General features: G+C 42.2%; 4 protein-coding genes and 1 pseudogene across 14 annotated transcripts in view; 2 read left to right on the top strand and 3 right to left on the bottom strand.

The window, feature by feature from the left end:
* The window catches only part of LOC149310738 (adenosine 3'-phospho 5'-phosphosulfate transporter 1-like), a 16,515-nt gene extending 4,366 nt beyond the window's left edge, over nt 1–12,149 (bottom strand). Inside the window, exons 1-4 of one of the 3 annotated variants that reach the window (XM_089529624.1) lie at nt 12,110–12,149; nt 9,705–9,815; nt 894–1,087; nt 203–363 (exon numbers count right to left, since the gene is read on the bottom strand). In XM_089529624.1, coding sequence (XP_089385750.1) covers nt 203–363; nt 894–1,071 — 339 coding nt within the window. In that variant the 5' untranslated portion in view covers nt 1,072–1,087; nt 9,705–9,815; nt 12,110–12,149. Of the gene's footprint in view, nt 1–202; nt 364–893; nt 1,088–2,680; nt 2,700–9,704; nt 9,816–12,109 lie in introns of those variants that run through there. The other 2 variants (XM_089529625.1, XM_089529626.1) reach the window with 2 other exon arrangements.
* A 6,764-nt stretch (nt 12,150–18,913) lies between these two features.
* LOC149310737 (peroxisomal acyl-coenzyme A oxidase 2 pseudogene) lies at nt 18,914–20,246 on the top strand (annotated as a pseudogene).
* A 2,655-nt stretch (nt 20,247–22,901) lies between these two features.
* On the bottom strand, nt 22,902–52,626 carry NFKBIE (NFKB inhibitor epsilon). Its single transcript, XM_089529623.1, has 6 exons — nt 52,266–52,626; nt 30,025–30,127; nt 28,096–28,327; nt 27,866–27,954; nt 26,060–26,308; nt 22,902–24,680 (listed from the first exon to the last, which is right to left on the bottom strand). The coding sequence occupies exons 1-6, from the start codon at nt 52,553–52,555 to the stop codon at nt 24,615–24,617; spliced, it is 1,029 nt and encodes a 342-aa protein (XP_089385749.1). The 5' UTR covers nt 52,556–52,626; the 3' UTR covers nt 22,902–24,614.
* Nucleotides 52,627–78,135: 25,509 nt separating this feature from the next.
* TMEM151B (transmembrane protein 151B) lies at nt 78,136–120,974 on the top strand. The gene is made up of 3 exons (XM_089529448.1): nt 78,136–78,333; nt 105,050–107,280; nt 116,848–120,974. The coding sequence occupies exons 1-2, from the start codon at nt 78,136–78,138 to the stop codon at nt 106,484–106,486; spliced, it is 1,635 nt and encodes a 544-aa protein (XP_089385574.1). The 3' UTR covers nt 106,487–107,280; nt 116,848–120,974.
* A 5,887-nt stretch (nt 120,975–126,861) lies between these two features.
* On the bottom strand, nt 126,862–142,565 carry DRC5 (dynein regulatory complex subunit 5). 9 transcript variants are annotated; one of them, XM_089529613.1, is made up of 6 exons: nt 142,385–142,565; nt 132,500–132,778; nt 131,362–131,930; nt 129,675–130,147; nt 127,746–127,827; nt 126,862–127,101 (listed from the first exon to the last, which is right to left on the bottom strand). In XM_089529613.1, exons 2-6 carry the CDS (start codon nt 132,678–132,680, stop codon nt 126,889–126,891), a joined length of 1,518 nt encoding a protein of 505 aa, XP_089385739.1. In that variant the 5' UTR covers nt 132,681–132,778; nt 142,385–142,565; the 3' UTR covers nt 126,862–126,888. The 9 variants fall into 9 exon arrangements, with proteins under 9 accessions (XP_089385739.1, XP_089385742.1, XP_089385740.1 ...); XM_089529616.1 differs by having other exon boundaries at nt 132,500–132,773; XM_089529614.1 differs by lacking the exon at nt 142,385–142,565 and adding an exon at nt 142,036–142,372.
* Between the last annotated feature and the right edge of the window lie 1,614 nt (nt 142,566–144,179).

Genomic DNA, 144,179 nt, shown 5'->3' with positions numbered 1-144,179 from the left:
ATTTTACAGTCTTATCACATGATTACTGTGAAAATAATTGAGAAGATTATGAAGGATACAAAGCATAAATTATCATTCTCGGTATCAGAGAAACCATACTGATGTGCACCACCAGGTCTCAATTTTTGCAAATAGAGAAGCAGATTATGACCACCCCCATCACCCTTGAAGCACAGCTTGGTGAAAAGTACATGCTGTTTACCTGTAGGCCAGCTGCACAAAACAGCAGTTTAAAAACCTGCCGGGCTGTGGAGGATTCTACTGTCTCATTCCGAGTGGTGAGCAAGACATCATCTTGGAGTGCTGATTTGGCCTCATTACCAAAGACACATGATTTGATTACAGGAAAGCAAATACCACGACCTGAAAGGTAGAGGGAAAGGAAGAAAGAGGGTTAGCCACAGAATTGTAATACATCAATGAGGAAAAGCTACATCAACCAAACGTGACTCCCACTGATAGTCCTACAATCAACATCAAGCCCAGCCTGGATTCTTGATGGCAGTTTCAAACATTTTAGCAACTTCTTCCCTAGCCCAATTCCATTCTAAGTCCACTCACAATGCTTGGCCAAGGTAAGATGAGACAACATATTTAACTCAAGGGATAACAAAAAACCACAGAGAGGGCAGTCCAGATACTATGGATTTTATTGATCGGGCAACTGTTTGGCTGTCGCTCACTGAGCTCCAAATTTCCTGAATTGAAAATAATCACTCATCTTAAAAAAAGAAGGCTATACTTTTAGGGCAATCATCAGGCAGCAGAATAAAGCACAGATTAGCATAACTGAGGGACTGAAGAAGAAATTTAGGCTGGGAATAAGGTACTACAGCAGGAATGTTAAAAAGCAATTTTTATGTCCAAAGAGGCTACATATTATTGCTACATACCTGTTTCAAGGTAGTTCTTCCTCTTAAAGTACTGTATAAGCAAGAAACCTGGTATCACAATGCTTGCATAACCAGCAGCATTGACCAAAAAACGGAACAGCCAGAAGTCTCCCCAGGAGTCCTGGTGAACAACAGTTATTTCTTCATTAGCTGACACTGTGTGGAGAGCAGCCAGCATGAGAGCCAGACAGAGCCTGTCAAGAAGAAGAGCAGGCAGTGAGCCCAAAGCAATCCATAGGCCCAGCAAAAAGTAAAAAGAGCCAAGTGTGTCATCGCACATGGAATATATACGAGATTTCCGTTCCTCTAGAAATGGTAATGAAATGCAAATCTGTCAGTATCACAATGCCTTTATACAAATCTGTAGAACAATCCTATTAGAGGTGCTTTATAAACTTCTGATCACACCTGAAAAATATACTGCAGAGCTAGAAAAGGTACCAAAACAAAAAATGAGCAAAATTCTAACATGACAGCCCTATGCTGAAAGATTTTGGGCTATTTAACATAGAAAAAAGTAAATATATAAAATAATGAATGCATGATGTGCTGGAAGCAGATAGGGAATGTTTTTTCTTCCCTAATAATGCCAGAACCTGGATTCCCCTAATCAAGATGAATAGTGGACTTAGGCTTCCCATAGCTGTCCAGTTGGCTGCAGTGAGAACAGAATGCTGGGCTGGCTGGGACCCAGGTTTGAGCCAACGGGTCTCTTCTTATGTTATGGCAAAAATAAGGAAGAAAAGTACCAGATCCCTTTGTACAGGTCTTTCAAAGCAAAAACTCCAAACTGTTGGCATTTTCAGGACTGAGTGAAACCATTCTTGTATGTGTATTTCTCATATTCATTTGAGGCATTTTTGACTCTTTCACTTGTAATGCTATATTACCAAGGGCAGAGGGAACTATGAGCTCCAGTTTGTCAAATCTTCAGTTTTTCCATATACTTTCCCTGGCAGCAAAGTGAGATATAAACATAATAAAATAAAATCCACTGGTAAACAGAGTAAACTAAACATCAACTTCCTTTGTGGGTCTCAGCCAAATTTTGCATATTACACACATGAACAGGAACAAGCAGATCCTGGTATCAATCAACTGGTATGAAACTGCTCTGTAGGAAGACTCTCAGAAATCTCAGGGAGGAAACATGCTAAAAATACTTTTTTGTGGAGTAGAAAAGGCAAAACAGGATCATTCACAAAAATCTAGGGGAAATTCACAGGGACACATTTTCACACATCAGGGTGCAACAGCACTATGGCTGCCCCAAATTGATACCAATCAAAAACGTCTGGCAGATCAATAACAGACATTTCACCTTATTTTCAGATAAGGAAATCTACATATGTAGTCTCAAATTTTCCAAGGAAGGTTATGAAACTGTCCTTGTCAGGAATATTTGAAAAGAACAGTATGTTCAGAAACAAGACACAGATCATAGAATTGGAAGAGACCGCAAGGGCCATATGTAGCTATGAATGTTCAAAGAAGACAAACAATGTATCTGGAGAGGAATACTGAAAATCAGAAGAGGAGGTGGGGAGAGTCCAGGAAGGACAAGGGGCTACACAGAATACTAAACCTGGCCATGAGAGCATCTGTGCAGCCACTCAGCCTATTCACTGTGTTTTCTGGGCCTCAGAAGCTTTTCCTATGTTTCCTGAGCATACACATCGACAAGCCGTTTTACTCAATTAGGAAGATTTTTTCCCTTTCTCTAACAAAAGGAAAAGACTGTATTTGTAGATGCTTAAGCACATGCAAACACACGTACACACACTTACGGTGATTAATATTCAATTAGGCAAATCCTATGCCTGTCTATTTGGTTCTCACTCTGCTGAATCCAGAATCTGCTTTCCATCCACAAAAGGGTTCCTTCCATCCACAAAAGGCTTCTGATTGAGAAGAGAAATTCCCTGACAGAATGGATGAGGTAACAACTTTAACTAATTCTCTTTTTCTACTTTAGTCCTGAGTCTACCCATCCATCTCATCTGGAGAAGAGGACCCTGCAGAAAAGAAGGGGAAGTAGCACTGGCGGCTGCCAAAGAATTGGTGATAATGGTCTCCTCTTTTTTTGCTGGTGGGTGACTTTGGGTTGCCACTCAGAGAATGGCAACTCAATGGAAAAGAAGCTAGATCCAACCCAGTATGTTGAATAGAAACATCCCCAAATATTCATAATTAATAATTACTGTACATCATAATGAAAACTAGAGAAAGCCTCCAAAGCAGAATCAGTACTCCTCTGATTGATAACCCAACCCAGTAACTGTTCTTTTGATCTCTCACCACTCACCAACAGCCTTGGGCAAACATGTCTGACTGCAAAATTCTTTTCAAGACATGAAACCAAAGAAAATTGGTTTTGAACACATCCCAAGATGGAATTTATACAGCCCATTTCATTCTGAGGTCAATTAAATGCTTTGTCCTATTGCATTATTAGCTCATTGGAATAAACTTGACCAAACATACAAAAATAACTGCTGGAAAATCCCCATATCTAGATGCATAAAAAGTACGGAATTTCAAATGTATTTTTGGAATTCTGTATATATAATACTCTAACAGAGCTTTTCAGATGAATACCAAAATCTGTGAAATGCTATCTTTGTAGTAATAGCAACATAACCAACAGCATAAACCTTTGGGAAGCTCTTCCAAACCCCAAACCAAGGCATTCAACAAACTTTGGATGCTGTGGCTTTCTTAACCTAAAGCTGATGCCAAATTTAAAATACAGTAGAGTCTCGATTATCCGACTCTCGGTAATCCGACATTCCAGATTATCCGATGTCGGATAGGTCAGTGGGCGTGGCTTGGAGCCCTTGCCACGCCCCCAGCCGGAAAGGGGTCCAAGCAAATAAAATTTGCAATTTGTATTTTTATAATGATTGGCAGGCTTTACATGGTGATTGGAAGGCTTTTCATAGTGATTCAAGGCTTTTCATAGTGATTGCTAGGGTTTTCCTATGACCCTCCGGATTATCCAACATTTTCGGCTATCCGACCTATGGGACCGCCAGTTTACGTCGGATAATCGAGACTCTACTGTACACACCATGATATCTGGGGCCTGACACTGCAAACAGGGTATTTTAAGACTATCCCATGTCTGGACCAATGTGCTGCACACACAGAATAAACAGGGCTTAGATACAAGGCACTCAGATATCACAAATATCTGCTCTGCATAAAACTCACTGGGCAGAACAGCAGTTACGTGTTATTACAAGGTGGTTCTTAGAAAAGAATGATATGATGTTTTGTACAGTCAGAAGCATTATTATAACCTGGGAAAGCTGATTCAATGATATTCTTCAAAGTTTGTTGAATGCTTTGGTTTGGGGTTTGGAAGAGTTTCTCAGAAGCACAAGTTTCACTGCCATTTTAATGCTTTATTTTAGTACATTAATGCTACAATTCTGATTAAAAATCAACATTATGTACATTTCGTTGTGTGCCTAGGACTGTATGAAACCCTGGATCTTTCATCAAGGAACAAGGCTTTTTTTATTTAAAGGAGACAGGCAGTTTCTTATTAAAACATCTGTTTTGATTGGCTCCACCACTCCCAAATCACTAATATAGCTAACATCTAAAGTGTGTCTTTTCAGACATAGTTTCTCTCAACTGCATGGGAACTTTTCCACATGACTGGCAACCTGAACGTTGTAGCACTTAAAAGTGTTCAAATCAGTTCCAATCAGGCTGAATGTAGATTGCTCTGGAGCTCTGGTGTTATTTGCTCCTAGCAGAGACTAAAGCAGTGAAACAACAGTTCTCTCAAGTCCTTGGCTCAGCAGCTCCCTAGCCAGTAAAGCATTTTACACTGTTCTTCCCATCCAAATTAATTCAAACAGGGCAACCAGTGTTACAGGTGTGCTCTTGCTTCTACCAGACAGGGAACATCAGCCCCACTGCTGGGCATGAAAGAAGCTTTCATAATTTCAAACCCACAAAGCAGCCAGGAAGTTGGAGCTCATATATACAGCTACTGTTTTCATTCATATTGGACAGGAATGCTTCCCTCTCTCACCCCCCTTTTCTTTCTCTCTCATACACACGCACAAATCACCCTCAAAGATATACTGCTCTTTCCTTGGTCAGGAGAAGCTTGGAGCAAAGTCTCCTTGGCAGAACTTTTTACTTCAATCCTTCAGACAACTCAAAACATGTTTCTAAAGGTGGAAAAGGAATATTTCCCTTAGGCATCAACTCTGGGTGCAAAAGGGAGAGTACAAGATAAGCCTCAGAGCAAATGCCTCAACTGCCACTATTATTCTGTGGAAGCCCTTATTAGCTTCAGTTTCCAGTCCTAGGTCTTCTCTTCTCTGGATACACAGTCAGTATCACCTAACAAATATTAACATGTATAAGCAAGACAGTGAAAGAATGTCAAAAGAAAAACAACATGGATACCATATGTATACATGTAATATACTGTTGGAAGAAATTGTTGTATAAAGATATAATTTAAAAAAAAAAAGAGTATAGGTATATACTTGATTATAAGTTGACCTCATGTATAAGTCGAGGGCAGGTTCTGGGGCCAAAATCATGGATTTTGCTATGACCCATGGGTAAGTCGAGGACAAAACCTATGGCCTAAAGGATGAAGCAAAGGAAAACAATCCCAAAGAAGTTGCAATGTTCCAGCAAGCATAAGGGAGGGGGGAGGTCAATGTTTCCAGGACAGGCTACGCCCATGCCTTTCACCAAGGGATGATTTCTTTTTTAATACGAGTAAAAGTACAGTTGGCCCTATACAGACAGGCCAAAATAAAGCTGCTTCAGGTCACTTTGGAGGTACAGTGGTACCCCGGGATACGAATGCGCCGCCTTACGAAATTTCCGGGTTACGAAAAAAATCCATTCAATTAAATAGTTCCGGGTTACGAAGGTTATTCCGGGTTACGAAGAAAATTTTTGGTGCTTTTCGGCGCGATTTCGCACGAAACCGCGGCTTTCGCTATTAGCGCCTATGGGCTTTTCGGCTAGCGAAAGTTTCCGGGTTACGAAAGCGGCGGCGGAACGAATTAATTTCGTAACCCGGGGTACCACTGTATAGTGTTTCAATGATGCATGTGTCCTAAGAGTCTGGAAGCTGCACCAAAGCTGCACTCCAGTCCTTAGGACTGGAGCGCGGCTTTGGTGCGGCTTCTGGACTCTTAGGATGCATGTATCATTTAAACAGCATACCTCCAAAGTGACCTGAAGCAGCTTTATTTTGGCCTGTCTGTATCAGGCCGTACTTACATTGACTCGTGGATAAGCTGACTCAGTTTTTTGCGCTCAAATGTTTGAGTAAAATGTCTATACTTATACATGAGTATAGGCAGTAAATTTATTCCCACCATTTTAATGCACATGAATGAATGAAGAGTGGATTCTAGGTTCCACTGGTGAGTGCACATATGGAACTAAGAAATGCAAGAACATCAATGGATTAAATCAAAGTTCTATTTAGACAAGCATTATGTTCCCATTTCAGTCTACCAGATGCTTGTGGGAAGCCCATAAGGATAATAGGAGGATAGCAGCACCCAAGAAACTCCTGGTGTATATGTTCCTCAGCATTGAACCATACTGCCTGTAATCCTGGAGGTAGCACATCAACATTATGACTAGCAACTCCTGATAACACTATCTATCCTGCATGAACCTGTCTAATCCACGTTTAAAGAGATCTAAGGCAGCAATCATCACTACATCTTATGGAAACAAACTTCATAATTTAATTCTGCACTGTGTGTTTCTTGCTGTGTGCCTTCAAATCATTTATGACAACGCTAAGGAGAACCTATCATGGGGTTTTCTTGACAAACTTTCTTCAGAGGAGGTTTGCCATTGCCTTCCCTTGAGGCTGAGAGCATGTGACCTGCCCAGTGGGTTTCTTGGTTGAGCTGACAATTGAACCTTGGTCTACAGAGTCATAGTCCAACACTCAAACCTGTGTAGAAAGATGTATTTACTCCACTGTAACATACACCACTATGCTATGCACTTCCTGCATTTAACTATCAGTTTTTCAAATACATCTTCTTAGCCAATCATCTCCCATACCATCATTCCTTCACTCTATACATTTCTTTCAGGTACTGGTTTGCAACAGCAGTTCATGTCTGATCTCAGGGCTTCTAACTGAACACATTCCGTTTGTGCAGATGGGAAAAACAGCTAAAATATACAGTGCCACAGCACCTCAACTGCTAGTTGTCACTACAAGGCTGATTTAAAGTTTTATTTGCTGCTGTATTTTAAATTTGTTGCTGTATTTTAAACTGTAGTTTCCTGCCTCAGTCCACAGGGAGAGATACGTAAGAAAGAAAAAAGAAGATAATGATGATAAAGAAGAATCCAGAGACACCAGCAGCCATGCATATAGTAACACCCCCCCCCTTAACACCTTGTTATTAGTATAATTATTTTGTGTTGTTAGAACTGGTTGCAAGGGGCAATCACTAGTTGCCACAGCTGAACAAATTATAAAGTCATGCTAATCCTTGCCAACTCTTCATGCCAACAAAAAAAGGAGATTTTAAAAGCCAAGGCAAATTTCATGATAGCTACAGAGCACATGCTAATTAAAAACTACTATAGCCCCTTCTTTTATCTGACAGATCCAGCCTAAGGATGTCCTGATGTACAGAACCAAGAACATGCAGGAGTTGCTGGTTAACTAGCTTTTGGGCTTTATCAGGAGATGAAACAATGTGAGCTTTCGTTCCAAGCAATCATTTTGCAAAGCAAGACTTTCCTGTGCACAGTCAACATAGTATGATGAAGTTCAGGTATGAACAATGAACTGGAATTTGAAATATGTAATTTTTTTTCTTTTCCATATATGTAAACAAATTCCAATGAAAAAATCAGTGGCTCAACATACAGTATTTTGTGGTAGGCAAAAAAGCAACTTGTTATTTACAAATGTGGGATCAAGATTTCGATGCCCAAATGTGTACAAGAAAGGCATGCTTGTACTACTGGTACGTAAGACATAGCCTGGTCAAAATTTTAGGAGCCAGATGAATGTCAAAATTACACTCAAGTGGAACTGAAGAATGATTTTCATACTTTTCTGATTTGTCTAAACTCAGCTGTAAAAAATACAGCTTGTCTTTTAAATTTGAATTTACCAAACACCACAAAGCAAACAAAAAACACTTCAGTGGCACTGTAAGCTGTTTGATACTATCTCGTGCAGCATCATTAGACCTGTCAAGCAGATTGATGGGAATACAGGATTTCACCCTTAGGTGCCTTTTACTTCCACTGAGACAATATCAGGGAATGGAGATGGTGATAATGATATTTGGATTTTTAGTAGCCTTTCTGTGAAGGTCACATAGAGCTTTAGTCTTGTTTCCTGTTCTATTTAATAGTTAATGAAACACTGGGGTAAACTGTTTACAGACTGGGAACAAGGTTAGTGTGTGTGTGCACACACACACACCTTCAAGTTGCCTGACTTATAGCAATTCCATGAATTTCGTAAGCTCTTCTTAGGCAAGGAGTATGATACCTGTAATTTAGTGACACCACTCTCATTCATTTTAATCTAATCCAAGAGCATGTTTTACTGAAACGTTGCTTAGAGTATTTTGCCACAGCACTGGGGCTAAAATCAGAATGAAGCCAGACTACATCTGTAGCAAGTGGGCTACTTGATATGGCTAATTGTTTTGGCTGGGATTTCATCATCTCATATGGTGCCTATGAATCCCAGATCAGTGGAGCAGTGGATCCATTCTGAATTTTAGCTGGAATTTTAAATGTGTTATCCAAGATGCTGAACCCATTTTTGGGAATGCCAGTTATGTTCCTACTAAGACCTGGAAAGGATTCACTGTTCCACTGGCATAGCAGCAATAAGCTGACATGGTTCACTTGTGGTCTCTTCCAGCTCTATGATTTTATGATTTCTGAAATGACAAATATTAAGTTTAGGAGTATACATGAGTGCTCTGATGCAGCCAGAAGCACTTTTTAGCAGTCTTTTCCAAGACATCTGCTGCTCCCCCTTCCTCAAAATAAGAGCCTGGCAACCATCACCCATCTCTGTGCAATATACTGCAATATACATAGGACTGTCCTTCGAAACAGCTTGAAAGCACCAGCTGGTCCAAAGTTCAGCAGCTCTGTTTTCTAACTGGAATAAACTTTTATTCAATAAACCACTGAGAGAAAATCACATATGTGATCTATATAACATTTATGATCATTTTTTGGGCACAATTCACAGGAAACATAATTACATGTCTAACAAGTCTTATACAGTTTGGGCCCATAAAAAGAGAAAGCATCTTTCCTCACTCAAGATCTCCAAGGGCATTCTATACAGTAGTTTTATCAAAGTGGAACATGATATTCATGATGGTTAAGAACAGGGGGCTCTTCACACAGAAAATCCAGGCCATAGCAACTTTTCTCAAAAGAGAATGTCTATGTATGGGTAGCTCTGCAATTTTTTTTACAAAGAAGGTTAAGGATATACTACACTTTCTTCGCCCCCTTGCTCTAAATAGTCAGAATTTGGACTACCTTTTTTGCCCGATTGTACCCATACATTTAAATCCTCTGTGGAGACCCTGCTTCATATTCCTCCTCCATTAGAAGTGTGGAGGCTAGTAAACTGGGCGAGCCTTTTCAGTGGTTGCACTGAGGTTATGGAAACTACTTCATGGGACATTCTTCTATTAAGTTCTCTATAATCTTGCCCCTTCTCTATTCATTTCTAAATATCATGTGAAAATATTTTTGTTTCTGAAGGTGTTTGTCACCCACCAAATTTGTGTTTACCTTCTGGTTGCTTCTAAACTGTTTCTTATCAGTGATAGCAAGTTCTTAATTTTGTAAGTTGTTCTGCAGATGTGTTTTGGTCAAACCATGGTCTGAAAATATCCTTAAATTCTGTGCAGGGGTGGGAGAATAGAGATATTAATTCAAGACATAACATAGGCCACAACTGTACATCACACTTATGCATGTTTTATGTTACTCATGATTTGTTGTTTTAGCTGAAAACTGTCCTACAGACAACCAAATAAGCCATAGTTTGTTTTCCCACTGCTGGTTTGTTTCTCTGTCAGTTACTTCAAAGTGGGCAGCTGAGGAAGTACAGCAATATGCATGAACCTGGTCACTGTGTTGTCCAAGCAGTCAAACTGTAGTCCTTGATGTAGGAGACCTACCCAATTAAATCCCTCTATAAAAGGGGTGGCTCTGGTCAAGTAATACTCAATAGACCAAACCTAGTATCCACAGTCAGAAGTTTGTCATAACAATATACAGACTACCAAGTCAGTTATGAGGGATGGCTGGCAAATGAAATATGTAGGCTGCAACTCTATGAATATTTTACCTGGGTATTAGCTGCACTGAATAAAGTGGGATTTAATTCTGATTAAACATGAAATTGCATTCTTATTTCAAAGGCATTTTAATTCCCCTTTGATCCTCAATCTCACTATTTTAATGCATGTTTCTAAGGGTGGGAATCATATGGTCATCCAGATGTTGTTGGAATGCAACTCTAAGCTTTCAAACAGCTTCATTTATATACTGCTTCATACTGAATTAACAGTGTCAAGTGGTTTACAACTGTAAGGTAATAGCCTCCCAACAAGTTGGGTACTCATTTTAGCGACCTCGGAAGGATGCAAGCCTGAGTTGAGCTTGAGCCCTTTTGCTGGTATTGAACTCACAACCTTATGGTTTTGAGTGAGTGGCTCCAGTACAAGCATTTAACCACTCCGCCACCAGGGCTCCTAACCATTGGCTATGCTGGTTATGGATGCTTGGATTTGGCAGTCCAACAACATCTATAGGGCTGCATGGTTCCTATCCTTGTTGAACAAGGCCTGTCGTTCTTATCACAGTTTTGCTTCTGCCAGATTCCATTTACTCCAGAGCATCATGATCCTGGGTAAAGTTTACTCCAAATCCTGTATTTACAATTGCTTATATGGATCAGAGTCCCCATCCTACCCATATATATTCATGGGGGGGAAGGATCTGAATAATGATATCCTTTCATCCTTTGCTTTGATTATGGCAACATCAAGGAATAATGGATCTGCATTAAACTTGTGTATGTTTCAAATTAAGAACTGGATAATCGCTTCAGGTAAATTAACCCAGAGTTTAACAACGCAGCCCCATACACATATACTTGGTAAATCCAACTGAACGTAACCAGACTCAGACTCAATTAAATGGGTATAGGACGGAAGCTTAAGGGTTACTTCGTTTATTTAGGAAGACGAAGACCTTAATGAAACCAGAAGGTGTCCTCGAACAAACAATTATATGTAAACTTTATATGTAAAGTTCACATATAATTATATGTCAACAGTTATATGTAAGCTTTAATCTGCTTGCTCTGAAGAGTGGGATGCAATTAGAAGTAACCAACCTCACAAGGCTGTTGTAAGGAGAGTCAAGAAAAGTGGGGGAATGTTGTAGCACCTTTGAGACTAGCTGAAAGGAAGAAGTTGTTAGCATGAGCTTCTGTAGACTTGAGCCTCTTTCCCCATGCATCCATCCAAGGGAGTCAGTCATCTAGGGAAGCTCCTGCTGCCAACCTCTTTCTTTCAGTTAGGCTCCAAGGTGCCACAAGGTCCCTTGGCTCACTCATTTTCCAGGCTAACACTGCTGTGTATTTGGATGATATCAGTGGGGCTTCTCCAGAAGTAAATGGACCTGGAATCAAATGTAAAAAAACACACCATTTACCACATTATGACTAATTTCACCTCACAAACAAGGCTTACAGATGCTTGCAAGCAAGTTTTCCATCCCATCCGCCTCCCAGTCACCTCAGGTTGCGATTGTAGTGCTGGATGTTCCCAACATGATTTGCATTGAACTGGTCAGCAAGTTCTAGCTGGGGCTCCAGGGCTCTCTGACAGAGGCCCCAAAGACTAAGAAGACTGCATCCAGACTGCAGAAGTAATCTGTTTGACGATGCTATGGCATCCTGGGATCTGCAGTCTGTTGTGGCCCCAGAGCTCTCTGACAGAAAGCGCAAACCCCGGAATTCCCTGGCATGGAGCCGGGGCAGTTAACGCGGCCTCAAACTGGATGACCTCTGCAGTGTGTTTCGGGGCTGTTTCTCTGGAGCCCAGAACAACCAGGGACCCAGGCAGCCTGGCCCCTCTCTCTCTCCCTCCCTCCCTCCCTCCCTCCTCCTGCCTTCCACCCACCGGGCCTCCGGGGTCCTCCGGCTGAGGCTGAGGCTGAGGCTGAGGCTCCTGCTGCGGCCCATGGCGCCTCCCTCCCTCCGCCCTCCGCTCCCCGGCTTCGGCTCTTCTTCCGACCCCAACGCCGCCGCCGCGCCTCCCTCTCTCCTCCTCCTCCTCCGGGGCCAGGAACCGGCCTCTCGCTCGCTCGCTCGCCCGGGCCACAGGAAGGAGGGCCTCTGGGAGCCCACAGCGCCCTCTGCTGCCCCGGAGGCCTAGTCCTCCTCCCTGGGCCATGGAGGGAGGCCTCTGAGGAAGCCTGGCAGGATTTGGCCAGGCTCCAGGGTCAGAGCCTGACTCCCAGATTTTGGGCTTCTAATAACAATAACAATAATATATTCTTGTTATTATTATTAATATATGATCATTATTAAATTGTTGTTATTGTTATTATTTCTTGCCCGCCACGCCTCACAGCTCAAGGCGGGTGACCATTACATAAAATATACCTATTAAGCTGCACCTCTGCACTATATTTACTATACACTTGTCCCTCCACAAACCGCATTGGCTGGGGTTACGGGCACAAGCCCCCCCCCCCAAATATGGAGAAGCCGCAAATAACAAACACTTAGGTTTTTGCCTCTCTGGGAATCTCTAGGTCCCACAGACACTGAGCACAGAACTGCACCGGAGGAGCTACAAAGCCAAGGCCTAGTAGAGGCTTCTCTCTAGGAATCTCTAGGTCTTTCAGTGCGACTTTTGGTTAAAGTTGACCATAGAGTTGCACTGGAAGACCCATTTATTCCTAGAGAGAACATATTAATCAAATCCACGAACAAACCCAGAAATGTCAAAGCTGCAAATATGGAGGGATGAGTATAGTATTACAATACATAGGACAAATGTGTTACAATACATATGTATCACGATACATAGTCTTCTAGAGGCTTTGGCCTCCAGCTCCCAGAATCCCTGACAAGCTGGCTGGGGCTTCTGGGAGTTGAAGTCCAAAACCTTTCAAGCACCCAAAGTTTGGGAATTGCTAAGGAATGTAATTCAACAATTAGTCTCAAAGGTGCTACAAGATCTCTCTACATAGGAAATGTAACGTCCACAGCAACATTAACAACTTAAGATATGCAGAGGAGGACACCATAATATTAGCAGAAGATATTCAGGAATTGGAACAGTTAATAAGGAAGGTCAAAGATGACAGCGCAAAGGCAGGTCTGATGCTGAACATAAAGAAAACGAAAATAATGACCACAGAAAAAATACACAAATTCAGTCTAGACAACGAGAAATAGTCAAAGAATTCCCATATCTAGGATCAAACATTGACCAGAATGGAGACTGCAGTCAAGAAATAAGAAGACTAGGAATGGGAGGGGCAGCTATGAAAGAACTGGAAAAGACACAGAAGAGCAAAGACATACAACTGAGCACTAAAGTCAGAATCGTTCAGGCCATTGTATTCCCAGTTGCCATGTGCAGATGTGAGAGCTGGACAGTGAAGGAAGCAGACAGAAAGAAAATCAACTCATTTGAAATGTGGTGCTGGAGATGAGTACTTAGGATACCACAGACAGCCAAGAAGACAAACAAATGGTTCTTGAACAGATCAGACCAGAGCTCTCCTTGAAAGCTAAGATGATCAATGTGAAGTCAGAGGCTTTCACTGCTGGCATCCATAGTTTTTTGTTGTTTTTTTTGGGCTATAAGGACATGTTCTAGAAGAGTTTATTCCTGACGTTCAACAAGAAAAAAGAAACCCTTAAAGTTAACAAAGTTTGGCTACCAGTCCTGAAAAACAGCAAAATCAGGACACAGCAAATGCAAATGAAACCACCCAGGGTGAGGAGGGTTTCCCAGACAATGGATCATTAATTAAATAGACACCCCAAGGCCTTGCCATTCAACAACAGTGCAATACACAGATTGACATATAAATCGCTTCCTCTCAACCAACAGTATACAGTGGACCCTTGTTATACACTGGGGGTTGGTTCCAAGATCCCCTGTGTATAACAAAATCAGTAGACGCTCAAGTCCCATTAAATATAATGACAGAGCAAAATGGTGTCCCTTATAAAAAATGGAAAATCAAGGTTTGATATTTGAAATTTATACTTTTTTTGAACATTTTCAAACCGTGGATGCTTGAATCCATTTACAAAAAATCCGTGTATAAGAAGGGGCAACTGTATATACCCCCCTCTCTTCCATGCCAGCATGCTCTGAAGATGTCAGCCACAGCTGCTGGGGAAACGTCAGGAATAAACTCTTCTAGACCATGGCCTGAAAAACCCACAAAAAACTAAGATGATCAAGCTGAGACTATCATACTTTGGCCACATAATGAGAAGGCATGGATAATTAGAAAAAACAATGCTAGGAAAGGTAGAGAGTAGAAGAAAGAGAGGAAGACCACAAACAAGATGGATAGATTTGATCGGGGGGATTATAGGCAAGTGTTTGCAGGATCTGGACAAGGCAGTGAAGGATAGGGATTCTTGGAGATGTCTCATCCACAGAGACATCATGTGTCAGGTTTGACTCGAGGGCACGTCATAACAGCAGCACTCTGTTCATTCTCAAGGGCACCCATTTTATTTTACAGGAATTTTATGTTACAGGAAAAGCAATTCAACTTCAACATTAGGATGGAAGAACTTCCTGACAGTAAGAGCTGTTGAACTAATGGTGTCACACACACCCCTCCCCAATAGACTTCCTCCCAGACCACATCATTTGTTGTTCTTATCCACCCTCAAGTCAATCTCGACCCATGGCGACCCTGTAGATGAGACATCTCCAAGACTTCCTGTGCTCCACTGCTCTGCTCAGGTACAACAGCCTCAGTATTGGCTTCCAGAGATATTTCTGGTTTGACACCATACAGAATCCTTAATCATGTTTTTTGTACTCGTGTTACTCATAAATCAAAATTCTCATATATCACTGAATGTAATGGCAATAGTTGTGACATAAACAACTAGCAAAATTAAAATTATATGTTAAAAATTACAATATCATATGATCCAGATTATATGGGGAAAGGCACACTATTGTGTGAAAAAGTAGGGCCATGCCCACAGTTTGCAACACTACAGCTTAGGGTACCCATTTAGAATAGGTTCTTTGAATGGCTTTTAATCAAGAGATGATTAAACTGAGCATCTCTGATCAGAGACATTATTTCTGCAATCGACTTATAAACTGCTTGCAAATTTCCTGGAACCACTGGTGGAGAAAATAGAATCCAGAATGGCAATTCTAATTTTCCTGTCCAGTGATGAAGGGCATATCTTGCTCTTTATTCTGGACTGCTCTCATGTCTGGCTTCTCTTCCACACTCCCCATTAACTGGCTGATCAGCACTGGTTATGTGCATCTACCATGAGGCTTGAAGCTATTCCTTGATGAACGTATTGCAGGCAAGGCAGTGGGGTAACTTTTTAAATAAAGTATAAAGGAAAAATCCTGAAAAACCTTTAGCCATGGGTTTGATAGGGTCTTCCAGTTAAAGAGCTACTCCATTTTTAAAATTTCCTTGGGAAAATGTGAATGGTTCCAACCCACAGGATCCATGGTAACTGAGGCCAGAGATAAGTTTTCACATGTTTTAGGCTTGTCTGACTTTGAGAAGGTTGATAATTTTAACTGTTAAAGTCACTGAAATATTTAGTTAAACACCCAATAATCTCAACTCAGACGTCTGAATTGATATTTTGACTCTGGATTTGAACTGAGATTGACCATAGCCTATACTGGAACAGGATACTACTTGCTGATAATTTGATATTTCCATATTTGTATTTTATTTTGATGACATAATTTTAAAAAGGCTTCTCTAAATCAGTGGCTTTGTTTAACTAAAACTCACAGTACTAATGGCACTTAGTGGCTTGTTTTGCTGGATTAAACCTCTGCAGGGCTCAACAGGCAAGGATTTCCAGATCTTTTAGGTCTACAATGCCCAGCCAGCAGCTATGGACTTGCTGAGGGATTATGGAGGTTGCAAAATATCTGGACCGTCATACTTGTCCACCTTTGTTGTACTGGATCAATAGGCTGAGAATCCTTCATTATTGGACGTCTGGTTTATAAACAAAAGCTTACTGGCCTCTCCCAGTTTTGATACCATGGAGCATCATGGTACCCTCAGTCCATAGAGAGAGACAGTTAAGAAATAAAAATCAGTAAATAAAAATACCATAATGTGCAGGGCCAAGTGGTATTGCATGGAGCCTAAAGCCTGAACTGAGGCCATGTGATTTTAGGTGCTGCAGCAGCAGCTGACTAGTACTTTCCCAGCAGAAAGCAGCTACTCTCATTTGGGTAAAAGGACACATTCCCCCTGCTAGTGGAGACTGGGAAGGAAAACAGCAGCTTTTCTGTTGTTAATTCTGAGTGTGTGTGTGTCCCCTTTCTGCAAAATACATGTAGGCATGTATGTAGGTCGTTTCTGACATTATGCCTGAATGGAACAAGTAGCCTTTAAGACTCATGATCAAGTCTAAGCCTCTGGGATGACATTATGTGAGCACAATTCATGAATCTCTGTGGGGGAGGGGGAAAAAAAGAAATCCTCAGTGTATGTGGAGATCATGCATTCCACCCCTGGTATTGGTATTTCTAATGAAACACCACCATTAACTAGAGTCTCTATTTAGTTTTGCACCAGTGCCTTTCAACTGTAATGGGGGAATTTTCACTATACTTGTGGGAGTTTCTGTTCCAACCAACTGCTCATTTTAAGATTCATAATGGACTACCTGTGTGAATGAAGACTCTTTAACCCACTAGAGGAAAAAGCTGAATTTCATAAAATTCAGGAATTAAAAGAATCACAACCACGTTCTGATCAGGCTGCTCTGCCCCTGGACACAGTGGATAACAAAGTCTACCTTTTTGTAAAAAAAGAAAAAAGAAAAGAAAATGCTGCCCTTTTACAAGAATTCCTGGTATCTTTGCCATGCTGACTTTAAAAGCTCAGTGCAAGACAGTAGTATACTTAGATTTTAAAGGCCACAAGCCTTTAAATCTCCTCCAGAGCAGCAGATGGAGAGCGTGGAGGGGGACTTCAGGGGAAAGGGGAATCTGCCCTTCTTGTCTTGCTGATAGAAGCAGTTCCTTCAGCATTAAGGTCTTAATTGCCTTCCACCCCAAATCTTGATCAATAAATCCACTACTGAAAAGATGAGCTGCATTTTCTGATTTCCCAACAGTGGAGAGAGATGGTGGCTGAATAGCAATCTATATTGGTGGCTCCTCCATGTCTTGGATAATTTTGCCTGAAAAAGAAGGTTTTATCTTGTATTATATCTAAAGTATATTGCTGTTTTGTGGGGATACCTGTGCTGCCCTTTTCCCTAAAAAGTTTCTTACCTAGAGTTTAGAGAAGTGGAAATTTTAATCTGCATAACAGCCATTACTAGCTGCAGTATTTCGACTGTTTGGTGCTTGGGAGAAATCAGAACCTAAGTGTCCGAGGAGTTTATCACACTGAGAATAAAGGTGGGAGCATAACGGGATGCTCCCATCAATATCATGTGATTTGGCAAAGGTTATCTCATGACATCACACGACTTTGGAAATATCCCATGATTACCCCGTGAATAAAAAGGAATTATAACACTGCTTTTTATTCATGGGAATAAAAAGCAGTGCTGTCATTCCTTTTTATTCATGTGATAATTTCAGGATATTTATGACGTCGTGTGATAATCTTTGAGAAATCATGCAATACTGATGGGAGCATCCCGCTATGCTTTCATCTTTTTTTCCAGTGTGATAAACTCCCTAGTGGTTTGAGTGTTGGAATACAACTCTGGAGATCAGGATTTGATTCCCCACGAGCATAAAAACCACTTGGGTGAGCTTGGGCAAGGCACAGTTTCTCAGCCTCAGAGAATAGCAATGGCAAACCCCCTCTGAAGAAACTTGCCAAGAAAATCCCATTATAGGTTTGTCTTAGGGTCTCCATAGGGCAAAAATGACTTGGAGGCACACACCAGAGACACTGGCAGATCAGAATGTTTGGAGTATCCAATGAGGGACAGGCTGGCAAAAATGTGGGGGCCTGCATGATGAGTGACTATAAAAAGGAGGAGCCATTAAGAGCAGATGAGTGTGTCAAGCCTGCAGAGGCAGGAGTGTGTCTTAGAATTGCCAAGTGCAGCTGATACTAAGCCTTGAGGGGGATTCAGATTCCCATATAGGGAGCAGGGACTCCAGAAGTCCTGTGAAATCAGTTCAAATTGATAAGTTCTTTGAGCAGTGGAAAGCCAGTGAAGAGAAGGCTCAGATCCACATTATTTGGTAGCATTGTAATTTACGAATAAAGCTAGAGATTCATAAGATTTATACTCCAACTGTATGAGCTTTAGCGGAAGGTGTGTGGAAAGAACTAAAACAGAGTTGAAGAGTAACAGAAGTTCCTGAGTGAATTGAAACACAGTCAATTTGTAACCAGTGAATAAGTATGTATAGAGATCTTGTAGCACCTTTGAAACAAACTGAAATAAAGAAGTTGGCAGCGTGAGCTTTTGTAGACTTCAGTCTTCTTCCTCATTTGCATCTCCTCCTCCTCCTCGCTTTTGCCAGAAAAAAGTCTTCCTTCCTGGGGGAGGAGGAGGAGGAAGAAGAAGGGACGGAAGACTGGAAGGAAGAATGATAGGAAGGGAGGGGGTCGAACTAAAAAAAGGAAGGAAGAGGAAGGAAGGAAGAGGAAGGAGAGAAAGGAAGAAAGAAAGAAAGAAAGAAAGAAAGAAAGAAGAAGGAAGGAAGGCTCTAAAGGGAAGTATAAAAGAAAGAAAAGGAGTAACAGTAGGGTTTATTGGCCCTAAAATGAACTGTGACAATGTTGACAATGGCTTTCTCATGCTGAAGAATGTTCGGGTTCCAAGAGAAAACATGTTGGCCAAATATTCTCAGGTTTTGCCAGATGGTCAGTATAAGAAACAAGGTGCTGAGAAGATTACCTACTTGCCTATGACTTTGACCCGTGTGCACGTAATTCAGCTTGAAAATGTCCCGACCCTGATGAAGGCGTGCACCATTGCTATCCGATATTCTGCAGTGTGCTGACAGTCTGAGTTGAAGCCTGGTGATCCAGAAGCAAAGATTCTTGACTATCAAACTCAGCAGCAGAAGCTTCTGCCTCAGCTGGCAACTGCCTACGCCTTTCACTTTGTTAGCAACTATCTGAAGGAGATTTTAGATGGAGGCTATACAGAAACTAAAGAAGGGAAGTGTGGCTTGGTTCCAGAGCTTCATGCACTTATTTCAGGCCTTAAAGCGATAGCTACAGACTATACTATATCTGGTGTGGAGATGTGCCGGAAGGCCTGTGGAGGACATGGATACTCTCTTCTCAGCGGTTTACCTTCCCTGTACACTAAAGCGGTTTCATCTTGTACTTATGAAGGTGAAAACACTGTTCTCCTTTTGCAGACAGCCAGATTTCTGATAAAATACTTTGGGATTGCAAAAAAGGCCAGCCTGTTCCTTCCACAGTTGCCTATCTTCCAAACACTTTGGGAAATGCCAAGCCCAGGAAAAGAATGATTTCCTAAATCCTGATGTTTACACTGATGCTTATCAACAGCGAGCCTTCAGAATGCTACAAAGTGCAGCAATCAAATTCCAGAGTTTGGTTCACTTAGGAATTGCAGAAGATGAAGCCTGGAACAGGTGCTCTGTCTAGCTCATCTGGGCTTCCATGGCTCACAGTCACTACATTGTGGTGGAACAGTTTGTCAAAGCACTGCAAAGGTATGAAGAAGAGGTTGCAATACACAGGATCCTCAAACATCTCTGTGACCTTTTTGCACTGCATAGGATGTTCTTGAATATGGGAGATTTTATGCAGGACGGCTATCTTTCCTCAAAGCAAACTGCCATGGTGACTGAATCCTACTTGGATCTCCTGCCTGTCATTAGGGATGCTGTGCCATTAGTGGATGCATTTGACTTCTCTGATGGAAATTTAAATTCTGCCCTCGGAAGCTATGACGGCCATGTCTATGAGCACCTTTATGAGTGGGCCAAGAAGTTCCAAACTAATCAACAGCTGTCTCGCAGTGGATGCGCCATCAGCGTTTGAAGCTCAACATGTCCAAGATGGAGCTTCTTGTCTTTCCGCCTAAGTCCACCCTTCAACACTCCTTTTCTGTCTCTGTGGACAACATTTCTATTCAACCAGTCCAGCAAGCCCGCAGTCTTGGTTTTATCTTTGATTCTTCTCTGTCGTGTATCCCTCAGATCCAGACCACAGCCAAGGCTTGTAGATTCTTTTTGTACAATATTGCCAAAATCCGACAATATCTCTCCACCTGCACTACCAAGATCCTGGTCCATGCCCTAGTGATCTCACGACTTGATTACTGTAACGTCCTCCTGGCTGGGCTTCCTCTTTCTCACCTCCGTCCTTTAATCTCTGTCCAGCATTCAGCTGCACGCATTATCACTACTGCCCAGCGCCCTGACCATATCTCTCCTGTCTTGGCATCCCTTCACTGGCTCCCCCTCCCTTTCCATATTCAGTATAAGCTCCTGCTGTCGACATTTAAAGCCCTCCATGGTCTGGCCCCTCCTTACTTATCAGACCTTCTTTCTCCTCACCTTCCCACTAGGGCCCTCTGTTCTGGTAGTCAAGGTCTGCTGTCTCAGCCCAGGATTTCCTCTACTCCATCTTGGATTCGCCCCTTTTCACTCGCTGCCCCTCACTCCTGAAACCTTCTTCCCCCACAAGCAAGAGCCATCACTTCTTTAACCAGCTTCAAAACGGAGTTGAAAACCATCCTGTTCAGAGAAGCCTTCCCAGGCATTGCATGATTGCTGCTTACTATTTGATGTTCTTTTGGTGCCTGTTTATCAAACCATTTCCTGCATTGCTATGTACTGTATATGTATTATCCTACTTGAGAGTATGTATTTTCCCTGGAAAATGATTAACCATCCATTATGAAGCCAAGCCCTCCCTCCAGTCCATCTGCCTTGGTCCAGGCCTTGGAGGTAGAGAGGAACTGCTGGACCTCATCCCCTTTCCCTCCACCACTCCCTTCTCCTTCTGTGTCATGTCTTTTTAGATTGTAAGCCCGAGGGCAGGGAACCATCTAACTAAAAAGATTGCATGTACAGCGCTGTGTAAATTTACAGCGCTTCATAAATAAAGGTTAATAATAATAATAATAATAATAATAATAATAATAAGATGCAGTGAGGAAGTAGGGGTAGACTTTAGGCCTAAAGGTCTACTTTGTTTTAATTAGAACCCTTAAGTCCAGCAACCAGAGCCCAGACACAAAGGAATAGCATGGATGAGTAGACATATGATTGGAATTAAGGAGCAGGGGACCTCTAAGTAAATATTTAGACCAGGAATCTGAGATCAGTATTCAAACCAACCTCAAGTTTTTGCATAGAAAAATTTACTCCTGATTCCACCTTCTTCTTCTCCAGTCTCATTTGATAACTACCAAGGTGTAGTGCTTTGAGTGCTGGACTAGGAGTCAGGGAGCTCAAGGTTCAAATCCCCACTCAGCTGTGGAAACTCACAGGGTGACTTTAGACAAGTCATATTTTCTCTAAGAGGCAGGCAATGGCAAACCATCTCTGAATAAATCTCACCAAGAAAATCCTATAATAAGGTCACTAAAAACTGGAGTCGACTTGAAAGAAGGAAACAAAATTTACAAAATAACATGGACTTGCTCAAATATACTGATTTTGCCTCTTTTTCACAAGGTGCCAGAAGGGGACCACAATACAATGGTCTCTCAACATTTGCTGGGATTAGTGGCACAGGACCGGGCCCTTGTGAATGCGCAAAAAAATGTAAATAAAAAAATCCTCTTTTCTTTTTACCTAAGAGAACACCTTTCTAGGAATCAAGGTCCTCTAGTGCACTCTATGGTCAACATCTACCAGAAGCTAATAATAGATTCATGCTAGAGAACCTACAAATGCCTAGAGAACTTTGGTCATCTTCTGGCACTGTTCATAGAATCATAGAATCGTAGAGTTGGAAGAGACCACAAGGGCCATCCAGTCCAACCCCCTGCCATGCAGGAACTCTCACTCAAAGCATTCCCATCCAACCTCTGTTTAAAGATCTCTAGGGAAGGAGACTCCACTACACTCCGAGGAAGTTTGTTCCACTGTTGAACAGCCCTAACTGTCAGGGAGTTCCTCCTAATGTTGAGGTGGAATCTCTTTTCCTGTAGCTTGCATCCATGCTCCGGGTCCTGTTCTCTGGAGCAGCAGAAAACAAGCTTGCTCCCTCCTCAATATGACATCCCTTCAAGTATCTAAATTATATCACCTCTTAATCTTCTTTTCTCCAGGCTAAACATCTCCAGCTCCCTAAGGCATTCCTTAGTTGTGCTGGAAGACCTAGAGATTCCTAGAGAGAACATATTAATCAAAACTGCAAATAATCAAACCTGGAAATGTCAAAGCTGCAAATCTGGAGGGCCAACTGTATTCAGTTCTTGTGTACTGTGAGAGACATCACAAGAAACTGCATTTAAGAGTAGCCACAAGGTGGCAGCACATTTTAAGCCTATGCATCACACAAAACTCAAGTTTGATTTTTAAAAAATGTATACTCTTCTTGCAGACATCCCTTTAAATTGCCTGACAGCTCACTGTTATTCTCCATGCATTGTGGTTCAAACCCAACTTGCTATTTGAGATGAAGAGTATCTCCCAGAGGCACTGAACAAGTTATTGGCTGAAGAAAATAACATTACGAAGAAGCTGTATTTAGGTAAAAAAACATCATGACAGTTGCAAGAGCAGACGATTTTTCCAGTTTAAGAAATTTATTTTGGTTTTGAGAAACAAAATATAAAATTTAAAAAAAATGACTGGGAGGGGAGAATAGGAAGCAAATGACTTGTGGATCATGATATAAAAACAACTAGATCTTTGGTGGTAAATGTTACATAAAGCTGCTGTTGCTTGTAGGTCTGTCCCCTAAAAACAGGGAAGGAAGGAAGGAAACTTCTGCCTAGGACATCCTGATGGATTGCATCACTTACAAAGAGCCGCTCCCAGGCAGTAAATAGAAGGAGGGAAGGAGCTGGGAATTTCCCGGGTTCAGAATAAAGTTTACCTGTAAGCAACTTTCATTCCTGCCATTCAATGACCCAAGTGCACCTCTTCCCAACTGTAGAGAGGTTTTACTACCTCTGGATAGTAACACAATGACCACCATATCACAATAACTACACATATGGAAACATCATAATCCTGCGTCCCCACATTACTTCCGAAACATGTTTTTATAGCTATCACTTAACAGGCTGTTTAGGATTACTAAGTGAACAATAAAACAATCAAAACCAAGTCCTTCCCCAAAATACAAAAACCTGATCATCTATTCACTGAGGCCAACAGATTCAGTCCTAAAGTAAGCACTGCTAACTGTTAAGAGTTGAGATGTAGCAAGCAGTACCAATAAAAGGTTTCTCCCATCTATGGCAATATAAGTTGGAAATTCCATACTTGCATCTTGTCATACACTTAAGTTGAAGAAGATGAAGAGCCGTGTACAAGATGAAATTCTATAAGCCCTGATGAAGAGGGACAGACCCTGCCATTTCCCTCCTCTTCTTTAAATCACAAGCTGAATTATAGGTTCAGTTAAATGTAATTTCATGTTACCTGCACAAGTCTGCCTGAGGTACATGTGGTATTTTGAAGTCAGTACTTTAATACGTAGCACTTATCTGTGCAGCAATAGCTAGCAAACCTCAGCAGAGCTCAAACAGGACTCCACTTGGCCCTGCCCTTAAGAACACTTGCTATTTTCATTTAAGAGATAATGAGATCATACATATTCCTATGAGTTCAGCCTTCAGGTTCTGTCAGTGACACTGGGATGAACCTAGGGGCAATTTCTGGGCCTGTAACTCTTATTTGTGAGGGTTTTCCTCCATAGGAGGCAACAGAACAGAGATGAAGTCATTCTGAATTTGGACATTGCCATCAAGAAACCTGGTTAGCAATACAGCCTTAGTGTGACTCTCTAAAAGGACTACCCAAGGCCTAAGCAGTAGCAGCTAGGTCAGGAAAGTGGTTGGAGAAAAAGCATCTTCAAAACAAAAATGTGGAAGACTGGACACAGAAACCCCTGGCATAGTTCCACCATTGATTTAAGATGGGACAGGGAGGGAGAAAGAAAAAAAGATGAGGATTCAGACTTCCTCTATTCACAGCACAGTCATCCTCTTCTGTCTCTCCTAATTAAGATAATGCAAGCAGAGCAAATATAGGCCCAGTCTTTAGACCCTCAAAAATGGGGCAAGTCCATGTCATCATCCAGGGATCAAATGCAGCACGCAAAGGAGCAATGTTCCCCTCACTAGTTCCCACAATCCTGTGCAGTTTCAAAATTGTCTGAAGAAGCTCACAGTGTTGCTTTATGAAGCAAAGGGGACTCTATTAGCAGGCCAGTTCTGCTCCTGTCAACCTCCCAAAATATTATCTATCAACATTCCAAGTTTAGGGATGCTCAGCTGGAGCACACCACAGGTTTTCCTGAGATCTTCAGGTCATCAAAAGGCAAAAGTGTCAGGATCTGCCGAGGCAAAAACAAAAGAAGACATACAGGATTAGAATTTGAATAAAGAAGCTTTGGAAGTTGTTCACCCCTGGTATAGGGGAATGAAGCAACTCCTTCCAACTCAAGAACATGGATGTTTATTGGTTCATCAAACAAGGGAGCAATCCTGTTCCTAACTATGGACAATCCCAACCATATTACATTTGGATTTTGCCCTTCTTCAGTGGTGTCCCCATCCCTGGTGTCACCTGGTGGGCGGTGGGCTAACAGGGAGACGGAGATGGCCAAAAGGGTGCACTTGGGCCTCTGTTTCAATGCAGCCACAGAGGCTTCCTCATGAGGAGGTCTCTCTGGCTGTGGCAAAGCCAGGAAAGGTGCACTTCACTCTCTCCTTTGCCATTGTGGTGGAGGCTTCCTCATGAGGCCTCCACTGCTATGGCAAAGCCGGGAAGATGTGCTTGGCCTTTCTCCCCCCACAGTGAAAGGAGGGCTCAACCGGATGTCACCCCTCTTCTGAGGTGTCACTTGGTGTGGTCCTCACCCCCTGCATCCCCCTAGGAATGCTACAGCCCTTCCTCAAGAGTTCTGAGGAAAGTATATTGGATTATCCTGTATTATTTTCACAGTTGTCTTGTGAGATAAGGCTAAGAATTAATAGATTGCCCAAGGTAATACAGATTCATGGATGAATGGTGATGTGAACCCCATTCTCTTGAGTACAATGCTAACTATCTGCTGCAATACACAAATAAAGAGCCATAGCGCTCTCTCAAATGCATCAGGTTTCAGACAGTGAGAGAGAAGAGACTTCACTTCCATGTTTGTTAATCTGTGGATTTTTCAATTACAGGCTAAGGAGAATCAGTGTGTCTTAATTCTTCAATATAGTCCCCTTTCAGCTAGTTGGCTATGAATTGGGAATGAAAGCACATAGATGCTAGCCATCAGAGTAAACAGATATTGCCTCAACCTGACCTACATATAGCACTGGTGTTGCTTAGGTCCAACCTTGCAAGGCAAGAAAGGAGGTCAGTGCCAGATGCGTTACTACAACAAAACTACTTAGCCTTGCTACTCCACCTTCTCCACTTGCTTGCCAGTACAGATGCTGCAAGAGTGCAACAGGGTGGTGTGCCACAAAAGCAGATTAGCTAGTTTAGCAGCTCCTCCCTTCTGTATGGCTTTAAAGATAAAGATCAAATCCATCTGTACTGAAATTTGTGGCAAAACATAGGTAGGAAGAGGAGTAGGGAAAGTAAACTCCATGCTCTATTGATAGAGAAACTTTTACCAAGAGAACTACTTCACATGGCTACACCCTGCCTTGTTTCTACACTGTTCAGCCCCCTCCTACATCCTTCATTTAAAGCCAAGGAACCGAGAGAGATTCTCACATCATCATTGCCATCAGCCAAGTCTTGGGCTGTCTCATCCTCCATATTCCGCAGCAAAGTGTCAGCTCCTGAATGGCAGAGAATAGTAGCAATTGTTGTATCCTTCCTGCCTACAGCAAGGTGCAGTGGGGTGCAACCATTGTACATCTGAGCATCCACCTGGGCTCCCATTCGCAGGAGCTGCTTCACAGCCATCTCATCATGATTCTCCACTGCCAAGTGCAGGGGCGTCTTCCCACTTGTGCCATCCTGGGACCAAGAGAACAAGGCATTAGATCAGCTATTTCAGTAAGCCTGGGTAGCAGACTCCTCAAGTGATGAAATTCCCCCACCAACACATTTGGAAACGAAAACAGGCAGCATGAAAGCACAGTGCTCTTAAAACCCTCTCTCAGATTGTTCAACGCTTAAGAACAGATTCCAAAAATAATCTGAAAGGAGTGTTCTTTCTGAGCCTTTAGATACACAAAGTCTTTGAACAACTTGCATAAACACAAAAAGCTTGTATGGAAAACACATAGGAGATCCTGCTTTTAAATCTGATGGCTGCCTCATAGAATTGTAAGGATGCACAGTTTTGGTATTCTAGTTTAGCAGGACTTATTCAAGGTTGTTTAAAATAAAGAACATTTTATCCAAAATTTTAAAGGTCAGTTTTGTAATATTTCCAGAAATGTTTCTGATGGGTATGTGGATAAAGAATTGGGTAATAAATATGGATTACTAATTCTTCAATACATGATAACAGTAGCAAGATCATTGTCTATGCAAACCTAAAAATGAACTGAGGCACTGACAGAAGAACAGATTGTTATGGTTGCTGAGATAGCCGAAATGGCCAAATTAATATGGGTTCTAAAGGACAAGTCAATTGAAGACTTTTTGAAATACTGAAACCATTTATGGACTTTTTGAGCAATAAGAAGTCTAATCATGTGATGCTATGTGATAAGAGGGCCGGTATGGTGTAGTGGTTTGAGCACTGGACTAGGACACTGGGAGACCAGGGTTCAAACCCCAGTTCGCCATGGAAACCCATTAGGTATTTTGGGCAAGTAACACTCTCTCAGCCTCAGAGGATGGCAATGGCAAACCGTCTCTGAAGAAACTTGCTAAGAAAATCCTATGATAGGGTCACCTTACAGTCGCCATAAGTCACATGTGACCTGAAGGCTCACAACAACAATACTCTGTGGTATGATTATTAGCAAATCTAGTAAAATTAATTTGCTGGATCTGTAATGGTAGATTAATGTATTTCCCCCACATCTTTTTATTTTCATTTTGATTATAGTTAAGACTGGTGGGGTCAGATCCCTCCTGTGTTTTAGTTAAATGTTTTTGTCCTTTCTTCTTCTCTTTTTGATTTCTGTGTTTTTTAATGCTCTGTATGTATATTTTGAATGCATATCATTTTGATTGTATATTAGATCATTAGTGGTAAAATCAATCAATCAATTACAAAAAAGATAATTTTATTCCAATAAAGGTTTTATTCTACAGTGCATAACAAGTTATACAACCTGCTTTACACACTTTTGTCTCAACTGTAAATTATACAAAGTCCCCGCTCATTAATCACTGCACAACCTCCTCTCTATATAATTTGAGAATTCACCAGAGTTGAGACTGCCTACACATTTTCAATATTATTCCTTAATGTCCCACAAGACTAAAATACACTGCAGTTCTGCAAAATATGGAATTCTGCAATGTTTCTAGTGTATGGTCCCATCAAAAAAGTACAGGACGAGTGTGGCCTGAGCATATATATGATACAGAACTCTATCAATGCCCCTGACATACCTGAACATTAATGTCAGCTCCATTCTTCACCAGCAGTGTCATCAGTTGCAGGTTTCCTTTCAAGGTGCTGATGTGTAGACAAGTCAGCCCTGAAGAAGAAGACAGAGTGTCCAGGAAGTGAATATCCTTGTATTAACTCCAAGCCCTGTATTTGTTTACTGATTCTAACACTCACCAGACAGACAAATACAAACACCAACCCTGATAAATCATTACTCCTTCCCTCCTACCTTGCCAGTTTTGAAGTTGAAGATCTTGTGGAGTCTTCTTTGCTTCCTTGTTCTTGTCAGAGATGGGTTCCTGCATCAGCAAGAGCTGGGCACACTCCACACTCTGTTGCTCACAAGCCAAGTGCAGGGGGGTGTTTCCACTGCGGTCCTGCAATGCTGTATTCACCCCTTTCAGGACTAAAGCTTCCACCACTATGAACTGCTCAAGGTACACAGACAAATGAAGTGGAGTCTGCAAATAGCAAAGAAAGTGATAAAGGATGAGAAAGAAGCAGAGGGAGAGAAAAACAGACAGGTAAATTGACTGACCAAGATCCTACATTGCCACAGTATAAATAAATGCCAGCAAAGTTACATTCCACTTACATTCTGCAATCCCTGCATATCACTGTTGAGTAAATGCATGCGGGCCACTGCTAAATAAGCACAGCTGACACCTTGCAATGCACAACACAATGTGTATTGGTAAATCTTCTGCACTGGGCCTCTGCTTGCTTTGCATTGGGGCCTCAGGCCCTATTGTGGAATAGGCAGAAAGCCATTACAGTCGCCCCTCCTTTCTTGTGGACTTGAGATCAGTGCTCCTGAATATTCACGGAGGGCCCCCCTTATTCAGAATGGTGCCCCCCCAATTCAAGCCTATGAGGCTTGAATATCTGCAAGTCTTCATTTTCACGGTGTGTGTGTGTCTGGAATAGATCCCCCATGAAAACGGAGGGCTGACTGCACATACATCCTACTCAACGACAATATTATCATTGTTGTTGTTGTTGTTTTGCTTTCCCCACAAATTGGGACTCAAAGTAGCTTACATTTTAAAAGCACAGTAAAATTAAAAACATACAAAGCATGTGCTACATACATAAAATTCCACTTCCCTGTCAGCTGGATGTAACCAGTGCAATGCTCAATAACAACATGTTTATATGGAAAGCAGCACAGCTGTCTCAGCCATAAGAAAAAGAATCCAGATCCCACAACAATTCTCGATTTTGAAAATATAAAATTCCACCCTAAACTCAGATTTGTCTCCATCCTGTATTTGGCTTACAACAGTTTTGTTAGTGGAAAGCAAAAAAGAACTAGATAGTTTTGTATTAACAAGACTAGAGATAGTGTTAGATTCTGGCTTATGTAAAGAATGTCAAAAGATGCCATACTGGATAATTTTTACCTAATGGCTGGAAGGAAATAACATAAATTGCAGAATTCAGATTACCCTGATCTCACAAATACAAAGCCCTGGATAAAAAATTGGGTGTGTGTACTAGCTCTCTATTTAAAAGCTTACAAGCTTTTATTGACTGTCAAACATTATGCTTCAGCAAATGAGACCCACATGTGGAAACAGATGTCTAGGTGCTCTACTGATGCAGATGAACACCTAGGTTTCTATTCCAATACTGATCTGCACATCATTGAACTATTTAGGTATACCCCTTGACCTCAGTGGGGACTGTGCATCCAGAATTCAGGTCACAAATTGTTGTATATGACTAGAGATAGACTGGGGGCACTGACAATAAAGTTTAATTTGCACTAATGAAACAATGCAGTTTGACACCACTTTATCTGCCATGGCTCAATGCTATGGAATTCTGGGATTTGTGAGAAAGCCACAGAAAGGTATCTAGGCCCCATACAGACAGGCCAAAATAAAGCTGCTTCGGGTCACTTTGGAGGTATGCTGTTTAAATGTTGCATGCATCCTAAGAGTCCGGAAGCTGCGCCAAAGCTGTGCTTCAGTCCTTAGGACTAGATCGTGGCATTGGTGTGGCTTCAGGACTCTTAGGGTGCATGCAACATTTAAACAGCATACCTCCAAAGTGACCTGAAGCAGCTTTATTTTGGCCTGTCTGTATGGGGCCTAAGGAATCTTTATGTGCCTACTCAATGGGCCTAGAATAAAAACAAGGCAAGACAACACACCTGGAATAAGTCATTCTGGATCTCCAAAGCCTCAACAGGCAATTCAGCAATGCAGCAGAGTGCTATAGAGGGTACACAGTGGATGATCGCTAAATGCAGCAATCTGAAGGAAAGAAAAGAGGTTGGTTTGAGAGACAATGCTTCCATCACATCATCCTACAACTGTGAAGAATATACTGTTCTGAAGAGAGCAAAATGTTCCTTAAGAACAAATCCTCTACGGATTGCCTATTTGCACTTATATCTTGGAACAGCAAACTAACACATCATCTTACTGGAATACTAATGCAGACTAGCACAGATATTATATTAGGCACACCTCCTCTTTAAGAGTTTCACATGCTTCCATTTTTTCACAGGCCAATGTACTCTATCTGCAGCAAAGGAGTTTCGTATCTGTCAGTCATGAACATCCAGGTGAACACGAATATCTGAGGGGTAGATGAGTGTCTACTGGATGAGCTGGTAATGGGATGGCCCAGGAAGTCTTGCCAACTGTCTGCCTTATTCCAGTCCAATCAGAACTTGCAAGAGACTAAAGCCTTTTATTTACTTAGTATGGAACAACTGAACATCAAACAAGATTCAGCCACACCCATATTTTGGGAACGCAGAGCCAGCTCTGACAACCCCTTAAGTATATGGTATCTGTGGTTATGAATTGCCACCCATGAACTTTCCAGCACACTACTAAACTTCTCAAAAAGTGAAAATTATGTTTCTGTGTTAGAGCACTGGACTTCAATTCTTCACCAAGGTTCAAATCTCCACTCAGCCATGGAAATCTGCTGGATGACCTTGGGTGAGTCATACTCTCTCAGCCTCAGAAGCTAAGGCAAACCCCTCTGAATGTATCTTGCCAAGAAAACCCTGTGATAGGGTTGCCTTAGGGCTGCCATAAATTGGAAATGACTGGGAGGCATACTACAACAACAGAGTTAACATCTCAAAAAGTGGCAATTGTGATTTTGTGTTAAGGGGCTAATCTGTGCTGACTGTGCCACTGGCTGTGGGAGTAACAACAGTGAGTGGCCGGCATGGCAAGAAATGGGCAAGAACTAACTGAAAATCACAGCTTTCTCAGAGGACTTTAAGAAAATCTCTCTCTGTCAAAATCAAGTTTTTCAGATTCCTCCATTAAGGAAAATCAAACAGCAAGCCCCAAAAGACAATGCCCCAAACCGGTTGTACTCATGCTTCCTCACCAACTTATATCCAGCCAGAACAATTTTAGTTAATGGAAACTCTTAAAGAGAATCTGAATTTCTTGTCTGTAATTCTGCCAACCAAGTCTTCCTACCAAAGTAAGTCATTAATTCTCTTCAGAACTGGTTTGGCCTGAGAAGGTTTTTGCCTCTATTTCAATTATCAAGTAATTCCTTGCTATTTAAAAAAGCAGAAACAAGCACCTTCATCATCATGGGGTTAGAAAATAGGTTCACAAATGTACACACGGAGGGAAAACAATGCACAAACAAGACCTCTTATTTGGCAAACAAGACCTCTTTTTGGTGGTTAGGGTAGTGGACAAAATGAAGGAACACATTAATTAAGAATACTATACTTAAGATATGAAATCCTTTATACCTTTTTTACTCTTATCTAGCCACGAGCTGATGGAACTAAATATTGCCACAACAGAAACATTTATAGATCACTACTTAGTCAAGGTTTGTCTTCCCTCTGGTTGTGAAAATATAATGAAACAGGTCATGTTCTATATAAATCAAGAACAGAAAGGTAAGTTCCTAGTATTCATTGCTATCTTGCATAATAAAACATGCACTAAAGTGCCAAAATGAAGTGAGAAGAGGAGGGTTTTTTTTAATACCACAATTTTCAAATAAAATAGGGATTAATTCTACCATCCCCAGCAAAGCAATCAAAACAAAAACAAGCTGTGCAATGTTATTTACTAGCGCTATACCAAAAAAAGCGTAATTCAATCATAACGATTTTGCTTACAATATGGGAGTCAGTGTGGCAGTGAGACTATTACTCTGGAGAACAGGGTTTGTTTCCTAGCATGGCCACAAAACCCACTGGGTGACTTTGGGCAAGTCATGCCCTCTCATCCTCAGGGGAAGGCAGTGGCAAACCTTCTCTGAACAAATCTTGCCAAGAAAACCCCATGACAGGGTTGCCATAAATTGGAAACAACTTTAAAGCACAACAACAACAACAACATTTCAGCAATCTAACCAATCTATTCAAAATTATCATGCATTTGAAAATGGCTCTTTAAAAGCACAGAACTGTTTTTACTGTACTCCTCAAAGGACTGCTACATCCAATGAGTCTAATGAAAGGGATTTCCACAAAGGTAATGTTGGGGGGGGGGGGGGAGTGGTACTGGAAATTCAAGGAGCAGCCATAGAATTTAAAAGGGGGAAAGAAATTCAGACCACTAAACACTTTCCAAGCCAACAAAATGCCCAGGAACAGCCCTGCCTCGGGTTGTGTGCTAAAGCAGTGCGTAGTCCCTGAATTTTTTAAACATGAGATTACAATATGGCAATGTGCAGATGAGCAGAGCAGTGGAGGATAGGGGGTCTTGGAGATGTCTCATCTACAGGGTCACCATGAGTTGAGATTGACTCGAGGGTGGATAACAGCAAGAACAAAATGTGCAGCGACGTCATCATGGTTGCACTTGGGATCACTTGAATGCTTTGCGCCCCATTCACAGCACTCAGAGAATGGAAAAAGTGGAAAGAAACTCAGACCACTAAACACTTTCCAAGACACTAAAATGCCCAGGAACAGTCCTGTGTGCTAAAGCAGTGAGTGGTCCCTGAATTTTTCAAACATGAGATTATGATGTGGCAACATACAGCTGAAGTCATCATGGCTGCTGGGCTCTTCAAAGCACTCAGAGAAGCAGCTGCGGTTTAGGCAGAAGGCAAGGCCCAAGGGGAAGCCCAAAGTCACATGCGCCTGGGGAATTTCCCTGCTGAACAGCGTGGAAGGAGACTATGCCAAAGGAGACTATGCTCAGTTACCACTGTCAGTGGGAAGGAAGCGTCTGAAATAATCTGGTTTCACAATGCTCTGGTGCCACAATAAACTACCATTCCCAGAATTCCATAGCATTGAGCCATGACAGTTAAAGCAGTGTCAAATGGATTATTAGTGCAGTGTGGATGCAGCCTGAGTTGCTCCTGTGCCTTGTGTGACCTTGATTTTGTAAGGCTGCTCCAATAAAACAAAACAAAACTCACCAGCTACCTTTTTACTAGCTCCCAAACTTTCGCCTTCTACATTTCCATGTTTCTGCTGATGTTAATGGCATAGCAGCATGGCCAGAAAACAAACAAATAAACAAAAAGCAGATAGCAATTATACTTCTGAGGAAACAGAAGGACTGATCTAGATTGCAAATCACCCCAACAGCTCTTTTTTCCCTTCATAAGTAAAGTTTTTTTTAAAAGTTGTGCCAGTCTATTTCTATTGGCAAAACAGCAGGTGAGATATGGAAAACAAGAAATCAACGAACACAGCAAAAACAGGAAATTGTGTCGAAAAGGAGGAGCATATGTCAGTACCAAGTTTCCATGGATCATTCTCTTCTCTGTAAGGTATTTCTTGTGTTAAATTCAGGTACGCTCCCAACAAAGCATGTGCAGGCCCCAAACTTCCTACTCTTGGTGGAAAGCACCTGATTTTAAGGACAACTCACTGATAAGTTTCACTTGTGTTTTGACTTCCTCAGGAAGGTAAAGCGCCTACATCGCTATATCAGTTTTGTGCTTTTACATTACCAGATCACAGAACCCATTAATAGCCTTCCTGCCCCATATAAATATATGTTGCCACTTGACTGAGAGAAAAAGAGCCCTCTATGGTATACAGAAACTTGCCCGACCAGGCAAAGGAGCATGTAACTGCAGCCGCTGCATACCGCAGCTAACAAAACCTCTGACAGTGACTCCTTTTTTCCAAAGGATTTCTAAGGCTCCCTTTCCTCATCCTCTATCTGGCAGAAAGGTTTTTTTTAGCAGCATCAGTATTGGGAAGATGGCGAAGAAAGGCTGGAGGAACACTGATTTCCAGTGTCAGGTTGCAAGAAGCATACCCATAAACAAAACCTGAACTGAGAAAAAGCAGTATTCTCTAACTAATTTTACTGTAGCTCTCTGTGTGTCTGTGAGCATGCATGCACACACCTATAATAGGCAACATGAACAGCAGCTCCCTTCAAAATCCCTCACTGGGCATTCATGAACATGACAATATAGCGAAAAGGGAGAACAGATTAACCTTCTCACCAGCTACCCAAAACATGTTGAAAACAATGAAGAGTGGAGGCTGGTAAAAGAAGGCCAATCACTGGTGGCATTTTGGAAGAAACCTTCAAGTGGACACTCAGAGATTCAAAACAGGTGTGTTTCTTATGCAAGGCTTACCTGGCCCTGGTTATATTATTTCACAATAGTTTGCTGAAGCATATTTGTTCATCTTTTTCTGGTGAAGGAACCTACCTCTATTCTTTCCATGTTGTTTCTGCCTCTGGACCCAAATTTTCTGCTAAAGAAGTAATGCTGAGGGACACGTCTACTTCATTAAACAAGGTACACCTATGTTTACAAACCTGGCTGAAACAAACTGCAAGAAGAAAAACATTTGAAGAAACACAACTGAGACTTCCATACAAGAGTTAAAATTATTAAAGAGGAGGAACACACAAGCTAGAAGAGAGAGCAGTAAGTTTGCTTGGCCTGAGGCTACTGACAAGGGCAAGATTCCACCCCTTCCTCTTCTCTTTCCCCTGCTGAGTTAATTCTGTGCAAACTACTTTTGCACTTTGAACTCAGTTTGAGGCAAATGAAAGGGAGAAAGTAGGAGGAAGAGAAAGTGGGAAATTTTAAAAGAAGTTGAGAAAGTGGGAGGACAGAGGATTAATTAGGACTGCACTTACCACATCAGGATAGTAGGAGAGTATTATGTCGCCTTTCTGGTTCACACTCATAATATGAACCTCTTGATTACTACAATATTATAAAATACGGGTGGAAAACTGTGGTCTTCCAGATATTGCTTGCAACTCCCAGTAGCCCTGGCAAGCACAACATCAATGGTATAAAACCACAGGACTTGCAGTTCACTTATCTGGAATACCATATGACCACTGCTTTTGTACAGGAACAACCGTAAGAGAGAGAGAGAGAGAGAGAGAGAGAGAGAGAGAGAATACAAAATGGCACTTCTAGAATTAATTAATCCACAAAATTCAACAGCTCATTTAAGATATGATGGTAGTTTAAATTATTATCTTTTACAGAAAACATTCTTTGTGTTATCCCACCCCATATATATATATATATATATATATACACACACACACACACACACACACACACACATACACGCCAAGATGTTCCAATAACATAGCAGCATATTCTGTTTGTAAGAAGCCTAGTAGAATCAGCACCTTCTTAGGCAATTGCTGTATATTCTCAATCAAATAAAAAGCTCAAAACATCATACCAAGTTATTACCTGTGGTCAGGTATTCCTGAAGAGGAAACAAAGGAAAGACCCCCATTCAATTGATAGCTGATTCCATATCTAAAACTATCACAAGATGTAGCAATGGCTGTCAACCTCTGATCAGCTTTAAAAGGGGATTCGGAAAAAAAAAAACTAGAAAAGGAGGCTAACTGTTGCTACTAGAAATGACATCTATCAGAAACAGCGTGCCCCTGGGGAACAAAGGTGAAAAGGTATTACTGCAGTGATGTGCTGCTTCTGACCTTCCCATCAAGACCACTATGGAAGCAGAACGCTGTACTAAACAGAAACCTTTGGTCAGACCCAGCAGGGTACCTTCAATGCTCTTATCCATGTCCTGTCTAGTGCCAAATTCCTACTGTTTCACTTTCTCTTGTTTACACACATTTCTTCAAGTTTATCTCTATAATCTCTCATCTCTCAGCTTGGTTAGAGGTGTATCAGTCCTTGCTCCCTGGCAAATCTGCAGCTGATTAAGTGTTCTCAGGAGCAGGGACTTTCCAAGGCAATCTGAACTTTAACTACTGTTGTTTTTGTCTCCTAGAGCTAAGGTCAATTGAGTGAGGCAGAAAGGAAAAGATTTTCTGGGGATCCTATGAAGCCACTAGAATTCCCCACAACTAGCAAGGACAGCCATTCTCAAAAAGGAAGGCTGGACTATCACAAGCCTCAGGAATATTTAGAGAGGATGCAATCTGACAGTTTGAGCATTAAAACAGATAGATGTCCTCCTACACTTCATTAATTAGAGTCAACAGTTATTGTACTTGTTTAGAATGGTAGCTGCTTCCACAGGATCCAGTCTCAAGTCACTCAGTGGATGAAAAGAGGAACCACACCATTGCACCTGTCCTATATGGTTCCTGTTTCTTTATGAGGGTGTGTGTCTGAAACCAAGCCATATGATGAGCTGATAATTTCCTTTGAGGTATACCTATCCATGAATGTAAGTATAACACAGACTTTCGCAAGCTAGCACCCTCCAGGCATGAGCAAGGGCTGAGTGCGTTCCCCCACACAAATACAAAATCTGGCCCTGAGTGGAGAATGCGTTGAGAATCTAAACTTCCATTAAGAGTAAATAATTATGTTTCTAATTTTTATTGGCTGAAGAAGTAAGATCCAAAAAACATGGTAGAATAGCAAAACTATTTTTTTTAATTGGGGAGGAGATGAGGAAGAGAAGTGGGAAGGACACTTCAGGAAGATGACTCCATTGCCCTTCATAATTCCTAATGCTTTCTTCTTCTGGCTTAAAGAAACAGAATCATACATGGGGAACAAATGCATGAAAGTTTTACTTGCACTATTTAGAGGTCACATAACTTGGCTATCTTGCTGCAGAATTTTTATTTATTTATCCAGCATAGAACTGCACACACAGCTCCGAACATGATTCATGGGAGAAATGTCTCTCCCATGCACTTACACAGAGAAGGAACAGGAATATTTTGGTGTCTAAAATGGGAAGTCTCACAATATCATGAGACAAGAAGGGGTGGGTAGCGAAACGTCAGCAGCTGTTTACTTGGTCTTGGCCTGGATTTTACATTGTTCCTTTTTCACTTCACAAAAGTACTGAGTATACACCTGTTAGGGAAAAAGCCTATTTCTAGGACATGCTTAAAGTGTTAATTCCTCTGCTCTTAAGGTTTGAAGGCCTGGTTTGGTCCTGGTCTCTGAACTGGTGCAATTAGAAAAAAAACTGATTCACTCTCACCTCCCCTTTTAAAACTATGCAAGAACTGTTTATATATATATATATATATATATATATATATATATATATTATATAGTTCCCTTTCTCCTGGAGTTCATTACACAGCCCAGTGCTGCATGGACCAAAAGCATGAAAGTTATATACAGTGGGCCCATCACATTTGCTGGGGTTAGGGCCACAAGTCCCCCAAATTTAATTAAATTAAAAAAAAAAACACTATTTTTTTCTACCTGAGAGAGCACCTCTCTAGGAATCTTGGTCTATCAGTACAACTCTGTGGTCAACATCTGCTTGTAGCTGACCTTGGAATTGCACAGGAGGACCTACAAATACCTAGAGAATTGTTCCCTCTAGGAATTTCTAGGTCCTCTAACATGACTTCTGACCAGCATTGCCAATTTCTAGGGAAATCCCTGGAATCCGGGGAATTTAATTAATTTCTTTCCAGTGATTTTGACTGAATATTCCGGTAAATATTGGGGAATTCCAGGGATTTTGGGAAAAAATTCCAGGGAATATCTTTGAGGCTTGTTCGCGACACTGCTTCTGACAGAGTTTGACCACAGAATTGTGCTGGAGGACCTAGAAATTCCTAGAGAGAACAAATTATCCAAATCCATGAATAATCAAATCCGCAAAAGTCAAAACCGCAAGTGTAGAGGGATGACTGTAATTATCATGCACACACTGCTTGGACATCATCTCCATCTAAATAAATCCCTGCAAACTCCATCTGGATACAGTAACATATGCCTTGATTACATCCCATTTGGTCTACTGTAACGCACTCTATATGGGCTGCCTTTGGAAACAGTTCAGAAACTTCAGCAGGTTCAAAATGTGGCAGCCAGAATGATGACTGGGGCCAGGTATAGGGAGCATATAATTCCCTTGTTGAAACAGCTTCACTATCTACTGGTTAATTTTCAAGCACAATTCAAAGTGCTAGTCACGATTGATAAAACCCTATATGGCTTAGGTCCAAACTATCTGAAAGACCATATATCCCCATATGAACCTGAAGGGGTCCTAAGATCCACAGGACGATAGGCTGGCCTCCTTCCTGCTTTCCTTTCACTGATAGGCAAAGACGTTTCATTCAAGCAGGTTTTTAATATATAATCACATCAGGGAGGCTTTTATACAGGGTGTGTGCTTTATTTATGTTTTTAACTTTTGTATGTTTATGGAATGTTATACTGTTTTTAGTTAGCTGGTTTTAATTGTTCTTTAAAATTTTTATTGTGAAACTTTAAAATGGTTTTATTTGTGAGCTGTCTTGGGTCCCTTTCTGGCATAAAAATGAAATAAATAAATAAATAAATAAATAAATAAATAAATAAATGTAAACCAAGTATTGACCTATCATCTCCTGTAATATTCTGAAACTCTGGCAAGGAATACTATGCACTGAATATGTAAGATCGGAGACCAAGACCAAATCAGGCCAAGACCCAAGCACTCATATAGGTCCCTACCAATGTTTCCTAAACAGAGTTCAAGAGAAGTTACTTTTCTGGACTACAGTTTCCAGAATCCCTCAGCCAGTCAGGCTGGCTGGGAGATCCTGAGAGTTGTAGCCACCAAAAGAAACTTTTCCATGCTCTGTTTCTAACCTGTCCCTAATGCAAATCTTGCTACTCAATTCAGAGAGATTTAGTGATACAGATGACTTTAATGAGAATATCATCCAGAGAGCAGCTTGTCGACAGATCTACTACCTACCGGGAAAGGCAAAAACTTTCTTTGCTATGACAGCCCTCCATTCAGTATAGGAAGACAGCTGTAAGCCAAAGGAGATCAACACAGGGAATAGGAACTGGAAAAGATATGTCAGGATCTCCTTACCCTGCTTCAGCTTGGGGGAGGCATTGGTGAAGGCTCAAGGGGCTGTACCCACCCTGTTTTCCACTACCCATGCCCCTGAGGGCATGTACTCACCCATTTTTCCAAAAACAAAAGTGACTATATGGTCATTTCCAGTTTTGGGGTGGGGAAAACTACTCTGGGCCCCCAAATGGGCCAGAATCCCTGAAATTGCCCCCAAAATGAAGAATTAGATGCTTCCTCAGTGAACTTTTGTGTTCATCCTAATAGTACAATGCCATCCAGATAACTACCCTAATAGAATTGTCTAGTAAGCGTGCCTTATATGTGTTTTCCTGTTAACTCATATCCTAAACCTGTCTGAACATTTTGTTGTTATTATTGATTTAGTATTGAAACTGAAATAATTTGAAAATTTTCTTTAAAATTGAGAATTTTAGGCCCTTATCTGGGGGCATTATTCTCCACTCCGAAGCCCATGTTTTTTCCAACAATTGGTGGGAGCTGCACAGGGAGCCATGGGGCCAGGGGCCTAATAGTTCCTACTCTTATTCTATTTCAATCGTAATTAAGAAGATGCCTCACACTATGCCTTTCATGCATCTTGATCACTATTGTTGAACTGCATCTCTCAACTTTTCTCAACATTGGTTATACTGGCTAGGGCTAATGGGACATACAGTCCAATAATAGCTGAAGGACTGCACAATTCCTACCCCTGGCTTCAAGAATATGTGAGATTACCATTACACACATCACCCAGCTGAATGAACAGAGAAAAATCGCACTACCCATGCACCATCAATTATTCTCTCCTCCCTTTCCCCAAAGTGTGAGGTTAGAAAAACAGGTAATAAAGCTGCTAGTCCCACATGAGCTGTGAAAAGATGGAAAATAAAGGCCACAGAAGGAAACAGTTAATTCATGCTATCAACAAGTTCCTCTCCAGGAAAATAAAAGGGGAATTCCATGCTTGCTCTGCGCTGCTTACTTAAACTCCCCAATCTATTCTACAAAGAAAAAGTAGCCAGCAGTAACCTTTACAATACCTTCTTATCAAATAACCCCCTCTCAGAATGAAGACAATTCTACACCCCTTCCTATTTTAGTTCATCAGCTTTTCCATCGTTTTGAATACTTTTCTTCCCACACTAAACAATTAACTTTGGTAGCAAATCTGATATTAAGAAGGGAGCAGATGTGGATCATTTTGGAGAACAGGTATCTGAATGGCTAAGCAGGTACAAAGGCATTATCACCTAAATGTGTTTTAGCATCATCCCATTTTTGAAAATGCCCTATATCCTTGCAGCAGATACCACAGTAGGATACAGTGAATATGATCAGAAATAGCATACGAAAGAACAATTTTAAAAATTCCCATATTTAAACAACAGAGGAACTGTCAAAATAGTACAACAGACTAACCAAAAAATCCATCTTAAAACAGATGAACACCTAGCAATGAAAAAGAATACAGTACTGTATCAGTACCAGTCATACATCTATGGCAGCAGTAAACCTTTTGTATCTCTCCAGATGTTACTGGGCTCCAACTTGCATCAGCTTTGCCAGTATAGCTAATGGTCAGGAATGTCAGGAATGTCATTATAGCAAATGGTCAGGAATGTCCAACAACATTCAGTTGCAGTTCAATAACATTCAAATTTTTCCCAACCCACCTCTATGGGGAGAGTATCCCACAGACGGGGTATCACAACAGAAGAGGTTTTCTCTCTTGTTACTGGGGTACTTGAAGAATAATTTTCCCTGAATATTTCACACACATGCAGGTTCAAAAAAGGAAGAACACTGGTCTCTCACTGTTTAGGGCTTCAGTGGTAAGCAACAACATCTTGAACTGTACAAGGAAGTGGATAAGCACCCAGTACATCTCCTACAGAACTGATGTTAGTTGAAAACATCCTAGATTGGCAAAGATCTAGAATAGAACTGTTTCAGAAAATCCCTATAAAATACTGTATTGGCATCAACTTAAACTGATCCTGCACAACTGGACTAAGTCCTCTCTCTTCTGGGAGAAAGGCAGGATATTACACACATGCAGATACACACTAAAGCAAGCTATGGACACCTCCAAAGCAACAACATCATTGGAGATAACATTAAATCAAAGGTAAACTGTATCTCCAAGTGTCTTGCAAATTCATCATGCTAGATCTCCAAAGATTCCACTGCAATTCCCTATCCCTGAAACTGAATCACTTTTGTGCCCAAAAAAACTCTGCTGGGTGGCGAATAAAGCAGGGATGTACATCCACCTGGTTACCAACACAGTCAAAAGGTAGGCATAATAATATGTTCTGGCTTGTGCTTAGTTCCATCTGTTCTGGTTATCCTGCACATTTCATAGCTTTCAGATGCCTAGGTAACCAGGGAACTGGCAGGGCACTACAGTTCTGGAGAAGACACTTGTAAAAAATAACCATAACCAATTTCATCTCCACATTCCATAGTGAGATTAGAGCTTTGACAAGAATTCCAGCCACATGTGCCAGAAACAACAAGACCATTCAGAGGTACCTCAGGTACTGTAAATTTCCAGGCTCAGACCATCTTAATCTACCATCCCACTTCACTGAGTGAACTCACATCAAACATGCTTACTGGCTCAGCTTTTATGTATCAGTGATGACAGAACCGAACTACATGTATTATTTGTCACTGCATTTAATGAAACAGTCCAGGTTGTACACCACCAAAAGTGAATTTAGAAATTTAGAAAACATACGCATTTTGTTTGTTTTTAAACCACAATAGTTAGGAAGATCTCTGCCTTGTGGTTATTAAGTTACTGTCTGCTTAATGATAAAAGCTGTGTGCTTAGAAGAGCCTTCCAAATGACAGAAAAAATTCACAATGTTATGCTCAAAGGCTATTCTTATGCACACACAATGGAACAGAAAAGTGAAGATTCAAGATTTTAAATTCCAACACATTAACCCTTGGGAAATCTTGTCAAACTGTTCAGTGAACCCTGACACAATAGGGCTTTTGACATCCTCTTGCAAAATGTCAGGAGGATTTTCTTAAGAGCTCTTCTGTTTTCACATCTACTCATATAACAAGAACATACTGGCAATTTTTCATTTCACTCCCCCTTCAATCAGAGAAGGTACACCCAAATTATAGTGGGTATTATGAATGCTCAGCATCCTACATAGTCATAACTGTGCAAGAAATGCTAGAAGGAGTTTCACATGCCTCTCTGTGCACTGAGTGGGAAGGATCATGCTGCACAGCTCAGTGTACATGTACACATGCATATGAAAAGCCTCCTGGCAAGTGTAAGCATATGCACATAGGGATAGAGATACAGAAGAACACCTTTCTTTATATCAGCCTGCCCATAAATTAGGGTTATCAGGGAGACTTTTCTCTAAGTTACTTGGGTAAATTTAGAGCTTGTGAAAGTCACTGTTTGGTTGCTCCTCTCCAAATTCTTTAGCCAACATAGCCAGTGGGCAAACTGGCTGAGGAAATGTGAGGATTTGTCGTGCCGAAAGCTCAGTTTTTCAAAATGCTGAAACACAATCCGTGTCAACAAGAGGAGCATTTCTCTTGGGAAGTTGCAGTCACAAAATATCCTCACTAAAGGTGCCAGGACTGCAGTCAGTTCAGCACCAACCCAAACCCTTTTTGTTTGCAAAGGCCTTTTGACTAGTGAATTTGTTCTTTTTTACTGTTTGTTTTTTTGCTCCTTTTTCATGTCTATCAGACATTTTGGAAATTTTATTTTTTTTAAACTACAGTTTATTTGTTTAACTGTATTTGTTTGCACACCACCCCGCTATTGTACAAATAGAGAGTGGCCTACCAGTAATTTGAGAGAAAAAGTTATTTATAGCATAGAGAGTAAAAACAAAGGTAAGTCAAAAGTAATAAGGATGGGTAACAAGAACAAACATGCAGCATACATGTGGGGTCTCTTGTATACTACACAAGTACAGTATATCACTTTGAACATGATATAATCAACATAGCTTCATCCTAAGTAATCCTTGTATTTGTACTTTGTGGAGGCACTAAAACCTTCTGGCAGAAAATTCTAGATATCTTATTCAGATGAATAAGTCCTTGGGGGCTGGTCATTCACTCACAATTACTGAGGATGATGAATTGGGGGCAAATTTGACTGGGCCAACAATCCCTTCATATGGCTGCCAAAGACATGGCTAACTACCATGGATTAAGACAGTTCTTTTATCCATGTTTTGAATGCATGAGACGGGTCATCCAAGCCTCTGTTCTGTCTCTTTCATGCTAAACTACCAGTGATCATGTGATGGCTTCTAGCTGCTTATTCACAGCATGCACATACTACAACATTTCAGCATTTTCTCCATTGGAAGACTGCCATAACAATCCAATGTCTGCACTACAAATCTTTCCAGGATACAAATTGCAACAAATTTGGAGATGTGCTACAAAAGCCACATACATTCTCTGAAGATAAAAAATAATCTCAGGCCCGTTACACACGGGCTCTTGAGGCGTCCCCATCACGTGATAGGGGTTGGCCGGGGACCTAGCGTCCGCACCGGCCTCACCCCTATCACGTGATGGGGGCGTAATAATGGCGGTGCCCTATACACACAGGCGCCACCATTATTACGTGTCGGACGCATAGCGTCCACATGTCGCACGGCGCTTATGACGTCGCGAGTGTGCGATTGGCGCCTTGCGGCGTCATAACCGCACCGCGGGGAAAAGCGCCATTTTGGGGCTTCTTTTTTGCTCCACGCGGGAGCGGCGCGGTTTGGCTGCTGCGGCTCCCTCGCAGAGCAACCAGCAACGCCGGAAGACCGCCGCTTTTAGGCGGTCTGTAACGGGCCTCAGTCATGAACACAGCTTTAAGTTGCTTTTTTAGTGTACTGATTTGAACATTATATTATGACTCTGGAGACCAGAATTTGAATCCCTGCTCAGCACTGGAAACCCGCTGGGTGATCTTGGGCAAATCATACTGTCTCAGTCTCGGAGGAAGGCAAACACAAACACACCCAAACAAATCTCACAAAGAAAACCCCATGATGGGGTAGCCTTCAGTTCACCATATGTTGGAAACAATTTGAAAGCATGCAACAAAAATAACGATTAAGGAGACAGGCAGAGGTTCTGCTTAGAAAAGGTAGTTACAGAAATACCGAGTCCAACACTCAAACCACTACACCACATTTTCTCTTCAGAAATTGTGCTGCCCAATTATTCTGGGACACCATGCAAGTTCATTTAAAATATTTTTAATGGTCTGATCTGATCTATGAATGAAAGGCTGTAGTTCTGCACAAAACCATTTCCCTCCTTTCCTCAAGACTTAAAGTTTGACTGTTAAGTATCACTGCGAAGTCACATGCTTCAGACAGTTTAGGAAATTTTAAATTAACCTGGCTGTCTTTAGATGCACTGGACTCCATCTTCCACTACCCTACCAGCACAGGCATTTTTGATAAGGTTGATGAGAACTGTAGTCCAAGACATCAAGAAGAAGCCAAGCTGGGAATGATCAATTTAAGTAGTCTTAATTATTGTTCACCTACAGGAACCACCACAAGAAAAGTAAAAGCTCCTGCAAGAGAACATTTAAATAAACTCACTGACCCTCCCATGCCTATTCAAAAAGCCTCAAGTCTAGACGTCACCAACACATGACTTCCCATCAGTCAGGAGAGTACATAGCACTAACCACATAACTGAGTTTAGGCTTCCCTGACACCCCTGCTTCCCTCTGGAGACCACATGTGTATTTTGCACTACCAAAATAGCTACAACAGTTTCCACATCATTCTCTCACTACATCTTACTCTGAGGCAGGGAGAAGTGGGGAATCCCAGGCTTCAAAGAAGGAGGGCTACAAAGTCAGCTCTTTTGTGTGAAGCAAAGCCAAATGGCAGACACACTCAAATGGCCTCCTGAATCCATTCTTCAGGCAGAAGATTAGATTTGCTCACCAGAACAATCTCCTTCCCCAGTGGTTGGAGCAAGAGGCCACTGTGATCTTCTTCCAAACCCTCTCCCCAACCAGACCTAGATCCACAGGAACCCAAGGGAGAAAATTCCACCAGCACCTATCCCTGTGAGAAAACTGCGCACACACGCACACACATATAACAATTTGCTATGTTTCCATAACACCTAAAATCAGTCACCCAAAGTAGCTGTCTTAATCTGCCTAAAGGTCAACTCATTGACCTTCCCTTTTTTGTCTTCATTGTCATCTTTCCACCGATGTTATGTAACCGACTGTCTGTCGTCTTATAGATACTTCACCAGAAGTTCGGAAGATCCTCACTTAACTTGCTAACAGATGGTTAGCCCTATCCAAAACAGCCAGGTTTTGTGCTACATGATTGGAGCCAACCCCCTTTCCATACAATAAAATCTTATTTCTGAAGAGCCTAGATTTATAATTTAAAGGAGGAGTATGCAACACACTGACAGCTACAAGTTGTCCACCCATTTTAGTTTTAGCACTTCAGAAGTGTATGCAGTTAGTTGAACACTGACATCCACAGGGATGGGTTACAACTGAAATATGGAGGTCAGGAAACAGCTTGGAAAATTACTTCTTGGGAGTAAAACCCCCAGAATCCCTTAGCTGGCAGCTATAGTATTGTGAACTGAGGGATTCTGAGAGTGGTAGTACAAAAAGTAGATTTTCTAAGCTCTAGGTCAGTAGGTTTTCTAAGCAGCATGCAGCCCTCCAAATCGAGTGAGCTGTACATGATATATTGTAAAGGAGATTAATTTTCTTTTGTTGAGATTCAATTGTAGTGGCTTCACTCACTCATTCTGCACTATTTATTGGTTCCCTTTCAAGCTGAGGAAAAACTGATTCCATACCATTTAAAGATTTCATTTCACTGCAAGATGTATGTGAGTCTGTGGGCACAGGAGACTTAGCACATTTGTCCCCACTATTTGCAGTTATGAAGAAATGTTGTGAAAGAGAAACAAGATTAGCAGTGTGTTCATGGCTGTTCCCCTCTCTGTTTTTTTCTATGCTTTCCTTAGAAGAATAACCAACTTCATTTCTTATATTTAGTCCATCTAACAAGACTGATTGCAATACAATGGTCCAGATAACTATAGACTCCCCCCTGCACACACACACACACACACACACACACACACAGAGGTTTCCACATATATGGTGTGGAAACTTTTCCACAGAAATGGAAAAAATTTTCAACTCATATCTCAGAGTTCAAAAACATCTAGTGGGCCACACACTCCCTCTCCCTCAGCTATAACTTCACCTCCAAGGCAACTAGGTTATCTGTGTCCAGAAATCCCTTCTAAGATTTACTCTTCAATAATACTAAGATTCAGAAGAATACTGTGGGACCTTCCCTTATGTGGGGGATCCATTCCGGAAACAATGCAAACAATGGGGGGCATGCAGTGCATGTGCGCCATTTGTTTCACTTTCGCGCAGCTTCAACGTATGTTTGATGCTGTGTATAGTGCGTATGGTGTGGGCGCACTATATATTACCAATTACACACATAAGTTCACAATACTATAATTGCCTTAGTTTTTTTACCCTCAGAAGAAGTGAAGATTTTCCCCCCAGAAGAAAAAAATCTTGTAGAATCAGAACATTTGGACAGGCATCAAGTGGAAGAAGAAAGAGATGTGTGACTGGAGAGAAAACATAAGTGCAGAACCAAAGGAAAGAGCCTGAAAAACTGTGTGGAGAACTGTATAAAACATTTGTAAAACCCTGAGCTTAAACAAGTTGGTTTTCACTACAGATTCCCAGAATCTCCCAGCCAACATAAGGAATGGTTAAAGGATAGCTATACTGGCCAGTGGCATCTCCACCTCTGGTGTCACCCAGTGTGTGAGGGGCTGCCGGGTGACAGCTGTGGCCAAAGGAGCTGTCTCCTTTGCTGTGGCGGCAGGTTTCCTCATGAGGAGGCTTGCGCCACTGCAGCAAGTTGGGAGAGCCCAACTAGGCATCACTCTTCTTTTGGGGTGTCATCCAGTGTGGGTTGCACCCCCCTAGTAGTGCTACTGATGCTGGCTAGAACTGATGGGAGTTGCATTTCAACTACATTGGTAAGGCTCCATGGTCCCCACCTTTGACTCAGAGCTTAGAAAGTTGACTTTGGGGGACTACAACTCCCAGAATAGCCTTGGACATGCAAGCTGGTGGACTGTGAGAATTGTAGTCCCAAAACATAATTGATCAAAACTCTAAAAAGGACGTATAAACTTCTTCTGCAGTTTCTAAACAACTGTGTGAAAGGCAAGATGTACACTTCAGTAGGTTAAAACAACAACAACAGGATAGTGTTTACATGGCTCAATGCTATCAAATCCTGGGATTTGCACTTTTGTGAACTATTTAGTCTTCTCTGTCAGAGAGCTCTGATGCCACAACAAACTACAGTTAAAGTATTGTCAAACTGCATTATTTCTGCTGTGCAGATGCAGCTTCTGAAGATCTACTTATTTCTTGATCAACATCATTCTACTGTTGTTAAGTACTCTGATGCTGAACTATTTGATTAGTTTTAATGATACTGTACCACATCAGATGCTATTATTTTATTGCAATTATTTCTTACTCCTGCCGTTCACAGTGCTTTTGCATATTTTAATGTATTTCATAGTAACTGCATTTCTATTTGTGATTCTATGACAATACTAACAGGTGGGTCAAACATATATTAAACAACACAAAATAATATGAAATAAGAGAAGTAATTTATACTGGAAGCATAGGAAATTTCTATCTGTGATGGACAGTTCATACAGGAACATAATCCCTTGATGTCATATATACGTATGAAACAGCCCCATGTCTCTGTTTTGGTCTAACATACCAACATCCTTTTCAGAGCTTAGCTAAAATACATTTTTGGACAATAACTCCCAGAAGCTTCCAGCGAGCATGGCTTTTTTACAGTGATTGGAAAATGTTGGAGGGGAGAAGTGATCCACTTTGCAACCAGCTGCAGCCCTCCCATGGCCGCTTTTTAAAAACAGGAAGCAGAAATGTAAAGCCACAAACCTCTGTTGTGTCATCATAAGCATTGTTACAAGGAAGTGATATTGCCCAGTGGAGGCTGCTGAGAAACAGCTAATAAAAGAATCCCAACTCTGCTACACAGAATGCCCTCAGTCCAAGGACAGAAGGGCAGCGGTTGCTCCTTTCCATAGAATGAGAACAAAATAAGTGGAAAGTTTGAGTAGTAGAATGTTCTTGAAATTACATGCAGACTTGCAGCGTCATGTAAACCATACAACAGGAGATGAGAAAGACATTGGGAGGTTTGTGCATGGCTCTAGGAAGTGCTGTAGGCACTGGACCACTGCATGGAGTCAGAGGACCTGGGAAAAGGTGGGATAGAAATTAGAGGAAGAGGAGGAGGAGTTGCAGTTGTAGAAGCAGCAACAACTGCTCCTCTTCCTCTTCCAAATAAAAGACACCATGTTAGGGAGAACAAGATGCAGAATCCTGACAGTGCATCAGTTACTGCTATAGGCAGTATGCAAAAGGATATTGAAGCACCTTTGAGACTGAAAGAAAGAAACTAGTAGCATGAGCTTTTGTATACTAGAACCTAGTTGGCTCAAGTCTACAAAAGCTCATGCTACCAGCTTCTTTCTTTCAGTTTGTCTCAAAGGTGCTTCAAGATCCCCTTTCATACTGATTTACTAGACCGGGGTCAGCAACCTCCGGCCCACGGGCCGGATGTGGCCCGTGGAGGCCTTTCGGCCGGCCCCTGCCTGCCCTTGCTGCCGCCGATTGCGGCTTTTCGCCGCTCCCGGGCGCCACCATTTTATTTCTCAAAATGGCAGCAAAGTCTCGCATGACCTTCCCCGTGGTCGCGCAAGACTTTGCTGCCATTTTGAAAAACAAAATGGCAGTGGCCTAGAGGCAAAGTCTTGCGCAATCACAAGAAAGGTCGTGCGAGACTTCGCTGCCATTGGCGGCGGCCTCTGGGAGGCCCGATTCCATCACTGGGGCCTTCCAAGAGGGCTCTGGCGGTGGCAGCGGCCCTCTGGGAGGCCCGTTGCCGTCACTGGGACCCTCCAAGAGGGCTCTGGCGGTGGCAGCGGCCCTCTGGGAGGCCCGTTGCCATCACTGGGACCCTCCAAGAGGGCTCTGGCGGCGGCAGCAGCCCTCTGGGAGGCTGGGGCCCTCCTGCGCTTGGAGGGCCCCAGTGATGGCAAAAGGACCGGCAAAGAGGGGAAGGCCTCCAGCGCTGACGGCCCCTGACGGCTTTTTTGCCGACCTCTGACGGGACCTGGGGCCCCATCAGGGGCTGGGAAAGGGGGGGAGGCCTCCAGCGCTGGCGGCCCCCGCCGGATTTCCCAGCCTCTGACAGGGCCTGGGCCCCCTCAGGGGCCGGGAAAGAGGAGGAGGCCTGGCCCCCAGAGGGTGGAAGCTCCGCCCCTGGCATGCAGCTCCGGCCCTGGAGGGTGGAAGCTCCACCCCTGGCATGCGGCCCCGCCCCCAGAGGGTGGAAGCTCCACCCCCCGGCTTCGGCCCCCCAGTTGTCTGAGGGACAGCAACCCGGCCCCCGGCTCAAAAAGGTTGCCTACCCCTGTACTAGACTAACATGCCTATGTCTGAATTCTGCTAGAGGCACCAACAAACATCTCCAATCCAGCATCCTCCAGATGTCCTGGATTCTCATCACACCCCATCCAGCATGCTTTGGCAACAAGTTGGGAAAGGTTGGTCTATATCCATGGCTCCCAACCTTTGGTCATAGAATCACTGAACTGGAAGAGGCCACAAAGGCCCTCAAGATGATTGGACTTCAGCTCTAAAATTCCTGACTGTTGGCAAATTGACCAAGGGGTTATTCACACTGTGAAAATAATCCAGGATGAATCCAGGTTAAATCTCCATTGTTCACACACATCTTGAGCGCACTCCATTAAATTGGGGAGGGGGCTGCCAAAACCCCCACTTAATCCTTGCCATCTGCTATTGTCCTGCTTCGGAGGGACTGAAAGTCAGGCCCAGCTCCATCAGGCCTAGCCTGAAGAAGAATAAATAAATATAAATAAATAGATAGATAAATAAATAAATAAATAAATCCAGGATAATTGGTATTGATTTCCCCTGCATCGTTGGAAGTGTGAATAACCAATGTGAATAGACATGAATAGACTCGGGATAAAATACTGCACATCAAAAAAAAAAAAAGGTGTCCTGAATGTATTTGCACCGTTGGCTCCATCTTTATTTGAGTGCTTGCATGTGTGAACAAGAGATGCAAACTGATGTGGACTGATGCTCCACAGTGTGAATAACAAACCCAGAATGTGAGTGAGATTATTTGCATCATCATGATAAAAAAAACCGACATGTGAATGACACTTTAAGAATTAGAAGTCCCAATGGAGGACCAAAGGGGACTCCAGGCTTACCAGCAAGGTGGCAGTAAAGGGGAAGCAAGAGCCTGCTGACTACTCATGGAACGGCTTCTGGTTCCTCCATGAGAAGAAGCCCCACGCCCCCTCCAATGAGACAAGGTCACATTTGACCTGCTACAGGCCATGGAAAAAGAGTTAACTGAAAGCCACAAGCAACAAAACCACACACATTAACTTGGAACAGATGCCTCAGAAGGAGGCCCTGAGGGAAACTCAGCCGCACCACATCACAGAAGCAGGAGTCAGGCGGGATTCCCATGTCATCTTTTCACCCTCATTCACCAGACTCAGCCCCACTCCTTAGACCTCACAAAAGAGGCTATAAAAAGCACAGACCGTTTAGAAAGGTTATGCATCACTACGTGGGATTCCCCAATTTCACTTTTGCCGAGGAGGAGGTGAAAAGTATTTTGATGTAGAAACACAGGCATGGAAGGGGGAAACAGTTTTGCATCCCCATGCGCAGAAAGCCTTACAAACTGCAACACAAATCTACTGCTTTTGGAAAGACTGTGGATATGTCAAGGAGCCAGCAGGATTCAGACAATGTTTCCAATTCTCCCTGACCCCCTGTACCTCCTTCTCTGGCCTACTCCACAGGACTGTTGTGCAAATGAAAAGGGGTGATGATAGCTGCACCAAGCTGCAAGGAAGGTTATATCTCCTGAACTATGCAGCATCTGAACAAATATGCAAACAATTCCGACAAAAGAACAAAATTTGCACTAATCCTAGAACTATGTAGATGAATGGGAACTTGGGTGGGCAGAGAAAGAGCAGGGATTTCATCATATTCTGCCTTCCTCCCAACAGCCATTCCAGACTCCAGCTAAGTTGCACTTAAAGATGTGCGCACACATAGAGCCAGAAAGCTCTGGAAAGTGTGCAGGAGACAAAAGAAAGGTTTAAGTTGGGGGGACAGAGAAAGAGCAGGGATGTCACAATATTCTGCCTTCCTCCCAACTACATTTTTGCTATAGTTTTTTATGGGTTTTTTGGGCTATGTGACCATGTTCTAGAAGAGTTTATTCCTGATGTTTTGCCAGCATCTGTGGCTGGCATCTTCTAGAAGTTGCTGGGGAAACATCAGGTACAAACTCTTCTAGAACATGGTCACATAGTCCAAAAAACCCATAAGAAACTATGGATGCCAGCCATGAAGGCCTTTGACTTTACATTTTTGCTGTTGTTGTGTGCCTTTGAGTTGTTTCCGACTTGTGACAACCCTCAGGTTTTCCTGGCATGATTAGTTCAGAGGAGGTTTGCCCTTGCCTGCCCCTGAGGCTGAGAGAGTGTGACTTGCCCAAGGTCACCCAGTGGGTTTCATGGCCCAGCTGGGCATTGAATCCTGGCCTCCAGAGTCATCGTCCGACACTCAAACTACTCCGCTCTTTCTCCAACTACATTACACTTTCACACACACACAAAGTCCCAGATGTTCTCATAAAGCTCTGGAAAGTGTGCAGGAGGCAAAAGGAGGGTTTGGGTCGGCTGGGAGAGAGAGAGAGAGACAGACAGCGGGGATCCCATGAGACTCTGCCCGCCTTGCAAGAGCCATTCCAGACCTCAGCTACATGACACTTAAACACACACACAGTGGCTGCATCCACACTGGAGAAAGAACCCGCTTTGGCACCGCTTTGACTCTTAACGCCAATCCCCAGGATTCCCTAGCACTGAGCCAGGGCAGGGAAGGCGGACGGAGGCACTGCTGCTGCTGAGAGCCCCTCCTGAGCAGAAGGGAAGGGGCCACCACTCACGTGTCTCCTTCTTCCGAGATGAAGGCCAGAGTCTCCAGCAGCAGCTGGACCCTCGCTTCTGCTTCTCCTGCTGCTGCTGCTGCTGCTGCCTCTGCTTCTCCTCCTTCCTCCCTTTTGGGGCCGGGGCTCTCCTTCTCGAGGCCCGGCCAAGAGGCGTAGCTGGAGTCCAGCCTCTCCTCGTTGCCCCCTTCCCCCAGGGGAGCCTGCTGCAGGGAGCGGAGGGAGCCCAGCCCAGAGTCGCACTGGCCCTCCTCCGCCAAGGGCCCCTGCTTCCCCCCAGCCTTGGCCATGGCGCAGCTGCAGCTGGAGCCCAGGCGGGGAGCCTCCTTCCCAGCCTCCCAAGACCCAGAGCAGGAAAGGCCCGCGGGAGCAAGACCCAGCGCAGCCCAGCGCCTGCAGGCCCGGCTCCAGCTGCTCCTCCCCAAAGGAAGCAACAGCAAGCCACCCAGGGAGCCAGCCAGCCAGCCAGCCGGGCAGGTGATGCTGCTGCTGCTGCTGCTGCTGCCCAGGCCCCGCCCCGCGCCCAGCCCAGCCCCGCCTCCACCGGGAGCCCCAGGCGGACACAGGCGCCCCCTGCTGGCCAGAGGCTGCTAGGAGGAGGAGGCAGAGCGCTGCCCCTGCTGCCACTCTGAAGCCACCGATTTGGTTTCTCCAGATGTACTACGACAAGTAATAGTACTCTTGCCCATTGGGAATCGTGGGAGAATCCTGGCCCATAGGGAACCATATAAGCACAGAGTTAGAAGAGGCCTCAAGGCCAGCCCCCTTCTGCCATGCAGGAACTCACCATCAAAGCGCCTCCAAAGAAGGAGACTGTACTACACCAGATTTCACTGTCAAACAGCCCTGACTGTCAGGAAGTTCCTCCTAATCAGGGACGTAGCCAAGGGGGGGGGGGTTCTTGGGGTCCGGACCCCCCCCCCTTCCATTAGAAAAATGAATGGTGTGTGCTGCTGCGCCGCTGCACCCAAGCCCCATTATAATGGTGGCACTTAGTCTAGACCCCCCCCCTTCCTAAAATCCTAGCTACGTCCCTGTCCTAATGTTGAGGTGGAATCTCTTTTCCTGCAGTTTGCATCCATTGCTCTGGGTCCTGTTCTCTGGAGCAGCAGAAGACGCTAGCTCCCTCCTCAATATGACATCCCTCCAAGTATTTAAACAGGGCTATCATATCACCTCTTCACCTTCTCCAGGGAGAAACATCCCTAGCTCCCTAAGTCTCTCCTCATAGGGCATGGTTTCCAGACTCTCCTCAGACACACTCCAATTTGTCAGCAGCCTTTTTGAATTGTGATGCCCTGAACTGGACACAGTATTCTAGGTGAGGCCTTGCCCACTGGGAATCATTGGAGAATCCTTTTGTTGTTAACTGCACAACTCATGGCGACCCTATGGATAAGACATCTCCAAGACCCTCTGTCCTCCACTGCTCTGCTTAATTCCTGCAACCCCATATTGGCAACCTCTTTAATAGAGTCCATCCATCTGGCATGTGGCCTTCCTCTTTCTACTTCCCTCCACCTGTCCCAGCATTATTGTCTTTTCCAATGACTCTTTCCTTCTCATGATGTGTCTGAAGTACTACAGCCTCAGTTTGGTCATCTTGGCTTCCAGAGAGGTTTCCAACTTAATCTGCTCTAGGACCTATTTGTTTGTCCTTTTGGCTGTCCATGGGATCCTCAGCAGTCTTCTCATCTCAAATGAATGGATTTCCTTCCTATATTCCTTCTTAACTTTCCAGCTCTCACAGTCATACATGGTAATAGGGAACACAATGGCTTGTATGATTTTAATTTTTGTGCTCAGTTGTATATCTTTGCATTTTAGAATCTTTTCTAATTCTTTCATAGCCACCCTCTCCATTCTTAATCTTTTTCTGATTTCCTGACTGCAGTCCCCATTTCTATCAATGTTTAATCCCAGGTATGGGAATTCTTTTACTATTTCTCTTTCATCATTGTCTAGGTTGAATTTATGAAGGTCCTCGGTGGTCATTATTTTGGTTTTCTTTATGTTCAATATTAAGCCTGCCTTCGCACTTTCTTCTTTGATTTTCCTTAGTAGGTGTTCCAGGTCTTTGAGGTTTTCTGCTAATATTATGGTGTCATCTGCATATTTTAGATTGTTGATATTCCTTCCTCCTATTTTCACTCCTCCTTCTTCTGTGTCCAAGCCTGCTTTTGTTATAATATGTTCTGCATACAAGTTGAACAGATAGGTTGAAAGGATGCAGCCTTGTCTGAACCCTTTGCCAATTGGGAATCATTCTGTTTCTCTGTGTTCTGTTCTGACAGTAGCCTCTCGTCCTGAGTACATCAAGACTATCAGATGTGTCGGCACTCCCATGTCTTTAAGGGCACTCCATAGCCTTTCATGATCTATGCTGTCAAAGGCTTTGCTGTAGTCTATGAAGCACATGCTGATTTTCTTTTGGAATTCCCTGGTGCACTCCATGTTTGCCACTCTATGTTTGCAGTGTGGTCTCTAGTGCCTCTTCCTTTCCTGAATCCTGCTTGAACCTCTGGGATTTCTCTCTCCATGTATGGTTGGAGTCTATGTTGCAGAATTTTGAGCATGATTTTGCTTGTGTGGGAGATCAGTGCTGTGGTCCTATAGTTGCTGCCGTGTCTTGTGTCTCCTTTTTGGGGGGATGGAGATGTATATTGATCGCTTCCAATCTGTTGGCCATTGTTTTGTTTTCCATATCTGTTGACATATGTTGGTTAGCACTAGAGTTAACTCTGTCAGTGTGGATTGCAACAGATTTATTTGAATATCATCTGTTCCTGTTCCTGGTTATTTGTTTTTCACTATTTCTCATTTCAGTTTCTACCTCACTTTAATTTGGGGTTCATCTTCATATGGCTCTTCGTTCCATGTGTCCTTCATTCTGTCATCTCTTTTGTATAATTCTTCTGTGAATTGCATCCAACTTTTTTTTTTCTTCCCTCCTGGTCTTGAATTACGTTATTTTTATTGTCATAAAACATCCCAATCCTTAGTTTGAATCTTCCTTTGATTTTCCAGATCTTCTGAAATAGATCTCTTGTTCTTCCCTTTTTGTTGTTGCCTTCTATTTCTCTTCATTAGTCATTGTAATAATTTTATTTATCTTTCCACACAAGCTGTTGTACTGTTGCATTCATAATTCTTAGTTTGTTCCTATCTCCTTTTTGTTTTTCTTCTCTGTATTGCTTGTAGTGTTTTTTCTGTCATCCATAGTTTTCTCTCTTTCTTTTTGTTTATTGAAAGTGTCTGTCTGCATTCTTCTTTTATTATGTCCCTGAGTTCAAACATAGTTCTTCTGGTTCTTGGTCTATTATGTTAGTAGTTTAGTAATCCTTGCCGATAGAGAACCATTGGAGAATCCTTGCCAACAGGGAATCATTGGCGAATCCTTGCCCATAGAAAATAATTGGAGAATCCTCACCCATAAGGAATCATTGGAGACTCCTCACCTGACTGCCTCGCTTATTCTAACAAGACAAAAGTGTGCACTTTTAGTTCTGGGTCTCCATGTAGAATAGATGGATATCTGTCTCTTCTCCTTGACGTGGTCGTAGACATTTTGTTGCTCAGTCCCCCTGAATTTGAAACTTTATCAAGCAGGACGTAATGAAGGGCAGATCAGTGTCTGCCCATTCCCCTGAGTCTGAAAGATACTAGTGCCAGTGCTAGGGTCCTCCTTTTCTTCCAAGGCTTCATTTAGCTCTGGGCTGGTGCTAAAGTTAACAGAAACATGGTGGGATGCATGACACAGGCGGAGAGACACAAGAGAAAAGAGCTATTGGTAACCAACTGTAACCCATTTCCTATACTGTCTTGAAGATAAAATCACTTTTTTTTCCATGCCGACTTGGGTGCCACATTTAAAGCATGATCAGAAATGAATGCAGCCATTGTACTGTCTGAGAAACTGGTTCTCCAGTATACCATTCAATGCAACATCTGGGCAAATTTCCCACTTTTTTCAACCTGGCCACTTACCCAACAATCTTTTGTGTTTCTTTGGTCATTCTTACATAATATAAGCTTCTCAGGGAGGCGAGCCCATATGAGCCAGGTGCCCTCTGTTTACATTGGAAACTATTTTTCTTTTATCATCTCTGAAGGGGCAAAATGCCTCTATATGAATGCAATACTCTCATCATTCAGTAACTACATTCCCATATACAGTATTTGAAAGTGAAACTAGACAATATTTATGTCTAGAAAAGAGAGGTGGGAAACCTGTTGGGGGATAGGTGGCCCACTGCCCCTCTGGAGAACTTGTAGTTCTGTACCCTGCCATACTACCCACAAAAAATAAGTCCCTCTTATGTCCTATGGGGGTATGGGGGGCAAATTTGCCATGTTTTTGCCCCTTGGGATTCTTTAGGGGCCAAGAGGAGTCCCCCTTTTTAGCACTAGCATCCAGATATCAATGTCTGATTTTCTTCCTGTTAAAAGTGTCCAGGAGGACATGGCAAAATTATCCCCCCAGCCACAAAGGACATTTAGTGGTGTTTTAGGGCAGTTTTTCCCAAATATTTTGGGCATGGAGCGTTGGGAGCTACAAAAACATCCTGGGGCCCACACTTTATCCACCTCAGTGTAAATACATAGCATCTGGTTGTGGCATCTTTTTGTTTTTGCTCATAAGTAAGTGTGCAGCAGCTCAGATCAGATCCGGATCAGGCCCATTGTGCATCAGTAGGGAAGGATGAAACCTTTCTCCCTGCTGTTTTTTAAAATTAAATTCAGCTAATATTTGGGAACTCACAGAGGGGAAAAACCCACTTGGCACACAAAAAAAAGTTCAGAAATAACTGGTGGAGGCTAAACCCTCCTGTTCTTGCACATTATTTACCATAATCTCACAGCTAGCTGCTCACATTTAATACTTTTGCCTAGTCTAGCCCTGAGAGTGAGGGGCTAAATATGAAGCATACAGTATTCTGACGTACATATTGTACAGATCTGGGAGGGAGGAATTCAAAGTGAAAAAAGAGTAAGAGGAAGATACCTAACCATTCCCATCCAAGGGTTTTCTACTCTAAATGCTTGTGCTTCAAAAACAGATAAAGAATAGAATCCAGTATTAACGTTATGGAAAAAACAATGGACAAGTTTAAAATGAATATTATTAGCCATATGAATAAAAAAAAAAAGGGGGGGGGAGACTAATAGACATAGTAATAAGGATAGAAAAGAGAGAGGAGTTAAGAAAGAACATAGAAGCTAATAGAAACAAATATACAAATAAATAAGTAAAATAGTTTAAAAAACAATTACCATATTTATGTAAATAGAACACCATGGAGAAATGGAAATTATGGAGGAACAAAATGTTAAGGTGAATTATACTGAAGAAGCTGGAGGGGAAATTATAAGCAACAATGAAGATGTACAAAGTAATGATTTTTTAAATTTTATTTTGATATTTGTTGATATGTGACTTGTAACTTGTTTTTATGCTATGTATTTGTATTGTATTTATGTTATATTTATGTTAATAAAATATTTTTTAAAAATAAGTAAGTAAATAAATGCTCCTGCTCTGCTGCTTTCCATCTATGTGGTTTAAAGGGCTAAGAATGCCAGTCCTAAACAAGTGCTCAGCCTTGCTTTTCAGAAACTTGCCACTGGCAGACATGATTTCCCAGAATCCTTTTGGGAGCTGCAGTCAGAAAAGTAAAAAAAAAATCAAGCTCTGTAAAAATGTAGTTTAATCCCAAAGCAACTGCCTCGCAGTAAAAGAAAGGTCAGCTGGTGGGGAGAACAGCTGGCTCACACAGCCTACACTTTATCACCTAGAATAAGTGAATCCTTTCACAACTCACTCAAAAAAACTGCATCACAAAATCTATTGGCTAGCTTCAGGCTGTTTCTAAGGAAAGGTGCCATTAATATCCTACAAACATCTTTTTCTCCCAGTTTGTATATAAAGGGAGAAAAAGTTTACACCTTGATAGTTTTTCACATAGTCACTAGGACTTTCCACAAAACCCATGTCGAGAGAGATGGGATATATGCTCAGTGGGATATATGATCAATGACATTCATGATTCTGAGTCATAGATTTATGTTTTCTTGGGGTATTTTCTCATCCCTCCACTTACTTCCTCTACCATTTCATTTCCTCTTTGAGACAGGGGTGAAGAAGACTTTTTTTTTCTTAAGGAGTTGCATTTCCTCTATGGTAAACATGTTGGGATGTTCAGAGTAAACCACTGGTAGGTGAAGAGGTTTAGAGTTGTGAGATGAGCAACTCTATTTCCTTTTCCTTGGAGTTTATCAGACAAGGGAAATTGGAAGTATAATCCAATGGCAATCTGAACGCAATCATGGGGTTTCATGTTATTGCATGATAGACTACCACATGCAATTTCAGGCAATGGGAAGTCAGTCCAAATGCAATCATGGGTTTTCACGTTATTGCATGATAGACCACCACACACAATTTCGGGAAATGGCAAGCTATTTTCAGGCAATGGGAAGTCAGTTCAAACACAATTTCAATTCACATAAATTTGCTGAACTAGTGAATTCACGTGAATGCATTCTGGCCCCACTTTCTTTTCATTCGAAATTAAGAGAAAGTCCTCCTGTGTGATTAACTCCCTTGAAATTTCAGGGCCAAAACCTGGGTCCAGGAGCTGGATCTTGTGAAGTCATGGAGCCAACGAGTAAGAAAGGGTGTGGATTTCCTGAACTCCATCCTAAGTAAATATTAGGAACAATACATAGATAATCAGAAAGTTTAAATAGGCTAATACCAGTAGTACTAACACATGTGAATTTTACAGCCTTATTGCATGAGAAAAGAAATCTGAAGCAGAGTGGGAAAGCAGCTACTTTTTCTGTGAATCGCCACATGACATCGTGTCACTTCTATTCTCTTTCCAAGGGAGATGTTCTTAAAAGTGTTTCTTTTCTCATGCTGGAAAAATCTGTTCGACAAAACAGGCTATGATGGTGCTTTGATTGTGTGTTCCTGCATGGCAGGGGGTTGGCTTGGATGGCCCTTGAGGTCTCTTAAAACTGTATGATTCTATGAGCCATAAGAAGCAGAGGTGGGAAGTATGTATCCCACACGGCGCATACCATTAGGCATGCACCCTGTTGGGAAAAACAGCCAAGAAGGAGAATTGCAACCCTCTAGGAACAGTGGCTTTCCTTTAAAACATGATACATGGCTGCTCTGCACTTTGCTTTGACCTAAAACTTCCCCACATTATTTATTTTTCCAGCCACAAACCTTGATACTGCTCACTAGTGTTCTGAATTTCATGGACTTCATCAGATCCCAGAGATCCTGGGATCCTCAGACTTTGCCCACCCTGATATAAATATGTTTTTCTTCTGTTTCTTCCAGGAGTACATATTTTGCTGAGCTAATGTCTTAGTTCCCCATTTAAAGTTGAGCCTCACCACTATACATAAAACAGAGGCAGTTCAAATAGAGTGTTGGTGAGGGAATTAACATACAGCCAAGGCTATTGTGAGGGTTGCAGATAAGAACAAGAGGAACAGGGAAGCCTATGCGGTATGGCAGATATATCTGATGATTGTTCTCGCTTATCATAAAGTCCTGATGCTTTGACCCTGTTAAGTCCTGTCTCGATTATACCACTGTATTCTGCATTTCCAAGAAGGACCAGCCAGTTATGTCACTGCTACTTCTAGAGAAAACACTCATTCCTCCTGCTAAAAGTGACCACATAATGGTTAAGGGCTGCATTTCTAACTACTACTTTCTCACTGGTTTTCTCATGGAAGGATTGTGAAATATGCCTGTAAGCAGAAGGTTGTTCCGTTCACACAGAGAGACACACACATGTGCATATGCAAACACACATTGCTAACCTGAAACAAAATTAAAAACAGAAAAATATATAGATTATTCCAAGCTACAAGGTACTTAAATATAAACAGATTTTAAAAATGTATCATATAAAGCAGATGAATGAGATTTTCTACATTATTTTGCATGAGCAGTAAGCTCTTTTACCTTCAGTAACTTTGTTCTCTATTTTTTTAAAATTAAATAATTAAAATACCTATGATTAGGTGCATGAGTGCTCAATCCTACTTCTTTGGTGCCTTGGCTCCTTCATTTCAGAGAGCCACAGCAGTGGAGAAGGCACTGCAGTGTGGCTGCAGCGTAAAACAACCTGGTAGGGCTGGGAAAGGCTTCTACTTTAAATCCTGAAGATCCACAGATGGTGAGTGTAGACAAAGTGCATCCTTCCACATGTTGCTAAACTGCAGCGTCCATCATCCCTTGACAGCATAACCAATGTTGTTGAAGTCTGATGGAAGTTGCAGTTGAGCAGCATGTGAAGGGGCACTCACTTCCCATTCCTCATATAGATAAGACTGAGCGTGCATCTACACTGTCGAAATAATGGAGTTTGATACCACTTTAACTGCCATAGCTCCATACTACAGAATTGTGGGATTTGTAGTTTTGTGATGCACCAGCACCTTTTGCCAGAAAAGGCTAAAGATCATGTAAAATGCCAAATTCCATTATTCCATAGGATGGACCTACAGCACTTAAAATGATGTCAAACTGCATTATTTTTACAGTGTAGATGCACCCTAAGCTAAACAGAAACAATGGTCTCTAACTTGGGTCTTTCATATGACACAATTATAACACTTTGATGCCTCTTCCACTGTCATGGCTCCATCCTATGGAATCATGGGAGTTAGAGCTTCATGGGACATACATAATCCTCTTCCAACGAGATCTAGTGATTCTCCTTACCACAGATCCCAGGATTCTGTAGGATGCAGGCATGGTATTTTAAAAAAATATATCAAAATGCTGTAATTGAGTAGCATAGAAGAGACCTTGGTATGTAGCAGCTTCCTTCACTGCAGATTTCTCATAGACATGCAACTATCTAGATGATATGGGTAAGCAGACAAAACAATAGATTAAGTACAAGGTTGACATTCTGACATGGTAATTGGACTGCCTGGGATTAGTAACAACCTCAGCCCTGATCTTTAATATGCAGGTCACAGGAGCTTTCCACACACATTTGAAAATGTGAATGGGCAGAAGATCCTATCTGATCTTGGAAGCTAAGCCAGTCAGCCCTGGTTAGGATTTGGTTGGAAGATCCCTAAAGGATACCAGGTGCTGTAGGCTATGTTTCAGAGGAAAGAACTGGCTAAACCATCCCTGTGTATTTCTTGCCTAAGAAAACCCTATGAAATTCATGGCATAAGTGACAAGCAAGCTGAAGGAATAAACACGAAGCTCTAAGATCCTTCATGTTGGTGAAATGCCTTGGCCCATCAGCAGATGGAGCCCCATGCTAGGATAGGAGTGCAAGAAAGCTCCCTTTAACTTTTACACCATTGCTGCATGAGGAAAACCACCTGCAGGGGTGTAGCATGGGGAAAGGAGCAACAGGAGGGCATTGACCCTCAAATAAGAATTCTGCTCCCCCCTTGAAATTTGGATTTTGGATTCAGTTCCCCTTTTAACATTGCAGAGAGTGAGACACTAAAAATCTTGCACTTGGAACACTTACATTTACTGTGTTTGCATTTTCTTGGCCACTTTGCCTGACCCTTTTCTTTGGGTGCCTAAACCAGATTTCCAAAATATTCAATTGAAATTTTAAGTTATTGCAATGCTAGGAATTTTGGGAACTGAAGGACAATTTAATCAGGGGGACAGAATTCTTATTTGAAGGGAGAATGCCCTCATTTTGCTTCCCTGGAGCTACACCCCTGGCTGTCTGGCTCATGCATACTTCCATCAGAGTTTTGAAAAGTTTCTTTTTTAGACTTTAACTCCAAGAATCCCCCAACCAGCCTGGCTACTTATTGGAGCTGTCCAACAAATATTTATTTACACACAGCAGTTACAACAGGGATGGGAATCTTGTAGCTGTCCAGATGTTACTAGACTGCATCTCCCATCATTTCCTCACATACTGGCTATGCTGGTGGCTGGGTGTTGCAGTAACACAGCATCTGGATGACTGTATGATCCCCGCCCATGAACTGCAACATAATGTTATATGCATACATTCCTGGCGTAGTAAGCTCTTGTGACATGTGTGCATATCTTCAAATAACATAGCCACTAAAATATTGTAATACTGGGAGGTAGTCTTCCTATGACCAAATGTGCTCTTATATCACTTGCAGTAAGTAACTAATGTAGTTAATATGATAAAAAATAATTTTAAAATAACACCACTCACAATTGCTTTTATATAGCAAGGTTGCGAAGAAGAGACACTCTCTGGTATCTCCAGTATAGCAACAGGAACAATCTTCGTGGGACAGAGAAAGAAACAAGTCCCTATCAAACTGATTATTTTATTCTGATTCAGAGCTTGAAAAGGTTATTTTTTTGGACATCAGCACCCATAATCCTACAGCCAGCATAACCAAATGTCCATGGTGGCTAGGGATTCTGAGAACTATAGTTCAGACTTAAATTTTCAAGCTGTGGTTTGAATGTTGGTAGAGACAATATTACTCTTTCTTACTTCAGGGTGAGCACAGTCTAGCCTTCCAGAAACTGCTGGATTGCAACTCCCATCATATCTAGCCAGTACATGCAGTGCTGGGAAACAACAGTTGTTGTCATCCAACATCTGGAAAGCCATACATACAGCCCACCACTGTCCCTGTTTTTCCTAGGAGAGAAGAGACAGGACTTCTCATTATCCTTTCCTCCTTTGGTCTGTGCCAAAGGAACTAGAGTGCCCTTCCCTTTGTCTCAAAAGGCTCCAAACCATTACGATCCAAGGAGCTTACCATCCACACATCCCCTTCTCCCAGTCCATGCAGTAAGCTAACAGGAATTGGCAATACATTTTGACAGGCTGTGCAGTCCAACTGACTTGGGATCTTCAGTCTGAGAAGAAAGTTACCATTAGTATGTGCCCAAAGCAAAATGGTACAAAGAGTATCTTATCTTTACCTATAACTGGATGTTTCTGAAGGACCTCATGTTGCTCAGTTCAAACAATGACTCTTCAGGCTACAGCATCTGAGAGAAGTAGACACACCATACAACAGGTTTTGTGCTCTGCAATGCCTTCTCATGTCAAAGGGTAGGAAAGGGCAATATGCAGCCTCCATATGCCCCCCAGCCCACTAAGGTACCCTCCAACAGTTCAAATTTTAGAACCTCTGGAAAAACATTAACTGCAGAAAATGGCAAATTTTGCACTTCAGTCTCAGGGAAGGGGGAATCTGCCATTTACAGGCAATCCCCAATTGGGTTTAACCACCAACCCTCAGCTCTCATACTTGAAAGCAGAAGTGATTATCCAAGTATTTCCTGTTTCTAAGACATATATTTTCTGTCCTGGGAGGTAAAATTAAATTTAGATGGCAAAGTACACACACTTTGGGGTTATCTGGGGAGAACATGTGGCTTGCCATTTTGGGGATGCATTTTTTCCTTAGGATTTGAAGGGTCAGAGAGGGTTGTAGCCTGCCAAATTCTGGGGAGGGGGCAAAATTGTCCCTGAGCTCACACAAGTTGTGAGTCTTTGTGTGTACAGAGGGATTTACATATAACCACCACCAATGAGGTAAGAACAATCAGGAAAAGCATGCCTGAAAGTCCTTTGTGATCTCTCAGGGCACAGGGGCACAGCTCTTGCAACATCTGTAGCAGTAACTCATGAACTGAAAGATGCACTTTGCCCACATTGTCCCCACAACATTTGGACTGTGCACTGTTTCCTTTGCACCAACCAACAACTGCATTGGATCTGTGATGCTGCTCAGGAACCGGAAGAGTGGAGTTCTTTGCTTTGCAGGGTGTTTGTTTTGCAACAGGCTGAGCATGCTGTACCACATGACGTGCTTCAGGTTTCTGAGCAGCATCACAGATCCAATTCAGTTAGTGGCTGGTTTAAAGGAAAACAGCTACTGTTAAGGGGGAAAGCTGTCAGTCTGTAAACCTACCAATTCATAGGTTGCTGTTTTGATTACATCTGTTCTTTGTCTTCCCATGCCATTCTCAAAAGTTCCCTGTGATTTCTTCTTTACTGTAATCCATGGTCAATGCTTGGATCAGACCAGGACTTCAGCAAATGGTTGGGAATAAAAAGGAAACAAGAAAATCTAGCTCTGAGCACAGGAACTACTTTAGTGAAGGCAGGCAGACATGCATACCCATCTGCTTCCTGAAACAATAAATAGATGAGAAGGAATGAGAAGCTGTGAAGATGGAAAGCTGCTATTCCCTAGAGGTGCAGAAGGGACTAAGCTAAGCATGGGCTCCAAAGCACAGCCATGCGCTAAGGCTTCATGAATAAATGATGAGCTGTGCTGGGTTACCCAGGTAACCAGCTGTTCCTGGCACTGATGCCATTTAAAGGGCTTTCAGCATTGGTGTTTTTACTCTCCAGGGTGTTTCCTCTTTCCTGACCACACTGGCAGGTGTATGCATGAAGTAGTCCCATGGGGAGGTAGAAGGAGGTCATGTGCTTGAAAGAATCTCATTCCTCAGATTTGCCTTTTGGGAACTCAGGGTTTTTATTCTGTTTTATTTGTAGCTCAGCTATGGTGTCTTAGTCATGAACATTATTCTGGTTGGGTTAGCCTGCTATTTCTTGATTCAGGCTCTGCACAGGGGAGCTAGGTACTGCAGGGTCTTCATTCTCCCACATGAATTTGAAGAAGACACAATAGTATCAGCCTCAGAAGTTCCTCCTCAAGGTCATACTGGGTCACAAGTGAGGGAGATGGTGATCAGGGATAGGGACTTTTTGGTTGTGATGAGATCCCCATTTGGTACCTCTCTCTCTAGGAAGGCTTATCAGGTGCTCAATATGAAACTTTCTCAGCTGTGAAAAGATTGAGAAACATAGCAGTAATGTGGGCTTGCTGCCCCTTTATGAGAAGGCCACTAAAGGCTTATTGATGTTTTGTAATATTTGCATTATTTATTTATTTACAGTCAGGCCTCTTTATCCATGGACTTTTTATCAATGGATTTAAGCACCCATGACTTGGAAATATTTTCTAAAAATATAAATTCTAAGAAGCAAGCCTTGATTTTGCCATTTTATCTGAAGGACACCATTTTATCATGCCATTGCATTTAATGTGATTTGAGCATCCACAGATTTTGGTATACACGTGAGATCCTGGAACTGAACCCCAGTGGATACCAAGGACACACTGTATGTACAAACACACAAGTTTAGCATTCGTGGAGTTGAGGCACATTTTAGTTCTAACAGACAGCCTAGTCTGTTGTTTTCATATCAGATATCCAGCAGCCTGACCCAAAATATTTTGCTAATGGTAATGGACAATATGGCATTTCCTTCCCAGATCACGTACGGAAGCCAGTTGGATTGGCAATTGAATCTTACTTTACCACTGGTGATAAGCTGTTCCCCTCCACCATATCCCTTCAGTCCACATAGAGAAGCCCGACTGGCAGTTTAGGTTTCCTTCAACAATGGGAAGAGGTCGGTCTCCTCTATCACCTGGGAGTTTAGGAGGGACAGCCAGCAAGTTGTTGATATGGCCTGGCAGGATCTTCTGGCCAAAGCAATTGTCTCTCTCTCCTAATGGCAGGACCAGACTTAATCCCCAGGGGGATATCCAGTGCCCCAAGAAGTTTACAGAGTTCAGACATAACTCCTCATGTCTCTTCCTCTGTATCTGACTTAAACTGCAGTCTTTCTTTTAGCAGACACCTGGATTACATCATTCTTAGCTCAGAGAGGAAGAAGAGATGCCTTTTACCAACATGTGTCCCGCCTTCAAAGCTTTCCAAAGCTATATTTTGTCATTGTATGGGCAATTTCCCCTTACAAATGAGATAGCTGTGAACGTCTCCTGTTCCATGAAGTTAGGGGCTGTACAAACAGCCCTGAAGGGGTGGCCTCCAGCCACCCCTTCTTCAGCTAGATTGGGGCCATGGCAACCTCATGCTGCGGCTGTGATCCAGCCTTTCGAGTGCACCGTAGCTGTGGTGATGCAATTATATGGTGCTCCTTTGGAGCTGCGTCATCTGGACGCAGCACCAGAGGCACGCCATGACACTGCCCATCCTGTGGACCAGCACATGGTGTCAAGGCACCATGGGGGGCAGAGATGGGCATACTTCATCAGGACACCACGCCTGACTCTGCCCCCCAGGCTGGTCTTTCAAGCCGGTCTGGACAGGGCCTTAGTCTCTATCAGTACTTTTGGACCCATTAAATCTTCCCTTTCTAAAATCCCAACATTAGCAACAATATATTTTCAGTGCCATGAGAAAACCTTTTTAACAATTGTCCCAGCCCTTGTAGTTCTTTTCTTAATGTGTCTTTAGTGGTACCATGTAAGAGAGGAAAGGGAATGGTGGGCTCATTTCTTGCAGAGCAAATGATGGAATACTGCCTGCACATGTTTAGGGGCTAGCGAGAGAGACTTAAGAAAGAGAGAGAGAGAGAGAGAGAGAGAGAGAAAGAAAGAAAGAAAGAAAGAACGACTGAAATGAAACGGAGAATGTTTAGGCCAACTGATGGGCCAAGCAGACACTAAATGGAACAGTAGGTAGAATACAAGCCAACCTATTGCTGAACACATGACATGGGACTTTATCAAACAGGGAAAATTGGGGATTTAAACACTGATTATCTCATGAAAATTGCGCAATTGCGATTAACATTTTCACACAATGTCATGATTAAAGTGCCATTATCCTGGGAATAAACAGGCAATAAACAGCAACAAATCATTCACGGGGAAATCCCCTGAATGATTTGTTCCTGTTTATGTCCTGTTTATTCCTGAATAATGGCTCTTTAAATTGCGATTGCACAATTTCACAGGATAATTGATGTTTAACCCCCCCCCCACCCGATTTTTCCCGTGTGATAAAGTCTATGTTAACCTTATCTGAGAGGCCAGCTGTCACAAAAAAGGCAAAATGTTTTGTGACACAGTTTAGTTTAGTATGACATAACCTTGCATGGACTGCATTCCATTCCATTTCCTCAGATGTAATATATAAACAGCTCAATTTCTCAGGCTACACTAAGCAGTAAAGTGGACTCTGTGTTTAGGTATTGTTCATTGATTGGCTATGGAATCAAGTGTGGAAGCTAGTAATAAACTTGGTGACAGTTGTAAATTTAGAAAGAGTCAGTCTTGCTGATATTTGTATGCATCTCTGCCCTCTCCTTTTAATTTTTCCTGGCTGGAAGTAAGGGCTTGTTGCAACCAGCAGTGTCTAAGAATGTGAGTTCCTTATAGTTTGGGATGTGTAGAGGTGATAATGTATACATCCTAGGAATAGATTTTTAAAATTCCTGTAGACTGGCTGTGTCCTTATGCAGAGCTCTGGCCAATTATTTTAGGCTGATTGCTACCAACAAAGAACAGTCTAAAAAGCTCAAGATGCAATTTCATTGTGAGTGCCTGTTTGCACAATGACACATATATTTGCTTCTGCACAGCAAATATACCTCAGTAACAATGATTAAGATGCACCGATTAAAGTAGGTAGTGGAGCATATTGCCATGTAGTAGAGCATTTTGTCATGTATGAGATTGTTACTAAGGAAACCATGCAACACATCCAGTATAAAACATATTTTGTATTACAGTACCTAGACACACAAAGATCTGGAAAGGATAATAAAATTTATTTCTAAAGTAGTATTGCTGTTGTATCCATTCCTTCCAATTGCCATTCCATGTCATTAATTTCAGCATCTAACTACATTCTTATCAAACTTTTTTATAACACCAATGCAACTCTCATTGGAAGGGGTTCAGTTTGTAAGGCCTGATCTAGCAGGGTTCTTCTCAGAGTGTAGTGGAGTCTCCTTCCTTGGAGGTCTTTAAGCAGAGGCTGGATGGCCATCTGTTGGGGATGCTTTCATTTGGATTTCCTGCATGGCAAGGGGTTGGACTGGATGGCCCGTGCGGTCTCTTCCAACTCTATGATTCTATTATTCATGTTCTTATTGGACATTGCCTGCTTATGGAAACAGACAATCCAAAAAATATAATTTCTGATTTTGCTCATTTTCACACATACACATTCCCCTTTTAAACTTAGTTTAACATAGTACAGGTACAGTACAATCAGCCTTCCATATACACAGATCATTTATCTACAGATTCAACCATCGGTGGCTTGAAAATAGTCCCCCAAAATATAAAATCCAAAAAGCAAACCTTGATTTTGCCATTTTAGATATGGCATTGTATTTAATGGGACTTGAGCAATCACAGAAATTTATATCCATGGGGGGGAGGTGTCCTGGAACCAAACCCCAGCGGATATTAAGGGCCCACTGGACCTTCATAAAAAAAATCTAGTCCATAGGCCTCACTCACACTACATAATAAACTGATTTTCAAACCATTATAAACCAGTTTCAAGGGCCCTTGCTCACACTGGTGCCGAATGTCTGGCACAGTTTGCCGGGGAACAGCACTAAACCCAGTTAAATTGGTTCTTCTGAATCTGAGGCATTCTCTGCATCTTCTTAAATGAATCGATTCAGCGCAAGTGTGAATGTGTTGTTGATTGGATCCGGTTCCCTGTGGCACTGTCACCCCTGTGACACAACTTCATTTTGAATTGTTCCCACTGATGAAGATAAAAGTAAAGTGATTAAATTGAAATGGGCATATTCAATCACGGTTTGAATAGTGTGAACATCTATTCAGTGCTGAATTGCTCCATCGATTCAAAATGATCCAACTCAAAAAGCGGTTTATTATGTAGTGTGAACGAGGCGATAGTTATTTTCAACATGCAGATTCTAGGGAGACAGAGAAGCAGGCAGGTTAGTAGATGAAGCTTTCCTGCCTGTCCTAATTTTTCTGTTTCAGGACGAATGCATGATTTCATTTCATGGTGCTTGAGGACAGAAGCCGTCCGTCTTTCTCTACCTTGGAGGATCCAGGCTATATTTGCCTAGGTGAAGGGAAGTGGCTTTGTGGCAGACTGTGAAATTCTTAACAAGCACCTCCAGTTTGCCACTGTTCCCATGGAAACGCTGGGAAGGCAGAGATTAACTCCAGGCCCACCTTCCCTATAATGATAAGATGCCCTATAAAGTAGAGGAAAAAACACTGTTGGTTGTTATGCCCAGAGAGGAAAAGAATTCAAATGACAGGAACACTAACACAACACCTTTATTAGAATCAGCAAAGAATCTCATCACAGTTTCATAGAACTGTCCCTCGAGCTTCCTGCTTTTCACTTCTAAAAAAGTTAAAAAGAGGAAAGGGGGATAGAAAATATGTTTCTGGTGAGAGCAGAACCGCTACCTGCGATCTCTTACAGTTTTAAAACAGTGATTCTGGACACTATTTGGAGAATAATTAGGTTAGTTTGTGACCAATACAGAAGACCTCAGGTTGCTGAGGATTAGGAAGGAGGGGCTAGTTCATGTTGCCAGAGCAACAAGGTTGACACTCCCACAGATCGAGATGCACATCTCTTCGAAAGTGATAAGAGTGCAGTGGGATGGCATCCAGATATGCCCTCATTTTCATTCCCCTCCCCAATGAAAGCCTTCCTGTAAATAATTTAGCACCTTTTCTCCAGGAGATGAAATTAAATATGGCAGAGTTGCCAAATATTCATTTTATGGGGGTTCTGAGACATGAAGTCCCCCATCATTTTGTCTCAGAGCTTCTTAGGTGATGAATAAACATCACATCCAGACATTACTTTACATATGAGGAAAGACAGACACTCAAAGCCCTCACTAGCCTGGTTTATCAGTTTTAAAAGGTAAAGGTTTCCCTTTTGACGTGATTGTCTAGTCATGTCCAACTGTAAGGGGCAGTGCTCATCTCCATTACTAAGTTGAGGGAGCCAATGTTGTCGAAGATGACTTCCATGGTCATGACTGCACAGAATGCTGTTACCTTCCCACCAAAGTGGCACCTATTCGTCTCCTTGCACTTTTCCATGCTTTCGAACTGCTAGGCTGGCAGTTCAATTGCCTCAAGTCAAAATTTCTGCCTTTGCACCAACAGTTGTGAGAAATAGGCAAGGTGGACACAGTGGTGCTTGTTTGGGTAAGTCTTTGGGGTACAGACCCAGGTCTCCACTAGGCATAACAAACAAGAAGAGTGTGATACACCAAGGGTGGCTATATTAAAGTACGTGATATAAAACAATCATTTGAAGTAAAGTGAAGCAGTATATACTGCCTTCCCATTTAAAGATTGCAGCCTCCTGGAAGACTATTAATTCCACATAATTATCCAACCACACCACTGGCTGACAAGAAGTGCAAATCTGTACATTGTTTTTCGTACATCATTTTTTCTGATTGGTAAAGTAACATTCTAAGGATTTTATCACACAAGGCAGTAAATTGGAATTAAAGCAAGATATTAGCTTATTTGAGAGCCAGTGGCTTGAATGCTGGACCATGGTTTAATTTCCCATTCGGCCCTGAAACCTTGGGCAAGTCACACTCTCTCAGTCTCGGGGGAAGGCAATGGCAAACCTGTGAACAAATCTTGCCAAGAAAACGCATGATAGTGTCACGTTAGGGTTGTCATAATTCAGAAATGGCTTGAAGGTACACAACAACATCATCATCAACAACAACATTAGTTATTTGGACAGCATTTATCACACAGTGTCATGTCTATTCAGTTGCTGCTTTGCATTTCCTTTCTTTCTGTAGTACACCTTTTCCTTGATGGGGAATACCCCTCAATAGCTTCCTAATATCACTTCCACTCCATTACTCTGGGTTTTTTTACTCTGTGCATGCCTTTTGTTTTTGTTTTCGCTGTCATTGCATAATTACAGCAAAAATAAAACTTAAAAAAATATGAAAGGAATGGATAAAAAATAACCTCAGCAAAGGCATGCATGTGTTGAAAGGTCTGAGAGGCAGTTTTAAGGAGCTGGTGTGGAAGGGACCACAGATTGCCTAAGCAGCACATTCATGCGATTAATAGAAGTGAGATGCTGAATGTTTTCAAACCGATATGAGTTTTATTTTTGCTTTACTAGCACAACTGTTACAAGAAAAAAAGCTGGTGTGATAAAGTCTTAGTAACTCTGAACTAATTAGGTTTTATACTGTTACTTATTTCAAAGCAGTTGACACAATTTATCCATAGATTAATGGTCAATAGATAGAGGTAGGGTCTATTCACCATCCAACCGAAACAACTAACATGGGGTTCTGGCTTTGGTTACGTCTTGAACAAAGAACTGTTGCCTGCACTTCAGGAAAAAGTGAAAGAAGTAGTTTAGCAGTTCATCCTGGGGGTCTCATCCTTTGCGTTGAAGACAAATTTGATTTAAAGCCTTTTGATCTCTGTCAGCTGCTTAAGACTGATACACAATTGTCAAGGAGAGGAAAGAAAGAAGCCACAGACATTAAAAATGAAAATAAGAAATAAATAATACCCCAGTCAGCTCTTAATAATCTAATGTCTAATTAATATGCTGCTCAGCATAAAATAAGCTATGAAGTTATGGGGATAGGGTGCAAAGTATAATTTGCCCAGGGCAGGAAAAAAAAATAATTGAACTAGCTTGACATATTAAAATCAGACAAAAAAGTCAAATAAAAGTAAGACCGACATAAAGGCTATGCACTTCTCTTTCAGCTAACATAGACATCTGAGGCTTTTTCTACTGAACTACCCCCCTTCCATAAAATATTACATGAAAGCAGCATTATATCAAAGACTAATGCAGCTCAACACAGAAATACAGTTGGACCTACAAATAAATCTATTCTCATTTCCGAACAGGAGTATTCCCTTTTAGGCTTTCAGCTAGTGAACCATACCTTCCTCCATCACCCTTTATTCTATCATCCTTCCAAATAATTTTAAAAATTCCCCATGATATCCAACATGCTGCTGCTAGTGAGCAGGTATGCCCAGTTATCAACAGGCTGTTGGGAGGCACAGTACGTTCTTACTCCCCCCTTTGGTACTTCAGGGGTTCCCCAGTGCTATTGGGGATCTTCCCCTCTTATTTCTCTGTAGATCCTTCAGTGTACAATCCTATCAGTTCTCAGTATGTGAATTCATGATTAAAGGGACTGATGTTTTGTTTTGTTTTAGAAATATGAATAATTTACATTTCAGAAACCAAATTCTCAACATTCAAACTGCAATGGGTCTTCATCTGCAAGCCATCCCTTTGAATTCTGTTTTGAAAGTCACTGAAATTACTGGGGGTCCTGTTTCAGAATGTACCAGTTTAAAGGGCAGCCAAGATGTATCATTTAACTCTTTGTTGTTAATTGCCATCAAGCTGATTTTGGCAGAGAGACCTCCAAGTCGCCCTGTCATCAACATTCCTGCTCAGGTCTTCAGGTTGTGGGTTCCTTGATTGAGTTGATTCACCAGCACTGTGGTCTTCCTCTTTTCCTGCTGCCTGCTACCTTGCCAAGCATTATTGTCTTTTCTAGTGAGTCATGTCTGCTTGTGATATGGCCAAAGTACAACAGTTTCAATGTAGTAATCATGTCTTCTAGGAAGAATCCTGGCTTCATTGTCTCTAGGACTCATTTATTTGTCTTTTTGGCAGCCCACGTTATTCATAAAACTTTCTTCAGGCATTTCAAATGGGATCATTCTCTTCTTATCCTTGCCCTCCCACTGCATGTCTTTCACAACAATATATAGAAATTGGAAATACAAAGCTTAACTTCTAATTTTTTATGATAGCAATTCATGGTCTGTGCCATGCTCCTGGTCTTGCTTTTGAAGAGAGGATGGAGTTTCTCCATCTTCTGCTTCCAATTATATAGTCTATTTGATTTCTGTATTGGCCATGAGTTGATGTCCATATATACAGTTGCCTCTTTCATTGCCTGAAGAGTGTGTTTGAGATGAACAAATGGTTCAGTTCACAAAATTCAATTAGTAACTCTACTGCTTCATTTTTTGATCCTAGGTCAAATTCTCCAACAATGTTTGGTTCTGCTCTGTTTCCTAGTTTTGTGTTCTAATTACCTGTGTTATTAACCAACATGTCTTGTTTTGGTGTGTGATCAATTTCCTCCTGGATTCCAGTATAGAATCTTCCAGTTTCTTCCTCTTCTGCCTCCATAGTTGGAGCATAAATTTGCATTATGGTAGTATTGATGTTTTTTTCCTGAAGCCTTATTGATACGATTTGGTCAAGATTAGCACTATACCTTTTGCCTATTTTTGCTACATCTCTCCTCATTATTCATGCCACTCCATTTCTTCTTAGATCTTAAATTCCTAAGTAAAAAACTGTTTAATTATCTGACTCAAAATGCTCCATTCCCGTCTATTTTAGTTCACTCACCCCGAGTACTGCAATATTTATCTATTCCCTTTATTTTTCTCTCTTTCTTCTTTTTCTCACAATGTCTAGCTTCCCTCGATTCATGCTTCTCACATTGCATCTTCCTATAATATGTCTTGTGCAGCTTCAGACTTTCCTTTCACCTTTGAATACATCAACAGCTGAATGACCTTTTGGCTTGAGTCCAGTTGTATCATTAGCCACAGCACTACTGATAGTTGTCCTCTGCTGTTCCCCAGTAGCTCGCTGAGTGCCTTCCAACACTTACTACACCAGATAAATTTCTAACTTCATTACGAATGGATAGATAAATCGAAAAGCTTCCTGGGCCAGTTCTAAATATCCCTAGTGCACAATACTGTGCTTCAGCTATGCAAACTGGGGAGTTTAGGATTTTGATTAAGGCTGAATCTGCACTGCAGAAATAATGCAGTTTGATGCTGCTTGAACTGCTATGGCTCAGTCCTTAAATCTGTAGTGGCACCAGAGTGCTCTGACAGAGAATGGTAAACAAAAAACTAACACATCCCAGAATTCCATATCATCGAGCCATGGAAGTTAAAGTGGTGTCAAACTATGTTATTTCTGCAGTGCAAATTCATGTTTAATCCACTGCACAAACAGCTTCAAACACCTTGAGGATATGATGCCACCAGTAAAAGGTTAGTCAGTGGATGTGGTTGACATGTTAATGTTCATTAATACTAGTGAAAGAATGTGACTAAGCTGGACTCCTAAATTTCCTTAGACCCCATTCAGAGTCACTAGATGAGGCAATATTGTGCCAGCAAATGATATGGTGTATGTTAAAACACTCCAGTTTAGGTCAGTGAAGAGCCAACTTTCACCACCTTCCACTTTTCCTTCATTGCCATGACTGAGCTTTTGTTGTTGTTAACTGCTGTCACATCGACTTAGACTTATGGTTGACTCTATGAATGAGAGACCTCCAAGTCACCCTGTTATCAACAGCCCTGCTCAGATTTTGAAAACTCAGGAATGTGACTTCCTTGATGCGGTTTTCCTCTGTGCACATTTTCCCTCTTCAACAACTAGGGATTTTGAAAAAAGTAATATAGTTTAGCTGTAGTCACACTTTGACACTATCTCTATTTTCTCCTTCCCATTCTGTCATCCCTGTAAACCTGTGAGATAGGTTACACTGAGAGATAGTGACTACCACACTGTCACACAGTAAGTTTTGTGGCTGAATGGGCATTTAGGGCTAGGTTTCCACACTCCAGCACAATGTCAGTATATCATGATTTATAATATTAAACTGTTGGGCTTTAAAAAAACAACAACACCTTAACTCTGACTTTCTGTTCCACATTCATATTTTTAGACTTCTGCAACTATGAGAGCTAGGATCGTTCTGATTCTTTAACTGAAAGCTGCAATTCTATCTTTTATACATAACAACTTGCAGAAAGTATTTATATATGAAACAAACCATTCATTACCAACTTTTATTTTTGAAAAAACAATTAGACATCAACTCTGGGAACCAGGGTTCAAATCCACTCTCAGCCATGGAAACCCAATAAGTGACCGTGGGCAAGTCACACTCTCTCAGCCTCAGAGAAAGGTAAGGTCAAACACCCTCTGAACAAATTCTGCCAAAGGAAATCCCATGATGACCTTAAGTCGGAAAGGACTTGAAATCAAAGGGCAACTAGAGCAGGACGTGGGCCCTGACCATTTCAATTAGTAGCTAAGCAATAGACGTTAACACAGATATATATTTGGAGACACCGTGAAGAATACCAGCTATGAGATTCTTGTTTCTTTGAAACTGAAGTTTCATCTGAAGAAGTGAATTGATATGCATGACAGCTCATACAAAAACAATCAAGTTACTCTCAAAGGTGCTGCTGGATTTCTTCATCTGCTTCCGTGATTTTATTCTGAAACTATAAAGACACATCAGAAGACTCACCAAATCATTTCAAAAATTGGAAGTTCGCAGGCCTGGAAGAAAGAGTGCATTTCTGAGGGACTTTAGGCAATTGCATGGAAAGAAATCCTGCTGCACCTGTGAGACTAGAGTCTAAAACACACTGCAGAAAGACTCCAGTTTTAGACTGCTTTACTGCCCTGGCTCAATGCTAGGGAATTCTGTGAATTGTATTTTGGTGAAACATTTAGCCTACTCTGTCAGAGAGCTTTGGGGATACAACAAACTACAGTTCCCAGGATTCCCTAACACTGAGCCAAGACAGTTAAAGTGGTGCCAAACTGGATTATTTCTGCAGTGTGTTTTGGACCTATTTGTAAGTGTGTGAAAGAAGTTGTAGCACAAGCTTTTGTCAATTTGGTCTACTCCCTCACATGCTTATAAATGTTTATGGTACAACCTCTTTCTAGGGCTGCATCCACACTGGAGAAATAACCGAGTTTGGCACTGCTTTAACTGCCCTGGCTTAAGGCTATGGAATTCTGGGAGTTGGAGTTTGTTGTGGGTCCAGAGCGGACTACCAAAGTCCCTCTAAAATGCACTCTCTCTCTCTTCTCTGCCTCACGGACGTTTTTTGAGCTGTAGCTGATTCCTGTGTGTACATTTACACACCTGAGCAATGTGGCTATTCATTTTGGCCGCTAATGGACCCTTTGAGACTCATCCTCTCATCTCCTTGACAGCAACTTTGTCTGCAGCGAGTCAGATACTTTGATTTATTAGATGAGATCATTCCACTGGACCGGAGGTGTGCTGGTTAAGTGTGGTTTGCTGGCTTCAATGTTTACACTGTATTTGAAAGAAAAAAAATTAGTATTTTTGGCAAGGGCAGGCAAGCATGAATCTTAGGCCTCAATCCCACAACGTTTTAAACCGGTTTGCAAATCAGATTGAAGCGGTTTAAATGACCCTCGTTCACACTTGAACCGAATCGCTGAAGTGATTTGGAGAGGAGGACCATGCGCTAGACCCACTTAAGCCACGTCTTTTTGATGCTGATTTTTTCTGTGTCTTTTTGAATAAATCGATTATGTGGAAGTGTGAACCAGATGTGGATTGGAATCAGTTTCAAGAATCAATCCAGTGTCAGTGTGAATGAGGTGAGGATCGGAAATTCAGAATTGATTTACTATGATGTGATAAGGGGTCACCGGGTCAGGAAGCGGAAATTAACAATCTGAAAACTCTTCCAATTGAACCGATTCATTTGCCAATGAGATCTACAAGTGAACAATGTGAACTCTCAAGTTATTTTGAGAGACTCCTGCAGGAAACTGTTTACACTGAAGCAAATTGGGGGTGGGTTGTTTGAAGGCAGTGCCAGTGTTCCCTTCAACTGGGCTTTGTACTCCCATCTTCTTCCCAAGATGCTTCTTAAGGAAGAGAAACTGGATCTCCTGGCTCTCCTGATGGACTGAAGAGGACAAGCAGCATCAACCACCTTATTCTTCCCAATCTTATTATTTATTTATTACCACCATCCCCAGGATTAGTGTCTGGACACCTTCCCCTCATCTGAGGGAGGGAATGGCTGTGGGGCTGTGAGGTGTAGCAGCAGGAGGAGGAAGAAAAAGTGGAGGAGGAGGAGGAAGAAGAGGAAGAGGAGGAAGAAGAAAAGGAGGGGGAGGAAGAGAAAGAAGAGGAGGAGGAAGAGGAAGAAGAAAAGGAGGAAGAGGAAGAATAGGAGGAGGAAAAAGGAGGAGAAGGGAGAGGAAGAGGAGGAAGAAGAGGAGGAAGAGGAGGAAGAAGAGGAGGAAGAAAAGGAGGGGAAGGAAGAGAAAGAAGAGGAGGAGGAAGAGGAAGAAGAAAAGGAGGAGGAGGAAGAATAGGAGGAGGAAAAAGGAGGAGAAGGGAGAGGAAGAGGAGGAAGAAGAGGAGGAAGAGGAGGAAGAGGAGGAAGAAGAAAAGGAGGGGGAGGAAGAGAAAGAAGAGGAGGAGGAAGAGGAAGAAGAAAAGGAGGAGGAGGAAGAATAGGAGGAGGAAAAAGGAGGAGAAGGGAGAGGAAGAGGAGGAAGAAGAGGAGGAAGAAAAGGAGGGGAAGGAAGAGAAAGAAGAGGAGGAGGAAGAGGAAGAAGAAAAGGAGGAAGAGGAAGAAGAGGAGGAGGAGAAAGAAGAAGAGGAAGAGGAGTAGGAAGAAGGGAAAGAGGAGGAGGAGGAAGAAGAGGAACAAGAGGAGGAGGAGGAGGAAGAGGAGGGAGAGGAGCAATAGGCGAAGGAAGAGGAGGAGGAAGAGGCACAATTGGGAGAAGAGGAGGAGAAAGGGGGGAGGAGGAAGAAGAGGGGGGTCTGGGCGAGAGGAGCCGGGCAAACAAAGGGTGCCAGAGAGAGAGAGAGAGAGAGCGAGAGAGAGAAGGGGGGCTGGAGGGGGTTCCTGAGGAGGGAGCTCCGCAGCCTCAAGGTCACCCTCCTTCCTTCCCTGCCTGCTGCCAGAGAGGAAGGAGGAGGAGGAGGAGGAGAGGGGAAGAGGGGTGCCTCCTCCTGCTCTTGCTCTTCCCACCTGAGCGCTTCCTTGGCCGCCCTCCCTGCCTGCCTGCCTGTCTCTGCCTGCTTCTTCCTCCGGGGCTGGGCCATCCCTGCTGCCGGGCTCCCTGGGAGCGGGGGGCTGGGGCTGAGGATGCTGGGGGAGGCCCCGGGTGCCCGCCATGTCCCCCCCGGCCTCGGCCTCGGCGGCGGCCTCGGCGGCAGCAAGGGCCAGCGGCAGCAGCAGCAGCCCCTCGGCGCCCCCCGAAGAAGAGGAGGAGGAGGAGGAGGAAGAGCAGGACGAGGACGCGGCACAGGCAGCAGCAGCAGCAGCAGCAGCAGCAGCAGGGGGCCCAGCGGCGGAGGGGCCCCGGGAGGAGGTGAGCCAGAAGACCCCCCCTCACACTCAGACACACTGCTCCCCCCCTTTGCACACCTGGTCCTTAGGGCTGGGCTCCCATTCCCCTCCTCCTGGGTCACGCCATACAGGACCCTTAGCAATCAATGCCCTTTCCATGCATTGGATTTGCACTCCGGTCTCAGTCTCCTGCCAGTGCCCTCCTCCTCCTCCTCCTCCTCGGCTGGGCTTTAGGGGCTTAGTTGGGGCTCATCTCTCTCATCGAACCAGAGGAGCTTCTCACACACCGGGGCTAATTCCAGAGAGCTTAAATGGCGATTGAAAGCGTCCCACAAAAGAAAGGCAAAAATGGCAAGTAATTGCACAAATGATTATCACACGCAGTTGCACAACTAAAGTGAGATCGGAAATGCATTATCGCTGAAATCCCCAAAACTAAAAAGATGCCCTCTAATGCGTCTCCGTAGCCACTTTAATGGCGGGTTTTGTGCAGCATTGTGTGAAATCGTTTTGCGTAATTACACAGTTTTTCCAGGATGTTCTTGGAATAAACTCCCAATCTCCTTTGTGTGATAAACTCCATAGAGTTGGAAGAGACTGCAAGGGCCATTCAGTCCAGCCCCCTTCTGCCATGCAGGAACTCTCAATCAAAGCATCCATGACAGAAGGAGAGGGGAGGGATAAAGTGTTTTTAATTGTTGTATTTTATATTTTACTGTTGTCAACCACCCAGATTGGTTTCCCATAGGGCAGTATACAAATAAATATTATTATTATTATTATTATTATTATTAAGGAGAGTCCACTACTCTCCCAGGGACTGTGTCCCACTCCCGTTCTATGAAGATGCCAGCCACAAACACTGGCAAAACGTCAGGAATAAACTCTTCTAGAACTAGGCCACATAGCCCAAAAAACCCACAAAAAACTATAGTGTGTTCCACTGTCGAACAGCCCTGACTGTCAGGACGTTCCTCCTAATGTTGAGGTGGAATCTCTGTTCCTGGAGCTTGCATCCATTGCTCCAGCTCCTGGTCTCTGGAGCAGCAGAAAAGAAGCTTGCTCCCTCCTCAATATGCCATCCCTTCAAGTATTTAAACAGGGCTATCATATCCCCTCTTAACCTTCTCTGGCCTGTGTGGTTGTGGGGGGCCTTCATTGCTACCCTCAGGCAACCCTGTCCTGGCATTTTCTTGGCCAGGTTTGTCCTGGGGAGATTTTTTTGTCATTGCCTTCCCCTGAGGCTGAGAGAGTGGGACTTGCCCAGGGTCACCCAGTGGGTTTTCATGGCCAAGCCAGGGGTCCAACCCTGCTCTCCAGAGTCCTAGTCCAGCTCTCACGCCACTACACCATGCTGTCTGGTTCTTGTTCTGTGCCTTCTTTCCAATTTATGGCCACCCTCAGGCAACCCTATCACAGGGGTTTGTTGGCCAGTTTTTTCCCAAAGCGTGTTTGCCATGGCCATCCTTGAAGGCTAAGAGTGTGACTTGCCCAAGGTCACCCAGTGGGTTTTCATGGCCAAACTGGGAATTGAACCCTGCTCTCCAGAATCCTAATCCAACGTTCACATCACTACCATGCTGGCAGGTTTGTGTTGCTGTTGCTGCACGCTTGCAAGTGGTTCCCAACTTATGGCCATCCTAAGGCAAACCTATTACAGGGTTTTCTTGGCAAGAGTTGTTCAGAGGTTTGTCATGGCCATCCTCTGAGGCTGAGAGAATGTGATTTGCCTAAGATGCCTAGTGGGCTTTCCTGGCCAAGCGGGGACTTGAACCCTGCTCTCCAGAGTCCTAGTCCGATGCTCACACCACTCACCATCCTGGCTCTTATGCTGGCTGATGGTTCTTAACAAATCAGAAGAGCCACTTTGCAGACAACCAAAACTACAAGAACCACAGCCTTTTATCTCTTGCACAGATTAAGTTACCTCTGAAGAGACTTTCATAAGGTGTGCTCCTTTTCACCCTTTCTGTGGAAATGTATGTGGAAACTGGGGGTTTCCATGTACAGTGGAGTCTCCAACCAGGGATAATTGTAATAATGATTGTAGATGTATCAGTTTGGGGTAAAAAGGGGACCCGTTGTTTAAGTGTCTGCATTATGAAAAGGAAACTGAACCCTGTATCAATTTGGTGTAGACATTCTGTTGTGAGGCAGTGGTAGTGTTTCTTCTTGCCGACAAAAAGGCGCCCAAGACAGGGAGAGAGGAAAAGAAGTCATGAGCTACACGATAGATGTGGCATCAGTATTTGGTTACATAGTGTGTGGTACACTACACTTTCCTTCACTGCTGAGATTCAAAGAAATTTTGATATCTCCTTCCCCTCTCCCTGTGAATGCCTATTGCAGGGATCAGCTCCAAGCTTGCTGTAAGTAAGCATACTGATGTATTTTCTTTTTTTAAATTAAATCTGCAACAAGTTAATATGAGTGATAAAGTATGGAACTGTGAACAAACCTTGAAGAGAAGGTAAACCCAAGAAGGTAAATCCCATTTTGGGAGAAAGGTTGGATGTAAATTCCATAAATAAATAAATAAATAAATAAATAAATAAATATGGTCCTGCAAAAATGAAGACCTAAGAAATAAGGGGTGTGGTAGTCTTGAAAGGGGCCTATACATGTTGTTGTTTTGTGTTTTCAAGTTGTTTCTGACTTATGGTGATCCTAAGGCAACCCTACCATGGGGTTTCCTTGGCAGTTTTCTTCAGAGAGGGTTTGCCATTGCCATCCTCTGAGGCTGAGAGAGTGACTTGTTGTCTATTTGCTTTTTGGGCAGAACTGGGACTCAGCGTGGTTTGCAGCAGTTTAAAACAAGTATAGAAAGATAAAAATGTACAAAAATAAATTAAAATGTAACTATGGAATTAAAGAGAGCCAGTGTGGCATAGGCCCAAGACACGTGTCCACGCTGATTTTAGGGTTCGGGAGTGCGCAGCAACCTCACACTCCCGAACCCTAGTCCGTATGGATGCTGCCATCATGGTGGCTTCTCATCCATACAGGGGGCTGCCATGATGATGCAAGCACAGTGCTGCGTTTGCATGTTGGGGTGCCGCGCTTGTGTCATTGACATGACACAGTTTGCAATGGGCACTGATGGTGGCACCCGCGTGCACCAAAAAAACCTGCTTTTAGTGGGTTCCTTTTGGTGCTGAGGGAGCCTGCATGGTTTGGTTGCTGTGGCCTCCCTCTGGAGGGAAAATGGGTAGCTCCAGACCACCCCTTGGGGCGGCCTGTCGAGCCCCATCGTTGCTAGTGCAGTGTTGTGATTTGAGTGTTGGACTTTGACTCTGGAGACCAGGGTTTGATTCCATCTCAGCCATAAAACCTACTGGGTGACCTTGGGCAAGTTGCATTCTCTTAGCCTCAGGACAAGGCAATGGCAAACCTCATTTGAACAAATCATGCCAAGAAAAGTCCATAATAAGTTCGCTTTAGGGTGGCCAAAAGTCGGGAATGACTTGAAGGCACACAACAGCAACAGCAGCGGCATAGTGATTTGAGCACAGGACTAGGACTGGTGACTGGGGTTCGATTCCCTGCTAGGCCATGGAAACTGGCTGGGTGACTTTGGGAAAGTAACACTCACTCAGCCCCAGACAACCCTGTGATGGGTTCACATTAGAGTTGCCGTAAATTGGAAATGACTTGAAGGTAGGCTTCCCATATCCCGCCTGGGGGCGGGACTTTCCCGATTTGGGGCGGGTCCGCACGGTCCCGCCCCGGTTTGGCCCCGCCCCTGGGACTCCCCCCCCCAGCGAGTCCTGCAGGCTTGGCTGGGGCTTGGAGGACGGCTGTCTTCCAAGCCCTAGCCATGCCCTGGGGGCCCCTCCGCGATCGCGGAGTCCTCCAGGCTTGGCTGGGGCTTGGAGGACGGCTGAAGCCAAGCCCCAAACCTCTGCCTGGCTGCCTCCGTCTCTGGGGGGGGGGGAAATCCCGGGGGTGGGGGCAAAACGGCGACGGAGGCAGCCAGGCAGGGGTTTGGGGCTTGGCTTCAGCGAGGCCCCATTCCCTTGCCTGGCTTCCTCCGTTGGCGACGGAGGCAGCCAGGCAGGGGAAAGAGCCTTTCCTCTTTCTCCTCCTCCTCTTCTTCTGCCTCCTTTTCTTCCTCCCCTTCTTCCTCCTCCTCTTCTTCTTCTTTCTCCTCCTCTTCCTCCCCTTCTTCCTCTTCCTTCTTCCTCCTTTTCCTCCTCTTCTTCATCTTCTTCCTCCTCCTCTTCTTCTCCATCTCTTCTTCTCCTCCTCCTCTTCCTCCCCTTCTTCCTCTTCCTTCTTCCTCCCTTTCCTCCTCTTCTTCATCTTCTTTCTCCTCCTCTTCTTCTCCATCTCTTCTTCTCCTCCTCCTCTTCCTCCCCTTCTTCCTCTTCCTTCTTCCTCCCTTTCCTCCTCTTCTTCATCTTCTTCCTCCTCCTCTTCTTCTCCATCTCTTCTTCTCCTCCTCCTCTTCCTCCCCTTCTTCCTTTTCCTTCTTCCTCCTTTTCCTCCTCTTCTTCATCTTCTTCCTCCTCCTCTTCTTCTCCATCTCTTCTTCTCCTCCTCCTCTTCCTCCCCTTCTTCCTCCTCCTCTTCTTCTTCTCCTCTTCCTCCTCCTCTGCCTTTTCCACTCTTCCTCCTCTTCAATGCCCAAATATGCTGTTTGGAATTGGGGGGGAGGTTAGCCAGAAAGGGAAGTACATTTCTGGCATCTGTCTAGGAACAATGCCAAAATGTCCTCCATTTTGATCATGCCTAAGAAACATGCATTTATATTAACATTTTTTAAAAAATCATCAATTTTTTTTGCATGTCCTCCATTTAAAAAAAATGTGTCCTACATTTGAAAAAATTTGTCCTACTTTTGTCCTACATTTGTCCCAGTTTGGAGGTCCAGAATTATGGCAACCCTACTTGAAGGTATACAACAACAACAACAACAACAACAATGTAGAATTAAAACAGCTTAAAACATACATATTGAAAGGCAAAAATAATGCCCCCTCTCAAAAAAATCTAGCACTTTATTTCACAGTGCTTGCAGTCAGTTTTGAAGGATAGCAAAGAGGGAGCAAGTCTGACTTCCATAGGAAAAGAGTTCCAGAACATTTCCACCAGAAGTGCTTATTCCCACCAGAAGTGCCTATGAGGGTGGTGGGACCAAGAGAAGGACCTCCCTCCTCCTTGAGCTGTATGGGGCTTTATAGATCAAAATAAGCTTTTAAAATTATGCCTAGAAATGGACTGGTAACAGGTGCTCCTTTTAATCAGCTCCAGTTCACAATCTGGCTGCAGCTCTTTGGACAAACTGAAGTTTCCAAGCATTCTTCAAAGGCAGCCCCCCCCCCCCATGAGTTCATTACAGTAATCCAAGGGGGGTGTAACTAGGGGCATGTATCGCTGTCAAAAGTTAGTTAATGAAATGGTAGGTTATTCATCCCTTTCCCCCCAAGAAGGTGAGGTATTTAAAACATGAAACCATGGTTCTAATTCAGTTGACTGTGGGAATATTCCAGGCTGATTGATTTAGAATAGCAGTAGACACTACGATTGTGATTATTACTGATGAGAAGTATTAATATAGGCGTGTGAGGACATTTCTTCCCAAAGAGACTTCAAAAATGTCTACCCGAAAATGTGGTATACGTGTGTGCATTAGATATAGCATAATTAGGTTTGCATCCCTACTCCAGTAGCAAGTGTGGAATCAGATCCCAGGAAAGACACTGCTGGTGTTAGGGTAAAATACAACAAAATCCAAATCCACAAAAAAGCAATACCTTCATCGGCTAACCAAAAGTACACAAAATACGTAATGCAAGCTTCCAAAGCTTCACTGGCTTCTTCATCAGGCAAAGACGTTAAAAATCATTACAGGTCAAGAAGGGCACTGACATTAGGGTTGCAGGTCTATATGTCGTCTGAGATGTCGCTCTGTTGTCAGTTAAGATGGTATTGAGGGAGTTCAGTACAGGCAGAGGAGAAGATTGCACAGGACAGGGGTAGCCTGGATCTTAAGGGATGTTACTTTTCTATTACTAATGGTGCTGAAATTTTATTACCTGCCTTGGATTACCCTTTGTTCCTGGTCCCCCCATGGCCAAGAAATGGAGTGGCCTTTGCCTGCATTGAAATCTTCAGAGCCATTTAATTGGCATAATCACAGGAGTTTATCATACAGGGTTTATCGCATGCAGAAAGGGGATTTAAAATGGGGAAATTCCGCAAAAACAGGATAATTTTCACACAACGTTACACATTAACACACACATAAAGTAGACAAATCCTGCAAAAGCAGGATCGTTTTCACACAATGTCGGGGGCATTGACCATTAATCCAGCATTGACCTGCACAGAAAGTGGACAAAATCATCCGCTTTTTATCCCGAAAGTAAAAAGCTGCCAATTTGTCCACTTTCTAAGTGGGTTATTTTTGCATTAATGCTCAGTGCCCCCGATGAGTCTGAAAATGATCCTGCTTTTGCGGGATTTTCCCAGGATTTAAATCCCGTTCTTCATGGGATTTAGGCACTTAGTCTCCCATATGATAAACTCCTCAGACAGAGCCTAGGCCTATCCTTTGCCATCTTTTTTGTCCTGTATGATTTCTAACATCTTTGCCTGATGAAGCCAGTGAAGCTTCACATGCTTGCATGATTTATTTTCTGCATTTTGATTGGCCAATAAAGGCATTACACTTTTGTGCATTTTTGTTGCATTTTGCTGCATGCCCAACAAGGTTACCCATTAATATGTTTTCTACTGTTAGCATGTGAGCTTATTGTTAGTGGATCTATTCATTATGTGTAGGAGAAGTTTTCCATTTATTAGCATCATTAATTGAAATCATAAACTTAATCCATCTGCATCCAGATCTCCTGTGTTAATTTGGTATTGTCTTTTCTTCATTTGCCCTTCAGCCTTTTCTGTGTATAGTCGCCCCTTTGAACTTGCAGGGGATCCGTTCCGGGACCCCCCCCCCAGTGAGTTCAAAATCTTGCACATATTCAAGCCCATAGGCTTGAATGGGGTGTGTGCATGTGGGGCGTGCGCCATGGACATACACCCCATTGAAATTAATAGTAGTTGCCTCTCTGTGGGTTTCCAAGTCCCACATTTCAAGTACACGGACTTGAAGGGGCAACTGTATTTACTGCTACTCCTGTTCCCATAAGCAGTTCTATACTTCTTTCACTACTCAACACCTGGTTGTCATTTCATGCATACTATTCTATACCTGCCTCATGTAGCTCATCTATCCCATATGCTTATAGCAAAGATACAGAGTTGACCAACATCTTTCTTTCAACATTGTTTTACTTTGGAGTTCTTAGGAAGTTTTGACAGCTTTTGAGCCAGAACTACCTGTCTCAGGTGACCTCTGCTTCCTCCTTCATTCAGCACTATCAGTAAACATATACATCTTTACTGAATAACATGTCTTGCCTTCAAGAACTTCAATCTGAAGAAAACTATGGCCTGTTACAGACTGCCAAAATAAAGCTGCTTCGGATCTCTTTGGAGGTATGCTATTTAAATTATGCATGCGTCCTAAGAGTCCGGAGGTCATGCCAAAGCCACACTCCATTCCTAAGCACTGGAGTGCAGCTTTGGTGCAGCTTCAGGAGTCTTTGGATGCATGCATCATTTAAACAGCATACTTCCAAAGAAACCCGAAGCAGCTTTATTTTGGCAGTCTGTAACAGGCCCATAAGAGGGAAGGGAAGAAACAAGGGAGGCAAAGGGATGAAGGTGAACAAATGCAGTTCAACATACTTACATATTAAACATTTCCATTATAGATTAGGACCAGAATCTGTAGATTTTGAAAGACAAATGAAGTACAACCCACCTGCCCCAATCACAGGATTGGCATCTGTGGATTTGAGCATCCATGGATAGCAAACCCCATTGGCCCTGACAGCGTTGCTGCACACACATGTGCACCACCATTAAAAACCATGGGACTTGATCCATTTTACTTTGAGCAGCATGATCCTTTGTATAGTTAGACTTTCCTAAAATGCTTGAATAAATCTTACTTTGCAAAGCACTGGTATATAAGTGTTTGACCCCTCATAAAAGGCAGTGATTTTCACAACTTTCCAGTCACATTATACATTTTTATAAATTGTATATAGTAGTTATATCCCAGACAGTTATCTCCACAAAGCAGTTTCCAATATAACAAAATATAAATGTATATGAAAACAATATTATAACTGTAAAAGATTTATGAAATATATTAATCTCTAGCAGCATTTTAAATAAATCACAATCCAGATGAGCAAAGATAAGATGAAGAGCAGTAATAACTGTAAACTTTTAAAGTGTGGGGTCATTTTACAATGTAGGCTAATGCATACTGATACAAGATCTTGACCTCCTTTGTCCTGAACAGAATATGGGAGTCTTAATCCAAAGATGAAAAAGTCACTCTGAGTGAGTGCCTTAAAAAAAACACCCTACATATTGTGGCTGAATAGTTTTTACTATTCAGTTCTATTTTCAGATAAATGCAGTGGCTGGTGAAAAGGCCTTGGACTTAAAGCCCTCAGGAGAGACAGCCTGTGGTTATTGTATCGGGACATTACACACTTGTTTCACAATCCTTCTTTAATGTATTTCAGCATCTGTCTTGGGTGAACTGAGAGCAGATAGTCCATGATTTTCCTCCTTTCTGGATAAAGCTATATGGGCCTGCAGTGTGCACATGAATTTAGGTCATAATAATATAAAGGAAAGGAATTATTTAATGGGAGGGACGAGAGCATCTTAAATGTGTCAGTGTCAGCTCTCTTAAGGGGAAAACATGCTTGATGTTGTGCTGTTGTAGTTCAGAACAAGGGAAGATGGTTTAGGTATTGGCTGGCACACCTATCTCACAATCCTTGAGACTTGGATTTGAGAAGTACAGAACAGATGGACATAATGTCCTGGAGAGGCTTGCTGTACATTTGGACAAACATGGAGGAAAAATGAAATAACGGTTGAAAGTAAATATATGTTCCACCTTTTCAATCTGTTATATGGTTTGTTGTTGTTGACTGCCATCGAATTGATTTTGGCTTATGGCAAACCTATCAGTCCGAGTCCTCTAGGTCCCCCTGTCTTCCACAACTGTTCTCCGTTCTTGCAGATTCGGAGCCGTGGCTTCCTTGATTGAATCTATACATCTGGAGTGTGGTCTTTCCCTTTTCCTATTGCCTTCCACCTTACAAAGCATTATTGTCTTTTCTAGTGAGACATGCCTTCTCATAATATGGCCAAAGTATGACAGCCTTAGTTTAGTCATCATGGCTTCTAGTTCAGGTTTGATTTGCTCTGTGACCATTTATTTGTCTTTTTCATAGAATCATAGAATTGGAAGAGACTGCAAGGGCCATCCAGTCCAACTCCCTGCCATGCAGGAAATCACAATCAAAGCATCCCCGACAGATGGCCATCCAGCCTCTGCTTAAAGACCTCCAAGGAAGGAGACTCCACTACACTCAGAGGGAGTGTGTCAAACAGCCTTTACTGTCAGGAAGTTCCTCCTAATGTTGAGGTGGAATCTCTTTTCCTGTAGCTTGCATCCATTGCTCTGGGTCCTAGTCTCTGGAGCAGCAGAAAACAAGCTTGCTCCCTCTTCAACGTGACATCCCTTCAAATATTTAAACAGGGCTATCATTTCACCTGTTAACCTTCGCTTCTCCAGGCTAAGCATCCCCAGCTCCCTAAGTCTCTCCTCATAGGACATGGTTTCCAGACCCTTCACCATTTTAGTTGCCCTCCTTTGGACACACTCCAGTTTCTCAACATCCTTTTTGAATTGTGGTGCCCAGAACTGGACACAATATTCCAGGTGGGGCCTGACCAGAGCAGAATAGAGTGGTACTATTACATCCCTTGATCTAAACACTGTTCTTTTATTGATGCAGCCTAAAATTGCATTGGCCTTGTTAGCTGCCGCATCACACCGTTGATTCATGTTCAACTTGTGGACTACATGAACTCCTAGATCCCTTTCACACGTAGTTTCATTCAGCCAGGTTTCTCCCATCCTATATCTGTGCATTTTATTTTTCCACCCTAAGTGCAGTACCTTACATTTCTCCGTGTTGAATTTCATTTTGTTAGCTTTGGCCCAGCTTTCTAGTCTATTTGGGTCATTTTGAATTTTGATCCTACACCTCCCAGTTTGGTGTCATCCGCAAATTTGATAAGTATACCCCCTATTCTGTCATCCATGTCATTGATAAAGATGTTGAATAGCACTGGGTCCAGAACAGAACCCTGTGGGACCCCACTGGTCACTTCTCTCCAGGATGACAAGGAGCCAGTGTTGAGCACCCTTTGTGTTTGGCTGGACTACCAATTACAAATCATTGTAACAATTACCTTGTCTAGCCCACATTTTACTAACATGTTTGCAAGAATGTCATGGGGAACCTTGAAATCAAGATATACTATATCCACCGCATTCCCTTCATCTACCAAGCTGGTAATTTTATAAAAAAAAAGAGATAATAATAATAATAATAATAATAATAATAATAATAAATTTTTATTTTTATACCGCTATTCCAGTGATCACAGCGGTGTACATCAAAGAGTAAGACAATTAAAACAACAGCATGACAATAATCCAAAGTTAACAATTAAGAACAGTAAAAAACCAACAACACCCTATACAAGTGGCTGTGTAGAATGGAATACACAAAAACATTGCCAAGGGGAAGAGAATGACCACAAGGCTCATGGGGGGAAAGCCTGGCGGAACAAAAAAGTCTTCAAGTTCTTCTTGAAAGCATAGAGGGAGGTGGAAGTACGGAGCTCATTGGGGAGGGAGTTCCAGAGCTGAGGGGCTGAAATAGAGAAAGCCCTCTGAGCTGATACATATCGAGCGTCTGGAACTCTTAAAAGATGTCTTTCACCCGACCTGAGAGTGCGGGGTTTGTCTGGCATGACTTGTTTCTCTGAAACCCAGGTTGACTTTTTGTGATTATGGAATTGCCTTCTAGATGTTCCCAGACTCTCTGTTTAATTATTTGCTCTAGAATCTTTAGCAGTTCACGGTGTCTGCAGAACTCTTCTCTAACGTTACATGACAAATCAATTTATTATTTTCCTGTCTACTTTCTTCACTGTTCAGCTTTCACAGGCATACATAGAGATGGGAAATATGATAACATGTGCAAGCCTAAATTTGGTATTCAATTATATATCTTTACACTTTGTCTAGTTTCTTCATAACTGCCCTTCCAGGTCCTAGTCTTCTGGTTTCTTGATTGCAGTCTCTATTCTGGTTACTTATTGAGCCAAAGCATGGAAAATCGTGATAGTCTTATTTAAACTTATGTAGGTCACATGTGGTCATTATTTTTGTTTTCTTACTATTCAACTGCAAACTTGCACACTTTTTAAAAAACTGTTTTCAGTTATTGTTTCAAATTTGCTATTTTCTACTAGTTGTATGGTGTCTTCTGCAAATTGTTTATTTTCCTTTCCCAAAAGTGTTTCCAATTTTTACACCCCCTTTCTTTGAGTGTAGTCCTACTTTATATATGATATTTTCAGCATACAAATTAAACAGATAGGGTGATAAGATAAATAAATAATAATAAAAATTTTATTTGTATACCGCCCTTCCTATGATCAGGGCGGTGAACAACACATTACAATTACATACAACCATATACAATAAAAACAAACTATTAAAAAAGCTAAAACCCCATCAACCAGCTACCATTGCTGTCGGAAAGGGGGAGGCTAGCTGGAGCCTATCTCAGGGAATGCCAAACGAAACAGGAAGGTTTTTAATTCCTTCCTGAATTGGGCCAGGGAGGTGGCCGAGCGGAGCTCTATGGGCAGCGTGTTCCAGAGGGTCGGGGCGATGATGGTATATGCCCTCCTTGTTGTGGAGGCTAATCTAGCCCCAGGGACCCTCAGTAGTTGCTGCCCAGATGTTCTGAGTGTGCGGGGCGGAATGTATGGGGAGAGGCGGTCCTCAAGGTATCCTGGGCCCAAGCCATGTAGGGCTTTATAGGTTATAACCAACACCTTGTATTGTGCCCGGAAGCGAATGGGCAGCCAATGCAGATCTTTAAGTACAGGTGTAATATGACTGGCCCTGGAAGTACCAGTGACCAGTCTGGCTGCCATATTCTGTACCATCTGTAGCTTCCGGGTGTGGTACAAGGGTTGCCCCATGTAGAGCGCATTGCAGAAATCCAATCGAGAAGTTACCAGAGTGTGTACTACCGTTTCAAGGTCTCTCTGGGCCAGGTATGGGAGCAGCTGGCGTATAAGCCGAAGCTGATAACAGGTGCTCCTGACCGTCGCATCCACCTGAGCTGTAAGGTGAAGTGACGAGTCTAGAAGCACCCCCAGACTGCGCACGGAGTCCTTCACAGGAAGCGTGATCCCGTTCAGGACAGGTGGAACCACCTCCATTCCTGGACCAGGGGAACCTATCACAAGTACCTCCGTTTTCTCTGGATTCAGACTGAGTCGGTTTTTCCTCATCCAGCCCATTACCGACTCCAGACAGGCCACGAGAGGAGAGACGCCATCCTCAGTCACTGCATCAGTCGGAGACATAGAGAAGACTATTTGGGTGTCATCAGCGTACTGATAACCCCGCGCCCCATGTCTCCGGATGATCTCTCCCAGCGGTTTCATGGAAATGTTGAAAAGCATGGGAGACAGAATGGCTCCTTGAGGGACCCCAGTTGCGAGGGCCCTCTTATCGGAGCACACGTCTCCCAGCTGCACCATCTGGAACCTCCCAGAGAGGTAGGACCGGAACCGCTGGAGCGCAGTGCCCCCGATTCCCACCTCTGCCAGGCGCTCCAGAAGGATACCATGGTCTATGGTATCGAAAGCTGCTGAGATGTCCAAGAGCACCAACAGGGACACGCTTCCCCTGTCGATGCCCAGACAGAGATCATCGACCAAGGCGACCATGGCCGTCTCAACCCCGTAACCTGCCCGAAAGCCAGTTTGAAATGGGTCCAGATAATCCGTTTCATCCAAGATCGATCGAAGCTGGATTGCAACCGCCCTCTCGATCACCTTCCCCAAAAATGGCAGCAGCGAAACTGGCCGATAATTACTATGTATCAGGGGGTCGAGGGAGGGCTTTTGTAACAGCGGTTTTATAGTGGACAATTTCAAGCTGGATGGAAATTGCCCGTCCCTCAGAGATGTATTAATAATCCGGTGTAACATCGAAGTTACCACTGGTCCCCCCTGAGCTACTAGCCATGAGGGACAGGGATCGAGAGAGCAGGTTGTCTTCCGAACACTTCCAAGGATCTTGTCCACATCATCAGTACTCACCAACTCAAACTGATCCAGTTTAATAGAGTCCACAGAGGCTCTGGACGCCTCTACCCTAGGTTCTGCTCTAATGCCGGCGTTAAGACCCTCGCTTATCCGAGAGGTTTTATCTGCAAAGAAGTTGTTAAATTGGTCACAGCAGGCCTTAGAAGGTTCAAGGATCTGGTTCAGGGTGGGAGGGAGCTGAGTTAGCTCCCTGACCACCCTGAACAACTCTGCTGGACACGACTCCGTGGACGCGACACGAGCACCATAGAACGAATTCTTAGCTGCTCGTATCGCCTCTCCGTAGTCCTCCAAAAGGCGGTCTAGGAGAGCCTTGTCGGCTAAGCATAGGTGTTTCTGCCAGCGATGCTCTAGCCGTCGCAGAACTCGCTTCCTCGCCCGGAGATCTTCCGTATACCAAGGCTTACGTTTAGAAGCGGGTCTGAGAGGGCGCTTGGGAGTGATACTGTATATAGCCCTAGAAAGACCGGTATTCCAAATACCAGTCAGGGCATCAACAGAGTCGCTGTCACTTCCAACCATGTGCCCCTCTAAGGCTTCCTGGAACCTTTTGGGTTCCATCAGCCTTCAAGGGTGGACCATCCTAATAGGTCCACCACCCCCGGGGGGGATCTGGGTAGAAGCCTTGATTTTTGCCTCCACGAGGAAATGATCCGTCCATGACAGGGGGGTAATATTAGTTATTTCCGCCCACGGATTTTCTGCATCCGTACAAAGGACCAAATCCAGTGTATTTCCCGCAAAATGCGTAGGACCCGAGATCAGCTGGGACAGGCCCATGGCCGTCATGGTATCCATGAATTCCCGAGCCGCACCGGATGGAACATAGTTGGCCGCAAAGGGGATGTTGAAATCGCCCAGGACAAGTAGCCTGGGCGTTTCCAACATCAGCTCCGCAACCAGCTGTGTCAGCTCGTTAAGGGAGTCTGTTAGCGCATGGGGTGGCCGATACACCAACAAAATCCCTAGACTATCCCTAGCCTTCAGGGTCAGGTAAATGCACTCGATAAAGGAAGTTTGACGGATGTGGTTCCTGGTGAGAGACAAGGTGTTCTTATGTATCAAGGCCACACCCCCCCCGCCCACCTAACCTGGGCTGGTCCTTCACCGAGAACCCGGCAGGGAGGGCCTGTGCCCACACAGCATCTCCCTCAGGCCCAAGCCAGGTCTCGGTAATGCAAGCCAGGTCGCACTTGCTGTCTTCCAGCAGATTGAAGATTAGCCTTGCCTGACCCCTAACTGATTGGAAAGTATTCTGTTTCTCTGTTTCCTGTCCTAACAGTAGCCTCTTGCCCTGAGTACAGGTTATGCATCAGGAAAATCAAATGCTGTAGCACATTTTTTTTTAGGGTGATCCATAGTTATCCATGATCTATACAGTCAAAGGCTTTGCTATAATTTATAAAGCACAGAGTACTTTTCTTCTTAAAAACTTTGGTGTGCTCCATTATCCAACATATGTGTGCTATATGGTCCCTGGTGCCTCTCCCTTTCTTGAATCCAATTTGGAACATGTGGCATTTCTTGCTCCATGTATGGTAAAAGTCTATGTTGTAGAATTTGGAGCATCACTTTGCTCGCATGGTAAATTAATGCAATGGTCCTATGGTTGCTGCAATTCCTGTGTCCCCTTTGCTGGGGGTGGGAATGTATATTGAGTGTTTCCAATCTGTGGGTCATTGTTTTGTTTTCCATATTTGTTGTCAGATTTTACTTAGAACTAGAGTTATCATTTTTATATGAATACAACTGGGTAACATGAGTAATTGGACGTATAATTGCAACTTGTATAATAAGGATAGTAAATAAATAAACTCAATTAGTTGAGAAGTTCTACTGTCACCGGTGTTGTACCAGTACAAAACAATTCTGAAACCTCATTTTCTTCTGACATAACTGGAAAAGCTGCTTAATTCATTGTAGTTAGTTACTAGAGCTTGGATCCCTCATGGTTAAAACCTACAGGGAGGCAGAAATGAAAAATAACATGAGGAAACAGGAAAATAGAAATATGAAGCTGAGAGGAAGGTGCTGCCCTTGTGCCCTCTTGGGATGTGCCTTTCATTGTCAACATCAAGTTGCTGCTATTGCAACATATTTGCAGAGGAATTAATGCAGGGGTGGGAAAACCCATAATGTATTTTCTGCTTTTTCTACAATCCTCCACGGACACTTAAGCATTGATTCTGCACTTCAGTTACCCTTTACTTAGGCTGATGGATGAAAGAGAAACTCTGATCAACTGCTTCTGAAACTCTTTTTGTGATTTTAATTTTGCCAGAGTAACAGTGGGATCAGAAGAAAAGTAACAAGAGTTTCAGAAAGAGTGGAGATGGCCTTGAAAGGTTCTGTGGCAAGAAGGGTTCCGGTTAGTTCCTAGAGGAAGAAGAGATGTGTAGTGGTTGTAGGCCAATTCCTGCTGAGAAGAACAGAGGCAGTGGTCTGACAGAGTATTTGAAGAGGTATGCTATCATTCAGGAGTGATGATTCATAATGTAACAGAAAGGCTAATAAGACTTATCAAGACCACTGACTGTTGCCTTCTCTCTTTGATCCATGAAGGAACAATTGGTATTGCAAGATACAGACTTCAATATATTGCGAAGACTATAAGGTTTTCAGTAGGCAGCTGAAGGACCTTGGAGCACAGGTTGTTATTTTATCACTCCTTCCTGTTGAAGGGAAAGAGAGATAATATTGGAAGCAAAAGATTGACTCTGCAAGTGGTGCCGTTGGGAAATGTTTGGTGTCTTGGACCATAGCCTCAGCGTTCAATGAAGAATGACTTCTGGCAAAAGATGGGTTGCACCTCACAGTGGCTGCTAGAAACATATTTGCTAAGGGTCTCCCAACCCTTTAAACTGAGTTCTTTAAAGGAGGAAAACAGTATTCTAGAGGGCAGGGCAACAGCAAGTACTGGGAATGATAGCTTCAATGATAGTTGGGGAATGATGGCAAGAGTGCAAAAATCCACCTGTGGGCAGAAAAACAACATCAAAGAAGCAGATGGATAGATTACTTATGGTTTAATGTCTGTTCGCTAATACACAGACAATGGGAGGTAAAAAATAAAATAAAAACATAAACATGAACTCTTAAAGCTGAACTTGAACAGGAAGACAAATGTGACTTAATATATTGGAATGAATCTCATAATTGGAATGTAGTAAGAGAGGCATATAACCTATTCCAAGTAGGAGAGAAGCATTATGTGTCAGGAACATGTACAGCTGTGAGTAGATCCATGACTTAAAGCATGGCAGACAATCTGAGAACATTTGGTTAAGAAGTTAAATTTTATAAATTGAAACAGAGAGAAAGAACAGTGCTATCAGTGTGACGGTCTACCATAGAGTCCCAAAGCCAGACTGAAGATTTGGATGATGCCCTCCTAAAACATTCAGAAGGAGAGATATAGTAGTAATAGGAGACTTCAACCACCCTGACAGTTGTTGGAAGTCAAACTCTGATGAGAACATAAGGACCAACAAATTTCTCACTAGCCTTGCAGACTGTTTTTTTATAAGGTAGATGAAGGGGCCAACAAAGAAATCAGCTATTTTGGATTTGATCCTTACTAACAGAGTCATGCTAGACTAATTTTACCTGTTTCTGACAGAGTTAGAAACTTTGGTAGAAAGGGGGAATGTTGTGGAAGTAGTATACCTTGTTTCAGTAAGGTTTTTGACAAGGTCCTCCATGACATTCTTGTGGGCAAGCTGGTAAAATGTGGGCTGGACATGCTGCTGTTGGGGAGATTTGTAAGTGATTGATGGATTGAAGCCAAAAAGTGCACAGCTGTATGGTTCCTCTTCATCCTGAGGAGAAGTGACTAGTGGGGTGCCTTAGAGTTGTGTCCCAGGCCCAACATTGTTTAAACATTCTTTAAATATGACTTCTATGATGGAATAGAGTGCTGGAAAGAGTATCATCATCATCAACAACAACAACAACAACAACAACAACAACAACTTATTTATTTATATCCCGCCCCTTGAGGTCAATAGGGGCGGCTAACAGCAATAAAATACAATACATTGTACATCAAAATTCCTCCCCCCCTTTAAAAATTCTTAAATCAATTATAATTAAAACCAACAAAGATCTAATACTTGCAGGACAGGATCAGGATTCAAAATGACTTTCACAGACTGGCAAATGGGTCTCAAAAGAGATAAATGTACTACTTTTGGGCAGGAAAAATTCACAACTACAGAATTATGAACAACTGGCAAGACAACAGGACACATGCAAAAGTTCTTTGGGTCTTATTAGAATGCAAGCTAAACATGAGTCAACAATGTGATCTGACAGCCAAAAAAGTGAATGTAATTCTAAGATACATCAACAGGAATATAGTGAAGAGATCAAGGGAAGTAACAATATTATATAACCTGGACCCAGCAACATCTGAGCAAAACATTTATTTTGGCTGCAGTTAGCAAATGTTAGCACAAGCATTTGCATATTCCATCAGAAAATTAAAAATAAATTTTAAAAAGCTGCTTGCAAAGCGACCGGTGCGAGCGGGAAGGCATGTTCCACCCACTGCCCACCCTCTGACCTTTATCCCTCCCCCTAAATAACCCGATCATTGTTCCCATTGGCCAACACCATGGAAGAACCGGGTTTTCTAAAAAGAAACGGGAAAAAAACCCAATATTGGAAAACCCGCGCTGAGGGGGATTTGCCCTGGGTTGGGTGTGCAAAACCTCAATCTGGGTGTGCAAAAACCGGTGCCAGTGGGAAAAACCCACTTCTAAAACGGTTTCTGATCTGATGTATAATGTAGTGTGAATGGCCCCTAAATACTGTGTAACAAATTCACAATTTAAACCTAGTTCTTAGCGCCATGTCAACATGTCCACTCGCACCATCACTTAATCCACCAAAAGGCATCACTCTCTTTGCAAAGAAGCAGCACTACCTCTTGATGTATAATGTATGGTAGTTTCCTTAGAAAGAGCCTAACATTCAGAACAGATCCAATATTTACAAGCCTGCTGAAAGCATAGCATTTTCTGGGGTGATTTGAAGGAAAGGGGACACTATTAGATCCTGTCTGAGATTTTGTTTTTTGAAGGAGAACAAACTATTATGTTTGCATCACTTCCCAGTTAATTTATAAGGAAAAGGGCATTGGCTCACCAGTAAAGCTCATGCTATCCATTTATTTATTTTTTTCTTGTTTTCTTTTTAAAAAATCCTTTGTTTAATCCCTGCCTAGCAGCTATTACTAGGGTGGAAAAACTAATTTAAAACCCTGGAAAGCCACTTTGTTTAGTCCTAGGGTAAGCAATTGTAGCTTGCCAGATGTTTTTGATGTACAGTTTCTATCAGCCCTTGCCAGCAAAGCTAGTGCTGAGCAAGTAAATGAGCTGCATTCCAAAAACATCTGGAGGGCATAGTTACCCTTTCCAGACAGTATTTAGATAGACCAGTGGTCCCCGACCTTTTCTATGCCTCCCCTAGAAAATGTTTGATTTATGTTCAGACCCCCTACAAAACTAGTACTGTAATATTACATCTGAAGATGAAGAAATCTAATTTCTAATTTTTGAACCACATACAATACTGCAGGTGAACAAATTGCACTTTAAAAATGCCATCTCACACCTCCTGGGGGTGCAGGCACCTAAAGTTGGAAACTCCTGAGATCGACCATTGGTTTGGTTTGGTATAAAGCAGTTTCCTCTCTAAATCAGAGCTCTGGAAAACATGATCTCAATATGGCTGCCAATGGATTAATTTGCAACCCATTGCCTATTCTTTCCACCTGTGTGTAGGAATTCAAAGGAATATCATATCCCAACATCACCTTGCCTCTTCTTTCTAGGATTAAGTTTCCAAATTTTCTGGCAACAAACTGCCAGAATGCTTCATGAGAAGGGCTGTTTGACAATATATTTTTGGATGGTGAATGTGGAACTTAATATTTACTACCCATGCCTCCAATATGACCTGAGACAGTACAGCAGTGATTCGTTAGAAAGTGTTTGACTGAATAAAAAAATGCTTTCCACAGATGTGCTTGTTTTCCCTAATTGTTCACAGGGGTCTTAAGGCTGTTTTTCAGTAGATAAGACATTGTTGCTTCTTTGCAGAAAGAGTACATTTTAAAATGTATGGGCTGTGTGTGTACAGGCAAAAAAGCCTTAAGAATAAATTATGTAGATAATGCATCAGTACAGGCAAATGCAGTAAACTGGATAGTTTTACAGGATCTGATGAATTATAATTATAATGTACACTATACATTGAAAATAGCGCTAGAAATTATAATGATAGCATACATGCAGTTAAATATTTTGCAATAATTAGACTTTTAGAAAAAAGAAAATAGACTGTTTTGGAAAGACTGGACATAGACAGAAAGAAAGAAGTTTGGGGTGGGGAGTAATGGGGAGGAGGGCAATAGGAAGATCATGCTAGCACAGGGCGATGCGCAAGGCACAAAACCTGAGTCTCTTGAGCACAACATTTTGATCTAAGTCCTCTTTAGTTTCCAAGCTTTCAACAAACCCTCTGTGTATTGACATTTTTCCTCTCTCTGCAGCCTTTTAGTCTGCATGTACAAACAGGATATCCCTCATCAGATTTCACTTCTATCTTGGAATTCACTGTGATTTGGCTTTTTAGCTTTGATTCTGCAGCAGAAATTTCCTTCTTCTGTGACTGAAAGAATGAATCATAGTGAAAATTATTCATTTATGTTATAGATAGGGTTGCCATAAGTGAGGACCTCCAAACCGGGACAAATGTAGGACAAATGTAGGGCAACATTTTCAAATGTAGGACACATTTTTTATAAAAATGGAGGACACGCAAAAATTGAGTTCAAAATGGAGGACATTTTGGCATTATTCCTAGACAGATGGCAGAAATGTACTTGCCCTCAGGTTCAACTGTACTTCTCAGAAGTGTGTACTTGGGCAAGGGACTGTGGTTTTTCTTCACTGCGCATGAGTTAGTAAAAATCACAGCAAGTTACATTGGCCGTGCCTCAGAGGCTTGTTGATATCAATATCACCATCATCATCATCATCATCATCATCATCATCATCATCATCATCATCACTATAATTGTCCAGGAAAGGCATTTGTTAGCATTCAGAGCACCATAAATACACAAAAAATGCACTTGCATATATTTAATAATAAAAATTAATGAAAAAATAAATAAAAAACAAGGCAGGGGTTATATATTTGATAATATAAATTAATGTCATAAAACAAAAAACAAGCAATAATAAAAATTAATAAAATAAAACAAAAACAAGCAATAATAAAAATTAATAAAATAAAACAAAAACAAGCAATAATAAAATTAATGAAATAAAACAAAAACAAGCAATAATAAAAATTAATAAAATAAAACAAAAACAAGCAATAATAAAATTAATGAAATAAAATAAAAACAAGCAATAATAAAAATTAATAAAATAAAAAATAAAAAGCAATAATAAAAATTAAAAAAAATTAAATAAAATTTTATATTTTTAAAAATAATTTAAAAAAACCAAAATACCAAGGCAGCCCTAATGGCCACTAACTCAGCATTCCTCCTCCTCCTCTTCCTCCTCTGGCCCAATTGTGTCCTGGCCTTCAGGCACCCTTCCTCCAGCTCCTTCCTCCTCCTCCTCCTCCTCTCCCCCCTCCTCCTCCTGGAAGCGAGGCAGGCGCGCGCGCGGAGGGAAGTGCGGCGGGCAGGTGCGTGCGCGCGGAGGGAAGTGGGGCGGGCAGGCGTGCGCGCGCACGGAAAGAAGTGGGGCGGCGCAGGCAGGCGCGTGCGGAGGGAATGGGCAGGCGCGCGCACTGCCACTGGTCCCTGCTGAGGCCTGGGCGGCGCGCGCCAAGGCGCGCAAGCCCTCCCAGTGGGGGCGTGGTGGTGGCGGCGCTTCTGCCGCCGGCCCGCTGAGGAGGAGGAGGAAGGCGGAGCCGGATGAGGAGGTGGGTTGGCGCCGCAGCAGCTGCATTAGCAGCAGCGGCAATGACCGGAGCGGGCTCCCAAACCGGGAACAAGGCACGGGTGGGGGCCCAAACCGGACCGGGACCGGGAGGGGCCCCCCGAAACCGTGAATGGCACGGGGGCCGCCGGGTTATGGCAACCCTAGTTATAGAGTAATGCAGTAAAGGTTGACTCTCTCTTATCTGGAATTCTGAAATCTGAAATACTCCAAAATCCAAAATTGTCCACATGGGTGACTGAAATAATGATACTTTTGCTTTCTGATGGTTCAATGTACGCAAACTTTGTTTCATGCATAAAATTATTAAAAATATTATGTATAAAATTATCTTCAGTGTATGTGTATATGGTGCACACAAAACATAAATGAATTTCATGTTTCGGCTTGGGTCTCATCTCCAGTGTATCTTGTTATGCATATGTATATATTACAAAATCTGAAGAAAGCCAGAATCCAAAACATTTCTGCTACCAAGCATTTTGGATAAGAAAAACTGAACCTTTCAGATGCAGGCAGCTCGGAAGTAGACACATAAGGAGATGGGAAACTGTTATGGGCTATTGCAAAGAACTAAGCCTACAGGACTGATAGGCAGCTGCATATCTTAGGCACAATGTACAAGCTGATGCACTGACCCTATTGTGCCTCTCTAGGAAACCAGGGGGACTTGCTAGGTTGAAGAGCACATGCTGCTCTCAGAAACACAGGAACTGGAAAAGCTAGAGAGAAACAATGGCACAGATGTATTAGTATCCCATGATGATGATAATGAGAGAGGAAAAAAAGTGGGCAGGTGGTGGTGGGGAGTCTAGCATAGCTGTTGTGTGTATTTCTTCCAACAGTTAGAGTTGGTACTGAGGGCGGCCTGAGTCAGTCAGCAGTACTCCACACATATTTGTTCATCCACTCGTGCAAAGTGCTCTCTCACCTTCTCCATCTGCTTAATCCTCTCTCTTGCTGCACTTTCTGGTACGAAGCAAATCTTCATCAACCACAGAGACAGCCACTTGCTTTCTGGGAGCAGGATGTTGCCTGGAGATATAATTAACACAGCCCTAGAGGCTGCTCTTATTTTGTGTTGATGGTGAGGGTTAATGGTAGCTGTGACACCTGGCAGTCTGGCTTGTTAAAATGCACCAGACACTCTAAAAAACAAACAATGCTAGAAATGCGAAAACAGAGAAACGGGAAGGGGCATTGTGTTTCCGTCGAGCCATTGCTCTTCCCATGCCTTCCATCTTTCTGTTGGATGCTCTAGTTTGTGCCTGGGCCAGGAATCTAGCATCCAGTATCAGGATGAAAGGCAACCTATTTTAGAGTACAAATCCCAGATCCTGCTCTGTTCAATTGAAATGACTGTATTGTTTTACTATCCAGTTAGGGAAGGCCTTGCTTGGCTCTTAGTATCTTTTGTGTTTATGGAAATACTTTAAAATTTACATTTATAGACCTCTAATTAAATAGTCATGTGAGTCAGTGTGGTATAGTGGTTTGAGTATTGGACTACGACTCTGGAGAACAGGGTTCGAAACGCAGCCATGGAAACTCACTGGGTGACCGTGGGCAAACCACATTCTCTCAGCCTCAAGGAAAGGCAAAAGTAACCCTGTCTCTGAACAAATCTTGCCAAGAAAACCCAGTGATAGGTTTGCTTTAAGGTTGCCTTATGTTGGAAATAACTTGAAGGCACACAACAACAAATTAAAGCCAGCGTGAAGTATATTATTGGTGGCAGAGAAACAGTGCAACTCCTCAGCAGTTCCTGGTCTTCTGACCACAGTCTAGGGTTCTGGGTTGTTTATAAGACTACTGACAATTGTAGAAAAACCTGTTTCTGGGAGGGAGAGAGAAGGAAGCCCCTTATAGTGGTTGCTGTAGTGACTGCAGTCAAGTTGGTCATCTTCCCAATATTTCTTCAAGGAGAGGCACAACATGACAATGGCCATTGATCAGAGCATGGAAGTGCTATCTTTTGGGATGAATCCCCCAGCCAGCATGCCCATCACTGTATAGTATGTTCTGCATATTTGCTCACATTTATGTTTTTCTTCTACATAGTTAAAAAGTACCAGAGGCTACCCTTTTCAACAGTTATGCCTTCCTAGCATGGGAAATCATTAAAAGCAAACTTATCAATTCTGTTTTACAACTGTTCATTCAAGGATTTGGATACAAACAGGTCCTTCTAGGGAAACATTGTTAATGGCCCTGAGGACAAACAGCTGCACCGGTAGAAAAGCAGCTTCCTTGCAGCCTGCTAATGTAGAAAATTTATAAAGCAAAGCCAGCTAGTCTATAATAGTCTCTCTCTTACAAAATGTGAGATGTACAAAAATAGAACTGGCAGCATCCAAGCGGGAGAAGAACTGTGCTTTGTAATGCATTTCCATTTTAGTCACCTGTAGTTTTATCAGCAGCGTATTGGTAGTGCTAAAACAAATAAGTTTTATTTTTAAATTTAAACCACATTTTTGGTGTTTTAGATTCTTACTGTATCTTGAATCCTAGATGTGTAAGTGCAGGAATTTCGCTTGTGCCAAGAAGAGTTATTTATACCACTGGAACATTTTAGTCTAAAGGACACATTTTAGACTGTGAATACAGCTAAAATTTAAAGAGATCCAAATTGCCTATTCAGTGTGCAACATTTGTTGTCTCCAGTACTTGAAATTATATGAGGTTGTGCTGTGCAGAGAGAAGGACAAGAACAGAAATAGTTTCAGCCTTCTTACCCTTTCTAAATTGTGTTCCTTCTGTCAGAAGCTCAAAAGGTTGAAAACTCTGGCCTAAATCCAGTTGCTGTCTGCTAATGAAGTAGAACCACAATTAAGTCTATACTTACTTAAGTAGAATTGATTTAGTGGGTATACCGTTTGGACTAGCAATTTAGTTTAGGCCTCTGACTGCAGCCTTATGATTGCATGTTACTTATCTCTCAGGGTTATGTCTCCTGCCTCTTGCAATTATGGGTAGAAAACATCCCCTAACACAGCGGTCCCTAAACTGTGCTCTTTAAGAGATTTTGGACTTCAGCTCCCAGAAGCTTCAGCCATGTTGGTCAATAGTCTGGGACTCTGGGAGCTAAAGTCCAAAATCCCTTAAAGAGCACAGCTTGGGGACCACTGTCCTAACATATCAGGGATCTACAGTGCCCTTGGTTCCCAATAGGAGACCTCTTTCTCTGAATACATAATAATAATAATAATAATAATAATAATAATTATTATTATTATTATTATATCTCCCGCTTTGAACACTAGGTGTTGGAGAATGATGTGGAATTACTGTCTTACTACCAGCCATCCAGGTTGCTGTTTGAAATTTCAGCTCTCATAAATCCCAGACAGCACCAGCATTGGTCAAATATTATAGGAATTGTAGTCCAAAACCTCTGGAAGACACCATATTGTCTACCCAGAGATCCTTTCTTGTTTTGTATATAACAAGATCCCTTTGATATTCTTGCAAACAAGTTAGTAAAATGTAGATTAGACGATGCTACTATTAGGTGGATTTGTAATTGGTTGACCAAGGGAACCCAAAGCATGCTCACCAATGGCTTTTCTTCATCCTGGAAAGACATGACTAGTGGGACGCCAAACGGTTTTGTCCTGGACCCAGGGCTATTCACTATCTTTATAAATGACTTGGGTGAGGGAATAGAGGGCATGCTTATCAAGTCTGCAGATGACACCAAATTAGAAGGGGTAGCTACTATCCCAGATGACAGGATCAGAATTCAAAATAACCTCAACAGATTAGAGAGCTGGGCCAAAACTAACAAAATGAATTTCAACAGGAACAAATGTAAGGTACTGCACTTAGGCAGAAAAAAAAATGAAATGCATAGATATAGGATAGGAGACACCTAGCTTGACAATGGTACATGTGAAAGGTACTACACGTAGGCAAAATAAACTACAGGGAAAGAGGGTGCACCTAAACATTAGGCAGAACCTCCTGATGGTAAGAGCTGTTCAGTAGTGGAACAAGCTGCTTCAGAATGTGGTGGATTCTCCTTCTTTGAAGGTTTTTAAACAGGCTGGATGATTATCTGTTGACAGTGTTTTGATTATCTGTTCCTAATAGCAGGAGGTTCAACTCTATGATTCTAGTCTCATGAAGGTAGGTGTTATGAGCAAAATAAAAAAAGGAAAAAAAGTCTTAGCTAGCTCCAGGTAAATTTTCCTGTTAGTACTGTTTGCAACCTAGATTGTGGATAATAAAAACATAGGAGTATTTAATTCTCATCTGACTGCCTTACTCTTATAGAGGAGCAAGGAATCATAAGTAGTCTTGGCAGGTGAACATACTGGATTTCATAAATATTAGTAACTGGCCTTGACTTCTGGGTGGAAGATTTTTCCACTTAGCTCAGGGAAGGAAGTCAGGCCTACAGTAGCAGGGAACAACATTGGACTAACAGTAACTGCCATATTTTAACCATCCAGTAATAGGGACACTGTACACAGGGAGTAGGGTAGAAGAGAGAATGAGGGATTCTCTTCCATCCTATTGCAAGATGTGAGGAAGGTGTCTGCATGGGCCAGAATACCTTGGGGGCAGCCTGGAATATCCTAATCCTGAAGTTGTCCTAACCTCCACCCCCTCCTGTTACCTAGAGCCTTCTGTTGTGACATTGGGCAGCTCTTCTCATGCATGAACTACTGCTCTGCCTGGTGTGGCAACAGGTTGCCCAATCCTGAGATCAGAATGAGGCATCATCATTGATCATATGGCTAGGCACTTTGTTCTGGCCTCAAAGTGAGTGAGTTGCTGTGGTGGTGGCTGCACAAGGCAGAACAGGGGGACGCATTTCAAACAGCATCACAAGCAAGGGAGTATTCTTACTCTGTTTTAAGATGGGTATACCCCAGATTTGGAGCTGAACATGCCAGATTTTGTCCAGACTGTTCATGACAGGCTTGGAATTGGGCTCTGTGTTGTCCACACTCGCTACCAAGAGGACGGGGGAGACTGGTTTATTTGGCCTGTGCAGACAGGGCCATAGTTAACGGAACAGCCACACAACTGCTTCATTCAGACTGACAGAGGATGAGCATATGTTCATAGCTTGCAGACCAGACAAACATGCCCTCAGTCCACATTTCATAAGCACTTGGAAAAGGAATGTGACAGTCTATAGATAAAAAGGAGCAGGCATAGGTTTTCTTCAGCAGTAACTGGAGGATATGCAGTATGAGTCTTGGGAAACAAACACACATAACACACATCAGCCAGGCCTCCTGGTCCTCTTGCCTGCCAGCTGAGAGGATTTACCCTGTGTAGCCTCTGAGTGAGATTTCAAGCCTCAAGGGGTGCCGCCTGTGATTCATTCTCTAGCCAATGTTAAATAAGGTGGTAATGTAGCTTTGTGGCTTTCCCTTTTCTCGTTGTATATTAACTTTTTTTCCCTCTCTCTCTTCTCTTCTCTCCTTGGCTTGCCCTCACTACCTGGAGCAGCAGCGACCAGTAAAACAGTCTCTGAGCAAGTCACTCTGTAGGGAGTCACACTGGAAGTGCCTGGTTCTCTCCCTCCTCATGTATGGCTGTATGGGAGCCATGACCTGGTGCCATGTGACTAAGGTGACCCGGCTGACATTTGATAGCGCCTACAAGGGGAAGTCCATGATGTACCATGACAGTCCATGCTCTAACGGTTATGTCTACATCCCCTTGGCCTTCCTTGTGATGCTCTATGTGGTTTATCTGGTAGAATGCTGGCATTGCTACACCCGCAATGAACTCCAGTACAAAGTGGATGTGGAAAGCGTGCATGAACGTGTCCAGAGGATGCAGCAGGCCACGCCATGCATCTGGTGGAAAGCCATCAGCTATCATTATGTCAGGAGGACTCGCCAGGTCACCCGCTACCGCAATGGGGATGCTTATACCACCACCCAAGTATATCATGAGAGGGTCAACACCCATGTGGCAGAAGCAGAGTTTGACTACTCTAACTGTGGGGTGAAGGACATCTCAAAGGACCTGATTGACCTGGAGAATTTCCCAGCCACTCGGCTTCGCTTCACCAAGTGCTTCAGTTTTGCCAATGTGGAGTCGGAGAATTCTTATTTGACTCAGAGGGCACGCTTTTTCACAGAGAATGAGGGATTGGATGACTACATGGAGGCAAGGGAAGGCATGCATCTCAAGAATGTGGACTTTAAAGAGTATATGGTGGCCTTCTCAGACCCAGACAACCTTCCTTGGTATGTTTCCCACTACATCTTCTGGGTAGCTGCTCTCTTAACTTTGTCCTGGCCCTTGCGAGTCTTGAATGAGTATCGCACTTCTTTTGTCCACTACCATGTAGAGAAACTCTTTGGGTTTGATTATGTGGCAGTTACTCCAGCTGAAGAACGTCCTTTCTGCCGGAGGATGCCAAGGGTCAACACTGTCGATAGTACTGAGCTAGAGTGGCACATCCGATCCAATCAGCAGCTCGTGCCCAGCTACTCAGAGGCTGTCCTCATGGACTTGGTGGGATTGTCTGGCTGTACTACTTACTCCTCCTGCCGCTATGGGAGCTACAGACAAAACTGTGAGCAGTGTCACAGGACTATGAGCAGCTCATCTATTTTCTCCCGCAGCGCCCTCAGTATTTGCAATGGCAGCCCCAGAATCCCTTTTAGCAGCAGCCGTTTCTCACTTGGGCGCCTCTATGGCTCACGACGCAGCTGTCTTTGGCAAAGCCGGAGTGGGAGCCTAAATGAACAGAGCTGCCCAACTGAGCAGACCCGCCTGTCCAGTCAAGTCACTGTGGAGGAGGAAGATCCTCCTCCTTACCAGGATGCTCTCTACTTTCCCATCCTCATTGTACATCGAAATGAGGGTTGCCTCAACCATGATCACCGCCATCTACATCGAAATGGGTCCTGTGTGGAGACCTCACTGTGAGGGTAGGAGAACTACTCACAAGAGCTGCCCTATAACCAGATATGGTTGGGGTACAGATAGGGAATAGCACAGAAACAGAGGTCCTAACTATTAGCTAAATGAGTCAGACAAGATTGTTCCATCTCATGATTCCACAGAGGACTCAACAGTTCCTTAGTCCTGTTCTGGCTCTGGAGACCTGTAGTGGCTTTGTCTTAAGGCAGTCAGCTGACAGCAACTGTCAGAAACCACAGCACAGAATTTGCAGATAACCAGAGGCAACAAACTAACCAAATTAAAAAAGTGAAAAGGAGAGTCAGTAACAGCTAGAGTACTGTGGCTATTTCTTTTCAACCTTGCCTCCAACTAACCAAACCACTTTAACAATACCTAGTAGGAACTCTCTCTGGGGGCTGTTACTCCAGCTTTGTACTTCACCAGATGAATCCATTGGCAGTGTGGCATGTTTTCTTCTCAAGCAAGTCAAATAATAGTGCTGTTTTCCAAGCAAAAGGAGCTGAAAAGTAGTTGAGAAGCAGCTACAAGTCAGGCCTTTTTCATTTTTTCAATTCTGTGCTCCGACTGTTATACTGTTCTCAGCTGCCGAGGATGTAAGATCTTAGGACATGTCTTAGGACATTTCCTTGGAAAGCCCTAATGTTTCACATCTGAGAATCAGCATCTCATAGGTAAAGTCTAAAGCATGCAGCCCACATTCTTTTCTTTTCCTTTTTTGTGGCAGCAGAAAGCAAGAGTGAACAGGGAACTTTAATACAGTCTGGAATCCAAGCCCAGGAGAAAGTCCAGTGTACAAAGTAAGCCACAGAATCTGCCATGTGTGTGTTCAGTGTCTGCTGCTGGCATTGGGATTAATGTCATGGGGAAGAAGGAATGAATAGGGAACTTGGGATATGTGAAGTGAGTGAAACCTAGCAATAATGAAGTCACCCAGGCAAAAAATCTAGTGTCAAGGGAAGTTCTGAGAGGTTCAGCTGCAGTTTATCTATTAATAATACAGGAATAGGTTGGTGTGAGGGTACAGTGTTTGCGTGTGACTAGGGTGAATGTTACTCAGATATCTGAGGCTGTCTGCTTGCTGATGTTCTCTGGAATATGAAAGGAGGCGCTTAATTCTAAACATGAAATGTAAGTTGTGTTAGGATTGGTTAAGGGTGTGTGTGTGTGTGTGAGAGAGAGAGAAAAAATGTTGGGGGAGATGTCTCAAGTCTGTTTTTTCTTTGTAAAAGAAGTATATAAACAGCTATATAAACAAAATGCAACCAGTAATGCCTCTTTGGACAGATGGCTCTAAGGAACATTGTTCTCCTTTGTGAGGAGACAGCCCTTTCTACACCTTTTAAGGTTCCTCCTCCTTCCCCTCCCTCTCAGCACATGCTACTGGTGTAGAAGCTGACTGATGATATATTAACCTTTCCCAGGACAAAGTAATCCAAATGTTTTTAACTACAATTTCCATCGGTCCCAACCAGTATGGTCAGTGGTAAGGGATTGTGAGAGTTGGAGTCAAGAATTCTGGAGAGCATCAGGTTGGAGGAGGGGCTGGTATTGTAAGTGATGAACTGAACCCCGGGAATAAGCAATACCTGTAGTAATTTATGGATAGACTGGTTTAAAGACAATAGAAAGTACAGTGGGCCTTCGGTATCTGCTGGGGGTTGGTTCAAGGATCCCCTATGGATACCAAAAGCCATGGGTGCTCAAGTCCCATTAAACACAATGGAACAGTAAAATGGTGTCCCTTACATAAGAAGACAAAGCCAAGGTTTACTTTTGGGATGATGATAATGATGTTGATGACGATGATGATAACTAGAATATTTTCAAACCATGGATGGTTGAATCCATGGATACAGAATCCATACATACACAGGACTAACTGTATCACTAATTAATCCTTTAAGGTCAGAACTGTATTTTCCCTGGAGTTATCCAAATTTGTCAGAAGAAAGTCAGAAATTCAGCACTGTCTGCTGTTTTAGATAAGGAAGAACCACCTATCATTCCCAAACAAATGTTAGTAGAGTGAGTAATTCAATTTTAATTTTAAGAAGCTCATTCTACTATTAGGTCTATGTCTTTGACTTGTGTCTTTTTATAATGGTGCCTCATAACCAGGAGAATTTCTCCATTCAATCCAATGACAGCAATTTAACATTTTTACTAAATGTGGGAGGTGTAGGTGCCTGGTACTGAATTTTTACTAAATGTGATTTTTTTTTTTACAAAACTAAATGGTATGCCCAAAGGAGTTATGATAACATAGGTTTGTGGAAGAGGATGTTTGCATCTGATCCTGCTAGTTGAGATTTACAAAAGAGGCAGAAACTGAGGAGTATCTAATAAAATCCTGCAACTTGGAATTGCAATTAGAACACTGCCAACTGTGTGAGCTGAGTTTTGGTGATTTGCCTCCAGGATAAAGCTGCTATAGAATATCACAGTTTCATGTCCTTCTATTTTCTTGGGTTCAAAGGGACTTTGGGCTGGTACAGACAGCTCTAAAGGGGCAGATTGATACCACCCCTTTGATTGTCAGATCGGAGCTGTGAAAACCACACACTGCAGCCCTAATCCCACATTTTTCCAGCCCAAAAAGAAGCAGCAAAATGCTGCCCCTTTTGGGGGTGGAAAAAGGGCAGCTTTTCGGCCACGGTGCCAACTTTTTGGCAATGTGCAGTATATAAACACTGCACCGCCAGAGCACCACATCACTGCCCTCTATCTGGTTGGGTGGGTGGCATTATGCTGGCTTGGAGGTGGTGCCAGGGTGTATGTCATTTAAATGCCATGCCCCATGCTGCCCCCAAGCTGGCATATTGTGTTGGTCTGTTTTGCCCCTTAGCTAATTCTCAAGGCAAGATTGAGCAAACCTCTGATTCCTCTCTGCTAGCCCTTAGAGCTCTAATCCTAGACCGAAGATTAGTAAATATGACTTGTGGGCTACATATAATCCCCAAGGAATTTTTCCCCTCCTTTGGTCCTCCTGTTATCTTCTCTGGGGTCTCCAAACCTTCCCCATTCAGTCCATTTCCACTCTTGGGGCCGCTGCAGTCTGAAATGGTCCTGGAAGTAGAAATTTGGTTCCCAAGCCCCCTGGAATTTGTCCACTGACTTAGACCTTCATGGCTGCATGAAAACCTTTCTCAGGGTTAAATCCAGCAATACTTGTCCAATCCCTGAAGATTTTAAAACTGTGTAAGAGGAATGAGAAAAAGATTACCTTTCCTTTTCAGAAGGAAAACATGAAGTTGACTAGTTTGCCCCAATTTAGCACTTCCTATCTGATATAGAATATTTCATGCTCAATCAGACTGAAATCTGTGTTAAGAACAAGGTGGGTAGGTTAAGGGGAAACAAGTGGGGAAAAGTGGGACAATAAACAAAATGAAAAACTTAGCTCTTAGTGTGCTAGGGCCTTGAAAAGCTCAGAGCAGTGAGGTGGGAGTCTTCTTGCAGCTTCACACATTCTTTGTGCTGATCAGAAATAAAAAGATGAACGCTGCTTCCAACCCTGTGGTTTATTAATCAGCCTGACACTCATTTTTCCCTCAACTACTTCTCACTGCTTTAGTTTGTGCATTTAGTTTGTTTCTCTTTGGGTAATCTACATTCTGAAATCTAATCAAGTAGGGTTTAATTTGGGCCTTCATGAGGCACAGTTTAAACCAGGAGTGGGAAACATGTGCCCAGCCAAATGTTGTACATCAATCCCCAGCTGTCTTTATTTGGATAGCCAGTGGGAAGGGAAATCCAGTAACATCTAAAGGACTTCTCCCCTTCTCCATCCCTGGACTTTAAACAGTGGCTGTACTCCTCCTCTCCATATGCTGACCTTGCACAATTGATCTGAATGGAAGGGGTAGAATCTCACAGATTATATCAGAGATAATATGTGGCTCTCTAGATGTTGTTGGATACAACTCACATCAGGTTTGGCAGGCATAACCAGTGGTGAATATCATGGGAGTTGCAATGTAGCAACAGTTCAAGGGCCACACATTCCCCACTTCTATCTAGGATGAGAGATCTGGTGGAAGGAAGACAGATTTTAACCAGTTGGTGAAGCAGCTGAAACTGGACTTTGGCCTGTTACAGACTGCCAAAATAAAGCTGCTTCGGGTCTCTTTGGAGATATGCTATTTAAATGATGCATGGGTCCTAAGAGTCCGGAGGTCGCGCCAAAGCCACACTCCATTCCTAAGCACTGGAGTGCAGCTTTGGTGCAGCTTCCAGATTCTTAGGATGCATGCATCATTTAAACAGCATACCTCCAAAGAGACCCGAAGCAGCTTTATTTTGGCAGTCTGTAACAGGCCGATTCGTGTCAACTTAAAGTGTGCAGGGGTGGTGTGGTAGCAAGAGGAAGAATTTGGAGGCAGCCCTGTGAATATTTCTGGGTACTGTATGCACTAATAAGGATTTTCCCTGCCCCTTTAACCACGAGAAGATATACTTTATCAGCCTCATGGGCATAACTTTTCACATCATCTTCTCCATTATATTATTATTCATTACCATTATCCATTATTCATTCAAACAATTGGTTTCTATCATATTTAAAATTTAAACAAGTTGAGTTGTGTTGGTCTTTATTATCTGTCTTATTTGACTCTATAGTCATACCAGTTTCTTATTTTTTTTAAATATTTTTTAAATTTAAATTATAATTCATAGATTTGATGAATACAACACAACAATAATTGCACTTTTACATAGTTATATCAGTTTCTTTTCTTATTTTAAGGTTCTCATTAGCTTTGGTAAAATACAGTAGTTTACTTAGAACATTTTTGACAAGAAACCCCCACCCTCAATTAATTTAAAATAGCAGTATGCTGATATAGGTGACAAAAGAAGAATTGCATTTGGCTTTCTAATTTTTTTGCACTATTTTCCATTGGTCCTGGCAGGCATGAAGAAATAGATACTAAAATCAAAAATAAAATCCAGCTCACTCATATGCAGTGATTACATCATATGAAATTGCATATTTCATGCAGAGTGCTCTATTTGGTACACAATTTGATGACTGGAGGAACTTGGTTTCATTTTAAAATAGGATAAGCTTTAGTCTTCATGGTTGCACATGCATCATATTATAATATGCAAGCTGTATTCTTAAGCCGACATTAGAAATCAAATGGCATTTTGTTTTTGGAGTCTGAAGAAGGAGAGACCTGTCTGACACCATTTCCCTCCAACCATGCTTTTCCCTTTGTCAGTTTTTTCCACAATCAGCAGTCTAACCCCTACCCTTTATGGACCTAAATTGCACAAATTAAGAAAAAATATTATTTCCCCTAAAACTGGCACAATTCAGAGCCTGCATAGAATGTTTAGTGTCCTTATTGTCATGCCTATACTTTTTGGGTAGAAATTACTCCCAGCCCTAAAGGACAGAGTAGCTGCTTGTTTAGATGGAAACCTGCAGTGCATGCTTTCAACTTGAGAGTGGGTGTCCAGTTCTGGTAAAATATGTGAGATATCTTCCGTTGACTTCAGTAGATCCTGTATGTTTTTAGGATTAAGATGTAGACAGGTAATACCCAGAGAACAAAGAAGTGAATGTTGTTTTTGTTATTAAATACCCTCAGGTTGACCCTGACTCATAGTGACCCTGTGTATGACACATCTCTAAGACCCCCCTGTCTTCCACTGTTCTGCTTAGGTCCTGCAAATTCTTGCCTGTGACCTCCCTGATTGAACCTCTCCATTTGGTGTGGGGTCTTCCTCGCTTTTTGCTGCCTTCTATCTTCCCTAGCATTATCGTCTTTTCTAATGAGTTGTGTGTTCTCATCGTGTGGTTTAAGTACAACAGCCTCAATTTGATCATCTTCGCTTCTAGGGGTATTTCCGGCTTGATCTGTTCAAGGATTCATTTGTTTGTCTTTTTGGCCATCCACAATATCTTCAGCACTCTTCTCCAGCACCACGTCTCAAATGAATTGATTTTCTTTTCATCCCCTTTCTTCACTGTCCAGCTCTCATATCTATATATGGTGATGGGTAATACAATTGGATGGCTCTGACTTTACTGTTCAGTTGTATATCTTTGCTGTTTAAGATCTTGTCTAGTTGTGAATATAAGTACAGTAGCTAAAAGCAAAGGAAGATCTTCACCTCACATGCCTCATAATCGTCAGCCATAGTAGTCAGCAGTAGCATGGAGGCTTGTATAAATGCTGTGATCGACAGCATTACTTTATTGTGCTGTTAGATATGCCCACCCAATAATGCAAGTTACATCGCTTTCTTACACTGCTGTCTAAAGCAAGGATGAAAAAAGCTGGGTCTTCCAGATCTTTGAATTGCAGCTCCCACAATCCCTTGTTGTTTTTAACTGTCATCAAGCCAACTTTGACTTATGGCGACTCTATGAATGATAGACCTCCAGGATCCCAAACATCAACAGCTCTGCTCAGGTCTTGCAGACTCAGGGCCATGGCTTCCTTGATTGAGTCTATCCATCTGTAATGCAGTCTTCCTCATTTTCTGCTGCCTTCTACCTTACTAAGCATTATTGTCTTTTCTAATATCTCACGAAGTACAAATTCCAGAATTCCATAGCATTGAGCCATGGCAGTCAAACTGCATTAATTCTGCAGTGTAGATGTAGCCCAAGTCTAACCCAACATTATATACAATGTATTCAGTGTTTAAAAAAACACATATTTATTGAATTTATATGCTGCCTTTCTCCTGGTGTGGGACCCAAGGCAGTTTGGAGACAGCCAATACTCTCATGTTTCCCATGATAAAAAGGACTGTCTTCTCACTCTGTTTCTGCCCATTATCATCGTAATGGCTACTCCCCATCCTATGCTATCCGTGTAATGCATTTTATTCCTTTTCCCGGCAGCAGGCAAATTGCTTTTAAAAAAGACTGCAGGCTTCAAATAAAAAGCTACAAAACTCATAAATGCCTCCCTCTCTGATAAAAAGGAAACTGGCCCTCACTCTTGCTTTACCCCCAGAGCAACCTCACCCATAGAGGGCCCATCAACGGTAGTCAGCTTTTTAATTCCCTTTCAAAAAGGGACAGGTGATTCTCTTGCTTTTCAGGTAGAAGCTGGCACAATACCTAGGGCCTAGTTCTGAAGAGGAGACAGGTCTGTGGAGCAGGCAGCAGTTCATAGGGGATAGAGGCAGCAGCAAGAAGCAAGCAGACAGGCAACAGACCTTCTCTTTCCTCGGATGGAGGAAGTACTGTTCTTGCTTTTCTGGTATGTGGACTCCATAATAGTGTGATAAAATGCAGCCTTACCTGCCCCTCTCTCCCAATTGGAAACCATTCTTTTTCTTATTCGGTCCTAACAGTATCCTCTTGTTATGCATCAAGACAATAAAATGCTGTGGCACACCCATTTAAGAGCGATCCATAGTTTTCATGATCTACACAATCAAAGACTTCACTATAATCTATGGCGCTTTACAGACCGCCCAAAACGGTGGTCTGCCGGCGCCCGTGTTTACTGCGCGAGGGAACCGCAGCAGACAAACTGCGCAGCAGACAAACTGCAAAAAGCGGGTTCTTACGGTGCCGTTGTGACGTCGCAAGGCGCCAATGGCACCCTTGCTGCGTCACAAGGGCGCCGAGACATGTGGATGCCAGGCATCCATCACGTCAAAATGGCAGCGCCCATCTGTATAGATTCCATCAGGAAGTGCCGCCCCTTGCGCGTAATGACGGTGCCCAATAGGGCCCGTCGGGAACGCACCTATAACACAGAGATTGATTTTCTTCTGAAATTCTTTGGTGTGCTCCATTATCCAAAGTATGTTTGCAATATCATCTCACCATTTCTTTTCTGAACTTACCTTGGACATTTGGCATTTCTCACTCCTTGTATGGTAAATGTTTTGGCTGTAAAATAGTTTAATGGACGAGGGGAAATGGGTGGTGTTTCATGATACCTGGATAGATATCTAAAGGCCTTTCAACTGACCTAAGTTTAAAAGGGACAAATACAAGAAATGGAAAAATGAGGGAAATCTTCAAGGAGGAGTTCGAGCAAATAGTCAGCACAGAAGGAGATCAGGCTTGCTAGAGTGGTTAAAAACAATTAAAAAGTGAGGGATGTTGTTATGCCATAGCAAAAGGAAGAACAAGGAAATGGTAGGGCTATTGCATGGAGAAGATGGCAAAATACTAACGGGATGGAGAAAAGGCAGAACTACTCAACACCTATTTGCCTCAGTCTTCTGCCCCCAAAAGAAAAAGGGTGTTCAAACCTAGGGGAAATGGAGCAGATGATGCTGTTGGGGAAATGCAGCACATAATCGGTGCAGGAATACCTGGCAACTCTAAATAAATTCAAGTCTCCAGGGACAAGTGAACTACTTCCAAGAGTATTAAAAGAACTGGCAGTGGTAATCTCAGAACCATTGGCAATAATCTTTGAGAACTCCTGGAGATCAGGAGAAGTCCCAGCAGATTGGAGGAGAGCAAATGTTGACCCTAACAAATACCAGGCAGTCAGCCCAACATCAATACCAGGAAATGCTCTAGTCTAGTTCAGTAAACAGACAGTCTGTAAGCACTGAGGAAGGAATATTGTGATCACTAAAAGTCAACATGGGTTTCCCAAAACAAGTCGTGCCAGACCTGTCTTATCTTATCTCCCCTTTGTTAGAGTTACAAGCTTGGTAGATAATGGGATGTAGCATTCCCTGATTTCAGGAAGGCCTTTGACATGACTCCTCTACTATATATTTTTGCAAACAAGCTAGTAAAATGTGGTCTTGGCAGAGCTGTTGTCAGGTGGATTTGTAATTGGTTGACCAACTGAACCCAAAGGGTGCTCACTATTGGCTTCTCTTCATACCCCAGAGGGCAGGATCAGAATTCAAAATAATCTTAACAGATTATAGAGCTGGGCCAAAATTAACAAAATGAATTTCAACAGGGAGAAATATACAATACTACAGTTAAGCAGGAAAAAACCTGAAATGCATAGATATAGCATGGGTGACACATGGCTTGACAACAGTACGTGTAAAAGGAATCTAGGAGTCTTATTAGACCACATGCTGAACATGGGTCAACAGTGTGATGCAGCACCTAAAAAGGTCAATGTGATTCTAAGGTGCATTAATAGGTGTATCATGTCTAGATCAAGGTAAGTAATCGTTCCACTCTATTCTGCTTTGGTCGGACCTCACCTGGAATATTGTGTTCAATTCTGGGTACCACAATTCAAAAAGGATATTGACAAGCTGTAACATGTCCAGAGAGGACAACCAAAATGGTAAAAGGTTTGTAAACCTTCCCCTATGAGGTGTGGCTGCTGCTACTATAAACATTTAATAGTGTATACTGTTACCTAAAGAACAGGTAGGGGAGACCAGCTGTCACTGACACTTCAGATGTTGGGCAAATTAGCTTTGTGAAAGGCTTGGGGGTGGAGCTGAGGGTGACACAGAACATACATAGAGTGAGGGCATGTATGCAGGCTGGGCTGTATGTGCAGCAGCTAGGTTTTGAGGTCATATTGATGCCTTAAAATTAGCCAGAAGTGATGGGCTATCTAACCAGTAGCAGAGCCTTGAATGGCTTATACCAGGAATCTGCAGTGGGATTCCAGACTGGTTGATGGTTTTAACAAAAGCAACTGTTGGATCAGGATAGCCCTGAGAACGGTAGATGGAGAATTTGGGGTGAGATCACAAGTGGGGCGGGGGTATAGAGGTTGGCTTACTGCTTTAGGTGCCGTGATGTGTTCCTTTGTTTCAGGTTTCAAAAGGAAATGTAGAATGTTTGGGGGAAGGATGAAGCACTTTAGATTTAATAGCTTTATTTACTTAGATGCCCACTTGCTTAGGGAAGCAGTTCCTTTTTCCTGGTAACTTGACCTTTTCATTGTTCCTGAAAGGTCATGGATCTCTCAAAAACATGGTATTTCCAAATATGTCCTGCTTGCAGACTCTTTATCGGCAGGCAACCAGTTTGCCACTGTGTGTTGGCAGCCAGGATCTACTGGAGTAGAAAGCCTATTGGTCTGACCCAGCAGGTTCTTATGTTACTTGTGATCAACAAGTTCCATTCATTTCATTGGTCTACTCTAAGTAGAAGCAACAGTGGATTTAGCTCAGAGGATAGATTGTCTCTACAGAACAACTAGAAGTGTCATGCAGAAGACTACTAACTGGCTAACGTGTATTTCCTGATGATCTGTTGCCACTCAGCTTATGCATACTTAATGGAGAAGTAAGTCTAACTATGTTCAGTGCTGCTTACACATCGAAAAATGTATAGGAGTGCAGTGTTAACTGTAATTATGTACTTGGCCTTCAAGCAATAGTCTTTGAAGATACAATCTAATTTACTAACTTGTTCTGTTCTTTTTTCTTTTATATTGGAGTCTGTGATCCCACTATGAAGAAGAGGTGTGCTGTGCCATGCCCAGAGTTTAATCTTCTCAATGCCATCAGAAGGAAAACAATCATGAGATCTAATTTCTGATAGATTGGCCTTCCTAGTCAAGATGTGACATCTCCATAGTCCAATGACTGAGACAAATATAGAAGAATTACTGCTTCTGTTAGCATTCTGTTTTGTTCCTCTGCTTACTTTGTTTGTCTTATGATGGAGCTGTACCATTATGATGTCCCATGGGGAGTTGGGGAGGGGTGTCTTTCTGCAATCTTTAACAGTTTCTTCTGACAAAACAGCATTTACCCAACTATACAACACATCCAGGAACAGCTGAAGATTTGTGACTGGTGGGTGCCATTTTAACAAGCAAACTTCTGTTATAAGCACAACCTTTTACATATTTGTTCTGCACATATCCACGCTAACTATGTAAGAACATATGTTCCTCCAGAATAACCACATATTCTTGAAAAGTTATAAATTTTGTGGATTGTCTGCAATAGTTTTTTTAAAACTGATTTGCAAAAGTCACAAAGTGATGAAGACTATGGTGATCTACACACATACTTGGAAATCTTTTGCTTTTCAGCAGCATGAATTGGTTCTACTGCGTTCACAGCCACACACGTATAGAGGGAGGATATAGCTAGAATGTGTCCACATGATTTAGTATCCATATCACTTACACAGCTCAAATATTCCCTAGCAGCACCATCAGCTGATACCTAATGAGTCTTGATGCTGGACAGCATCCCATTAATCAATCAAGGTGAAAAATGCTTGTTTGAAAAACAAGGCTTAGAGGCACAAACTAGTCTCCAGAGGCAAGCACATTCATAAGGACCAGATGATAAAACAGTATGAGATTATTTTTAGTTTTGGTTTTTCCCTCTCACTGGGCAACAGTGTAGTGAGAAAATACATAATGATGTGTGGATGAGTGATACAAAAGAACTTTTCCATGACTGCCTTTTAGAGCTTTGTATAAGCCGAATTCCATGGTTTTTATAACACAATCTATTTATTTATTTATTTATTTTTGTAATGTTTTATCTAACTCGATTAAATTACAAGGTATGGACCAGAAAGGCAACAAAACACAGCAACTTAAATTTGCTGTCTTAAAGGCATTTCATTTGAGTGTTACAGTGGAGAGTAGACATGCATGACTGATGTTTGTTCTGGGAAACTACAGAGGATAAAATATCCATAGACACATTGGAGAAACAAAATCACTCTGTACTTTGGTGCAAGATGTTAAAGCATCAAGCTGGCTATGTTTTTTGGTCCATTTCTCATTCTTGTGAATGAAAACCCTGTCTCTTGTTTTGGTCAGGAAGTTGTATTCATTAATGTTTGCTTAAAGGAGGATAGTTCTGCAGTTTTATATTAGTGGTAAACAGGAACAGAGCCCATTGGATAACATATTGGAGAATCTTTAGCACTCTTTGCTCTAGCAAACAAATTTGAACTAAACTGCTATCAGTAAAAGCACCAAACCTTGTAAAATAGTAAGATCTTAGCATGACACCAAGCCAACAAAGAAGGCCCTCTCCCATAAATCCACACAATTTGTTCACATTGTAGGATACAGAAGAGGTGCCTCTTAGCCGTTCTTAGTATTCAGTAGGTGCAGTGACTAGCCTTTTATCAGGATCTAAAAACAAATGTTGTCCAGTAAGGGAACATTTTCACAGTGAAAAAGTCAGCAGTAGCAGAACATGCCACTAACCATCCTGGGCATAAAATACTGTTTGAAAACACCGAAGTTCTGGACCATGCCAACCACTACCATGTCAGGATGCACAGGGAAGCCACTGAAATCCACAAACACCTGGACAATTTCAACCAGAAAGAAGAAAACCCTTAAAGTGAACAAAATTTGGCTACCAGTCCTGAGGAATAGCAAAAGTAAGGACTCAGCAAATACAAATGGGAAACCATTCAGAGTCAGGGGCTTTCCCAGCAGATAATGATCACCATTTAGCAGACATTTATCCTCGTTTGCATTAGCCTCCCAGCCTGAGGCCAGCCATCAGCACAGAACAATACACATGCAAATCACTCCTGCATTCCCAGGTTCACACAGTATATATACACCCAATTTTTCCAGGCAAAGCATTCTCTGAAGATGCCAGCCACAGATGCTGGCGAAACGTCAGGAAGAAACTTTTCTGGAACATGGCCACATAGCCTGAAAAACCCACAAAAAACGATGGATGCCGGCCATGAAAGCCTTCAACTTTACATTAAACCAACAGGGACACACTCCCTGTCTAGATGCCAGCATAGGTCATCCACCAAGGGTGATAAATGCTCTCTCCATCCCTTAACAAGGCCTGAAATGGATATAGGTAATCTGTCTCATCCAGAAACCCTTGGAGTTACGAAACCACCAAGGCTTACTTGACCTGTTTGTCTCATTTCACATATTTCTTGTTAGTTTTGGATAAAATGTTTGCTGAAATGTATTAATATGCTATTTTTTACATGGTGTAGTCCTATCCCTACTTCCATTTTATTTCTGGCTCTGGTACAAAATTTTATGTTACAGAAGTAATACCTGGGTACATGTCTACTTTGTTAACTGAGGTATACTTTTATAGTCAGTTAAGAGGAGGGAATTTTGAGTCAGAGACTGAAGTGGGGAATTCCTGCAGCTAGATGCAGTCATCTCTCTGGTTTTAACCCTGTTGCTTAATTGTAAGAGCATTTTATTCATTCACTAATTCATTTAAATGCAAAACTAGTTTCTCTCCACTTAATACAATTACCATGGAAAGGACTCTCAGCCCTCTGCTATTTGTAGGTGAGCAAAGAAAGCATAATCAAAGGCTTGTCTTCCCTATCTTCCTATGGCTTCTAATCTGTGACTCTTCTCTAGCAGTCTAGGAACACAGAAAGGTGGATCAGTGTAGCAGCAGAAATATGTCTTCCTCATATACCCTCTGCATGTAAGAGAAGTGTTGGGATGGGAACAGAGAGGTGTCCTCTTTACAAACAGGGTAGAGGATCTGAGGTGTGTGAAAGTTACATAGAAATCTTCCTAAGCAAAGCCTTTTCTTTTGTGAATTAATACCCAGCGCTAGATTAAACCTGGCTTAGTTAACAGTTGTGCTTATATTGCACTTCATGCTTAGGTTCTGTATCTAGCACTTGTATTTTAGGAGATGATCAGATGAGACTAAAGAACTGGAATTTTAACAGGATAAAAGTGGGTTTAGTTGCACCTATCACACAATGTCATGTCCATCCTGTTGCTGACTTGCACTCAGTGCATTGCTGGGGTGCACCTTTTCAGTGGCTAGCAAAACCTGTCAATAGGCTCTCAATTGCACTGTTACTCCATGACTGCCTTGGTGCAATAGCTCCCTTCTGGGACAGTTCGGCTGCCCAGTCAGGGGTTGCGAGTGAATGATGATTCTGCTGCTCTCCCCTTTCCCATCACAGCGATCCTGGCTGCCAACACCTCCCCCAAGCCAGTTGCTACTTGCTGTTCAGAAGGTGTTGGCAGATGAGATGTTTTGTCCCCCCATTTCCTGTCTCCCCCCGCCAACTGATCTCGCTTCCCCCCACATCCCTACCACCCCTGTGCTGCTGACCTCACTTCCTTCTGCCCTGCCACTTGATCATACTTCACCCCACCCTCTGATCTTGCTTCCCTCATCCCTCTGCTCCTAATTTCCTCCCGCCTCTGTTGTCTCCACCTGCTCCCGCTACCTGATCTCACTTCTCCTACCTCTCCACCACCTGATCTGTCTTCCCCCCACAGATTTTGCTTCTCCTATCCCTGCTTCCCTCACACTAACCCCTGCTATTGGCCATCTCCCTCACTGCCAATTGTGCTTCCCCCTTCCCCTGCCCCCCATCTCACTTCCACCTTGCTGCTTGATCTTGCTTCCCCTACTGCCCACCCCCAACTTTGTGAGCTCACTCCCTCCTTCTGCATGTCCTAAGTAAGCAAAAATGGAGGAAATGGAAGCGAGGTAGTGCAGATACCAGTGCACCATCTAGTATCAAAGCAGAGGTGTAACAAAGATTGCTTCAATACTGTTATGTTTCTATGTGCTTCAGAAATGCAGTTCCTGCACTACAGAAGCCTCACGTGATAATTTCCTTGAAAGATCATCTAGTCTAACCCTCTACTGATAAATGAAATGTCCTACTAGGGCACCTCTGATGCCACTACTAAAAATTGTTCCATCACTTTCCAAGGACATTTTTTAAACTACACTGGGGAAATGTCAGAAGACCATGTGTGTAGAAGAGCTGTTAACACCACCAACCTTTTATCTCCCTTTTATGATGTGCATTCAGTTCAGAAAAGCAAGAGTTTACCAATGTTTTTTTAACATGGAATCTACCTTTCAGACTACAACAGTCTAATGTAGGCTTGTACTTCCTGTCCTAACTTTGTTCTTCAGAGTTCAGATGTCTATAAGCCACTTTGTTAAGCCGTTTCTAACAGGCAAACTTATGGCAGATGGATAGCTCATCCTGAGTTTGTTGCTTAGCTCCAAAGTTTAGATCATGCAAAGAGAAACCTGAGTATTCTGGGAGCACAGAGCAGAAATATCTGTTCTGGTTAGAAGTTGATGGCTGTTTCTTCTTTGGCTTGTAATGACTACCTGGATAGTCAACCTGTATTTTGAGCAGTTTCTAAGATTCACAGTTTCCTGAAATCACAGAAAATATTGGGGTATGTGATTTGTGTCAACAGTTTTGTGATCTCTCTAAACAGTTTCTCTATTTGTGACAGAGCAGCCATGTATAGCTACTTCAGAATAAGTTGTGAACAGTTAATACAGCAGCTGATAACAGAAGTTACAATATTAGCCTAAGGCATTTTCATCAACACTCAGCCTGAGGTGCACCAAATTTAAATTTGAGGGCCTTATGGAAATGTTATATTTATATTATGATAACAGTTCGGACTAAGATTAGGGGTTTCACTGGTATTTATTTAATGTCATATTTAATTTTATTCTTTTTTATATTTTTAAATTGATGATCAGTCTGATTCTTCAGGATGAAACAGCCTATACACCCAAACAAAGTACATTCCAACAGCTGTCTGAAGCAGAGTTTCAACAAAATCATTTCCATTTTGCAGATGGTACAACTCAGAGAGGTAATGATTTCATCTCTACTAATGAATCTTTCCACGAATATGAATCTGAACTGGTGCTCAAAGCCATAATGCAATCATGAAACAAAAAATAAAATAAAAATAGCCAAATTCTATAGATAACATGAGAGAGGGGCAGTCATCATTATCTCTAGACTCCTGCAGTAGGCAGATATTCATAACAAAATATCAGATCTAGCGTACTCTCAGTACTGCAGAGTTTAAGAGTGATTCCTTGTTTCATTTCTGTAATCATTCACCTGGAGCACATACTTTGGAAGACATAATCACACAAGTCCCAATAGCCTTATAATTTTATCTAGCTCCAGTTTACCAAGTGCAAACAAACAAACATTGACATTTGTTGCTCATTTTAAAGACACATCATTGCCTCACATTGATTTTTTCTGCATTTTCCACTCGGCAGGCAAGGTCCTTTGTGAACATCATGCATATTCATTCTCAGATTAAATTTGACCCTGAAGTTACAGGTCAATCCATACTGGAAGGATCTGTGTTTATCCAGTTTGAGTGGCATGGTGTCTTGGGCCTTTTTCTGGGTGACTGTAAAGATCTCATAATTCAGGTGCACAACATAAGTAAAAAAAACCACAACAATTTTGTAATTTCAATAAATCAGCCTGCCTCAGCATCAAAAGCTAACTGGTTGATGGTCAATAGCCGATATTCAAGATGCATCTCGGGGATATTTTATAACTGCTGCTATTGGTGTGTGCTGGTGCAACCCTGTAGTTCAAGACACTGGAGAGTCCACACATGGGTTAGAAAGGGGCAATGACACTGGTTTGCAAGAACTATCTAGCGCTGCTGTCAAGATCACTACAGCTGCCGCTGCTGTTACTGCTGCCTGAAATAACCTCACACAACTATCCTTTCTGATCTATTATGGCCACAACATCAAGCAGCTAAAAGCCTCATTGGCCAAGGGCTATGCAGGCAGCAGAGCCATGGATGGACACTTGTAGCCATCACACAGAACGACACAATGGAGGAGATAATATCCAACTCTGACAAACCATTTCAGTGAGCACTGAGAACAGTTTTTACTTTTCAATATGTCAATATGATCTAGCTCTGTTTGTCTGTCTCTCTATATGTACAAACAGTATATCACAATGTTGCCTTTTTGTTGGAATTATCAAAGTAAAAAGATTGTAAACCAAATCGATGTAATAAAAGTTCCAGATGATTCACAGTGTCTGATATGTGTATGCCTCACTTTCTATATACAGTAGAGTTTTGTTCTAGAAGTGCATCACAAAATTGCTGTTACACATACATCCTCTGCAGGTTTAATCTTAGTGGAAACTAGTTGTGTTGGTGTGCAGCAAAACTATACACAGCACATATTGGCTGTTTGCATTGGTGCCTCCTTGTCTAAGCAGGGGTGCATGGCATTTCACTCTCACATTTTGGGATGAACACTCTCACCATTTGGACCACAGTTTCCTCTTGAATGTTTGTGATCACATGACTTCCCATTCCTTTATAAACCTTATAAAATGTATTCCATTGTTTGAATAGGATGAAGATTTAATATTTGTTTGTACAAATGATACTTTGAAGAATCAAAAAGAGGCCCAGCTACCTGACATTTGGAGATGAATCAGTGATAAAACTTCTGGAAAATATCTCTACTCAATATGCTGTTCAGGACACAGGAAGCCAGGCTCAAACTGTTGGAGAAAAAAATGTAGCTCATTCTGTTTGAAGGAACATTCATATTTTCTGGCCAGGTTTAGACTGAGAAAAGAAAATGGAGTGTTAACTGACTTGGCCATACCAATGTCCAGTTGCAATAGGGTGTATTGCTTCTAAGAGTAGTCATTTGGTGCAAATGTATGATTATTAAGAAGCATCATTGGTGGCTGCTTCTTAGGTTTGCCACTCTATATTCAGATGTTCACCAGACAGTAAACTTGAGGTTTTTCCCAATGTGATATAAGATATTTCTATATTGGCAGGTGTTTGATGAGTGAGGGAATGCTGCAAGTTAATCTATCAGCACTTTTGTTTAAATGTGTATCTTTTATCCTTCAAATAATAGAAGCCACTTAAAACCTATGAAGTGCATCAAGGTACATGTTTCAATGTATTACTATTTTGTATGGCCAATACTGGGTTACGCATTAAGTAAGCTGGAAAGAGGTATGTAAAAACCGTTGCTTAGCATGGGATGGTCCTGATATTTTTTCAATTTCATCCCTAGTGGAGACAAAAATGAATTTTTCCTCACAGTGAAGAATATAGCTCAGTGATCAATGATGACATTGTTCCATATGCAAACAGCAGATTCATTAAAAACTGTGACAACTAGAAATACGATCAGTTACTATAATGGTGACAGGATGTTTTCAAAGGTAAGTATTGTAAAGATAATGCTTCAGTCCTAGCATGCTTACTAAGGAATAAACCCCATGGAACTTAGGACTTTCAAATAAATACCCATTGGATTGTGTGGCAAGTCAGTTGCATATTAGTTGCCGAAATAACAGCAGCACCTTTGAGTTTATAAATAGCAACCATGCTCTGTAAAGCAAATCTAAGAAGGAAGCAAAGGAAAAAGGTGTGTAACAGAGGAGTCAAGCTGTTAGGAATTGAGGACAACCCTCTTATTACAGAAACAAAATAGGATTGGTTTGGGGCAAAGAAGTTTAGCAGCCATGCTAAAAATTTCACATTATGTAAACAAGCTCTAGAATTTTAAATGTGTGTTAACCTGCAGCACTAACCAGAGAAAGATTTCTGATTCGCTACCTCAGTTTCCTGTGTAACAGCTGCCTTTTTCAGCACTGCTGAGAGAAGCTTGGAAAAAGAGGAGATTTTTGGAGGTCAGATGGGGGATGTACCCTTTGATGCCGAAAGAAAATCTTCATGTAGCACATCATGATTGTCACTTTTAAGGGTGTTATCTGCAATCCTAAAAATCAGCACTTGACCATATTACCATGTGGGAGAAAGAGATAACACTGCAAGAGACATAACTAGGTCTTATAGAATTGGGATGATTAAATTCAAAAGCAAATTGCATCCAGGAAGCCATTTAAGTCACAGCATATTCTGTCACTGGCCTCAAAATAACCCACTTTTTAGAAACTGAATAAGCTAGCAGAACTGTAGAGGCATTTTTCCAGTCACAAGATTTAGATGTGTTGCTCGTTTGCTCAGAATGATGTGTTAACTTGTCAAAACTCTTCATACTCTTACAGAACTGAATAGAAAGAAAAATATTCTGCTTCTCCCAAACACATTTCTGGAACAAACCCCCAGATGAACTTGAGAATGACTGCTATGTGATTCAGCTGCAACACATCTCTTTCCCCTTAACTTTAGAAGTTTAGACATATAAATAACAACATAATGCACATAACTCTGCTGCCCAAATTTTATGAGGTGTGGGGGAAAATACATTTTATTGGCCGATGAAGCTATGCATTGAGGGACAAGCCACATACCTGGCTGTGTAATGTAAGCTTGCGCTACACAGACCTGAATCAAGTTCAAGGCTGTTGCCAGAATTTAGCACTATCAGTTACAGGGTCAGATGGACAGTTCCTTGCTCTTTTTTGCCAAGGCTGAGCCAGGAAAGACTACAATCAGAAAAGAAGGAAACAGGGCTGTATGTGGGGGTCTATGATTCTCTGTAAGCAGTTAAACATAAAAGGTATAAAAATACAGCAAGAACAAAGTAGTGAACCTCAATTTTTTTTTCTTGTTTTGTTCTTGATTTTGATGTGTTTAGTTTGATGGTGGTAGTGTTCTGTGCCTTCAAGTTGTCTCTGACGTTTGGTGATCCTGAGACAAACCAATCACAGAGTTTACCTGGCAAGATTTGTTGAGAGAGAGTTTGCCTTTGCCTTCCTCTTAGGATGAGAGAGTATGACTTGCCCAAGGTCACCCAGTGGGTTTCCATGGCTGAGCAGGGATCTCAGCTGCAGCCTCCAGAGCTGTAGTTCAGTGCTCAAACCACTACACCACACTAGATCTCTTTTTTCAAATACCAGGAGGGGACAGGCAGGTGGAGGCAAAGTTAGTGAAGGGATATATTTCATACAAGTTGCATATATGAAACTTGCTAAATTATCAACCTTAAAAATAATTTGTATGATGTATTTAACAGCTCTGTGTATCTTGTTTAAAGGTACAGGCAGTCCCTTGACATGAATGTCTATTTTGTAACTGACTATAGGGGGCAGTGCTCATTTCAGTTTCTATAAGTTGAAGAGCCAGCGTTCTCCAAGGACTGCTCTGGTGGTCATGTGGCCAGCATGACTCCACCAAATGCTGTTACCTTCCCACTTAAGTGTTGGCTATCTCTACTTGTATTTGCATGCTTTCAAACTGGTAGTTTGGCAGAAGCTGGGATTAGTGACAGGAGCTCACCCCATCATACAGCAGAGGAAACAACAAAAGAAGGAGAAACAGGACTAAAATGGGCAAAAATGTGCTTATTTCAGTTACATGTACTGATTTACCTACAGCAGGAGTGGGCAAAAATTGCGCCTCCAGTGCCCCTCTGGCCCCAACTCACCCTAACACATTTGAGAATGAGATCTGCCATTTTGGGGCATACTTTTGTTTGGAGTTGGAGGGTCAGGATAGTGTAGCCATCAAAGACCCAGGTGAAGGTAAAAAGTGCTCCTGGACCCTCAGAGGCTTCCTACTCCTGTCTTACATGCTTGCTCTCATCAATGCATTGGAAACAGGACATAGTGCCAAATGCTGCACACAAAAGAGAGGGGTAAAAAAAAACCCTGAGGATAGCTGAACTCAAGTCTAGCTGAGGAGAAGAAATAATAACTTTCAACCAGAGTATTTAGATTAAAAATAGATATTTAATAAAGTGTAGTTTGAAGGTGATGACGAAACATAAAAATATTAAACTGGCTCAGGAAGTTTTTCTTCAGGAGGAGGTGGGCCATGGGTAGAACCTGAACGATGAAGACTTTTGAGACGGGCTTGTTCCCGGTTAGTCTTTATGGCCTGATTTATGAGGTATTCACTCTCTTGTCCCACCTCTGCCAGCCTCAGGTCAAATTCCACCACAGTCTTGTTATCAGACATGCCTTCTAGCAGCTGCTTCCCTCCATCCTGGAATCAGTAAAGAAATTAGGCTGAAGGCCAAACACAAACACATGTGCATGAGACTACACACCCACACAAACCCCTTCAGGTTTATATGAAAACACTTCCCACACTTTATTGAGTGGCTTTCAACGAATGTGTAGGGAAGGCTGGTGAAAACAGTAAGGATGCTTACGGACCTCAAGGGGGAATCAAAATTAAAACAATATGCTATTCCTTCTTCTGCAAAAATATAACCAACTAGAATGCGAAGGACCAAGGTATGTGTTACATGCAAATGTCCAAAAGTGGCCCAAAGCCTTGTTATTTGAAAGTTACTGTTTTTAGGAGAGGTAGTACAGGGGGCACATAATCCTTTTCCCAACCCACCATTCCATTGCTCCAAATATTCTCTAACGGGCTGTTTCTCCTTGTAGAATTTCAAATGCAAATGCAAATTCTCAGTTGTAGACAGGCATCCTACACTGCTGAATTTCACCCTTTCTAAGTGGAGAACCACACGAAGAGATATCAGAGGGGAATTCATCCTCAAGGATGAATTGAAGAAGTATTCCCCTAAAAAAAACACCAAACCATACATTTAATCAGAGAGTAACAAAACTATTATTGCCAGTCTTAAAACACATATAAGAAGGTAAGAAGAGCCCTACTAGAAAAGACTGAAGGTTCCTCCTGTTCATTCTTACTTCACAATACCCAGTTGATTGTCTTTGGGCACCCCACAAACAGCACCTAAGAAAAATGGTATCTTTGTGAATGCTTCAACTCTCTCTTGGTAGCCAGTTAAGAAAGTCCTTGCATTCTGTCTCCTAAGCCAGGGAAAGAGAATGTATAGTGTTCTGGATGTTGGAGAGCAAGTCCCATTATACCTCACCATTGGTAAACTGGCTGACCCAGATAGGAGTTGCAGGGTCCAATATCATCTTGAGGGCCATATGTTACACATACTTTATCCAGACAGACCACACATTTAACTGACCTAATTCTGCTTCTTCTCTAAAATCTCATTGTACTTTGGAGGCACTTAGAGGGTCAGCAGCACACGAGGACAAGGATGAAGCCCTGGTCTACGTGGGGGCTGTCAACCCACATCTGCTAAGGTTTAGAAGTGCTTGGAATACCTCTTCAGTCATACTGTAATATGTTTCAGAAAACAGAGGGATACACCAAGGCAAGCAATTTGTATACCTCTTATATTACTCTTCTCCAATCTGCTATTGCTTAATAATTGCTCACACAATGGAGGATGTGTCATGCTCTCAGTTATGAAGATGTCACTATGACAGCAACACCTTCCTACTCCCTCATTACAGTGTGAACAGATGATAAAGTGTTTGCTTAGGAAATACTAGATAGATGTGGTTGACAGTTCTGGAGAATTTGGTATGCAAGTGGAAAGATACAAGAAACCATTAACTATATCAACACTTGATACTTCTACAAGACCCAGCAGGAATAGGATTGGTGTGGCAAAAATTGAACCTTAAAGGAGCTATCCAGGGTGTTGAACCCATTTGGATGATGCCTCTATTATCAGACACGTTTCAAAAGGATGTAGCAAGAGAAGGTTGGTGGCCTTTGAGCTGTGACATGGGCTGACATGTTTCTTTGCTAATAGTCTGTTCTGAGCCTTCTTGCTTCACCCACACACTCTGTTGATTTTAAATAAAATAATCACTCAGATAACTATATACTGCAGCAAATCTAGACATCCAGAATATCTCTCTTAAGGTAAATTTATGCCACTTCCAAAAGGGAAACATCTTGTATTTCTTTGGCTCATCTTGTATTTCTTTGACACCCACTTTTAACTCATTTTCACAGAACTCAGTAAATGTGCATCTGAGACAACATATACTGTATATGCTTCTCTCTTGTCATTTCTGAGTTTTGAAGTGGTGGAATAGTTTGTACTAATTCAAGCTACAGGTAGGATCATATTTTTAATGGTCCCTTGCATCAACAAAACCACTGACTTGTAAAAGAAAATCTCATGCCTTACTATACAGGAATTTCTCTTAGGTACTACTACCTTCTTACAGGTACCTGTAGTTAGTACATTGCCCCTTGCAAGAAGTATGCTCCTTAGGAAAGATAAATTCCCTAACTGCAGCCAAAGGTGGTATTGCCTGCTCTCCTACATCCTCATTCTATTGTACATATAATCTAGACTGTGTAGCTAACAGAATTCAAAGATATAGCTGTGTTAGTCTGTAGAATCAGTATGTAGAGACATCTTGTAGGACCTTTGAGACTAACTAAAAGAAAGAAATTGGCAGCATGAGCTTTTGTAGACTTCAGTCTAATTCCTCCAAATGCACCTGAGGAGGTAGACTGAAGTCTAGGAAAGCTCATGCTGCTGATTTCTTTCTTTCAATTAGTCTCAAAGGTGCTACAAGATATCTCTATGTACTGTGTAGCTAACAGTTCATCACAAGGTGACAAGACACTCTCTCAGCTTCAGCTTCAGCCAATTTGACCTACCTTCAAAGTGTAAAGATTGTTAAGATAATATATGTAAAGGGCTTTGAACATTCTCTGTCCTGTAAATACTACATTTTAATATGGTTTACGCCTACATTTTAAGAAGAAGATTGCATACTAGCCCAATGTGGTTGCAGGAAAGGTTGATGTGTGTCAGAGTTATGTTCTGAGCCAGGACTTGAGAGAAAAGAGTGGCTGTTGGCTCTGACAACTCATTGCCACCCAAGTGAAGAGTAGTCACTGTGCTGTTAACCAGGAGGGCATGGCAGATGGCTTGACCTCCTTCATCCTCGATGCAGTTGAGGCGCATATTTAAGGATGTCAGGATGGAATTCTTGGACAGAGCATGAGCAATAGCCTGGGCTCCTTGGGCCCGGATCCTGTTATCACAAAGGTTAAGGGTTACCAGCTTGCTGCAGTTGATTAGCTTGCCAACAGCTCGTGCTCCACGGTCTGCAATCAAGTTGTGAGATAAATCTAGTTCTATCAATGAAGGGTGGTCTAATAGATGTTTGATCAGTAGCCGGGCTTTGTCATCATCCACTTTACTACGTGACAGTTTGAACACCTGCAGCAGAAAAATTAGATCACACACTTTGCTAAGTTTAAAAAAACAACAGTGCTTTTTTATCTCAAATTCCTAGAGAATCACCCATTTCTCACTGAAAGCTAGAGGACTGGGCAGTTCATTCCCTCAGGTGCTTTTTGAAAAAATTGACATATCGTAAGAATTAGATGCCTCTTCTTATAAGTCTCTCTCCTAAACTCCCCAAACAAACTGTGTCCACAAGAAGCCATTTGAAAGCTCTTGATACAACAGCACTTAGTATGTTAACTGCCTAGGTTTCTCAGAAAAAGACAGTTTTTCAAGAAAAGAGTTCTGCATTGCCTGCAAGCAGGCTCAAGGCTTTTTCTGGTACCAACTAGCAGGTGAAAGGATGATGGCCCATCACAGCAGATTCCCCACACAACAGTTCTAGCAAACACAGTGCTAGAGCCCTTGTGTTTCCCAGCATCATTTGTCAGTGCAGAATGGCAGGGTCATTCTGTCTGTTGAACACTTCTTTTTGCAACAGAAGTAGAAACTTTTTGTTTAGCACCTGCGTCCCTGAATATGTATATTTGAAATAGATATTCTGGGTGGAAACAGTTTGAAATGAACCTAAAAGCTGCAGTTTTATTATATGCCACATTTAAAGATAAACTAGATAAGCCACAATGCATCTAGGACTGAAGCTTCCATAATTTATTTTTCCTTTTATAAGGACCTGCATAGATCCTTAATGTGAGAGACAGGAAGGTTTAAGCTTTTTTTTCCTATGCTATATTTCTAACTTAGGTTGCAACTTCTTTCTGTCTTTCTTTCTTTCTTTCTTTCTAAGATCAGAGCAACAGTGCTAAAGCAAAGGATTAAATCAAAGCTTTTCACCCAAAGATTTTGGAGCTGAGTAATCACAATTTGGTTCTGGCTTGTGGGCTAACTAGTTTTGTTTTGTTTTAATTATTGTGAATTAAATTGATTTATAATTCTGTTTCTTGTCAGATCTCTTTGTTATTTCTAGATTTTCCAGGCTTCTGATGTAACATAAACATTAAACTCTCAAATAAGACTACTTGAGATTTACAAATAAATATGCTCTAAAAGAGGTTCTCTGAGAACCAGGCTGGACACAGTTCTGCCTTAATTTAATGCAAGAATAGTTAAACTTATCTATGATTTTTAGGGATAGTTATTCCATGTTTAGGGTTAGAAAATATTATAAAACTATTTGGAAAAATTACTTTCAGCGTAAGACACTTCTTCAGAGCATTTGCCAGTGAACTACAGTCCCGATAAGTGAACTCAAATAGATTCCATTCAAAATTCATGCCACAGTCTTTAACACCATACGAAAGATGGAGTTCCTCTAGGTGACAGAGAGCTGGAACCAGTAAGCTCATATCAAAATGGTCCATAGAAGGTTCATCTATTCCGGCATCACTTTCAGTATCAGAAGCTTCTTCATCTTCTTTCTTCTGATCTAATTTCACTGGTGGAAGAAACTGATCAATCTCCAACTTTTTCACATATTCCTTGCAGAGTGGAATAATATCCAGAACTTGGTTGGGACTTGTGGTATCTGGAATGTAGAACTTCAAGATGTTTTCTAGGTGACGTTCAAAAAACATCTGTTTCCAGCTGTTTCCATAACGGGACACATCACAAACTGTCCACCTCTCTGTGCAGCACCGTTTCCAATAGTTTTCATCACTAATCAGGTTGGCAGTCACAGTAAGGGGAAGACTTGTAGAGATCCTGTCCAGTACTTTCCTTTGGTGTTCAGGAATGAGGCTATGCAAAATAGGATTCTCTAATTGAAAAGAAGATAAATTAGAACTATATGGAAAAAGGGAGCGTGGTAGAATTTGGTGCTCATTTGCTGCCTTATATATTCCAAGAAGAACAATACACTCAGTATGTTACATTACACATCTACATTTTGTTTTATGTTAATTTAAGACATCTTCTGCCAAAGAATCTGGGCACAGCAGCTTGGTGAGGATGATAAGAATTCCCTAGCCACTACTACCTCTGCTCAAACTATACTTCTTGGGAAGTGTGAATGACAATTCAATCCAAAGTACAGAGACACACATTGCATTAAATCAGAAAGGATTCAAATCTGTCTATCATCTATCTATCTATCTATCTATCTATCTATCTATCTATCTATCTATCTTTTAAAAAGCATGGAATGAACTAGTTTACTAGCAACAGCAGGAATGCTTTGGCTTGCAGGTAAAACTGCCTAACATTTTCAAATGAGTCATCCAAATATTCTCATATCTGAAAATCAGTTCTGAAAGACAGACAGAATATCAACCTGTCCCTGAATGCTTAGTAAGGTTTGATTTTCAGTAACAAGGAGACTCCACTTACTTTCAAAGTTACTGATTATGTGCTGGATACAGAGCTCTGTGAGCTGTGGAACTATGGCTAGATTCCATTCAGGATCCTCTGCAATAAGACGTCGCATTCGCCGGGGATTTGCTGCAGGGTTCATTATAGTTATACGACTGGGACGAGGAAGGGCTTTTGGATCTGCAACTGGCTCCTGCATCTTGAAATATGATGGTGTTATTTTTCTCCCTCTTAATTAAAAATTGAAGGAATGTTCTGCCCAAGCTTGATGATCACTACAGTTCAGCTGCCACTGTTCTTAGAAGCAAAGTTTACAGAAAAACCAGAAGTTAGTATCTCTTCCCAGTACAAATAAACTGTTGTAAAGCACTGAACTACTATGGAGATGAGGAAGATGGCTCTGATGGCTGCGTTTCCTTACACTATTGAAATAGCAATGTCAGTAATTAGCTCCACCAGTGCACATATCTACAAGTAAAGCTACTATCTAATATTGTAGTGGTTCTCAAACTTGTTTCCCTTGTGGACCCCTTTATATCTACATGCAGACATCACCTATCCACCACTCAGCATAGTATATGAACAAAAATTTTATTTGTCTAGTGTTTGTATTTTTGTTCAGACACTCATGTACATTCATACTTTCCATTTTATAAGGAAATAGCTCTCCTCCTCCTCCAGGAAGAGCTCCAAGTGCCCTCCTTACCCTTCTTTTCCACTCTAGGACAGAAAAGGTTTGGGAAGAGGAGGAGACGGGATCAAGGCATCCAAGTATTGCACTCACCTTGATCAACTCTTACCTCTCACCTCCGGGGGTTTTCCAGGGAGAAATGGTTAAAAAATCAGAAAAAAAACAACCCCAAGACAACTGAAAAAGGGAAGAAAATAAATTATGGAATATTTTATTTTAGCATGATTCAGGAAAAGCATGGACAAAAATGTTTTTTCCCTAATTTTTCCACAGGTCTCCAGCACCAGAAAGAGACACTCACAGTCTTCAAAGAACTAAATACAACTAAATGTAACTTCCAGTTTTTGGTTAGTCCACATTCAAATGTTATGCAATTATGAAAGGAAAAGTTGCACAATCATATTTCTATGTAACAATCAAAACCAGAATTCATGTGTTTCCTACATGACAAAATATTCAAGCTTTATGTGTGCTGAGCTAATGCATCTCAACCAAGGAAAAGTTAATAATAATAATAATAATAATAATAATAAGTTTATAAAATCTGACTCAAGACATTATACAGAAAGCATAAATATAAAGACAGTGCTGAATAGTTAATTAGAATAAAGATGCTCCAAAATAAATCCCTGCTCAGCCAAGAAGTTTACTAGGTGACCCTGGCTCAGTTTAAATCTCAGCCCCACCCGCCACCCAGTTTGTCTTATGGCACAAGGATGCTGTGAGGATAACTTGAGAAGTATTATCGATGTCTTGGAGGCAGGTTGCAAAAGATAAATTATAATATGGGTGGGCTGTGCTTCTTCTCTGCCTACTTGGCTGCCCTAAATTTGTTAAGGGAAAAACAAGGGGTATTTTGTTTAGAACCAGGTATACATTTGACCCACATCCACTGCCAAGTACCAACTAGTTCTAGTGTACCTAACATATTCGTAAAACCGCAGGCCTGGAAGTGAGCTGACTATCACTTCCCAGTCACTAGGCAGGTTCCTCTATAACACTGATCGATATTACAGTATACCCATATAGATTCTCCAAAATTTACAAGATCAACTGTACAGCAGAAGAATGAAGTGTCTCAGGCCAAATGGTTCTTCTCATACAGTGAAGAAACCAAACACAAGAAGAGCCTATGCTGGATATACTAAGGATCCATCTCATCTAGTATCTTGCTGCAACAATAGCAAGCCTTAAATTCATAAGCAAAACACAGAGCTTGGATACGTTAATGTTTGGACTACAATTCCCAGAAGCCTTCAGTAAGCACAGCTAGTGGCTATGCTGATCAACTGATTCTGGGACTTATAGTCCTCAAAAATAACCTTACCAAGCTGTGTCTATGATGGCAGCAGCCTTCTATCGTTTGTCTCACAGTAACTTATACAAAGAGAAGATGGCATTTCCAGTCATCCATCATGATGATAAAAGATAATTTTCCCAAAAGGAAAAGAGTGCTCCTCTTGATGAATATAGAATACTGGAGTCAGTAAGAGATAAGATGCAGTTCTGGGCACCACACTTCAGGAAAGAAATTGACAAGCTGGGATGTATCTAGAGAATGACAACCAAGGTGATCAAAGGTCTGGAAACTAAGGGCTCGAACAGACAGGCCAAAATAAAGCTGCTTCAGGTCACTTTGGAGGTATGCTGTTTAAATGACACAGGCATCTTAAGAGGCCAAAAGCTGCGCCAAAGCTGCACTCCAGTCCTTAGGACTGGAACGTGGCTTTGGCGTGGCTTCCGGCTTCTTAGGACACATGCATCATTTAAACAGCATACCTCCAAAGTGACTCAAAGCAGCTTTATTTTGGCCTGTCTGTTCAGGCCCTAAGTCTTATGAGGAACAACTGAGAGAGCTGGGTATGTTTAGCTTGGAGAAAAGAAGAGTGAGAGGTGACATGATAGCTATATTTAAATATTATGTATCTGAAGAAGTGTCTTGTAGACGATGGAGCTAGTTTATTTTCTGCTGCTCCAGAAACTAGAACCTGAACCAATGGAGTCAAATTACAGGAAAAGATATTCTATCTACACACTGGGAAGAACTTATTGACTGTAAAAGTGTTTAACATTGGGATGGACTGCCTCAGAGAGCGGTGGACTCCCCTTCTGTGGAGATCTTCAAACAGAGGTTGGACATGGATCTTTCTGGAGTCCATTAAATTGGTTTTCCTGCATGACACAAAGGTGGACCAGATAGCCCTTGCAGGCTCTTCCAAAATTGAGATTTTGTGATTCTTTGATTTTGTGGTTCCTTTCTTTTAGGATTTAACCATTCTGAACATAGCCATTTGAACAAATAAGCCCTGTTAGATGAACAAAGGATACAGTATACTTGGCTATAGTCCTACTCTCTAGTAAACTAGGGCGTTTACAGCTGCGGTTCCAAAATTATGGAATAGCCTACCGGAAGAGATCTGTCTCATCACCACTTTAGAGGCCTTTAAGAAGGCACTCAAAATGGATCTCTTCCGGCGGGCTTATCCACTGGACTCCATATGAAGGCTACAACAATGCTCCACTCTTGATTATGATTGTTGGCTATTTGATGAATTGCTATTTTAGAGAACTACAGCACGCCCGCGCCATACGCGGGTGCGCCATACGCGGCCTTGAACATACGCGCTCAAGCCGCGGGGCGCACGCAGGGCGGAAGGGGCGGCGCGTCCCATTCAACTGAATGGGCGCGCGCCTGCGCTGCGCGCCACCGCGCATGAGCCCCATTGTTTCCAATGGGGCTCTAGCATAGGCGGAATTCGCCTTACGCGGAGGGATCTGGAACGGATCCCCCGCGTAAGGCGAGGACGGACTGTAATAGGAATGTTGGTCAATTCAGTATTAGTGTTTTATTGATTGTATCTGTATTATTGTATTATTTTATTGATGTAATCCCGCCTCAATCCATGGGAGAGGCAGGAAATATAAATAAACATTGTTGTTGTTGTTGTTGTTGTTGTTATTATTAACTGAATGCTAGGTCATGCCTTTCATCTTATTGTACAGCCCAATTTGATATAATATGTAAACTGAGACTGAATACCATCCTAGTGTCTAACAAAATGTTCATCATCACAAGACCTACAAAAAATCTTGAGCAAAGAAGCTTGTGGCCATGTGGGAACCATCATCCCAATTCTGCAGACTTCCACAGAATAGCACTTTGATCCCACACAGTACTTTCCCCTTACAAAGACAGAAGCAGGTGTTGCTGTTGAGATCAAGCTCATTATTTCCTTTCTCTTCATAAAGCTGCTCAATTTTGCTTTTCTAGCACATATACGCAGCAGCAGCCCTTGGTTTGCTAAAGGCCTGATGTCTTTGAAATCTTTATAATCGGCTGTAGGCTCTGACAATCCCTCCAGTTCCCAAACTGTCTGAGGTAGTGCTGATAAAACGGTCCGCTAAATCACAAGAACAGAAATCTACAAAATGCTAAGAAGAACTCTAGAAGCAAAGATAAATGATTCATGTTGCGTTGCAGATAACGTGGCTGCAAAGGTTTCCTTGACTATATTCACAGTGAACAGCAGGTGCTATGGAAAGCAATGAGCCGATATGATGGCAGGAACTGGAGATGCAGGGAGAGACCAGAGCAAATGGATAATTTGGTCTTTGCAGAAATGGTGAGACAAAAGCTGCCTGAGGGCCAAATGACACAATATGTTATCTATCACACTGGCTATCCTATGGAGGGTGTGCCATCAGCAACTACAGAGCAAATACTATACAATAATAGACTGCTAAAGTTTCCAACCCAAAGCCACAAAGAAAATCCTTCCAACAAGAGATCACAGGAATTCTCTTAACTAGATTTTTTCTCTTCTACAATTTCTGAATCTCCCTTCCATCATCACACTATTTCATTTTTGTTCCTTAACTAGAAATTCTTGAGGTCACAGATATGGTGCAATACTTACCTCTATTGTCATTGTCATTTTCATCAATCCAAGAAGATGGCTGGGAGGAAAGAGGAAATTAGTCTAAGCAAAGCCCTAGTTATCAAGAGCTAGTAAAACCTAAAAGATTTCTGCAGTTCTCAAATGCTGGTTAATATAAACACTGTGGCGTTGCAGTTTCTGAGAGACAAGAATGCTGAATTTATTTTTTGTAAAGCAAAATAAATGAATAATGATGAGCAGAGTTATGACCATTACTATGACCATTTTAGTATGAATAGCTAATTATTACATAATAAAAATGATTAAATCATAGAAAATTAATGATGCTTTCCCCCTGAAATAATGATAAAATATTCTATAACGAAAGATGAATTCATCCTTAGATGCTTTTGCACTTAAAAATTAAAGCAGCTTCCCTAGATGGGGAACCAAGTGGGAGTATACTGTCAGAAGGAAGACTACAGTCAAGATATCAGAAAACTAGTAGTTGGGAGGATAGCTGCAAAGGAGCATGACAAGATCCTGAAGTGTAAAAATATACCATTAAATACCATTATCCATTTAAACAAATTTTCAACTTCATTGTAAAGTTGTGAAAGCTGGGCAATGAAGAAAGCAGAAGAAAATCACCTCATTTGAAATGTGGTGCTGGAGGAGAGTTCTGTGGATATCATGGGCTGCCAAAAGGACAAATAAATGTGTCCAAGAACAAATCAAACCTGAACTCTCCCTACAAACCAAGATTACAATAATGAGATGTACTTTGTACTTTGGACATATCAGAAGACATGGCTCATTAGAAAAGACAATAATGCTTGTTAAGGTAGAAGGAAGTAGGAATAGAGGAATGCCACTTTACAGATGGATAGACTCAATCAAAGAAGCTGCAGCCCTTCAAGACTTGATCAGGGTTGTTGATAAAAAGTTGTTTGGATGTCTTTCGTTCAAAAGGTCGCCATAAGTCCAAGTTTAAAGCAATTAACTATAACAGCTCCTTACAGTGCCATGCATAGTAGCTGGGGGCAGGGGCTCAAACTTTTTAAGAAGGAACAACAGGGATGTCTAATTTTTGTTTCTGCCTATAGCTCTTCTGGGGAGTACTCCAGAAGTTCCCCTGAATTTTAGGGTAACTTACAAGCAGCACAGCAGTCTTGCGCTAAACATACCTATTGCAAAAAGTGCTGTTTTCCTGCAAAATCCCAACAGATCTAGGCAGCGGTGACCTGGCATCAAGCTCTAGGTCATCACTAAAAGTGTCAATGAAGCCCTACATTTCTGCCCTTGCAAGGGTACACATGCTCCTTACTCCAGAGCTTCTCCATGGTCCTCCATTCAATACTCGTGCCTCCGCGACAGTGTCAATACACATGGTAGTGCACAAACTGCCCAGATTGGTTCGCCACAGGGCGGTATATAAATAAAATTTATTATTATTATTTTATTATTTATTACTTGCCCTAATCCCCACAGAAAATACAATCATTAGTGGTACCATCTGAACCTTACTGCCAGATCCCAGAAACCTGTATGGAGATGGGAGCAGAGAAGGGTCCACAGAGTAGCACCCTAGAAATGTTTATTGCAGCAGAATTCGGTAATAATAATAATAATAATAAAAGTTTATTTATATATCCCACCCCTTGAGGTCAATCGGGGCGGCTAACACGATAAAATACAATACATTGTAGATCAAAATTCCCTCCCCCCCTTAAAAAATTATTAAATCAATTATAATTAAAACCAACTAATTAAACAACATTAACACATACACATTATTACAAGACAAAAACAAAACAGAACAAAACAAATAAAACAGTAAACTACGGTAGCATTTCCAAGGAGGACCTTGGGGACTCTCATAAGAACAGGGTTCCTGAGGCTAGGGTTATCTATTCCGGAAAGGCCTGCCGGAAGAGATCCGTCTTGACAGCCTTTTTAAAGCTGTCTAAAGATGTCAACTGACGGATCTCGTCTGGCAGGTCGTTCCACAATCTGGAGGCAACAACAGAAAAAGCCCTCTGGGAGGTAGCCGAAAGCCTAGTTCTTTGAGGCTGCAGCAAATTCCTCCCAGAGGACCGGAGTGTGCAGGGAGGATTATATGGGAGGAGGCGGTCCCTGAGATAGTTTGGACCCAAGCCATTTAGGGCTTTAAAGGTGATAACCAACACCTTGTACTGGGCCCAGAAACTAATAGGCAGCCAGTGGAGGGACTTCAATACCGGAGTAATATGGTCCCTCCTTGATGTTCCTGACACTAATAGAGAAAGGGAGCCAATTGCAAACTCTTCCACATGCACACCAAGGAGCATCAGTTTAATATCCAAATGTTTGTGTATCTAACTGTTAAAAAGATGATTTGCTTGGCCAGGCTTGGCAATTTAGTACCATGGGATTAATGGGCCATAAACAGAAAAACCAGTGTCAACGTAGCAGATGTCTTAGAGTCGGCTGAAAAGCTAAAAGACCAAATTTGAAACAGAAATATGGATAAATGTCATATATATCAATTCATCTGATTGATTTGGAACATTTCACTTTGCGCACATCTTAGCAAACTGTTCCTTGTTAACTGCTGCTTTCTACTTGTGACATCCTCTTGTCAGTATTATGGGAATTAATCTGGGGTTGGCTCATCTGTGGTACTTTGGTGCAAGCAATTAAACTTTATGATCCATTCCAGCCTTGGGATTCTATGGCTCTAAAAATAAATTTCAGTAGTCAACAGTAGAGGCAGCCATCCATACTGCAATGCAAGGTAACTATAAGAGAGCACCTGTCTATATCTGGAAGATCACAATACTGATGGCTACTATAATTTCCCCCCAAGCCACACATCTAAACTTGTACAAGAGTTTGGAAGACACAATAGGAGACACAAGCAGCTGTTGACTGTGTGTGAAGAGTGTCTGCACTGCAACAGAAGGAGATAAGTTGCAAAAAGAAAGACTCCAGTTTTTTTTTAAAGACCAGTTTGGTAAAATACATTTGAGAATTCCTGATGTGCATTCATCTGATCATCAGTATATTTAGCAATATTTTTACACACAGGGGTTCTTGTGACAAGTTAGATTGTTTACACCTTTTAAAAATAAACAAAAATCATTAATGATTGCCATGTATTGCCAAGTATTTCTGTACTACCAATTCTTTCAGAATATCCATCAGCTAAATACCCAGCATATGAAGGAACCGCAGTGTTTTAGGAAATCTAGGGTGAACCTAGACAGGCTGCTAAAGTTATTTTTGTTTTTACAAAGCACACATCTCTCACTCTGTCCTCAATGAGCATTCAGCAGTCACAAGTGTAGGAGAACAAGGTTGCTATGGTGTGATAACTATTTCACAATGTGTTCAAATCAAATCCAAAATCAAAAGCTTGGGGAGTTGTAAGGTGCCAAGTCTTGCAGTGAGTCATTTATCACACTGAATCAATTCACAGAACCTCCTGATGTGGTAATCACATATCACCATTGGAGATGTATTTTTTGGTTTTCTCATTCTGTCAGAACAGTCATGAACCCTTCTACTGTGCTGAGTTTACATTCATCTGAATCCACTAGTGAACAGACAACAGCTTGGCAAGTTATAATTTACCACACTGTGCCTATAATCATTTAATGAGCTGATCAACTGTACAGCCCTGCTGAAGTGGGAAGAGCTCGTCACTCTCCTGTTTTCCTAAAGTTTGGATTCAGATGTGGAAGTGCTGTAAAATGTTAATTTTCTTCTCAGCACAGGACAATATGGATGATAACCAAGTACTTTCTTGCTCACTGTGGTATGTTACTATTTGATATATGGTTTTCTGTATTCACTTGCTGTCAGTAATACAGTAGCCCTTTAGTATCTGCCGCGGTTTGTTTCAGGACCCCCTGTGGATACCAAAAACTGGATGCTCAAGTTCCATTAAATACAGTAGTGCAGTAAAATGGTGTCCCTTACATAAAATGGCAAAATCAACGTATTCAAGTGAGGATAGTTGAATCCATGGATAAAGAATCCATGGATACAGAGGGCCGACTATACTACAATTGTTGAGACTCCATGCAAGTCGCCCTGTGGATGTATTCCTGTGTAGTCCTCCTGCCTTGGTTTGCCCTGCTGCCTATTCATCTGCTGTGTACACACTGCTCCCTTCTAGCATCTTGCTTTCCCCAATGTGCCTCTGGCCCATATGGAGGTGCATATAGCCAGTGTAGACGTTTGAGTGCTGGATGAGGACTCAGGGAGGTCAAGGTTCAAATCCTTGCTCAGGCATGGATGACTTTGGCCAAAGCACATTCTCTCAGCCTCACTGACAGACAACGGCAACCCGCCCCGAACAAATCTTGACAAGAAAACCTATGATAGGTGCGCCTTAGGGTTGCCATAATCCAGTAATAACTTGAAAGTACACAGCAACAAAGATGCCTTCTGGAAAACACTGAAGCATAACTCTAGCCTCCCCTGCATTGGGTCTAGGCAGTCCTGAACATTTTTGTTTGGTTGTTGGTTTATTTTTTCAGCATTTGGGGGCTTTCTGGGTTGCAGGGTCTCAGAGCTGCTTTTGGTGATCTGGTTCCACTGGAACTACTCATCCTCATCCTCATCCTCATCATCATCATAGACCATCCAACTGAAACTGCATGACAAAATAACCGCCGCAGCCAATTGCAAACAAGAGCAGGGCATGCAATAGTTTCCTAACATGACGCACCGAAGACCACCCTGAGATGCTATTAGGATAGTGAGAAAAGAGATACACGATACATTTCACCCACTTCATGCCTCAGTCACCTGAACTAAAAAAGATACGGTTAAAAGGAATTTAGTGTCAAGATGTAGCAAATTTCCCAATCTAAACCATTTACATTTATAAACAGTTTGCATATTTAGTTATTATAAAACTAGCAAGGGGAAAAAGGAGACAGAGTCCTAAAGCATTCAGCAGCTTTTTAAATTGAAGCCTTTTCAGTTCAACTCACTTTTGCTTTCAGAAGTAAGGTCTGCTCACAAGGAAAGCGCGACATCGGAATATATAACCTTATCAAGGTAGTTTATGGTCCAAACTGCACTGCAGGAATAATAACCCAGTTTGAGACTGCTTCAATGCTAGGGAATTGTGGGAACTGTAGTTCTGTTAGGCAATTAGTCAGAGAGCTCTGGTGCCACTATAAACTACAGTCCCCAGGATTCCCTAGCACTGAGCCAGGGCAGTTAGAGCGGTCTCAAACTGGATTATTTCTGCAGTGTGTCTTTGAGCTAAGCAACTATTCCATGTCAGTTTTCAATGTGTGATAGCATGAAAGGCTAAAACCTCACTGGAATACTCACAGGAGCCACCAGTTATTCCCCAAATTAGTGCTTCCTGGTCTCCCTCAGGCTTATTATGCTCCCACTATAATGAGCAAAAGCACAAAGCAACAACCCTGTTTCATTCAACTATATGTTCCATTATCCCGCCTCAGGCTTCCCCAAGGATGCTAGGCCGCAGAGTCTGTTGCCAAGGTAACAAGACGCGTTGCCACGGGCGGGGCTTTGCAGCGCAGCTCTGATCCCTGAAAGGCACGAGTCTTCTCCAATCAGAAGACGGGAGCCGAGAGAGGAACCGCCCAGGGGCGGAGCTTACGTCGAGGTTTGATTGATGCCTTGGAAGGATGAGCTGGAGACAAGCCCCGCCCCTCTGGGGGTGTGTCCTTGTTTCCCCTTCTTCTCTCCAGGAGGGACTCCAAAGTGTCCTCCATTTTGAGCAGGACCAAGGGGCATGGATTTAAATGTACACGCAGAGTGGCTAGGCGTCCTCCTTTTCTAAGGCAGGTCCTACGTTTCAGCCTTCAGTCCAAGAGGGATTTCAAAGTGTCCTCCATTTTGAGCATGGCCAAGGAGTATGGATTTATATTTACATGCAGGGTGACCAGAGGCCCTCCTTTTCCAGGACCCGCCCTACATTTCAGCCTTCAATCCAGGAGGGATACCAAAATGTCCTCCTTTTCCAGGAAATGACCTATATTTTAGCTTTCATTCCAGGAGAGCTTCCAAAATGTCCTCCATTTGGAGCAGGACTAAGAAGCATGGATTTAGATTTATATGCAAGGCGACCAGTTGTCCTCCTTTTCTTCCAAAACCTGCCCTACATTTCAGCCCTCTCTCCAGGAGGGATTCCAAAATGTCCTCCATTTTGAGCAGGACTAAAGAGCATATTGTAGCTACATATTCATAGCTTTGGATCCAGTCATCTCTTGAAAACATGCTGGGCTTGTCTCTCCCATTCCATCCCTTGTGTCTTTTCCTTTCCCATCGATCCCATGTCACATTCAGTCTCATGTGACATTTCAGGAATTGATTTTCACTGCCTTTCTTTTGAATTCAAGAGTTAAGTCAAAGTGCTGAAGCGTTTTAGCAATAATATACTAGTTAAGCGTTAGGATCATTTTGTTTTAGTGCCAACATTCCCCTTTCCCTTGTTTGATCTCTGTTAAATCTGAGTTCTGGAAACAATAGCTCTGTTTACTCGAGAAGAAACACACAGACAAATAACTGATAGATTTCATTTTGGAAAGTACTGTGTGTTGCATTTTGAATGCACACTTTTAAAAAGTGGTGATATATATATATATATATATATATATATAGAGAGAGAGAGAGAGAGAGAGAGAGGTCTTCTATAATGCTATGACATTTAATATTTAGTGTGTATTTACATTTGCATAGATTTTCAATGTGAATATTTTTAAAGGTTAGGGCTCTTGGATGCCTTGAACATCAAATACAGTAATCATACACTTAAGAAGTGTTTTTGGATTATTCTCTGCTGTTGCATGGGATAGTTCAAAACAAAATATGCACTAGTCTGATAAATATATATATATACTGCCTAATAGATATCAGTCTTCCCAGTACCTGCTTCATCCTCCTGTCTCTTCCTAAATAAATCTATAATCAATTATTACCCAGTTTGTTCCAGCTTTTACAGTTTCATCACTACCTTCTGTCTGTCCTTAAATTCTAGAAAACAGGATAGGGGACTTTATCACACGGGAGGAATTTCTCTCAATTTCGGATGAAAATAAAGTGGGGCCAGAACGCATTCACATGAATTCTCTAGTTCAGCAAATTTACATAAATTCGA

Source organism: Sceloporus occidentalis, unplaced genomic scaffold (genome assembly GCF_023333645.1).
Source record: "Sceloporus occidentalis isolate IW3139 unplaced genomic scaffold, rSceOcc1.0.p SCAF_6, whole genome shotgun sequence".
NCBI classification, from domain to species: Eukaryota; Metazoa; Chordata; class Lepidosauria; order Squamata; family Phrynosomatidae; genus Sceloporus; species Sceloporus occidentalis.
The sequence above is the reverse complement of the archived record's forward strand: the minus strand, read 5'-3'. Positions and strand labels throughout refer to the sequence as shown.

Excerpts from the sequence above, each read along its gene's own strand:
- NFKBIE (XM_089529623.1), bottom strand. The coding sequence starts at position 52,555 with ATGGCCAAGGCTGGGGGGAAGCAGGGGCCCTTGGCGGAGGAGGGCCAG. Across the intron at positions 26,309-27,865 it reads GAGCTGACATTAATGTTCAG|GATGGCACAAGTGGGAAGAC; the intron begins GTATGTCAGGGG and ends TCTTGGTCCCAG. Across the intron at positions 24,681-26,059 it reads TGGCTGATGGCAATGATGAT|ATCCTGACACTTTTGCCTTT; the intron begins GTGAGAATCTCT and ends TTGCCTCGGCAG.
- TMEM151B (XM_089529448.1), top strand. The coding sequence starts at position 78,136 with ATGTCCCCCCCGGCCTCGGCCTCGGCGGCGGCCTCGGCGGCAGCAAGG. Across the intron at positions 78,334-105,049 it reads CGGAGGGGCCCCGGGAGGAG|CAGCGACCAGTAAAACAGTC; the intron begins GTGAGCCAGAAG and ends TACCTGGAGCAG.
- DRC5 (XM_089529613.1), bottom strand. The coding sequence starts at position 132,680 with ATGCAGGAGCCAGTTGCAGATCCAAAAGCCCTTCCTCGTCCCAGTCGT. Across the intron at positions 127,828-129,674 it reads TGCAATCTTCTTCTTAAAAT|GTGCTGTTTGTGGGGTGCCC; the intron begins GTAGGCGTAAAC and ends CATTTTTCTTAG. Across the intron at positions 127,102-127,745 it reads GGAACCTTCAGTCTTTTCTA|GATGGAGGGAAGCAGCTGCT; the intron begins GTAGGGCTCTTC and ends TACTGATTCCAG.